This window comes from Melanaphis sacchari, unplaced genomic scaffold (assembly GCF_002803265.2).
Source record: "Melanaphis sacchari strain LSU unplaced genomic scaffold, SCAv2.0 Contig31_pilon_pilon, whole genome shotgun sequence".
Lineage (NCBI taxonomy): Eukaryota > Metazoa > Arthropoda > Insecta > Hemiptera > Aphididae > Melanaphis > Melanaphis sacchari.
The window spans coordinates 1571383-1676807 of record NW_020271193.1 but is presented as its reverse complement, the minus strand read 5'-3'; the positions used below and the strand labels follow the sequence as shown (position 1 = coordinate 1676807).

The window sequence follows — 105425 nt, the reverse complement described above, 5'->3', positions numbered from 1 at the left end:
CGGCAGGTTGAAGACCTATGATTATACGATATATTTTTACTAGCTCAAAAAATTAAAAATTAAGTTGCAAGGTAGGTGCAAAAAATATAATGGACTAACATAAAATAGTAAAGTGTTGATAGGTACACTACAGTATCAGTGATAAGAAAAAAGTGATAAAAGTATTATAATAAAAAAAAATCGGACAGTTATTTAAAACTGTTTTACTATCATGATTCGTGACGATTTATACAAGCCTATCGATTTACTTAACTTCATGACTTCAAAAATTAAAGTAATTTCAATAAATATAATTTTCTAGTTTAACAAATATTTTTAGGAAAACTAATAAAAAATTTTTTTAATTTATAAAATGTAGTTTGCTAACAGTAAGTACAAAACTGGATGTGTTGATAAATCTTAATATTTACAAAGATTTATTGTTCTGCGTACCTATACATTTGAATTATACTTTCAAATAGGTACATATAATATAATATAGCAAGTAGGTATAGAGTTTAGATTTATAATAATAAGTATTTTGTAATGCCGCCAAATTGCATAGAATACAATAATATCATCGAATCAGATCTATATAATATCTACTCAGAGATAATAATATTAAATATGGAAGGTTCAGTATATTATCTTAATATATTGTAGACATGTGTTGTGATGGGACATGCGTGTATAGACTTTCAATGAAACTAGAAGCTTTAAATTGCGTAAAAAGAGTCAAAGTGTAGAAGTAATTTCGTCTGTGAATTACACAAGTATATAATGTATGCCTCATCAAAATTCATTTTAATCTAATAACAAAACAAAAATATCTAATTAAACGATAGAAGTCACACAAATAAATTAATTTGATTTCGATGTAAGTTGGTAGTTATATTTAAAAGAAATAAAAAAAAATCGTTATTCAAATAAATCACTATAGAAACGCGAATATAGATTCTTTAGGAAACACGCATATGTAAGTATAAAAATAATTTACTTATTATACAAGTATTATGTTATTTAATAATAATATAGTATCTCAATTGTGGAAATACGTAAAATATAATTATTATGATTCAAGTCAAAATAATTATCACTATGGAAATATTTCTGTAAAAACTTTTATATTTGATTTACGCGGTATTTAATATTATCAATATAAGTAATATTTACTTGAAATGTTAATTTACATGAAACCACTTTTAAGTTTTTATCTTTTTTGAAAATAATGGGCTATACTAGGATGACTATACGTCCTGCTTAAAACAGGATTGTCCCTTTTTGATCATCATGTCCCGCTGTCTCGACAAACTCCGAACGGGACGCTTTTTATCTCGTTTTTAAAAGATGGTATCGTTTTAATCCCGTTATTTCAATATTATTAAATAATGTTTGTAAAAAAAATATCAATGTATTAAAAAAATAAAAAACGATTTTATAAAAAACAACATATTATAATTATTATTTATTGATTATTATTTTATTATTTTAACAAATTGTAAGTTGAAATGTAATTGGAAAAAATAAAAGTTATCATATTAATAAAAAATTGTTTGTTCCGTTTTTTATTTTTATTAAAATGGTCACCCTAGGCTATACGTATCACGTGATATTATTATTAATATATTTCAAATTTGTTCTTTTCTAGAAACTTTGATACAGTTAGTATTTATTTATTTATTTATTTACTCGATTTTCTAATAAAAAAAATGTTTCTTATTTTACTTTTAAGATTACTTCTTTAACGATGAAATTTGTAAAAAATAAAAAAAAATTAGATTAATCTCAAGCATAGATGTAATAAGTAATAAAAATAAATAATTTCTAACAAATTGTTTAGTTATATTCATATTTAAATAATTAATAAGTTATAAATATGCATTTCGAATACTTTGTATCCAAATAATCAAGTTTCTTTACACAAATCAATTGATTTGTGTTCATTTTCTAAGATTATTTCCAAAATATTCTGTGTTACTTTTATCTATTTTATTTTTATTTTTTTATTTATTTATTGATACGGCTTCAACATTAAAGTCATTAGCCGGGAGACAAATTTTATTTTTATATTTTATGAAGTTTTAGACACTTAAATATTATGTGTATTTTAACAATTGTATTATTATTTCTGACAATTTGTAATAAAGTTGACAATTTTTATACTTCTCAAATCACCACTCGATTGTTTGCTTTAAAACAATATGCAAATGCATTATTTCAACAACATTATGACAACCATTACTAAAAGTAAAACGCGTGTTGCTTTGATACTAATCTTAGACGAATCTCAAGTTTCAACTTTTATAACAAATTCTCCTGTCATACAACGCATATTTTATAAATCCGATGAAATTGACATGTTAGCTAGATTTATAAAATACAATATTTAACCCTTTTTCTGTTTTGCTAAAATCTTCCCCGAAATTTTATAATACCGCGTCAGAAAAAGTTTAAACTAGTTATCAAATACTTCATCAGTTGGATAAATTATAATCAAAACTTAAAACTTTTGCTATAATACATAGTAAGAATATAATCTTGACATTTCCATACATTTTTATATCCAACGATCCAAGGAATATTTTGCTTTAAATAAAACATTATGATTGATAACATAAAATCATTTAAATCAGGTACCCATCACTATTATAATTTATAGTAATAGTTCTTAACCTTTTTTGAACAATGTGAGCAAAGTAGTTGACCAACATTATGTGTAGTATCCTCATCATATCATTTCACTACGGTAATTTTAAACTATAAATACATATCTCAAAAACTGCTCGTCAGAATTTCAACTTCTATATGCATTTAAATACACCGAAAAAATTTCTGCTTCAGAAAATGAAATTAAAAAAATATATTTTGTCATAAAAAATAGTGAAAAACCTAAAAAAAAAAATGTGGTTTTTGTTTAATAAGAAAATTAGAACAATTAGAAAGGGGTTAAGGATAGATTTAAATTCGTCGATAAATTTGGTGATGATGTGAAGTGGTTGATCAAGGTGCTAGCTGTGATTTCGGTGTATGCGTGCATAATAATTTTTCTTTTGAATTTGAACTTAGCAGACTTCGTTTCTGCTACTTCGAGGTGCGGGTGGCACAACAGATATAGTATAAGATGATTTCTTTTAAATTGTTTTTCAATCTATTGACTTGATGCGGCTTAATATGCCTTTATAGGTTTTACATCCTCTATAGTTAGCTGTGTGATTTTCATTGCAGTTTGCACATTTTGTGGGTTTCTCTCGTTGTTTTTTTAGAGTACCTAGTTGTCAGTGGTGTCTTCTGATCCGCATTTCACGAAACGCGATTAGTAATGAGTAATGACAATAATTTTGTGTATGTTCGAACTTCTGACAGTAGCGGTATTGAGAAACTCTGAGTTTCCTCTTAGGGTTTTCAAATTTTGCAATTGAGTTAAATATTTAGGTGATTTTGAATATTTCTCGATTATTGGTGTTTCGAGTTAAGCTAATTTTGACAAGAGGAAATGGCAATTTGTTCGTACAATGTGGTATATTTAAAATATTGATAACTTTATGACCAAGGTTGCTTAGACAATATACGATGTCCATGGTAGGAATGAAGTAGTGAAGGTGGCGTAATATTACACGGAAAGGTTGGGAGAAATGAATATTATTCGTAATAATTTACGTCTACTAGATAAGATTTAAAAGCCATGAAATTGGCTCGTGTATATGCCAGTACGATAAAATTAAACCTATTAGCTTAGCATACTAAACCCTCAGGGTCCACCTTGCCAATTAGATCTTTGTTGAGTGTAACAAAATCGGTTACGTTTTTTAAGATAATTTTATTATGTCTGGAAGTTTGACATTAGTTGATTTTGAAAGAGGTCTCGTTAGACCTCGATGGTGAAACGAGTTGAGCTTTAATTTGGAGACACAAAAAACTTGTTTTCTTATTCTCGTGATCCAGAGAGTTTGTGAAGGTAGACGAGAGAGCTCTTTTTGTTAGATTTTTCATCGTTTTCTTTTTAATAATAGAATTCTTGTAACTAGTATTAGCCATTAGGCGTGTTCAGTTGTTTTATTAAAGGTAGGTAATTTATAAGATACGAAACGCGACACATATGTAACAGGCATGCACTACCTATCATTTTGACTGTCTGAGCTCAACTTTAATGACTAATGAGTATTCTACGGTAAAGGAATCACCTTGTAATTATATTTCTTTGAAAACGTATGGTATAAATATTTTTGTTTTTTGCAACACACATCACGGTAATACATGAATCTCCAGTTAAAAGCCATGGATTTATTAAATGGTGTTTTAAAATTATACTTTCAACAATGCATTATAATTTTAACATAATTTTAACTTAAATAACAACATTTTACAAACTATATGTGATTTAATTATCTTTTCCAAATAATAAATTCTAATCTTAGAACAATGTATTTTTTAATCAAAAAAACCTGCAATTATGTTAAATTAAAAATATACCTATTAATACAAATATTATTACGTATATAATTTCAGAAAAAAAATAAAACTTGATTTATAAGATTTATTTACTGAAAAACGTTTATATATTTTTCGATATTTTCTTAGATCGTTGCACAAAGTTTTTTTTAAAATCTTTAACACTTTATTTCATTATCAATTAAATTTTTTTTTTTTAGTGAAATTGTGGTGATTTTTATTTTTTACTTCAATGTTTTTAATAATAATATACTTATAGTATCTAAAGCATACCAATTTTCAATATTTCAAATAATTTTTTATACCATTTCAACTAATTTAACTAAAGGTACCTATATTAAATTTAGTTTTTTTAATTTTTTTATCGTTTAAACAAGTAATAAAAATATAGGATTTAAGAAATATTATATAATTTAACACCGAACCTTAAAAAATAAATTAACACATTTAACTATTCTAATAGTTGAATTATTTTTAGGATTTTCCAACACTTTTTAAACCATTTAAATAATTTAATATAAAAACACAGCCTCCAACCATGTTCTCTATCTTGTCAGTATAAAACTAGAGGATAATGATACATTAAGTAAAATATTTTTTTTATATATTGCAATATGCGATGGAGCTTTTAAAAACCCTTTTTTTTAATTGATTGATTTATTGCAGGGTGGATTTTTCTATGAAATACATTAAAATAGGTATGAAACATCTGTCAGGTATAATTTTAAGTATCTAAAAACTCATCTATGTAAAAAATCTAAAACCTTAAATTCTGAAAACCTCACAAAATCACATATTATCATAAATTTACGCCATTATAAGGCTATTTTTTAAAAATCAAAAATAAAATGTATTTTATTGTTTAAATAACACATAGGTATCAGGTACAACAAAAGTTAGGTAGACTAAAAGAAATTAATTAAAATTTTGATCTTTGTTATGTGATTTTATGTCTAACAGATTAATAATTAGTTTTAAGTGTTATATTCTTCAAGCTTGAACTAACGAATATTTAATGCATTTTAAATTATTAATGCGTACATAAATTGTAAAGAGTATCGTAAATTTATCGTATCTACGTCAATTCATTCCTGTCAATTCTTTTAGCTGTCAATTAATCACTGTATCAATTAAGTGCACGTCAATAATTTACCGCATGGTTATAATATATCATAAAAAAATTAAGTAGAAGTAAAAATATGAATTCGAAAAATGTTATTCTGAGAATAAGTATTAAGTACCCCTTTAGTGTATTAGTATCATATTTATAAATAGATCAAATTATTCAAATTGCTTTATTTTATTCAGCATTAAGTTAAGCTAACTGAATTTATAATCTTATTTGGTTTATTAAACAAACATTACTAACATATAATTTCAAATTTATTGAACACTTTTTATGGATTTTTAAAATTATTTACCCACAATAAGAGATAATTTTTTTTAAATTTAAATTAGCTCAATCATTTTGTTAATTAATTGTATAGTCTTTGATTTAATATATATTTTTTTTTAATTAAAAAAAAATGCAATTTATTTTAAATTTTAAATTTGATGTTTTTGTAAGACAACGTTTTTGAAAAAAATTATTTTTTTTACTTTTCAAAATGACAATTTACAATTTTAATTTTACATTCCCGAGCGGAAAGCATGATATTTGAAAGTATTTGGTTTTTGATAGGCTTATATAAATATAATTTTGAACGGGTATTTAGTTATTTATAAATTATAACCTATAAGTAAGGCATGGATTTGTATGTAATAAAAAAGTCAAAATATGTAAATATTCATGATCTTATTTTTGCTTAAATATTTAACAAAAAAAAATTAGACTTTTAATTTTTTTTTAATTGTATTACTTAATTAAATTCATAATTATTACTGTCTTCTTTGAAACAATTAGATAAAATATTAATTTGAAAATTTCCAAACTTAAATGTACCGATGTTAGGTCTTACAACGGATTTTTAGTGGCTGAAAAAACATTCAACGTCGACACCAAGGATAATGGTTCATATTTCATACTTCTAAGAATTTTAAAAGGTACTGAACAATTTTAGCTTTGTATGTTGATTATAAAATATAATTGAAAAAAAAATGTACTAAAGAATTTAACTGTACAGATACTTATACTAGAAACTAGACTGTCTAGTTTAACCGATATGGCGACATGGCATCATCAAAAATCGCAATCTATTCTATCTTATTTATTACGTCATCTATTAATATGAGATAGAACAAAATTTTCAACATAAAAGTGGTTATTGTCAATATTTTTTTTAAATTTAAAGGTACCTACCTATAAAAATACAAAATATGTACTTATTGGTAAAATATGTAAAATAAAAAAAGTGCTATTTTAACCAAAGTGTTATGAAATGTATTTCTTTTTAATCAGAATTAAGAAAACTGCATTTAATAAAATTAAATATTTACATAAAAATCTGCTTTTAACTCATAGATATTGAAGTTTTAATAAAGTGAAGTACTTATATAGGATCTAGATTTTGCGATTATTACTTTCACTATTTTAGCATAGATCCTTATATTGTTATATAAATATGTAATTTAAGTTATTTTAAAATTGACGTATTTAAAGAAGAGTTTCTTTGGAACCCATATTTTTTATTACAAACCAAAGAAATATGTTTTCATAATATAATAAATAGATATTAAATTTAAAAAAAATATCAAATCATTTTAAAATCACTTTTTAAAGTCTATTCGTTTCAGTGATGTATAGAAATAATTTTTTTCTTAACGTATATTTTCTGCTTATTTTACAATTTTAAATAAGTTAGGGTGGTCAGATTATATTTTATGAAATCCAATATTAAATATACCGAAATTATAAATTATTATAGGTATCTAATTTTTTCTTTCGCTTTTTCAATATGATAATTTGTGTTCAATAAAGTATAAAGTAAACATTACCCGATAATGGTTAATTAGGACATTAGGTAAAAAAAAAATATTAAAATTTATCAATTAAATAAGATAACTTAATTTATCTAATACTTTCAAAATCAAAATATACTAATCTAGGTAAATTTTGCATAAGTGAACTTTTTTTTCATTTAAAAATTGATGAATTGTGGCTTGGCGTGGCGCGTTGGCTGCTACCAGTCGCGGAATGCGACTGAGAGTAAGTAACGGCCACAGCTACTAGCTCCCGGATGGGTGACCACTCCGGATCATAGTGGTTAAAAACCTTGCCACACATTCACGTGTTTGCTATCAACCGTAACAATCATAAAAAATACAACCTACCGTACCAACCTACATCGTAACCCTTACAAACAGCTAATGGCCCTAGTTGCCGGGCTTAAGTTCAATAAAAAAAAAAAAAAAAAAAATTGATGAAACAATTCCGTTGTACAAAGCATAAAACGAGAATTTAGATTGTGAATAATAACTATAAGATACACAAAATTAGCGTTGCGAGTAGTTAATAAAAAATCATTTTCAGTAGGAACCGAATCAAAAAAAACATTTGAAAATCTTACCTGATGGAATTAATAATGTTGTAGTCAACTTATGTTTTTCGCGTTTTGAGACGATCATTTAAATCCAATCGTCCATCATGGCTCACTGAAAATGTTCTATGAGAAGTTATACACTGTACTTTGAAATCGTCAATAGGTTTACGTTTTTTAATAATTAATATTATTTTGCCATTTCAAGTATTTTTAATGACATAATCACTATGTAAAAATATGAACTAAATAAAATCACGACACTATAATAAAAATATAAATACGAGCAAAACCGTTAGTAGATAGATTTCACAGCCGTAAACAACCAATATGGTCGGCATGTAAATACATACTGAGACTACTGAAGTATAATTTAATAAACTGTACAGTATACGTAATTATACTAAATACATATTATTGTTTTTCGTAATCGCAATTCTCGAAATTCAAAAATCATAACATGGGTTTTTCCGACTGTAAAAATAATCAGAAATTAAAAGCAGCAGCTTGACTAAATTTAGAAATTGTTTATTACTGTCATTGTCTTAGGCCCGTTTCACCTGGACACGTATCGTACGCGCGCGTTTTTTGTTGACATTAGATAAGTTCATACGCACCATATTGGTGAGGGAAACGCGCCATCGTCGGAGTGGCGCGTATGAACTTATTCAATGCAAACTAATAACGCACGTGTATGATACGCATCCATGTAAAACGGGCTTTACGTTCAGACGTTCGTTTTATAAAATATTATAATAATTAATAATCGATAATCGAGTAAGTAAAAGAATTATGATAACAGTTTTAAATTCCGAATCATTACTATGCAAAATTCATAACCAGTAGGTACAAATCGATGTCCCGAAAAACTTTGTCCGGGACGATGGGACATGGATTCTTAAGCGGACAATGTTCCGGGAAATCTGAGACGAATGGCCATTCTAAAATAAGTGTATTTTAAAGAAAATATAATAAAAAAAACTACTATTCCAATAGATGAAGTAACTTTTTTTTATTAACTTTTTGTTTTTATTATATTGCTATTTAATTTTAAATGAACAAAAAAATCATGAACGAAGTTAAAAATTCTAAAAGTTTAAATTTTAAATAAATACGTATTGTATAAAAGATTAATATAAAATTTAAAAGTTGGAGTGTATCTAACGATTCTAACATAAAATATTAAATTTACATGTTTTATTTATCAACATGGATAAATATAATATTACGTAGCACCGTAGGTACGTATTCATAAACAAATTTGCATTTTTTTCCTTTAATATAAATAATAGTTTTCTATTATTATTTATTATTAAAAACTTATGAAAAAAAGTGAAAGTATAACTCATAAAAATGTATACTTAATATATATCTATATTTTTATAAACGTTTTTTTAATAATATTTAGCAGTTATAATTATTTTGTTTTATATTCTTCCGTATGTCAGATTTGTTTTTCAAGTTCTTATAATTTCTTTGGTAAAAAAATATATTTAAAAAGTTTTATGAAAATATTATTGCTGTAAAATAAAATAAAACTAAGCATAACTGTAAAAGAGCAATAAGAATAATAAATTATAGATATATTAAAAAACTACTAACTATCTGTACATTAATAAGAATCTCGATTTATTCGGGTATACTGGGCCTCACCACCTACAACTTTTCTTCTACTAAATATTAATTATTGAAATATATTATTTCTATAACCATAATAAATATTATTTTATAACATTAAATCTATTTTTTGACTTGGCACTCAAAACCAAAATAATTAAAGTTGTTGCTCGTCTCTTAAAAATTGTAAACACCTTTAAGGTAATTATTATATTGTTTAAAACTAATATCTAATAATCAATGTAAACCTTTGAAAATTTGAAACTTATTATATTTTCAAGTATTTTAGGGTTTAGGCTGGAGGTAGGTACATTAAATACATACTATCATAATTAGTGGAAAGGCGTGCAGACAATAAGTAGAAAAGTATGTGATACCTACATAACATTCTGTACAGAATAAGGTGCCTATACCTATACCGGCATAATACGCATTATTTCCACGATAAATATATGTGTATAATATATTATAATATATGTAGCACATGTCGCCCGATAAAATAATAAACTGACAAGTTAAACAATGCGATCAAGTCGAGTATCCTATACGCATAACGGCTAAGCAAAATAATTAAGGAGTGTTCATAAACGCTGGTGTGTGTCTATATTTATGTGTATATGAGTGTGGGTGTGTGTACATGTATAAATTCGCAGATTCGCAGCGATGTGGTTTTAATTAAATTGTTAAAGTAGGTAACGCAAACCCGTGTTTTCACAGCGTTATTGTGGAATTGCGCCAAAGAGACGACACTACGAAAAAGGGCTAAGTACAGCATAGGTATCTAGTACCGATATTAGCTATAACTTGCTCCGCTACACTGGAGTTTTTATAGGGCTTTTCACACGGCCTTTGATCACGCCACAGCCTAATCGAATTTTATAAGAAGCACATGTGGAGTTTTTCAAAAATAATAAACTTATATAACAGTCTATTAGTAGGTTGGGATTTGGACAAAAATTAAAAGTTTAAACATAGTTTTTCAAATGTAATTTTAAACTGCTTTTCATAAAATATTTATTTATTTTCATAGTTATATTTTAAAAGGACTTCGTATTAATTTAGATCTTTACTGTCTATTTTCAGTATCCTAATTTTATGAGTTATGCATGATCATTTTAAAATTTGCAAAGTTTTACAATTTTATGTTATTAAATAGAAAATCATTTAGATGTTTAAATTTTAACAAAATTTGATATATTATGTAAATAAAAATATTAATTTTTTAATCCTATGTTTTAGTATTATTATGTTGTAGTTCAAAAAATATTATTTATAGAAATTCTATAAACCTCACAATGCATATTCAAATATTTAGACTAATTTCAAACTATTTATAACACGAACTTTTCCATACCTTCTACACTTACATATTATGTCATATTTTTGATAAAAACAGTTTAAACACGCCATACAACTAATTTAAAATTAATTACTGATAATACGAGTAGGTAATAAATACAAATAATTTGTATTATTTATTTTTTAATTATTATAAAATATCCTTAGAAATGGAGCATAATACACTGCCTTAGTTCAAATTATTTTTTATATGTAATAGGGAATTATTTATTGTTGAATTTAAATCAAATTAAATACACTCAAAACTTACTAGGTAAATATTTTAGCAAAATAACTCCCTTGGTTTTCATTTTTTTAATGTCATCTAATAGAGCGGAAATCTAGATGTTTTCACCAAATATTGTTATTTTTTTAGACATAATAACGTATTTTTATAATATTTTGTTTGTTTTTTTTTTTAACCAAGACATTTAAAGTAGTCGAATATTGTATTTTTTTCAATTAATTTTGATGAAATGGTTATTTATCAATCATGTATAACTTGAAAATGCAATAAATTCAATGTTTCTAATATTTTTTCATACAATGATTTATAACTATCGAAAATTCCTGTTAGTCACATTTTTTAAATTCCAATTACGTATAGCAAAATAAAATATTTTTAAACAAAGTTAAACAATTTTTATAGTATATGTTATATTTAAAAAAATAATATTTTATCATGGACAATTTATATCATCTATTATTTCAATTACGCAGGTTTAACTCATAGTTTACTTAATTTATTATTTTGTATATAACGAATACAACTTTCAGAATATTTAACTTATTTTAAACTATATACAATATAAACCACGAACCTATAGTTGTAGTTGCATGTTGGTATTAACTTATTAATTATATGTGAATACCATTATATAAATAATCATATATATGATTACCTGCTTAATGTTTTATTTGTATATATAAATCATAGAAGACAATAATTTTTTTTATAAAACAATTTATGTAAACATAGGTATAAGTATAGGTATATACTGATAATAAATAAAGAATTATGTAGCTATGTAATTCATGTATTAATCAACAACCAGTGAATATTATAAGCATTTAAAAATATTATTATTATTTATATTTTTTTATAAAAACCATTAAAAAAATCGGTATACATAAAATAATGTAACTAAAACATAAGTTAACAATTAGTGTAATAGACTTGAAAACATGAGGATAGAGAGTATTGATCGACACTAATTCCAAATATTATTTTAGTGAATCAAAATATCAAATAAATAAAAATGATCTTGAAGATTGCTTAAATGATAAAATACAATTTGGAATTTTCTGAACTTACAGTAATATTAATTCTAAAATGCTCTTAAAATAATGAATATTATTGAGCTTGAAAAAATGCTTTAAAATTTATTTATTTTTATATCGTGAATATATTATGTATACCTAGTATAAATAAAATACATTATATTACGATGAAATCAACAATTAATTTTTTTCGTGTTTTATTTTAATACAATTTCTATTCCCTACATTGAAAAAAATAATTATGATTCAAATGGAATGAAATAATATTTTATGATTATAAATTATAATAAACAAACTGTGTGAACGAATGCATAGGCATAAAAACATTTCTATGTAAAACGATAATGTATCCTATATTACGGATTTGTTGAAGAATCTATATATTATACAACATATTATATTATACACTTCACTTCAAATGATGTATAAATATAAATAATCGTAAGCTGAAAAACTATACACAGTTATTCACATAGGGCAAACTATATTATATTATTATGGATTATTATAAATTATAAGCTTTATTGTTATACGTAATACGTACTTATATAATATACATCTCGAGCTATATTATTTACTGTTCTATTATCCCATCGTAATCCTCTATTAACTGGAATAAAAACATACGACTCGTGGTGTCCATATTATTATAATATTAACACAATAATACATACCAATGCACCAGTGGGATTTTACAAATAACACGAAATAAATGTGAAATTAATTTATTCATGAACTACTGTAAAATGTATCGAAAAACCATCTTCAAAATTCCTCCAACCCTCACGTAATCACTTTGCTCGAATACCACATACACCGACAATTTTTTGGTCACTAGACTTTCTCGACCAAACACATACATACAATCTAATCTGAGCAAACTAGATAATGTAAATCAATGTAAATCTAGTATTTATTATAGTTAAAACAATTTTCAAGGCATGTAGTAAAATGTAACAGCCAATGGTCAAAGCTATTGTGGTTTCTTTCTTAATAAATAAAAAGATATTAATAATTAATACATATATATGACGGAGTAGCGAGTCAACAAATAATCAATGATTACAATAATAATAATAATAATAAATATATATATAAGGTATACTTATGAAGGAATCGATTTCATTTAATGAATAGATGTTATGTGTATGACAAAAAGTGGCAGCGAAAAAAGTTCAAACATTTTATCGAATCGAAGTTGATTTGAATACGATGCACTAATACCAATATAATTATAAATTATAATAAATTATTGCATTATGACTTATGAGTCTAATAATTGTGTATGCACGTATTAAGAAAAAATGTGTATATTTGTTAATTGTTTATTACTTAACCACTTAATGTTAGTACTGTAATTTTGGTAATAATGGTGCTGAGGCTTTAACAGATAAAGTATTCAATGAAGTATAAAATTAATATACTTGTCAATATACGCATTATACGTATTAACAACATTGACTATATGAGCACACAAATCAAATTCATTTTATTTATTGTTATAATTAAATGTGTATCGTGTATTCTACTTTGAATTAAGTAATGCATTATTTTTTTATAAGTAGGTACATTAATTACACATAAAATGTGTTTTGCAAATTAAATGCATAGCTTTCTACACTATGACTTTTTTTATACGATTCCATAGCCAGCAGTATCCTAAAAGGCCTATTTATTTTATATTCACTGTATTCTTTATCGTTATTTATAACGCCGAAAATATCGTCAATTATTATTAAATGATTATTGCCTAAAAATCGTTTACGTTTTCATTTAATCAATACAATATATTGTATAACCTAATCTAATCAAAAATATCGTTATTGCTAATACATTTATGTTAATATTCCTTTATTTTTAAATATATGGTTGTAACTTAATATAATAAACATATAGGTCGTAAGTAATAATCGTTAAAAACAAAAGTTTAGTCTGTATAATATTTTCCAAACATACTCATATCTAGAGAATGTCTTTGCGGCTTATTTCACTAAACATATACAAAATATGTAAATATGTAATTAAAATTATCGCAAGATGCTCTAAAATTATAAGGCGAAAAACGAATTAAAACGATATTTATATGAAAATATATGTTCTAAATATTGTTGAAAATACTTTGATTTGTTTAGTATAACTTTTTTTGTAAAAACATGAAAAATATAACCAAAAATATGCACTGATGTACCATGCAATCAAATGTTGTATATATTTATTTTAACCATTTCACATAAAACAAATTATCTTACCACGAATATTCTACGACTCTCGCAAAAAAACAATTGAATACAAGAACTTCCGAATCTTAACACTGATAATACTTATACAGCATAACTAGACACCAGTAAAGGTACAATACTAGTTATACCAATCGATATTGGTTTATTTTCAAAGTTGAATATTGCTATGATTATTTTTAATAAGAAATCTAATGATGACACGGGTAAATGCCGATGCAATATTGGCCAGTAGAGATTTTTTACAAGCAAATTATGGAACTGACTATTCAGCGTATAAGGAGACTAAAAAAACGCAATTTATCTATCACCTGTAACAGCTTTCAAACAAATTAACACCAAATAATGGGACATTCTGTATTCCTGCATACAATGGTCTATGTGTATACAAATGATGAAGCTACATTAATTATTTGTGTAATATTGAGTATGTGAGACTTAGTAAGCGACACAATACCATATTATTATAAATTTGTCATTTATATACAGTCCAATCGTGATCAACGAATATCATGAATTAATAAATATTTTCTTATAAACATGCAACTAAAAAATTCGAAAAACAGCTGAAATTCTTCGCACGTTGTAGGCGCAAACAACCCGCTGTTTTTTTTTTTTTTTGATACGTGCAACTTGAGTTAGGTTTTTGCTAGCAAAATGCGCTATTATATTATTATTTATTACTACCGTTTTCGTTTTTTTTCCAACACTAGGCATTCCAAACACGATTCCGCATCAGAATGATTCGTCTCATCGTTCAGCAAGATCAATAATAGAAATTTCACAAAATTCAAAATACAACGTCCGCTATTCGTCAAATTCGAAACGCGATATTACTTTTATATAATTATACGTGTATTGTATAATAATACTATATTGTCGTAGAATGCTAGTAATAATTTTCGACAAAACGTATAATAAAATAACAATCACACTACACGTTATGTCATAAATAAACACGTAGAATCTAAGTATACCACAAATCACAATATATCACATTACTACGCGTCATACAAATTTACGAATCTTCTTGATAATATAAGTATATTGTATATTTATTTCCAACCGAATTGCCCTTGTTTTTATTAGAATCCTGCCAAGCTCAAGTCAACGTCACGTGCACTTATTTTTTTTATAACGAGAATATTACATTGTTATTATGAAACGATACAAAATATTAAATAATAACATCGCACCATCAATCTTCTTCCCAGTGGACAATACGAACGTTTAATTTCGTGTAAAAATATTACATGATAATTCATCTGATTAAAAACGCGTATTAGGTGAATCTTTTGAGCCGCAAGATATTATTAAATACACGTATACATATATACTATATAGTACCTACATTATATTCATTATACATATTATAATGCTTTGGTATTCAAAATAACGATCCATTGTTAAGGTCCAACCCTGTGTTGCTGTCGAACAAAAAAAAAAAAAAAAAAATACATTAATATTCAGCGAGGTTAATCATGATCGAAGTGACTAGGTCTATGCACGTGATGAATTGTTGTTGATTATTTTTAGTATTTTCTCTCTCTATCTCTCTTTACATTCATCTAAATAACAACTGAATATGTACGTATTATAACATGAGCTAGTGGTCGTTATCAAGACGATGTATAGATCCGTTGGAACATTTTTTTTTTTTTAATTGAAAAATCCAAAGAGATATTGCTATTTGCTACAGAATAAGTAAAACTCTAAAAATGTCTGAAAAAACGAACAAGCGATTCTTTCTATGAAATATTTCTGTAAATTACTGTATGTAATATTATGTCTGTTGATTCGACACGTGTATCATATTGTGTATATAAATACAATTGAGTTTAAATCGTTCATGTTTGATAAAAAAAATATCGTATCTTCTTTTACACATTTTAAGGCGAAAATCGAGTCGGGTAATGGCTATACTGAGTAGCAACTGCAGCACTTTGTTTTAAACTTTTTACTCTGAGTTTGAAGTAATAATAATAAACGCCCAACTATTCGATTTCACTGCGTAGCTACCAATCGTTAAAATGTTTTAACAGTATATGAGCGCGCTCAGTGGCAAAAGTATTTTTATTTAACAATATTATTATATCTATAATATTAGAATAAGCAAGTACTTTATGTAATTCCGCATCTCTATAACTTTTTTCTGTCTTGACCACCAATTGTTTCTTTAGCCACAGGTATTATTCTCCTTAACAACATTAATTTCTTCAAATTTACCCAGATTTTTAGTTTTAACTTCAGGAATCAGAAGTAAATATAAGTATCTACTGGTGATACAACATCGTACTTATAATTATTATTCTCTGTGAACCAAAATATTGATGAATGTTGAATTAAATGGTATGCCATCAAATTATTACTGCAATAAAAAAAAAATTATATCGTTTTAACGTGGTATACATATTATCAGAAAACAATGCATAAAACTTCGTCAATGATTTATTTATTTACACACCTAATATGCATTAAATAGATTCTCACATAAAATAAATAAATATATACATTCATAAAACATATTTTAAATACTCCCATAATAATAATGTATTAAGATTGTATAATAATATGTTGATATACATAGCTATTGATTATTGTGTGCAAGTATACAAAATACATTTTTCGGAATAAATCAAAATACTGTGTACGTATATATATATTATAATATGGTTTATAAACACAGCGGCCTAACAATATATTACCTATGTGTTTGTACACACACTGCAGCCTTATCTCATGCGTCAGATTATAAATATATTGAATAAATAAACCGTATATGAGTATATCATATATATGCGCACGTACGATGCTCAGTTCTAGTTTCAAATTTTAAGTCAACGGGAGTGAGAGCTTAGCGCACGATTTTCGATATTCAATTTAAATAGGAATTATGGATTATTTTAGATTATTAGAATTATTAGTCCAATTTGATCCATGCCCAATTCACGCTCAATGTCTACATAGTATTTAATATATTATATTTAATAATAAAACACAATATCGATGGGTGCGTTACGATTGCGTAAGGACCTTTTCACTATTATAATTGCCTATCCAAACTTAGTGCAATGTTGCCATTATTCAAAACTGTGGAAATTTATAACATGACTTATTTTAGACAATTGTTGCTTATATTTAATAATTTCATAAATGTAACTTCGACTATTATTCCAAGACCAATACTTTTCGATAATTTATAAAATACTAAAAAATAAGATTAAATTCCATTTATTGTATCGAATTTCCTGGTGTATCGCTCTTTATTATTTTTATATTAGTATATAAAATCAACTGTTATTCGATAAGGTAGATACTGTTATATTGTTTATAATTCATTAAAAATTATAATATCAGAGCGTGGGAAAGAATAAGCTGTGGTTTCTTTACATAAATATTGTTTCGACAACGCGATGACGAATTGTTAAAATGGTTATGTTCTAACAAAAGTTGCTATGCATTTCAACTGGTGTCAACAAATCCCAAGTTAATATTGTAATCAGTGACACAATCATGAAGCAATAACAATTCAAAATATTGAGCGTAAAATTCTCAGAGAAAATTTCAAACGAAAAACTAGCTAGCGATTCAATTTCAATTCGACAAAGCAAAATTATGCAAAAAACATTACTGACAAATGTGAGTTCAAATATTGTACAAAAAGTCCGAAAACCATGTACTTACATAGCAAAGCAAAAAAACTTTTCTACATATCCAATATCTTTTGATGAAGCCATAAATGCAATTTGGAAAATAGAAAACGATGATATTTTTATACTTAATAATGAAAAATGTATTTACATTCTGATAAGTAAATAAATTGTTTATCTGTATCATAACTGAAGATAATTAAAATTGTATGAGTTTTTGCACAAAATATTTTTCTGATGACATATATTTCAGTTCACGCCTAATTTTTTATGCAAATGTTTGCTGTCCATTGTTTTAAAGTGGCTTTTAATTGCTAGTTATTTTTATTTTTATGAAAGATAAATTTAAGCAATCATACATCAAAATTTGAAAATTTACAAAATAATCATACTTAAAACACACATCTCAAACAATTTATGCATATTACACATTGAATTCAAAATAGAAGCACACTAAGTTGTGAAGGAAATTTTTCCTTATTGAATATAAGTTCTATACAACTTATTGAATGTTGTTTCCATTTAAGTCAAACTTTTTAATGTTTTATAAGTACCTAATAAATAGGTAATTAACTCAGAATTCAGATCGATTATATAAAATACTTATATAGTTACATACTATAACAATTTTACATAGATAAACACAAATAAAAAATTGAAGACAGTATTATACTTGGATGATATGAGTATATTAGAAAAATGATTAAAAATGTTTTTTTGTCTACCATTTCTTCCTTATTAAATAATATTCTTTAACAATAACTTTAAAATTTATGTTCTGATACGCAAAAATAAAGTTTTATAAAATAATTATACATTATAATTAATTACGTAGTTTTTACTTATTTTAATTTTAAAACAACAAAATGGTCCAAAGAATTTCCACAAAACTTTTAATGCTCAATTCTATAATACCTAACGCTCATCCTCAAATATGCTTTGTTATTGAGTCATTGAATGAAATGCAGGCTAAAACGAATATAAAAATATCTACTTTACAAAAACATATATCCAAAGCTATTCCAATTAAGGATATCCAAAAAATTAACCGTGTAATTAAACTATACGACTAATTTAAAATAGATGCAATGTATTACATTTTTTATCGGAGACTGGTTATCGATACCAAGGCTTTATTTGATAACCTATAATTTATATTTTGATTGTATTATAATTATTATACATTATTTTTAATTGACTATAATAACATTGTTGTTTTATGAATTATAGATTTGACGTATATAAATTGAGTTATTGATCTTTATTTGCGCGGCGATTGACAGTCAAACGCATATTGACAATATTTTAAATTGAAATAAAATACAATCGCTCTTCGCTAGCAATATTAAGCGACAACAATCTGATTTGTCTTGGTAAAATTCAATAAACGCGTCAACAAATATAGTATAATAATAATATTTTTATTGTAGTACATGTTGACAACGTTGCATTAATTTCGTACGCAATCATGATGTTTTTAAAGGTCAGGTGCCCTGCAAGTAGAGAAATCGTACGCAATCGTGCTACTAAAAGGGATGATCGTATGAAATCGTATATCATCGATCTCGATTTATTAACATATCATTAGGTAAGAGGTAAATGCTATGTTAACACTTAAAGTTTGCTCGAGTAGTTGATAATTGGGCCACATTTTATCTACCTGCTTTGTGTATACAATATTTTTGCTTATATTTTATTATTCGAATATTGGACCAAAAATGAAACATATATTTTTAAAGGATAGGTACTCGGAAATCAAATTTATTATACAAATATTACTAGTAAAATTAAATTGTATTTATTTTTGCTGGATATTTTTTCTTGGAACATTGCTAACAAATTTTGCCACATTGATTATTGACTCTTATAATGCGCAAAAAAATATTGATAATTATTTAAAACTAATAATTTTGAATTAGTGGATACCACTCTAATGAACAGTAGGTGACGAGTGGATCACTGTAAAATGGTTGTGTAAAATTTGAATTCAATGATATAAAATTTAATATTAAGAATGCTTATGAGCGAAGACGATCTGTCTTCCTATATCGCTAAGTTATTTCATGACATTGTCTTGAGAGTAATTTATTTTTCAAATTAGTATTTAAGTAAATTGATTTAATTTTTTCGAAAAATATTGCATTTATTATACTGTTAATATTTATAATTATTATAATACTTATATTTATACCATAGAACATATAATTTATTATTATTAACTTTAAAGTTAATACCGCCTTAACGCCCTTAACATAAAACAGTGTGAGTATGTTTATAGTATAAATAAGTATTAACTTAAAATTAATCTACATATTTTAGAAATATCATTAGGTACTTATAGTAAAATCCATAATACACGTAAAAGCGCCCATGGACTATGAATAATTATGGTTTTGAATTATACCAAAATAACTAAAATCACTTTTCTTTGTTCGTAATATCGAACTTTATCCAAATTTGAACTTTAAATGGCAATAAAAAAAAAAACTAGTTTATATAAATCTTAGATTTTTTTGATTACAGTATCAACTACTTATAAGAAACCATATAGTTTTAAGCTTAACATTTAAAAATTGAATATTTTATACATTTTTCACTACAAAATAATTTTCAATTTTCCATGATTTTGACTAATAAATCGAGTGAATCAAAATTCAAAGTAAAAGATCAAAGTATTTGTCTACTATACATCGTGTATATAAACAAATAAAAAAAAACAAATCATTGTAAAATCAATAAATTCATCGCTCCCTCAAAAACTAAAAAAAATGCTTAAATAATCTTTATAATAATATAAATACACACTGTTATTTTATATGATTGGAATAAAATACAAAGGTAACAAAATAGTATAATAAATAGAGATGATTATATGAATCACAATAGATTATTAATAAACAAATATATTTACTGAATTATATATTAGTTCTAACAATTTTTCTAAAATTTAATCAAAAATGAATCTATTTGACGTATAAGTGCTTGCTTTTTAGTTTTTTATTAGGCACTCTAAACGTTATGTTTTTTTTTTTTTTTTTGACTTATGTCCTTACATAGAATTATATTATCATAGATGATAAAATAAAAAAAAAATGCAAATAAAAGGTACTTCAATTAATAATTAATGAATAGTATTCATGAGATTTTACACATCGATTTTTTGGAAGAATTTAACAAAATAAATGTAAATACTAGGCTTATAGAAGAAAAAATTATGACAGTAGAAAATAACTTTTGTATATTTCAAAATATTATCTCAATTATTCATAAATGAAAAAATCGAAAGAACGAAAATAGTTAAACTTTTTAACATTCGAATAGAGAACATTAATATAACAAACAATTTTGGTCTTATATCCAATAATTGCGCCACTTTGAAAAATGTTTTCTAACGAATTTGGCACAATCTGATGAAACTGAAAAAAAACTAAACTTGTCAAACTTGATGATACGGGTGAATTAACAGAAACCGTCTAGAATTGATATGAAAGAGTTAATAAGATTTTAAACTGATAAACAATCTATGGTTAAAATAAAAGACTACTTAGAAGAACTCGAAACAATAACAATTAAAAATTATTAAAAGCTTTGAGTATGAATACCAAAGAAATTATAAATTAAATTAAATTCTTAGAAAATAATAAATATAAATAAATATGGATACATATTATTGATGCATCTATAAATACGTATGCTGCAGTTGCTATAAGTTAATCTTTTGTTTAGAGAACCTATGAAAACCGAATCAAAAATACAACGCACTAAAAATTTAGATTTAAATCCTTAAAAAAATATAAATTATTATTAATATTATTTATTTATAATGTACAAATATAAATTATTAATTACATATATAATATTTTTATTTTTTATTTTTTGAATACGTTTGAATGTATAAAATAAGTAATGAAAAACTCAACGCAAATCATCGGAATGGATCTTTCCCATATAGAACTTTGATATCAGCCAAGCGGTACTTCAACGTGTAAGGTGCTCTCACAGCATTTATGGGTAATTTTACGACAAAATAACTCATCGAATGATCCATAATAGTTGACAACCCATGGTCGAGCCAGCATTTATTTCTGATCTAATCAAATATACCTATAGCACCTACTGGTGCAAGATCCACCAGCTGTATGACATAAGCACCAGTCTAATATTATATACCTGTTATACCCACCCAGTGTATGACGTATGCGCCAAAAGTATCGTTTGATGTTTCGATTTTATAAAAAAATTGTCAATAATATACATACAAATAAATATAATTTTAATTAATTGGTTGATTTTTTAATCCATTTTTTTTTTACATATCCCATACGATTTATTTCACCATCCCGGTATTTCTTCCATTATACAATTATTTCTCTTGGTACACCTCAATGACACATTACCGCTGACCATTTCCTGTAAAAATTTATATTTTTGATCTTTAAATAAAATGCAAGCAACACCTTTATAAGTAATAGTTTTTGTAAAACTCATTTTAACGAATGACGCTTATACGAATGCTTACGAAATAAATAGTAACAGTTACTTTACTGGTATAACACAAAACTACTCACACACTGTCTATGTGACAATTTATCGTAATTAGATAATAAATTTGTCGATTAAGATTAAACGTTTGGAGTTTTTGAACGATATACTTAGTTCTAAATTGAAATAGCCTACCTAAGCTATCTATGATTTTGGCGCATTTGTACGATACGATTTTAGCGCTTTCTTAAGAAACGATTTTTTTGTTCTTATTTAATTTTAGCGTTTATGTCTTCCATTGAATCCACCAACCAGCACCCACCTTCTTCTTTGGCACTAACAGTACCATAATCGTTCAAAGGATGCTTTAATCGTCACCTTCGCTGCCTATAATGATAGCTAATAAGCAATTAAACTCTCCTCTAGCAGGTACTAGACAGAATGCGACAACACCAAAAACATATTAGGTGCCGCAGATTCCAATTACAACTGAACTCCTCAAGTCGGTAGAGCTGAAAAACACGGATAGCTATACACTTGCTATGTATTAAAAAGTCTGAAAAACATATATTGTAATAATTTGTTGTACTTTTGAATTTATGAATAAATCGGTCTCATTCGTTTAAATTTCGAACAATTTCAAAATTCTTTCTTCGTATTATTAATAGTTAGCTTTAACTCATTGTATACATGGTTACGTCTCATATACCTACACAATACGTTTACAAAAAACACCGAAATTATTTTGAAATTTTGAAGATGAAGCTGAAGCTCCTCAGTCCAACATATACTTCACTAGAAGAAATAACTAAGTAATATTTACTATTTTCTTCAATACATACGTATTAATGTTGTTTTTGAAATAATTTTCATGAGCCACCATAAATATAAATAAAGTATAATTTTTATAAATAAAACTATAAAATTAATTATGTAGTGTTAAGTCTTAGTAATATCGTGATATATTTAAAGTCAAAACTTGCAAAATTTACTGATTATTCTTGTACCAAAATATATTTTGACAGGGGTGGAGTGGCCCATCGGGATATTGGGAAAAATTCCGGTGGCCTGAAGTATAGATAGAAAAAAAAAACATGAAAATAGTGTAGAGTAATGTGAGAAATACATTTTATCTATAAACAAAAACGAAATAATATTAACAACTTAATTAATAATCATTTTTATATTATATTTTATATTTTGAATTCTGATAAGCGATGGGCTGTTCGATGTGAATTTGTCGTAGCCCGTACATTATAGTATACTCACGTTGGTATAGTACCTATACACTATCTATTTTTATAACTTTCGCCGAAGTTCTACAACACAATATAATACCTTATAACCTCGCGATTATCGAGTCAAATATGCATTTTTTCATTATTTTGTCATCAGAGTATTAGAATACAGTATATGATGGACTAGTGGAGTACCTTTATACTACATTTATATTTCATATACGTTTTAAAAATTTTTGTTTTTAAATATTATATTCATTCCAATATTCAATATTTTCCAGTTTTCCTTAAAACGAGTGATATTAAGAAAATAAAAGGCGGTGCTAAAAGACACGGAGAAAAAAATAAAAAGTTATAGATGCTAAGTGGAAAACAATGTATGAAATTAGATTCATATTATTGCAAAAGAAATTTACCTTAACTTTTAATGAATAATGAAAATATCTCTAATCATAATGATTTATCATTTAAAACCAGTCATATTATGCAAAAACATTTAAAAAATTATTAAATTTTGGTTACCTATCTTAGATTTAAAGTTTTTTTTTAATAGTTGTATCAATAAAATACATACTTATGCAATAAAATTTAATATTTAATATTTACTTATAAACATTTAAATAAAAAATACATTACATACATAAATAAAATAAAGTTTCTATTCAAGAGATGAAAAAGTTGAATGGCCTGGAGGAAATTTATTTTCCTGGCCTGAATTTTTTTTTCACTTTACTCCTGTATGTAAAAAAACGATCCCAACCCGGCAACATCACATAAAAAAACAGGTAAAAACAATCACAATCTACTTCAGGAAAAGGTACGTTCGAAATTATTGTGTATCTTCCGGATCTAAATAGACCCTTTCGTATTTTTATTCTTTACTAGTGTAAAACTAACGGCAATTGTAAACTGCGCCCAAAATAAAGATAAACCCAAAATCAGACATATAAACTGCGCCCGGGTAAAATTTTAAAAACCAATATCTATATTTTTGCAAAATTCTTTTTAATATATACTTATAATTTATTAAAACCATATAATATGAATAATTAAAATTAAAATTAAATTAAGAATAAAAAAAAATAAATAAATGATTTTAAAAAGTAAAATAACTACAAATATTACAAATAATAACATATTATTGTTGTTACATATTAACATATTCATCAATTGGAGTTTGACCACTAATTATTTATTAATTAAATTTTGTAACTTTTCGCGGTTTTTTTTTTTTTTGTTTTGTTTTAGTTGCAATAGTTACTTGATGACGAGTTAGTATTTTAAACGAAAATAAATTTCTATGATATAATTGAAAAATTGCACAATTATTGAGAGACTTTAGTAAGTCAAAAGTTTTGTACATTTTACAAACGGGGTACAGCTTAAGTTGTAAAGCACAGTTTACATTATCTAATATCTACACCTTTTAATATACATACAATTTCAGGCGCAGTTTACGTAGCTCAAAACTAAGATAAACTAGGGTTGCCAATTAGAGCGTCTTAGTTGTGTTCCATAAAAACGATAAACGCAATTGTATCCCACTTATTGGTCAGATAGTAGATACAATTTTTTTAATTTTTTAAGAGGGTCATCGGCTTTGCTATTATTACGTCGCGGTAATAAAATAATATTATATTTTATATTATTAACGATATTCATGAATGAATTTTATTTCCCGAATAATGTATAACTAACTTAAATTGGAAAACTATACCAAAATTTTCAACGAAATTAGTTTTAAAAAAATTATAGGTAAGCTGGTATCATTCTAGTATATATTAGATGTCTAGTGGGTCACTACTATGTGTGTGTTAAATGTGAATTCAATGATACATCATTGCATACGAAAAACGATTCTGAGCGGAGACTGTCAACATATATCACCATTTACGAAATATATATCACATTATGTATTTTTATATAGCTATAAACGTCATTTATTTTACTTTTAGTACCTATTATTATAGTATAGGTTGATAATTTTTTTTTTTTTTTTGAAAATACCACATTTATTTTATTATAAGTGTTTAATCTTAATAATGCTATATACCTATTTATACCAAATTATTATTATTACCAAGTTATTATATAGGTAACTCAAAATGTTATATAGTAAGAGAATAAAAATAGAGTTAAAATTTATCAAAAACGGTCATTGTACATAGTAAAATGCATAATAATATAATAAACGTAAAAGTTTTAAATCTCCACAAATAATGTTTTTGATTAATAAAAAAATAATTAACTTAATCATTCATCACTAAAATACGAAATATGTATTTTTCATATTTTAACTACTTCAAATGTCTATAAAAATAAGTTTTTTCACATTTTTTAGATTATTTTAGTTCCGATATGAAATACTTTTAAGAAATATTATATTACATTTTCAAACCTTACAGCTATAAAAAATAATTTTTATAAATTTTTTAATACAAAATATTCGTAGTTTTTAAAATTCAGTGACTTGGACTTCAAATGTATATAAAAAAAACTGAACTAATATATTTTTAATATTTATTTAAAAATATAAAAACTTATTATGTCATATGTAGGATTTTATATTAATTGTTCGAGAATTTCGAATATAATAATAATTTTTTATCAACATTTTTAAAATAATAAAAAATTATCATACTTATAATAGCTCAGGGTTAAAAATTTTTGAAATGTTTATATATAATAATAATTATTATAATACAAGAATTAGGAGCAAATTGCAAGTATCTACTGTTATTTTTATTTTGAAATACAACAAGATAATAAAAAATTATTTGAGAAGAAATAATTATTTTACAGATGAATATTTTACGTCGTAAAAATTTGAATTTCAAATGCTCATAAAAAGTAGTGATTTAGCTTTCCGGTAGGATTTTTCTTTTTCTTTTTCTATATAGATTAAAAAACTTATAAAGAGCTTTATAATAAACTTTCAAATCTTAGGTATAAAAATAAAAGTTTAGATGATTTTTTTAGCTACAAAGCGACTCGTACATTTTTGAGATCTTGACGAATTTTATCTAACTCATAACTTTAAACATTTATAAAACAATATTAAGACAAAATATTTTCGATATTTTTAATCAACAAATTAGATAATAACTTATGAGAAGTTTTATATTAAATTGTCAAGTATTTCTTTTGTAATTACATTGTTATGGGCTACGAGATATGCTAATAATATAAGTATATATAATATAATATGTAATATTGCTAGAAGTGTTAGCAATAGTAATATAGATATATATATGTGGCCTAATAATTATAATATATACGAGATAGTAGATTCATATTTCTATGAATCTTGTTTTTAAAAAACATCATAATAAATATATCAAAATAGCAGTCGTGTAACGAGGTCGTTTAAATATATTATTGCATTTCCACGAATTGCCAATTAAGAACAGAAGACATCCTGGAGATTGTTGTTTCAAGTGTGAAAACAATTCCAAGAATTAATATGAATTAGAAGGTTGTCGACTACAACAACAAGAGACTTCTTTGTATATAAGGGATTCCAGAGACCAACAAGGGCAGATGTACCAGAGCCACGAAGACCTAAGCAACTTCACAACTCTCGGCCACTTTTTGTATCAGTTACATGAACTTTATTTATACGTAATAAAACATTATTGTTCTTAAGAGTTGTAAATTTCATTTAAATAACACCCTGGATCTGAATCTGATATTGGCACGCAACAACATGATAGAAAAAACAAAACAAAATTCTCATGCATATAAATAACTCAAAAATATTCAAAATATTTTGAACATTCTGTCGTGAATTTAAAATGATAATATAAACATTTTGGAAAAATTTCAAGTACCTACTTACGGTTATTCGTTTTTGAGTTCACAAAGAAACAAAATCTATTTTGTCAAAAATTGGATTTGCGTATAAATTACCATTTTTCTAAGTTATTATTTTGGTTTTACCCGATTATAAAAAAGTACCGCGAATTTTTTACTTATTGTTCCTCAAAATACCAACTAGATTTAATTAATTTTTAACAAAAACCATCCTCAAATTTTATAATTGAATAATTTTACTGTCCCAAAAAGGCGATGACAGATAAAAACACACATTTAAATAAAATCTATTTATTCATCGCTCCCTCCACTTTGCTATATAGAGAGTAAACACTTAACAGTATACATCGCCATGAAGTAAGTAACTGAAATGTATGTGTTAAGTTTTAAATTTATAATATATTATTACCATTGTAGAGAAAAAAAATTTCCAAGTGTAGATGGTTTATAAACCTACATTACAAACTAATAAATATTATATTATATGATATGTTTTTATTTCTGCTAAGATTATTTGTTTATCTAAAAAAAAAAAAAAAATAAGCATAGATTAAAAAATATTAATTTCCAAATACTTTAATTTTGTTGTATCTGTTTAAAAATTTTTATACTTATAATATACTATCAGCTGACATGGTTCATATTACCTGCAATGAATTAAATATCAATAAATTTCTTCTTTCTTATATTTCATTAAATAAAAATAATTAGTTTTTTTAATTGTTATATACTTATATGGATTATAACCAAATATAAAATACATGGTCTAAAATTATATTCAACTAAAATAATTATTATATTTTTTGTAACCAATAGCAACAAAATAAGTCCAAAAAAATATAATAATTTTCTACCAGTAAGTCAACTATATACAATATTTATAGATTTAAAAGTAAAATATAAGTAATAAAGGAGATCCATCATACTATGGGTCTTGCTGAATCTATTGACACAAATTTTATGAAAATCTGTCAAAAACTAAGAATTTTCATAAGGGATATTTGTTGTAGTAGATATAATTAGTATATAATATATATATACTAATTATAGCAGATCCTACATAGGTAGCGTTATTTGTGACAAATTAAATTATACCAGTAAATTTACCCTGTTAAATATAAATTATGCAATAATATATATATTTAAATTATTGTTTTCTTTAACCAACAATAACAAAATTAATAATCCTATATGCATAAATTAATTTTTGATTCTATTTTAAAAAACAATATCCTTGAACGAACACATCTTCAAAAGCCAAATTTTTAATAATCCCTTCTAATTGCACATATAATACATTAAATAAATCATTATTCAAAATTTAAAATTAATATATTTTTTTCATTTTTGATTTTATAAGATGCAGTGATCAGGGAGGAAGTGATATTTGACTTACGCATTTATATATATATATATATATATATATATATATATGTATGTATATAATTAGTTAAATACCGAATTTCGTCCGGGTGTAGTTTGTGCTTTCTCAAAATTTTCCTTAATTTTATCAAGTGCTAAATAGTAATAGTAGCTGAATTATAAATAAAATAAAATTATAATGATTACTCATAGGAGTATTTGGTACAACTCTGCAAAAAAAAAAAAAATGAAAAAATGTTAAATAGTGTCGTCACAAAATGGGAACATAAAAACAGGCTGTTCTTTTATACATATATATGGATAATTAATTGTGTACCTATTACTTTATTAAATTAATTAGATAACATTTAAAGTTCAAACATGCTAATTAATGAATCCAAAGTATTGCTTGTCTGTAGAGCTTCATATAAATCCTCTCGTGAGTTAGGCTTCACATTTAACCCTTTCAATTTATGCCAATCGTCAAACAATGCCAACATAATAGCTAAATCAGTGAAAATAAAATATTAGTAGACACAAAAATAAAGTAAAAATTGAAAAATGAATTTCATTTAATTATCACACCTTGTAAACGCTGCATGCGTGATGGTTTTTGAGATGCTTCTTGTTTCAATTTGTCTTCATTGGAAATCATCAGTAAATACTCTTTTGTGAGTGATTCTCCATTTGTATTAGGATTGACTGATAGTTGTTTTATAGCATTAATAAGCTTTAATGTTTTGTCATTTTTTATGTCAGTTTTCAATTTAGAAACAATTGCATCAATCATCAATATTAAACTACCTTCCGATATTTCTATATACAATAAACACGTGTCAATGAACTATAAATTATGTCAAGCAATTCAATATACAAACCATAAGTCATGTCCAATTTGATATTTTTTTTTGTAGCATCCCTACTAAAGTTGTCCTTGAGGATTGCAATCGCAGTAATATTATCAGTTTTTATGGTTATTGATCCCCGACTAAAATAATGAAATAAGAGTAATATTATTAAATCAGATAAATGGCTTTTAAGCATAATTAAATAAACTACCTATATGCACACAATAAAACCGTATCTAATATTATTGATTCAAAAGAATATTCTAAGTTTTCTTGAGAAGCTGGTTTTTCAGGGAATCCTGGCAAGCAGTTTGAAATCCATAAATGAGCTTCTGAAAGACTAAACCCACCAGATAGTGTCAAAAAACTCTGGGGCTGATAGCTGAAAATTATTTATTTTTTTTATTAGTATTGTAATGGTTTCACTATTATACCAAATGCCAATAATATTTTATTTATTTTATATATATCAACCTAAACAAAATTAATAATAAAATTATGATCTTAATAACCATATCTTTTTACATAGAAATGTTCAAAATAACAGTTTTTCTAAATAAAAATGTAGATACCTAGTATTTCTACAACTTACACTATATTTTTTTTAGTTCTTTGATGATATAAAAGTGGTTTAATAGGAAATTTACAGACTTGACAACATTTAGGTTGTAATAGAGGTGTAATATATACAGTTAAAGTTCCATGATCACCTTCATGTGACCACATTTTCAATTCTAATTTTGTTGTATTTAATTGACATCTATATGTTACTAATAATTTATTATTATCCTAAAAAAAAAAAAAATAATAATAATACGAATAAAAAATATATTGATAATAATATTTATTTTTAATAGAATAATAAACTGATAAGTCAAGTTTAATCTTTAACAAATTGTGAAGGACACCTCATAGTAACAATTTGGCCCTGATGGATAGAAGGTAATCACTCACTAGGTCTTTATCACATTATTTTTAAATTAGGCTCTTATTTAATTTGTTTAAAATGTATAATTTAAATTTTCAAAATTAAATATTTTTAAAACAAAACTATTTTTAACAATAAAATAAGAAAGTATAGGTATGTTAATGATGGCTATAAATAATGGTATAGAAATTGATAAAGAAAAATTAACTAAAAATATAAGCCAGCTTATTTAATCTTTTAGAATAATTATTAATAAAAATTGTACATTCCAACAATTTAATTCTGGCTATTAAGAATTACACCTATATATTTTTGATGCATATTGAGTAAATAAATATATTTACTTATTATTTACATACAATAACTAGGTATTTTAATTAGCCATTAGGTATAATAAAATCTGACAAAAAAACAAAAATTATTGAAATGATATTTTTGAGAGATAAAGGAAAAGTTTAAAAAAAAATTGTTTATGTATATATATCAATAATAATACTTAATATTTACAACTACTATTACCTACATACATAGGCGAAACTACAGGTCAGGCCAATCAAGCCATGGCCTGACCCAATACTGGCTGAAAATGTTTATAATGTATATTATATATTTTAATAATTATTTGGGCACATATTATTTTATATATATTTTATTTGGCCTGACCTAATAAAAATGTCTAGTTTCGCCTATGTCTACATAAAACAGTTCTATCTATTTTATAAAATACTTATGAATAATTTTAGTTTACTGTGTTTCAAGTTATTTAGTACAGCAGTTTCCAAAGTGTGCGCCACGGCGTCCTGATGCACTGTGGAATCTTTACATCTTTATAAGGGCGCCACATTGTGCAGTGATATATGTACAAGCTCATCCATATCATAATAAATGTATGTATAAATTAAGTATAATTAAATAAATATTTTCATATTACCTATTACAATTTTTGATGGTTTTTATTAATTTTTTTTTCTGGTAATTAGAGAAAGGCATCCTAATTCCTAAGAAAATCTTAATTCAAAAAGGGCACTATTAGTCAAAAAAGTATGGGAACCGCTGATTTAATACATTTAAATTTACTAATATTTATTTAGCAATTATTAATGTTAGCTATTACACTAACATTTATCATTATATAAATAAATTATATAAATTACTATACCTCCTCATTACATTTACTCTTGCTCACAACAGCATTATTATTATTTTCAATATCAATCAAATTAATTAAACAATCGCATTGCAATAAAACATTATCAATAGTGGCTTCTAGTTCAATTATTAAATGATAAATTAAGTTTTCTGAATCTAAAAACATCTGTTGAAAAAATAAACATTTTCTATTTACCCATATACTTAATCAACTTAAAATTAAAAAAAAAAAATTATACATTATTCTTACAGAATTCTTAATAGCTAAATGAGGTAAAACAGAGGGTCTTGAACTTTTTTGGGTAAATTCCAAATATTTGTTTCTTTCTATAGCAACTTGTCTTTCCAAATCACTTACTTCATTCCTATAACATTTAGATTCAAATTACGTACTAACTAAATATTTATTATGGCTTAAATGGTAAAAATATTAAAGGAGGAACAAACTAAAATACAACATTTTAATAAATTAACATAAATTATATAAATAGTACCTAAAAATAAACTACAAATTATGTGTATTTAATAATTATTGTTAATTTAACAATATGTAGTTAAAACATAATATGCTTACCTTATATCTAATATTTTTTGTTTTTCATCATTTAAAATTATGTTTGATGATTCTAATACAATTTCTTTATCAATATGTTGATCAACAAAAGTTAATCCAAAAAGCCAACCTAAAATAAATTATACAATAATCATTATTTAGGTATTATATGTTGAGTAGTTAATTTAATTTAACCTGTAAAAGTTGTAACAATAATTTCTGGAATATCAAAATTTCTTATAACTCCACCTTGAATTGAAGTTATACTTTCTGAACAACTCTAAAATAATATTAACATTTATAATAAATAAATTAACAATAGCCTAAAATTATAAAATTTATAAAAATTACATATTTATATTTTTCAATAGGAACAGAATGTGATTCTAACGAATAAACTTCAACCAAACCACTTTGACGGCCAATTAAAAGATGATCCTCTCCGTTAAATTCATAACAATCAATACATGTTATAGCTCCTTGTTTTGTTTGAGTTATAAGTTCCCAAAGAATACTAGTAGAAGCATTTCTAATAAGTGAATTATAAATTAATTTATATTTTAGTACTAGAATAATAATATAACACTGTGAGCTTTTAAAATTAAAATATACTTTTCTATTTTAAGGAGTACAATGTGACCGTTTTGCAGTCCCACTAATAATTCATTTCCATGCGAACCTCCATTGTTTTTCATTAAATGCAAACAAGTCGGTTCTGATGACAAATAAAATGTTTCTTTTACAGTTGAACCTTCAAGTATTCTAATACATAAATCTGCACATGCTAAAATAGGCATTATACCTTGCATCTACATAAATATTCATACTTAGATAACAAGAAATTTCAAAAAGTCATAATGATAGTTTATAGTTTACTCTACCTTTATTACATCTAATGTTATAATACTATTAATGACTTCTGGACATAAATATGTGCTAATATCTTTGCAATCATTAAAGTGACTAAATATATGTTTTCCTGATACCAAAAGTTCACTTCCAGTAACATACCTTACAAAAAATATTTTTATAAATTTTAAATTCATTAAAATTTGTAATTTGTTTGCAGACAATAATTAATTTGAAATGTCCTAATTAATATATTTTATGAATTAGAACTTATAATACATTTAACATCCAATTATTTAATTGATTTGATCACAATAAACAAATTACATTTCAGTTATTTTCAGAATTCACTCACATGCATTTAATTGATTCCAATAATCCAGTATCAAAACTAAGAAACATTCGACCCTTTTTAGTATAACCACGAACAGATGTACCCATTGACAAAAATATTTTATCTTGAACAGTACCTTTAAAGATATTAATCATCTGAATTAATAAACATAAAATTCAATTGGAATAATAAATTGATTAGATACCAAAAGTTCCTCCTAAACAAACTGCAGTTATTTTTTCTAAAGGTAGTGTTTTGAATAACATATTAATTTTTCCTTTGCGGACTTGAAACATTTGAACAATTCCTTCTTGATCGCCAACAATGATCTACATTTAACATAGAAATGAATAATAAAAATAAATTAAACATATTTTTATAACATATTACTTTTTGAGTCTTCTTTTCAGCTTCATCATTTTGAGAAATTGGCAAAACTTTCATGCAATTAGAAGAAACCATGCCTAATAATGTGTAATCTAGTCTATAAAGCTCCATGTTTAATTTGATATATTATTAAACAAATCAATACATTTTTAAAACACTAGTCGGCTAATAATAAAAATAATGAATACATTAAGTAGGTTACTATGGAAATAAAATTGTAAACATTTATAATAAAGAGTGAAAATGTATCTCTTAATTTTACTGAAAAAATTAAAACCATTGTATAGGTAATATAATAAACTAGATTTTAATAAAAATTTAAAACAATTTGATAATTCAACATCATTTTTATTTACAACTTTTCAACTTATGTTTAAGTACAAATTTTTTATGTCATTTTCAATTAATAAAAATGAAGATTCTGTAATATCTTTAAGAATTTTGGTCACACTATTTTCTGTAACCTCAGAAAACTCAGTTTTATCTGAAACAAAATGTAACTTATATAATGACTGCTGATTGCATAGATAAATAATTTTAAGATTCTTGTAATTTTAATAACAATAGAAAATGTTTTTAGAGTGATGTTTCAGGTAAAACTATCAATGACTAATAGATAATAGATATGGATTAAAACTGTTATTAGTAGTAACTATAGCAACTAGATTCATAACACTATTAGTATTTACTATAACAGTAGTCTCCATACAAAAATTATCAATAAATATTATTCCTTAAAATATCAGTTTTTAGGTCTATAGTTAAGTTATATTAAATTTTATGGTTATACAGTAAGAGTTAAATATTATATTGTAATAATTCATATTACGTCAAATAAGTAACTAAACAAGTACTCAACTAATAAATATTTTTTATATTACCTTTAAATACTAAGTGTCCGAACAATTCACAAGTTGCTGGATTAAATTTATCCATACGTTTATCTCCTAGAAAATATATATTTATTTTTTACAATTTTATATAAATAAAAAATTCAAAAACTTATCATATAAAAACAATATAGGTTTTAAAATCCTAAAATCTTAAATGTATTTCAAATTAATGTTTAATCTTAAACAATTAAATAAGTAAGTGATTTTAATATTAAATATAATATTTTTCTAGTATGCTACATATATATTATTATTATTATTATAAATTTAAAATTTTTAATAAGTAATAAGACGTAATAACATATAAATTATAGGCTTATGTAAATTAAATTTACCTGATGAAATTCTTGCCCAAATAAAAACTCTCACACAGTTTCTTAAGTCATTAAAATCGCCAGTATTTAAATCTTTAGTTAGTGCTCGAGTTAAAAAAATATTATGGGGGATATTTTTTTGCTGGAGATAATTAATCATGATAAAAACTGTTCTAAAAACCATAAATAATATTATTCAATATTTATTACAAATAATAAATTAATGTTATATAAGTGCTACAATATTAAATTTACTTGACAAAACTAGACAGCGAGTCACCACTTTTTAGTACAAATACAAATCCTTTGGAAGGATAATCTATTATTTTGTAACAAGGACCACTAAAATATTCTATGTCCTGTAAAATATTAAATTACATGTATTTAGTGGCTAAAATTATTCAATAAATTATAAATAGCTTAAATTTTTTTAAACTAAATTTTAGTTTGAAAAGTGCTATAGTAAAAATATTTAAATTAATTTAATGATATACATTTTAAAAGAAATAATCAATTGCTTAAAATAAGATTTATTTTAATAAAATAATGAATTTTGTTTTATAAACATTATAATGAATGTTCATTTAATATTTATAAAATATTTATTTTTTTACACTTACACAATACTCAAGGTACATTTTATATTGTAAATAATACAAGTGTAAATGAAGATGGTTTACTGAAGCAAAAGCGCATAAACTATTAAATCCAACACGTATTGCCCTGTAAATGTTTAGTGTAATGAACAAAGTTTAATACAATTGTTATACAATTATAAAAATGGTAACTTACGGAGATGCACTAAGAAGTAACAATTGAATTGCAATATTTAAACTATATTCATCAATAATTTGTGGTAGTTTACTATTAATTTTTGGTAAAATTAACGAATGAAAGTATCCCAAAGGACTTGTATTTATTGCCAAGATATCATCTGTATCTAAATAAATAACATAATAATTAAAATGAATCATTTTGATGGTACTCTTACAGCAATAGTATTAATTTTATTATTTATTCAGTAAAAAACAAAATGACCCATCATATAAAATATAATGGTTCGCAACCTTTTTAGTTGTGCGGACCACCAATTTTGTAAAAAGATATTGAAGGCCGACTAGTTATACCTATATATGTAAATATATAATAATTATATATATAAATATAAAAATGACAAGTAACAGATATTATTATTAATAATAAACGTGTATGAACTACATCAGATAAAATTGGTGATAGTGTTAACTGTTTAGTTATTTTTGATTAAATATTATTATAACCAGAAATATAAATGTTACTTGTTAGCAATGTTTTGATGTTTTAAGACCTATAGGTTACGACCCGATTCTACAATCCACAAGTGGACCGCAATCATTAGGTTAGGAACCAGTGGTTCTATATGAAATGTATATAAGTAGGTAATAACAACTATAATAGTATCAAATTTTTAAATTTCATAAAAATTATAACTTTTAATTTAATCATTTAATCAAGAACATTTAATTAAAATTAATTAAATGTTCTTTACAGCTAGTCTTTCATTAATCTAGATATATATTTTTTTAATTAATTATCTATTGTCTATTTTAATTATTCTTTAAGCCAATAGCTAATAACAAATATTCAAGCTCTTATAAAATGTTTGTATAGCTTAAGAAAATAAAGTCACAACTATCTACTTAAACTTTATGGATAAAATACGTTACATAGATAAATGCATAATATTCATATATCAGAAAATGTCATAATGATGATTCAATAATTATATCAAGCCTAACAAACAGAAAAATGGAAAATTTTAGTTTAGTAAGTAAAGTATAAGTATATTTAATAATGGCATATATAAAATAAGCAGCTAAACTTACTAGAAGAATTACTTGATGTATTATTAAATTTGAATAAATATTCTCCTTCATTAACTTTGGTAAAATTGAACAAATTGTCATTAAAAGGTTCTAATACACTAGTAAATATGTTTGGTTTACGGCGTTTGGTACCTCTATCAATATTCAGCTAAAATAACAAAATATAATGAGATAATAATTTATTAGAAATTAATAAAAATATACAATAAGAATTTATTTATGTGGTATAGAGCAGCGTTCCCCAAATTATTTTCCTGCCAGACCACTTAAAGATAGTAAAAATGATTGCAGACCCCCTTAATAAAAATAAACAACAATAATAATTAATGTAATAAAGTATTTTCAATTTACGTTAACAAACCACAGTTTGGGAAATGCTGGTATAGAATAAGGGCTGGCAAATGGCAGACTATAGTCTCATATTATATTTGAGAATATTCTTTAGTTAAATTTTCTTATACACTCAGAATTCTTTTATTTGTAAAAGAAATTATAATTTATTGAGTTGTATTAAATTAAGTTTAGAATTCAAGATTTAGCACATTTATACAAGCTTTTTTTTTTAACTTGTTTTTAGAAAATTTTGGAATTAAAAATAAATCATTGCAATGTACAATGATAATATTTTTATTTCTAGACCTCATTTATTCATTATTTTAATTATCCAGATTTAAAAAAAAATACTTGCCGATCCTTAGTAGGTACAAAGAATTTTAATTAACTTACAACTGCAAGAAATCCATACTTTCCAGGCAACACAATTACATTTTCTTCTTTATATTTATACCTAAATAGCCCTTCATCTTCCTTTTCATTCCACAGTTTTTTCAACGATTCATCAAATTTCGAATTAACTGACAATGATTGCCATGATGTTGTAAACACTAAATCTTTGTCATCGTAATAAAACATTTCTTGGCTAATAGATTTTTACTAGATGTTCAGATAGATTTGAGTTCATGAAATTTTAAATTTGACGTCAGTATTTTAAATTCTAATTAATATTTTATACTTCATAATTTATTATATTTTTTTAATTTTATACTTATATTAAGATTATTATACAGAAATAAACAAATAATTTAATGAACAGTTGGTTATGATATATGAAATAATTGAAAAATTAACTCCGGTCAGCATGCATTCAACGGTTGTTATCATTAAACAGAGTAAGTGATATGAAAAAAACAGCTGTTCCTGTGTATTTATTTACTTACTGTTGTCTATTTCTGAACACAGAACAATAAACAAATTAATTAATTATAGAATTTATAGTTACTTTTTACTCCTACTTTACTTCCTGCTTGCCCATTTTTAGCAATTAAATCAAATAAAGAACAAAATTTGTACGATTTACCTACTGTTAAATCGTAATTATAACTCCTATTCAACTATTCCTTTGTACAATTACTACAATTAAACAACATAAGATTCGGTGAAAAAATTTAAAGGATTTACGACAACTCTTGTGTTTACGTCTTACCTACCCCCTTATACAATACTAATAATATTATATAATTTAAAAATCTGATAAGACAAGAAGGTAATCGCTCTATTGTATAGTAGATGTATGAGCACCTCTTCATGAGTTATTCACATTTCATAGAACGGAACTTTCGGTTCCTTGAAGGTGAAGGCCTAAAGTACAGACTAGATACCAACAATTTTTCACCTAAAAACCTCTCTCGTAGTCTATGAACGTAAAAAAAGAATCAACAAAAAAAGTTACAAAAAATGTTTATATACCTATCTTTTTAAGGCCAATTCATTCATCGCTCAATTAATTGTCAACTTGAAGCGTCTAAAATACAAAAATTAGATATGGATGCCTACTTTTTGCTTACTGTAGATTGGTAGTCTCCAGAATACAGATACAGTTCTTCTGCATGTAGTATAGAGTTGTGGCCCTGTTTGATTATATTCATAAATACTGATTAGCAGTCAATAGGTACTTATTTAACTTGTTCTAATTGTTGTTATCTACACATATATTAACCATGGACCATGTATTGTAACTACTAACTACAAATTCAAGTTATTTGGAAACGATGAAAACACTCACTATTATAGTATATTGCTCTATATATCTATTAAAGTATAATATTTTATATTTATTAGGTACTACTATTTATGTCTGAATTTACTGTTAAAATTAAGAAGTAAAAGCCACGATAAAATAATATTATTAAACGTAGGTAACATTCAAAGTAGGTATTGAATATTGTGTTTGTCGTCTGATCTATCTAATCTCTGATCAAAATAAACGACCTTCGTGAAGTTTATTTTTTTCTAATTTCCTATTAACTATTGGATGAGAGATGCTTTGATAAGTAGCTTACCGTGTATATTTATACAATATAATACCTATACCAAATAATTTGAAAAATACATTTACATTTTACATAAAACTTTGTCAAAATTTTAACGGTTTCAAGTAATAAAGTTTGAAAAAGAGTGAATAGACACTGTTTTATAATAAAAAATGTTTAAAAGGACACAAATTAATAAATAATTTTTTTTTTTAATAAAATATATAAAAAAAAAATAGTATTATCTTATTTCTGGACCTAGTGGCTTCCAACAATTAGGGCCAATGGGGAACATATCTATGTCCGTAAGGCACATTCACCTCAATAGTTTGAAGACAATTATTCATTTTTAAAATTAATCTTAAATTAAAAGTAATACAGTGGAATAAAACAGTATTATAGTAGGTAATATGATTATAGGCTGTAGACCTAAACTCTGTTATTATTTTACTATTAATTGCTAAAATTAAATAGGAAATTGAGCCATATATTACTATACCTACAATGTATATGATGTAGGCACAGTCTCTTAGATTATAATATATTATCTGATCGTATTGATTTTAGACTTTAGGTGTATTTAATCTATAATAGAGCAAATTGTATTTATAATAATAATTAATACCTACATATTATTATCTATACGTGTTATACATTTTTAAATAATATTACAATTTATTAAATATGTATATTACACATACTAGTAATACTCTATTGGTATTTCGTGTTATGCATAAAACCATCTTTGAATATATTTAAAGAAAAATATTTAAAATATGTATATTATAATTTCTAATAACCATGATTCTTTGAAATAAGAATAAAAATTTCTAAGTAAGGTAGGCATCTAACTATACACAATAACTTGTAAAATGTTTTTAAGTAAGGTCATTCTTATAATAATTCAAATTTAAATTCATGGTCAATTAATAATTTTATTTGCATACAATTTTCGTTGTATTATACTCATATGAGAATTGGATAAGTACAGATACTACTATTTTTACAATACCTCAAATTTTATCCATTATTTAACAGAAAATGAATTATCTATTATAAATTTTAGGTAAGTATAGTAGTCAATTAAAGACGTATATGATATCAGTAGATTGTTGGTACCATAAACTAGGTACAATACAGTATATCTAACTTTATATTTAAATAAGGCGATTATTTAATCAAAGAACGCACATTACATTTTTTATATAAATTCTAAATATGATAAAACGACATTTTTTAAAGGTATTTTTCTGTTTTGAACGACAACATATATTTTTCATTTCATATTCTCAAACGGCATATATTTTTCGGAATATTTAAAATTTCAAAACATAAAAATTGAAATTTGGACGAATAATTTAAGAGTTATAAATATTTAAAGCACAGATGAACGAGTGGAAAAATCCTCACACCCTGTAAACCCTGTAAAATGTTAATCTTCTACTCCGCTTATCTAAACTTTAAATACTTATTTCGACTAGAAATTATGTGAAAATATTTTTTACAAAAACATTAATAGATTCTGAAGTAATAAGTATTTTTAATAAAAATATTACTTAGTTAGTAGTATAGACTATACACATTATATTATATATCTTATATTATGTATTGATAAATACATAGTAGTACAAGTAGATATAATATGCATTTTATTAAAAATAAAATAATTATAGAAAATATAAAGATATTGATTTACTTTTAACTTATACAAACGTAATAATTATGTTTACGCTTGTATAAGTTTACGACTAGTTACGAAAATATTTTTGTTAAGATTAATTATAAAAAATGCAACCAGCTCAATCGATATATAATTAACAATTATTATTTTGTTATTGTGAGTCATTTTTCAATAAAAAATAATTCAACAACAGCTTTTTTTTTATTACTTGCATTTTTAAGGTTTTATAAAAATAATAATAATGTACAATGTACATAAGATCCTATTATATTGACATGAATTTTTAATGAAAAATATTAAAGTGTTATTGTAAAGACTGATGACATAATATGATAATATATTGATTTGCTACCATATGCATAAATTACACAATATTTAACAGTGATCAGAATAATTAGTCATCAAAATATTTTAATTAACCTCCTAATAAGTATTTACATAATAAATTATGGGAATATAATAAAAATTATAAATCCATTATTTTTAATTAAGTATATTATTTTAAATTATATAAAGTAAATTCGTTACATTATTTACATTAAATATAAGTACAATTTATATTCAATGGTCTCAGTGATATGATTGTAACGTTTGTTTAAGGAGAGATATAGGGGAATTAGATCCCCATGATTTTAATTTTAGTTTCTGAGAGAAACTGAAATGCATGGATTTTAAAATTATATTTTTTCTGATATTTTTAAATATACATGTTGGTAATTAAAATAATGTAAAAATTTTCAACTTTAAAGGTAGTTTCTGAATGCAAATCGTATTTCATAAATTTGTTCTTTGAAGAGGTTTAAATTTAATGTAATAATTTACGATAATAATATTATAAAGCTGAAAAACTGGTATGTTTGAATGCGTTAATCTCAGGAATTAATAGACCTATTTTAATGAAAATTATATCAATAAATTATTTGAGACTAGGTTGTTCCAATCTTCTTTTTTAACCCCTAAGGTCTGCTATGGGTTGCTGCTATTGAGTGACCAACGATAAATTTTATTTTGGCTTACAAACATTGAATAATATTTTGTTATTGGCTAAGAAAAGAAATGTATAGTGTAGAATAATTAAACCACCGTAAGTATGGGATTTTTTTAAAACGAAATATTTAATTTATTGTCTGTTATTCAAATATACAGCAAAAGTGTGAATGTTTTTAAGCTCATAGCTTATATAGAATAAAAATTACTCTACTGATTTTGATGAAAGTTTTAGAGATTGTTCTTAGAGATATTAGGAAATTTTAGGGATTATAATTATTTGAAACACGATCGAAAATATGAAAAGTTCTATATTTAAACCACCACAGGTGAATTTCTCGTCTCGATCAAATTGGTTTACAAAGCAAAGAAGGTACATCGATGTTGATTTGTTCGTGTACATTAAAACTGAAATATATAGATATAGCGCCGCACTTAATTTTTGTTAATTTTTTTTTTAGTCAAGTTAAATTATACAGTTAGTATTGTATTAATAAAAACCTTTTTTTTTTCTTTTTTATCTGATATTCTTGTAGAATAGACTATAGCCATGTGCAGCGATCTGGCTATGGTCGACGTAGTAGATAATCCAGTAAACATCCAAACCCAATAAAGTAATAAATATGAAACTATGTAGAAGAGGTCTCGTTCTGCTAGGCCCCCTGCACTTAGGGAATTGTATAACAGGTGGCAAGTTATCATTGCGCTATAAGACATGTCTCACCATTCAAATTTTTATTTTATTTTTTAAGTAGTTATTAATAATTCAGTCGTCAGCATAGTCATTGTCCACCGCAAACTCATTATCGTAGTTATTTTTTAATTATTGATGATTTTTTTTTTATTTCTAGTATGATATTGTCTAAATATAATATGAATATTAATAATAATGTCATTATACCTGATTTTTTCAACGTTTCACGGACCCAATGACTCACACCTTGAGAAGTTTTTTCAACTTTTTTCATAAATTTCCATAATATGATCAATGATCATGTCATTGGTATTTTGAAAATTTATGATTTAATTATAAAAAATATGATCAAAGTATATTAATTATATTTATATGTTAAGTGTAAAACTCGGGTTTAAGAAAACTTGATGTTTACCTATCTGCTAATTAGTTAAAAAAAGCTCAAGGTAAAATTAGACTGATTCGATACTATATTTTGTTGTAAACTAACTTTCCAACATGAATATTTTATATACTTTAAAAACAAATATTTAATGTCCAATTGTCCAATAGATGATTTGTAAATATAATATTGCATCAGAATTTATTATATTTTTATTAAGTTTTAATAAAAATATTATAATTATTATAAATCCAATTTCGTATTGTGTGATTTTTACATCTTTATACCTAAAATAAAAAATACATATTTTTAAAAATAGGTAGGTATATATAATATCAAAACCGTTTTATCGTTTCGGAATCAAATCGAAACCTTATTTAATAATTTTAAAAACCGAAAATGTATTTAAAGTCAGAAAATGTTTAGTCCCTGCAGATTAAAAGTCATTTTCAAAGGTTGATAAAAAATAAAATCAATGTAAGTTACTTCTTGTAAGTATAAAATAAAGAAATATTTATTCCATATATACATTTGCAGATATATAAATATAATATTAAGTAAATATATTATAAAATATGTTTCTACCATAAAATAATAGTAATAATGATTAATGAAAGTATTCAGTAAGTATCTATTATTTTTATATTATTTTTTAAAGCATATAATTGTGGGCCGCAATTTGTGGTGGAGGTATTTTTTAATTAGGAATAAAATATTATAAAAAAACAAATAAAACTCCAAAAATTCTTTTTTTTCAATTTAAAAACACTAAAAATCATTAATAGTTACTTTTCTTAAAACTCATTAATGTTCATTTTTCAGCCTTGAAGAATTAGGCGCACGCTCTTATCGGTGAAGGCGCGAGCTCGCATTGTGTCCCCGAGATCTCGACCGCACATCGATCTCTCCGATAAATTTCACATCTCAAAAACAAATAACTGTAATAAAATATTGTTAATAGATTTGAATTTATAAATGTATTATAACTTAAAGTTTTTAACAGTGTGTTAACATTCGATATAATTATGAAATTATGTTCAAAAATATATTATTTATAGTTTTGTATTTAATAAAAAAATATTTAAAATTCGTGTTTCAACATAATGAACAAATAGCAAATAATAGATAATTTTTTTATATAACCTAACTGAAAAATGTGTACCCTATAATTTTAACATTAAAATGTTAAGTGAAAGTTCAGTTTCACTGCGCCTTGGTAATAAAACGTTAAACTGACCTCTGAAAATTTCCGAAGGTAATTGTGTTCTATCAATCAAGCGTGACTGGATTGATGCTTTTGGTTTACAAATAAATACTAAGCTCATTATAAAGATAGGATTTTCACTATTAATTAACTATCTTTTATTCATAGAATCATCAGAGACATTAGCATGATACACAAACAATATGCTGTTTCGTTTTCCAATCACACTGATACAACCATCAAGGAATAGTATTCATTCATTTAAAAAACAACGCTAAACCCAAGTTCTTCGGGGTCAGGCCAGTATCTTATGCTATAGATAGCTATTGTAAAGGCTACAGAAATACAATGCTTATGGACGAAAAAATTATCGTATATATTAACCAGAGCCAGATTAATGAAATTAGTGGCCCTGGGCTAATTTATTTTTAGGGGCCCTTTTTTTTGGGGGGGGGGGGGGGTCCTGGGCTATAGCCCGCTTAACCCCCTTTAATCCGGCTCTGATATTAACCTTGCTATTCTTGAATACTTCTAACATCCAATGGGCTTCTCTAATTGTCTACATTCCTTAGAAGAATAATCAAGTAAAATTTAGTACTGATTTTAAGGTTAGGTAAGTACTATTAACCCATATAAATATGATACATAGAAATCATGCCTAATTTTGAAGAAATCGCAGTCAAGTTGTCAGGTTACAACATTTTCATTATCATCAAACTAAAATATACCTTTCTGGAATTTAAAGTGTACCAACAACTTACATAGCTATACACACAATAGGTATGAGCGAGTATTGATTCTAATTTTTTTTTAAATAAAGTGGACATCATATTACAACATGTATTAAACATAGAGCTTGGCTCCATGAAAACATTGTTGTCGAATGCAATTTCTAATCTGACCATATCACGCTTTGTGTTCTGAAATGATGTTAATATTCTCCACAGACTTCAATAAGGGTATTAAAATACCTATAGTCTACTAAACTTGACACTTTTGAGCGTAAAGTTACTTTTATGGGTCACTGTTAGGATAACAAGGCCACAAAGATATACATTACACACCCTCGTATCAGCTTTACAATTTCAACCTGATCCCAGTGATTCTACAAATTTTAAAGAGAAGAGATAATTTTATATAAGTGCGAGCATAATATAATGTAATTGATACTTGAGTATTAGTCTATATTACATTAATTTATAAACGAGTTAAATGTTTTATTATATTAACTATTCAAATTCCTGCGATTCGAGTACTAAAATTGGTAAGTATTATTTTGGATCAGAGAAAATAAATTAAACTGAAAAAACGAGTCTGTAGAAATCTATTAACTGTAATAAACTGTATAAACCATGAAAGGCCACGCTTGACGCGTTTTTTTTTTTTTGAGGTCAGTGAGGTCAGTGAGGATTATGGTCAAATTTTTCTGCCTGGCGTTTGTTCAATTTTGTCGTTGTTATTAATTGCCAATTATTTGTCATCTATATTATTATTAAATATTATTGATAATATTTTAAATTTATATAATAGTATCTGAAATCATTTTAAAAACGTGATGTGTTGCTTCTTATTACAATTTAAATTTTTTACTAAATAATAGGTACAGTAATATAAACGTGTTAAATTTATTTTATTTATAAAGTATATTCTATTTGCAATATTTTTTTTTCCGACGTTTTATTAAATAGTAACCAAAATAAGTCACAGTGAATATTTGAAAAAGTCAATGTAAAAACTTACTTATATTTGTAATTATATAGGCACATGTCTCTTATTATTATAAGTTTATCTGAATGTATAAAAAAAAATTATTATTACCTACCTTATATTCTTTCCCAAATAAATTATTTATATATTATAACACATAAAAATAAATTCGTCGTGTCATCGAAGTAATAATATTTAAAATTTTAATTAAATTCATTTATACACCAACATAGTTATTTAATTAAATCTGATAAAATAATAGTTTGTATTTATAAAAAACGAAAACAATTTTTTTTACCTCCCTTTATACACATCCATCTGTCATTATCTGATTTGTTGTCAATTGTTCGAACCTTAACTCATGCAGCTGTGCAATACATATATATTTTAGCAAATTGATATGCCACTGCAAGGTTGAATGTTTACACTTAAGCTGTACTTATTGCAGACGCCTAACACTGTGATGAATACAACCGTCGGTGTCGAATTCACTAGGAAGAAATTACCAGGGTGTTCTACTTGAATGATTCGCCAATGCCAAAACTCCAAACGATACGCACTGTCAGTGTTGGGGTCACAGTAATATATTATCAGTCTATCCCATTGTATACATTGTTATACATATATAATATATATATATTTCTACTTACAGATCACCGTCTCGCACCATCGGTATATAGGTAGGTATACATCACACTATGCATACACATAACATTATAACTAGATATAATATTATCTACGGCGTCGTTAACAGATAGACCGTGTAAGGTTTTCACTTTATAAAATCGAATTATTGTCATTGTTTCAAGTTCAAGGAAACGAAAATTTTCTTAGTGTTATTGTACGTAAGCAATATAGTGCATTATAGTGTATACATGTCATGTTTTATAATATACCAGTTCAAGTTCATACAATAATGACGTATACTACGACAAATAATAATAAAATATTATATATTATATTTATGTAGGTATATGGTATTTTTTCATTCTCTCCCTCCACAACTCGAGGTAATTGGATATAGAGAACTCAAAATATGTATATGCTTTAGACGTATTATACTCTTCAATCAATCATATTATAAACGTTATAAACGCATTATTTCGTAGTCAGCTGTTGTAGACTGTAGACAGTTAATTTTGAATTTATGTAATTATCAATTATAGCTATATCGATAAAAAAAAAAAAAAAAATACTACACTTTTCCTGAATAACCAGCGGTATTTTTGTCTCCATGCTACATTATATTTTATAATAATAGTTTAACGCGTACATTTTTCTGTTATATGTTTATAAAAGAAGTTTAAGTTGAATTTCAGTGATTGTAAACGAGGCCATTGTACAATATTTTAGTCTTAACGTCATATAATATAAATAAATTATAACTTATAACTTATAAGGTATCATAGTCTAAGTTTATAGTGGAATTAGACGATATAATATATTCCATGGAGGCGTTATGGCGTTGTCTCGCGATTCTCTACCAATTGATTGGTGTTATTTCTAGAATCATAAAGACTATCAGCGGTTGAGGTTCACTAAAAATAAAGATTAGATTAGAAAGGATTATGATTCATAATTATGAAAATGGTGTTGGTATTTACTAATAGAGAATATAATAACTGATACATTTTTTGTAATGTTTGAATTATACAATACCTACAGTACAGTAAAGTTATAGTTGTACAGTCTATTTTTTAAATCATGTACTTAACTAATAAGTATTTAACTTCATTAGGTACCACTAATTAAATACCTATTTGAGTTTCTAGTATAAATAAAACATAGTATATACACTTGAAAGTTCTAAACTTTCAAAATAGAGTAGTTATATTAGTAGTACATTTTTATTAGGTAAAAAATTTATAAATTACAAATTAACTATGATTCATCATGACTAAGATAGTAAGATGTACATTTTTTGTGAAATAATGATTTTTGGCGCATGGGGATGAAATCACAACAATAACTTCAATTATGTTTACACGATGGAATTTAGAATAATAGTAGTTAATATAAAATATTAAATTATAATTTTGCGTGTTAAACATTATTACATTTGTGGCATGGATCGTGGTATTATAAACATTTTCAGGCCGCTTTTGAAAGTACAAAACATAATCAAACATGCCTATTCATAACATAGTTGTACAGTAGATTCTCATTATTATACTATATTGATTAAAGTTCCATAGCATAATAATAAACGCAATAATTACGTTTATTCACTGACATTGTAGTTGACATTCTTTCTGTTTCATAACTCGGTTGTTAAACACGAAACACCTATTAAAAATATAAAACCTAATAACATTTTTGCCTATACTCTATTCACAATAAAAATAGTAACGAGCGACCAGTTGTACCTATACATTAACATTCACATATTTTACTACACAGCAGGCATACGTTGAGTATATACGCAATAGATTGATGTTGCTAGAAGTTAAATTATTACTGCGCAGTATAAATACGATTCTTATATACCGAATAAAATAAAGATTCTAATATTATATTTATATGATATTCATATTGTATGTGTTGGCGTATTGGCATAGAATCACGCAGTGTGAGTTGAGGGATTTTATTCCTCTCAACAAGTATCTAATGGTTAATTTTTAAACTCTAAAAATATCAATAAAATCCCATGACAGTATTATTTTAATAGTACTAATACTATTACTAGTAATATAAGCTTTCATACACATAAATTGGCAAATTCTAATATAATATTAATTAATTTTACATAGCTATATGTTGTCAGTTTATCATATTATATTACATCAATTATCACAGAATAAATCGTTAAACAGAGCTGAGGGTAGATGTCACTAAATAAAAGTAAACAATCAATTAATATTGAGTATAAATATTCCTTTTTTTTTAACTACCTATATATGAGTAACAAACAAATAAAATATCAAATTAAAATACCTCCCAAGTAAAATTCGTAAGTATTCCACTTGTATAGTTGTCAATGTTGTCATATTTATTTTATTTGTACAATCTGTATAAAATATATTTACAATAAGCACAACGGATGGAAAAATATATAATAGTTCATGGTTGGCTTGAGTGAAGATGAAGAAGTTATTCAGTAATAGTACTTTATGGCATTTATATAGTTAAAATAATAAACCTTTAATTGATAATGATATTATATACAGCGAAATACTATGAACAAAAGACAGCCACACGATCATCAAAAGTATTCGTTGTGGACATGCCTTAGTACTTATACCTATTTTAATCAACTCACATACCTACGTATCTTCTATTTAATGAAAATATTTTATTTTTATGTGAATATTATATGTATATATTACAAATAGGTACACACATACTTAAACATACATAATGCATAATTATAAATACACACAATTAATGTTATCGTAATTTATAAAAGAACCTACTTATGGATATATGGATAATGTACTTGATCATAATTCGTGCTTTGAAATAATATAATTGCGTACCACATTGTCGTGTCCGCCGTCCAGTGACGCTGTGGAGAAGTATGTAGGTACATAGTTACGTAAAAATTTTAGTTTGAACTTAGATTAATAGATAACAGTCCGTTATATAGAGGTAACGGGAATAAATATTAGTGCCCGTGTCCACAATAAAAAAATTAAATACGTTAAAAACAATTTTAAATACACAAGAATATCTTTATTTTTCCAAGGATTTTATTGTCTTGCATATTTAGAGGTGTAAACATTGAGTCAGATTTAACTGTTATATTATTCCAGTATGGATTTTAATTTTTTTTCTTTTTTGTGCGCAAAAAGAACGTGACATTTCTTAAACAATATATTTCATATGACTGGCAACCATAACATCATCAAAAATATTTATTTTAATTTATAGTAACCTGCACTAGGAAAACAATAATTTTATTGTCGATTAACAGACATACATTATCTATAATAATATATGTGTACGATTGAATTAAACCTACATATTAATCATTATGATATGAATAAACCTTTATTCCCCACGAAATTACAGCTATAAAAGCAGGCAACGAGACTTTATAGACAAAGAGGCCATAATAAAATTGTACAATTAACATAATCCCTATTAATATATTAAATATACAAATATTTTTAGTACAGATATGTTTAAAAATAAAATATAAAGTTAATAGATAATATGCTTTGTATATTTAATTTTAAAAGACGGTAGACGCCATATTTACGAATCAAATGCAATAATAATTCACACTTCATTATACTTTTTTAAATAATTTAATTGTAAGTGATCCTATTAAGCATTATTATAATAATAATATATTATAAACATAAAACGATAACGTTAACGCGACAAAAATGAATTATAATTTATAAACGGATCAGTAATTAATCTTATCACAAAAATATTATTATTTAATAACGCATATCATATATATACAGAATGATTCACCTAGCATGCTCTCCTTTATTTCTTTAATAATGTAATTATTCAAAATCTGATTTTTGGCATTTTTAAATATACTTAAAGACTATATTTTCAAATTCTTTAAATTGTTGTTACTATTAATACAGTGTCTCGGGGAGCTACCAACTTCTATTTTCCAAATGAAAACTCCCTTTTTCTATTGTAAATTATTTAAGGAATCATTTTTATGAACATTTCGACGAATTAGAGTAAAAAATCAAACAAATATTTTTTTGATTACTTAAATTTGTGTACTGAAGATAATAAGTCCATTAAAATGGATTTGAAAAATACAGGGGAATTTTAGTAATTAATATTAATCTATCTACAAATTATAATTTGTAAAATGATTCTATGGTCCTGATTGCTAATATAATGATTATTTTGTTCAATATTAAATGTATTTTATATTTTTGTAAATCAATTTTTAAGGACTATTATCCTTAGTAGATATAAACATTTGAATAACAGAGAAATTACTCGTTAAAATTTTTAATCAAGTACATCAAAGTATTTTAAAATACTACTCCCAAAATAATTTAATAATTTACAATAGTAAATGGAGGTTTTCATTTGAAAAACCGAAGTTTTTATTGTTACATGCAGGATACTCCTTAATAATTATTACCAACAATTTCAAGCATTTTGAAATATGATTTTTGAATTCGGTACCTATAAAAAGTTCCAAAAATTATAATTTCAATAAGTTCATTAATAATAAAAAAAAAAAAATAAATTAAAAGTGCGAGTGCTTGGGAAATCATCCTGTATATTTATCATATACCATGTTGTGATGTATATAATTGCTACACATTTTGTAACAAGACGCTCCACCCGTTTAAAACAATCGGACCGTCAACGGTTTAGCGTCACTTTGTAATCCGGAACGGATCGTGATCATCATCGTAGTAACAATGATCCGCAACTCTGGCTTCTCATATTCTTAGACTTAGAAACCTATGCACGCCAGTGTCGGAATCGTACTCACATCGTACGTATATATTATATATAAAAATATTATATACATATACACGCAAGATGATTTTATGCAGTTCAATATAAAATATATAAGACATTCATTTTTATCTTTATCAATATTTTTGATTTTTAAATGTATACGTAGTGTGATAACCATGACCTACGATTTATTTGTAACTTAAACATAACATCATCTTTTCAAAGAAAAAATCTAATATTATTACTATAATGAATAGATTTTGATTTTTACGATTCATAGCTTTTTTTTTTTACTATGCATGCATTATATCATTAAAATATTTTTGCAAAAACATTTGGATTACAAGAATGGACTAGAAGGGATAAGACGTAAACTTTATTATAGTATACCATGAAGTAATTTTAAATTTAAATTATCACTGTATAATTAACTGTTGGTTCAACATTCTATATAAAAGCTTATAAGATGTCTTTGTAAAAGCCCGATAAATCGCTATGTGAATCATTAAGATTAATTTATGTTGAAATGTACTTAGAAGTTAGGACTACAAATTAACTGAAATATAGTATGTTAAATTAAAAAAAAAAAAAAAATATCTTGTATAGGTATATTATAAAAAATTTACGTAAAAATACATTTAATGATAAATAGAGTAATATTTTGATGTCTGTAAGTGTAATGTAGCTACTTAACAGCAACTCCACAATATTATTGTATATTTGCCTTAATATTGTACTAGATTATTCATAGTTATATCAACATTATGATTATTTTTGTAGTATTTTTGGCGTATTGTATCCAAATTCAGGAATAATATATGTATGAGAAATTATTGAGATCAGCTATTATTATAATTATAATAATGTAGATATTAAATATATTAATAGCATTACAATATGTTAAAGTGTACGACTAGAATAAATATGTAATTAGTAGAATGGGAAAAAAATCTTTTAAAAATCAATTGAAAAAAACCAAATATTTTTTTATTTTGGATTTTTGAATTTCAAGTCCAAAGACTTAAAATCATCTATTCATCTATGCAATATATTATATACTACATTCTTTACATCTATTATGTATATTTATTATTTATAGCAGTATGGTATACTTACATCTGAACACCCGCAGATACAAGAAAAACAATAAATGTACTTGAAACTCAATACTCTGCTGGTGGTTGTAAATAATAAAAAAAAAATCTGACTTAAGGTCAATACTATATTTAATATTTATGTTTTATATCTATACGTGTATTTAATATACAGAGTGATTAATATTTTTATTAAAAAATAAACATAATTCGTAAAATGTTTAGGTTAATTTTATATTTAGAGCAACATTTATATTTAACTGTTTTCCGCGTACAGTTTAATTTTAACGATTTATTCGTCGATTATTAGTCAAATGAAATCGAATTATACGTCACGCATGAAACTGAGATACTGACTATATCATTTTAATTATAGACATCCACAGGAGCGCCAAAAAAGAGTCCAATGTAGGCAATGTAGTAATATAAATTGTGTACTTACATTTATAATAATAGATATTAAATACATTATACTTATAAACTATTATATTGTTATTTGTTGTCAAAAAAATTAATGTCAACGATTTCTTTTAAAACTTTTAATCAAGAGAATACCAACTCACACCCACATAAATATGTGATGTCAGACGTCAGTGTCTCAAACGTACAACACAGCTAATTTTACATTCAAAAAAATCCATTTTACCATGTTATTATAAAATTAAAGTGGATTGATTTATCATAAAAAAATTTAAGGTGAGGTTATTATATAAAACATATCAAAGATTTTTATTGAGATTTTAATTGTCAACAAAATTATGATCATTTTAAAATGTGTAAAAAAATTGGAAAGTCTTGGAAATAATCTAAAAAATAATCTCAATTTTAAATTTTTATATAATAGACTAATTCATTCCAATTTTAAATATATCAGAAGAAAATGTATTGTTGTTAATGTAAAATTGCATTTGTTATAAATGTACAACATAGCAAATTATCGTTCAGTAAAAAAATTTTTATTAGTATTATTTATTTTTTCGTATTTATTAATAATAATTAACATAAATATATAATCAAAGAATGTTGAAGTTCATATATGAATAATATTATTTTAGTTAAAACAAATAATATGTATAGAATTGTTAAAAGAAAAATCGTCATATTCCATTTAAATACACAATTTCATTAAAATTTAAACTTCAAAGTTTATAAGTAGCTGAAAACAAGTCCAAATATTTTTTAAATTAAATCATATCGTGTTTATAAAAAACCATTATAAATATTTTGTGGATATTTAAAAAATCTGCTACTATGATAAAAGTTATAAGTATAAAATATTTCAAATTTAAAAATATCACCATTTTTAAATTATTTTAATAAAATATTGAAATACTTATATATGTTCGAAATATTTATTTATATATTTTTATTGATTGATTTGTAACAAAAAAATAACATACAGTACTGAGTAACAACAACTTATGAATTGCAACTGTTTAAATTATAACTGTAAATTATATTGTACTTATTCAAGTCTTAAATAAAATAAATATTATTTTATTTCTAATATTACTTAATATCATGAGCACCCATTAATTCAATATAAATCAAATAAGTCAAAAAAAGTTTCAAAATATAAACTAAATAGTAAATACAAGTTTAATCTTGTGTATACCTACAAAGTCATCAATACGGCTATACACACACACACACACACATATATATATATATACCTATATAGTAAATTTATATATATGTGTACTATTTCAAATCTCTATGGCCTATAGTGATAAAGAATAAAATAATTTGAATGCTTTTTAAATAATTAGATAATGTCTGTAATGGTAATACTTATTATAAGAATAAAATTATATTATTTTTCCGGGGGAGAGGGGTCCAAGTACTTCGTCTTGCCTCCCCAATGGGCGCCCATGCTCGATTTATCTTTCTCGAATAACTTTAGTGTATTAATTATTTTCAAAAGTATATACCAATAAATAAATGATACATACATGTAATATTCTATGATGCATTTAATTTTTGTGTTTTTTCTAATTAAAAAACAATTCTATAAAGATCATAGACTATAGTTTTAAAGATAATTTTAACAATGTTTTCGGTCATAAATATATATTTTTAATCTTTATATATATAATAAAATTCTTCTGTACGCATGTTGTAATTATGTAAGATGTAACTTCTAAATAACTTGACCATTTTAAATAAAAGTAATATAAATAAACTTTTTGTGACTCAGTGGAATTTAGTTTTGGCTCACGAAAATCAAATATTTTTTGTTTATTTAAATGTTTATCATTGGTTACAGATTATATTAATATTAAATTAAATAAAAATATGGCACATATAATTTTTTTAAACAAATATTAAAATAAAAATGTATACATCTAAGTAATGATTACTTTTATATAATAATAATTATTTATTTCAGCCAAGATAATATTGTAAAATTTTTTGATTAATTTTATATACCTAATTTTTTATTGGAAATTCAAAAGAAACTAATCAAAATGTTTAGTAAGTATAATTTTCTTTTAAACTAATAATATAATACGCAAAGTAAATTGAAAAAAAATCAATAAATGTGTATACCTACATTTAAGATAAATAATTGTAAATATATTAAATTCATATAGACGTATAGACGTATATGTAGACATAAAGATAATCACTAAAATATTATATCGTTTGTTTACATTTTTAAAGTAATCTTTTTTCTAATAATTTCTTAAATACATATCTTAACTTGTTGTTTAGAACATCGACTGGTGCATTGTTAAGTAGTTTTAATCTACTTGGTATCAAATATCTGCATACTTTAATAGCATGAATAAGTTATAAGGAGTATTATTAAATTGTAATTATTACGTAGGTATATGTTATAATTATTGTGTTTATATTTAATCGTTTTGTTTTTAAATGAATATTGATTAGATTTACTATATGATACAGAAGTTTAATATTTAATACTTTAAATTCTTTAAATAATTGTTATGAAAGATAGGTATTGGTTTTTTTAATAACATTTTTATGAGCTATTAAAAAATTATTATTTAATGAAATGTGCAACCACCCCATGCTATGATATCATATTTTATTATAAATTTTATTAGTATGAAATAAGTTATTTTAAGTACATTTATATTTTAAAAATGTTTTTCTACTAAAAAGAGGTGAATTAGTTTTTATTATCTAATTAAAATGTTATTGACTTAAAGATCCCATTTCAAATATTGGTCTATAATTATACCAAAATATTTAATTTTATCTTTCTTAGTTATAAATTCGCATGAACAATTGATTTAAACAGTTATTTGTTATGACTTGCAATAATAACTTACAGTTTCTAGATTAATTCTGGATTCATTTTTTATGTAGATAAATTTTATGCATTGACGAATATCAATCTTAACGATAATGAATTTACGTACTTAAGCTTTTCATTAATTTTGTGTTTATATCAGAGATATGTATGTCCAAAATTATAAAGTGCAAAATGTTAAAATTATTCATCGTAATTGCAATGTTTATACCTATTATATATTTAAATTGAAGCAAAACAGAAAACGATAGATAGAAAGATTAATTTTAACAAGGATGAAGTCTAGTAATAAAGCTATTGTTTCTTATACGCAAGTATATAATAATTATAAAAATATTATAAAATTTGTGAAGTTTTGTCTACTGATAATTGCATATTTTTTTAATTAAATAGAACTATCTTTCAGTTTTAACTTAACCCTAATAACGTAAAGATTATTTTTTCTTTAATTACAATATAAAAACAAAATAAATTTGATTATAAACTGATGTTGCATTATTAATATTTCCATATTCTCATATTTATTTTCAATATTTTGCTGATTATTGTAAAAGTAACTGGGAATTTTTTACATCCTACTAAATACCAAAATAATTCAATTTTCAAACAGAAACCACCCTTAATGCTATAGATTAAAGTGTTTTTGTTGCTCCTAAAGGTGATGTTAAACAAACATAACTGTGAAAACAATATAATATTGTTCGCTCCGCTCAGAATCTAAAATATAAAATTTATCTCGACTATAATTATTATTAAATATATAATTATTTTTTTTATGTAGATACTGATATAAATTTAAACTATGTACTTATTAAGTTGTTCTTCATAAACTTATTAGCACATATTGTGTTATAGCCACACACGAAAAAAAATAGATGTATAATAACTGATAAATAATTGTGTTCTGATTTTTGATAAGCCTTTACTATTTAAAATCGATTTATAAGCACATTATAAAACAAAATTTGTAGACTGTTGGTTATCTTGATTTAACCTATGCCATAATAAATACATGTTTTGTTGTGAACTATAATGCTTTTTTAAAAGCATTTAAAAAATATTAATCTTATTGTAATATTTATTGTGCTTGTTTACTGATTAATTACATTAATAAATTAAAAACTGAAAATCCTTCCTCGCCCTAAAGAAAAAAAAAGGATTTAAACAAAATAAGATGTTATTGGTTTAAACTTATTTATATCAGATTTCTTAAATAATATATATATAAATAATGCTTATATAGCTATATTTTATTTATTAAAATAATAAATATAAAATTATGAATTTTAGAAGATATAAAAAATAATTATTAAAGAAGATATTATCAAATACAGTAGCTTACCTATTTTATTAAATCACACCATGTGTCCAACTGTTCTATAGAAATCATTTCTAAGCCTTCAAAATCACATATCACTCACGTAGTAGCCAGTAATGCTAATCATGAAAAAGCTATACTAACCCCCCATAGTACGCTGCAATGATGTATAGGTAGGCTAGACCTAGTAGTTTGAAATTTCACATTACCAATAAGCACCTACATAAATTTCTAATATTTTATCTATTTGAATTAAATTTCGTCATACTTATAGTCCATAGCTATCGCCTTAAGTTTATTTTTTAAAACATAGGTATATAAGAAAATAAAAGTCAATATATAACATAAAAGACAAATATTTAAATACTACCGAATTGTAATCGCGGAGGTGTTGAATGAGCCATTGGATACAAAAATCGCAGGCATCAGCCCATTGGACAAGTCATAAATTTATTGATATGTAATGTTTCAATGAAATATATCAATAAATAAAATAAAACAAATTTTTATAAAAATTATGAATTTTATAAATTACGTTTTACTCGTTTTTTATTTATTAAATTTACTATGAAAGTTTTTTAAATTAATTTTTATTGATTTTTAATATACTAATATTTTAATCAATATAAACTACCTAGGTACATAATATACAACATTTATAGATAGAAAATGTATTAACACATATATATGATTTTTACCGATGTACACTATTATACGTGACAAACTTACCCGTGATATTTTAAATAAATATCTAATTTTGCATTATTTTAAGTTTAAATACAACTCATTGAAAATAAGTAGACTATACATTATAAGTGACATATTTTTTATCTTAATTAAATTTACATAATATTATAATAGTGTAATATACTATCAGTGTTTTTAAATAATTGTCTAATATATGTTGCATATCAGTTACAAGTTTTAGCTCTTAATAATAATAGTAATTGAATATTTATTATTTATTATCAATATTCAATGTTATAGCTATTAGTCCTATAACGTTTAAAATTATCTTCTTTCTCTCATTATAAATATATGTTCAAAAAATATTGAAGTAATGTGTCTAAATAATACAATGTTAACAATGTTCTAAATAAATTCATAAAATTACAAATAATTATGAAAACTATTTTGACTATTGAACCATATAAACATATTATCTGTAAGAATTAAGATTTTCGACGAAAAAAAGTATTAAATGTGTCTTGATGTGTAGATAATTAGATATACCCAAAATAATTGGCAAGTATGCAACTTGCACTTCATCGCGTCTTCCCGTGTTAGCTATAACGTGAGAAAACAAAATTGAAAATACCTAATCTGACAGGTTTAGAGAGACTTCTCTTAACGGACACCTTTAAATAACAGCATAATTTCGGCTATCAAGGGTGTCCCGAATTTAGAGGTTTTACATTACTTATAGGTTATATTAAAATATAAATTAATTAAATGTATGTATGAATATACATATATATATAATATATAATATGTATACATGTATGTGTCGTGTGTGTACATAAAACATTAGTCAATATATACTATAATATTACATTTTAATCGGTCAATAATTTATACAATACCATCGATCGGTAGGTATCACCATATAATATTTATTGCATTATACTGATGTAATTGCGTATTGAACATTAGTTAAATCAGTCATAATTTCGTAAGCTATATGAGTACCTACCTAACACAATGTGCACTTATAATATTATGTTATAAGCTTCAGTGAGATTTGGTGATTTTCAACGTTAATTTTTATAATAAATAACACATTGATGAAAATATCACCACCCAAATCATGAAAATAATAATATTATTTGTTGGTACCTACCACCTATACGACTTTGACCGGTAAATTTTTTAGACATAAAATGTGTCGAATAAAGACGAATAAAATTGCATTAGTGCGCGACACAAGGGCAACGAGTGAAATACTGTCCACGGAATAAACGATGGTTATTACTTATTGCTAATTAAAACATATTATTAAAATTAGATTTTTAAACACGCCGAAACTAAGAAAATAAAGTAAATAATATTGGTTTATACATAAAAGTAAAAAAAATCAAAAAACAATTGCTTTTCCGCTCGACACATCTACCTTCAAACAAATACGCACATATCATATATATATATATATATTACCTATATAATATTATTATGTATACAGTTTTAAATTGATTTTCGATTTCAATGATCATAACGACACAAGGTTGCGTTATCCCAAATAGCTAATGAACCAGTAATGATAGACATTACCGTCCAATACAACTGCAATAAACGTATATACACATTATACAGCTATATTGCAGGCAGGTAAAGCCATCGCAGACGTAATGCGACATCACGTCCTACAATGCGTCTCCGTTCGCGACGACTGTATAGCAAATACAGCGCCCGTAGATAATAATAAATAATAATAATATTGTACGGGACCGCCCGGCGATAAGTTTTTTCGGATTCGTTTTCCATCGTCGTCGACGCCGCCGTGTAGTGCTTTAACAAAACATCGTAATTGGCCGGGTATCAACCCAAGTCTATAAGCGTATCCTATACCTCGACTGCACGTCGCCGCTATAACCGGCGGCGTACATGATGATGATAATAATAATAATAATAATAATAATAATATTGTAGTGCCTCGCGACTACTATTCAGCTACTGCTGTGCGCGCGTATAGAACAAAAACAAAACAAAAAAAAAAAAAACAAAAAATTACGAGTTATTTTCGAACGTAGCCGTCGCGAGTAGCACAACGCCTATTGGCTATTATTGTGACGCCGATGCTGCGGCGTCTGTCGCCTCTCTGGCTCTCTCGGACCAAGGAGCTGTTGCAGTAGCGTTTCGGTTTCAGTGGCGCGCGCGTACTACTACGACCACGGTTCGACATTCGTGTGGACCGTGCGTACAACGTAGTAATAATAATTATAAGTAGTCGCAGCCCGCTATTCGACGACGACCGAAATCTACCTACAGATTATTATTATTTAGACTAACGATAGCTACGATCTATATAAATACATCACAGATCGAAGAATTTCGTGGTTCGCCCATAAAACACCTGCGCGCTACATAAATTTTATAATATTTAGGTACATAAATCGTATATTCGTGTTCGTGTATACAACCTCTGTATATAATATTATTTCATTATAATTTACGCATCGTATTAACCGCGTTTTTCCGCAGGTCCATACCTCCGCCGTCGCCGCTCCGAGTCCGACCACGATAAACCATCGGCAGTGTAAAGTACTTACCTGATAATCTGCCCACCCGCACTCACTTACAGACAGATCGGCAGCGATAGTGCAATGCTAGCGTCCAAAGCCGTGGCGTGTCTGCGCACATTTTTCGCGGTCGTCGCGTTGATCGTCGGCCGTTGCGCCGGCAAGCCAACGTCTGTCGGAGCAGGAGTTTCGAACCACGACGGCAACGGCGAGAACCAGAAGGATTCGCTGCCGTTCCAACTCACCATCATCGAAGTGTCGCCAGGCGAGACGGCCGTGCTCCAGTGTCCCAGCAACGACGAAAACCACAGGTTCCAGTTCTGGTGGATGAAACCCGACCAGATCATCGGGCCTGGCACCGTGCCTAACAGCGACAAGTTCAAATACGAAGTCCTCACCGGCACGCTTTACATTAAGGTCCGTAGCGCTATTATTCTTTATTATATTACAACCTTTTTTACACTGCGTTGATATATCAGTGTGAACAGTGTACCTACTAGCGGCTAAAATAAAAAGAGTCGATTTAGGCATTATTCGATTATTTTAAACGAAACGTTACTATCAAAGCTTTTAATAGGTATTATTTTTAAATTTTATTTTTTTCTTACATTTATTTAGTTTACATGTTTTTAATTGACAATGAAAGATTAAAAATCATTACAATCAATAAAGAAATAAGACGTTTTTTCGTTTCATGTTAGCCTCATTAGCTTTTACGCACCATTCATCTTATATAATACACATATATACACAATATTGGGTAGGTATGTACATGCATATACGGAAATAGAATATATATATAGTTTTCGTATTCAAAAATTTTCGATCATACCCACTTCAGGAAAAAACAGAAGTATGAGGGATTGTATACCTACCTGTTCATTTCCCCTCCCCTCATCAAAATATTAATAATTAAAACTCGATTCCGTTTTTAATTAAATTTTATTCAAAAGTTCGCAATGAAATGGGTTTTATGAATCTATCTTTTTTTATCTGCAAAAGTTCCATATGTATTATATAAATAATGTAATCGCACATTGTGCTCTTAAACTTATTGTATATTATGTATTTATGTAATTTGTATGATACCTATAATTGGACTTGAAAAAGTTTTTTGTATACGACTTTTGAACGTATCAAAATGGAACGTTGTTGTATGTATTCGACGTGACTGGAGGAATTTAATTTAGTAGTTCTTCACATTTTCATAGCCTCGCAGATTGTAATATACTAATATACTATTTGATATTCATGAATCAAGAGACTGGAATCTTTATTATATTTTCGGTTCCTGTTCCGGTTCTTAAAACTATAAAATAAAGGTTCGGGTTAATACCGATAGTTTTTTGATAATGCATACGTATTTTTAATTATCTATTTTAATTTTTTTCATTTTAGATAACTAATTTAAAACCACACAAAATAAGATGAGTTTAATTACTCGATACAAAATTTAGTATAAGTCTATAACATACAAATCTAACTCATACCAGTTTATTGATACCTCCTTTAAATATATAAAACATCCATGTCTTTATTTTTCATTAGATTAAAAAATATTGTATTATTATTTTATACAATAAACATTCCTAAAATCTTAAAAGACGCTTCTTGTCACTATCTTACATATGTATTCTTTAACATTTAAAAAATACATTTTTGAAACAAATCTAGCATCTAGCCTATACCAAAATGTTTCATTAAATTAATCTAAATGTACCTTGACTAACACATATCGACGAGCTAGATACGATTAGAGTTCTCTGTGTAATATGTATATAGTTATAGTTAAAAAATCAAATACCTTCTTAATAATCGTCATAGAAAGAGAAGTTTTCTTTATTTAATTACGATTAACGAAATTATTTTAATAGTGTTGCAGCGTGTAGCTATAATATAGCCTATTTTAGAGAAAGGAAATAGATGAATCGCGCCTAGAACGGGCCTTGGATTTTTTTATGTATTTATACAATCATTGTAACTATAACAATAAAAAATAAATTTTACAGTAAAGTACAAAAAAAAAAAAAAAAAATCAAGAAATCAATTAACATAAATTATGCAGAGAGGGGAATACCTTTTATGTTCAAAATTGAATTAAAAATGTAATCCCTTCCCCCATTGTATTGTAAAAACAGTAGATATGCCATTGATTTTTAGATAATAATATAATTTATAAGAGCACACTCTAAACTGATATACGATCTACCCATTGAGATATATCTTTCCCGATAAGTCAAAAATACTGTCTTATATGTTTATTTTTATCGATTAATTATATCAATACGCTAATTTATTTATAACGAACTAACGATAGTGTTTCGCACTTTAGCAAGTAACAGCTCAAGAAAGCGGGATCTACACGTGCGTTTGTAAACATCTAGGAAACATATCGCTGTCGGCGAGGTCGGTACAGTTGGAAATAAAAAAGGAATGGAAAGACCTCTGGGAAAACGACTATACGGTAATTACTCTAACATCACTATACCCATATTATAATATAATGATATATATGCATTAGAATCATTATCTTAATAACGCTGTAATACAGCATCGTGTACTATATTATATTCTTAACACTGCAATATTTTACTTATCTACCTGAGAGTATGTTATCTTATCACTAACGACTGATGTCTATTAAAGATTAAACTATTATAAAGATATTACATTAAAAATCATGTATATATATATATGTGTTATATTATTACTTTATGAATTATTATGATAATTGATCAATAGTAACGTATTTTTGCTACTTAATTACGTAAATATTGTACAAACGTTGATAAAATTTAAATTTTGTTTAAGTTAACAAACGTTTAAGATAAAAAAAAAATACACAACTTTAATGCTTTCATAGTATATTATATTTTTGACAGTTAATACGTAAGTACCATACACCTGAACTCTATAGGCTACAACAAGGGATACCTAATAAATATCGACGCACATAAGGAAAGGATGGTTTGGCGGGAGAGCAATAGAGTATAGGTATACTTGAAATGTACTCACAGCTAAGCATTACATAATTTTTAAAAGATATTATGAAGAATAGTACTTAGATCTCTGAAAAATTCTCACTGTATTTATTGCATCAATGATAATAATACATTTTAAATTTCACCGTGCATTGATTTCTGGTGTGCATAATAAATACGTGTAGTGTACTGTTTTGCAATATAGGTACTTATATGATAATTAAGTAACGATGAAAGAATTTAGATACCAGTGAAGATGATAGTAGCACAAACAAACAAATTAATTAGTTACTTATCGTTTGATCTTGTAGTGCTGTAGATCGCAGTTTCACTGTTTTCAAAATAGCTTGGTTATTAAAATTAATGATCTTATAAATGCATATGATTGTGCGTCTTCATTCTGTTCGATTCTGCTCTTTAATTTTGATTTTGACCTATACTATAAGAATATTATATGACCTGTAAACCGTAGGTACTCTATAACTTATTATTAACTAATAATAATGATATTATAGATACTTTAATATTATGTTAAAACAATAAAGATGGTATAAACTATAATACAGGTCACCTTAGATATTAAGATATTTGACTATAGCTAGGTAGTTAATAATTATTACGTTTACCAAGCACGAGCAAAAAAAAAAAAAGAGTAAATTTCTAACGAATTGCCGTTTTGAAAAAACGTGCACACTTTAAAATTGATATGTAGGTACTTATTTAAAATATTTAATATTCTGGTACGAATTTAAAATTTTTAATTTAAATATTTATTCAATTAACCATACTAATAATTCGTTTTTAAACCTTTCTTATTTTTAATATTTCGCGCAGTTTTTGTAAAATTCAAACACATAATCAAACCTATGAGATTTGAGAACAAAATCACATACCGTTGTACTGATTATTTTAACGATATGTACTCGTATATCCGCAGGTCAACAGCATAAGAGTGGCGGCTGTCTTGAGCGTGTTGGTGCTGCTGTTGCTGTTGCTGTACCTGTTTTACCTAACGGCATACAAAAATAGTAACAGAACGCTACACTTCAGAGGTAATAAACCAACTGACTCGTTATAAATAAAAAATGTTCACCGGCTGTTTTGGCAATGATTGGCTTAATATAACCTGCGTATGACGTGTGCGAATGATTTCAGAAGATTACTCGGACGAAGACGTGTCGATGGACAGACAGATGTACAGGAAAACCAACATAATGAAAGAAAACATGTTTCAACACGGCATTGACAATCCGACGTTGGAAAAAGAAGCGACCCAAGTGAAAAATAGCGGAGAAACGAAGGCGTAGTACGTATAGCGGATGCAATAACACAGTTCGTCGGTATGAAAAATGTAGTTCCTCGTCGGAGAACGACTGTTCCGATTTATTTTCCTTCATTTTTCTCCGTTTTTATATAGTGAATGTAAAAAAAAATACGAATAATTTAACTGTATAAAAAAAATATATAAACAAAAAATATTACAAAAATATTATATATATATGCTTAGAGACTATTAGTTTGAATGTATCACAACTCTGTGAGGACGAACGTAAGACCATGACAAATTATTAATTAAATTTATTAATTTGTCATGCGTAAGACTATAATATTATGAAATAGGTATAAAAATATTATTTATACAATATTATATTATATAATACGCGCGTTATTCCGACGTGCACATTTCGTCAACATAATAATTTACAAGTAGGAGCTAGGTGATAATAGTTATAGACAATTTAAGAGCACACGACGTACTCTGGTCGCGATCTGGCGTTATCGTCTCGAGCACCGCGACGGGTGACGGCTGTGGCTTGTCGGTTGACCGAGGGTTAAGCGGATGTCACCCAGTCTCGTCCGTCATGTTTGAGTCCCGCGTGATGTCCATCGCGCTATCCTCGTCCTCGTCCTCTTCGTCGTCCACCTCCATCTCGAACAACCGGACCTTGTGCCGGCTGTGCGACAACAACACGGCCACTTTCCGGGTACCGCTGACCGCGAAACTCGAGGCCGCCATGTTCTCCACCACGCGGCACGTGTAGTCGCTGAGCGTGTGACAGCTTCCGCCGCTGCCACTGTCGGCACTCGGCTGGCCTATCCGGCACGTGGTCAGCCCGTCCGTGGAACAGTGATTGCGCACGCTGCTGGTGGACAGCTGTATGAACAGCGAGAACCTGTTGGTCGCCCGGTCGAGCGTTTCCGTCAGCACGGACACGTAGTCGGGCGAGTAGAACTGCACGTCGTGCACGTTCTGCTTGACGCCGTCGCACGAGTAGAACACGGTGGTGCTGCGGTGCGTCACCTCTTGCGTGTCGCCGTACGCCATCAGTTCGTAGAACCCAAAGTCGTGGGCGCCGAGTTCTCGGACGCAGCACACCAACAGCTTGTGATTGGGCAGGTCCACCATGCTGACGCGGGTGCGGCCGTGCGACAGCCCCGACGGCCCTTCCAACGGCACGTTGTCGTACATCACGAACGTCTTGTCGAAGAACGTCTTGCGCTGCGCGAATATGTCCATCAGGTCTGCCTTGAGCACGGCGAACTGTCGGGTCAGCGAGTGGCCCCGGGGGGCCGACAAAATAAGCTCGTTCTCCTCCATGCACGGGTTGTCCTGGAGCAGTGACCACCACTGGCTACGCGCGTCGTACGGACACTCCAGGTCCCCGTCCAGGAAATACTGGCCCACCCGGTCCAGTTTGTAGTCCTTGGCTTTCGCCCCGGTCTCGCCCAGCCCGTTTATGTACTCGGCCAGCATGTTGAGCTCCTGTTGCGACGTGTCCGACAGCGACGGATCGTTGGCCGAGTTCTCGTCGTTCAGCTTAATCATCATGCCGTACAGCCACTTGAAGAACAGCTTGTACCGGGTCAGCGACTCTTCGATGACGATCTGCACCTCGTTGCACTTCATCAAGAACCCGTTCGCCGACCGCAGAGCTTTCTTCACGCTGTTCTCCGTCAGCCCGAGGCATTCGTATTTTTTCAGCGACATTCCGGATATCTCCACTAGTTGAAACAAAATTTGGTTGGTCACCTCGGACAGTTGGTTCACTACCAATTTCTGAACGTTGGTGTGGCTCGACTCGATCGACAGGCCGATTTTTTTAATGCCCTTGTCGGTCAAATCTCTTTTCAGGAACTGGTCCATGCGTTCCGATATTATGCCGTAGATCAGCAGTTCCAACAGATCGGTCGACACCATTTCCGGGTCTTCTGGGTAATAAGAACTCAGTTTCAGTTCCATTTCCATTAACGACACGTGTTCCCACGTTTCCAGTATGTTTTTCATCGTTTGATCTAAATAATCTAATGACGACAGCAACTGATCGTGTTTAAATGCCAAATCATAAACATCGTCCCAGCACGTGTCGCAGTCTTGTAATTTAATCGTCACTATTTCTATACTACCGTAGTAATATTGAATAGCCACATATAGGTAACTGAAATCTACTGGCATGTGTATGTTTAACACGGTGCCTTCTTTTTTAAATACTTCAGCCAATTTAATGGAACCGCACAAAAATATACCCAGTGCTAATATTTGTACTTCACAGTTGTCCATGCCGACTAACAATAAATTCAACGTGTCTTGTATTTTAGGTATCTTGTTCTCCTCTTCAGGTGTATCGCGAAGGACCAAGCTTTGTAGTTTTGGAAGATAATCGAGACCATTCATCTAAATCAAATGTATAAGAATTAATATAACATGAAAATAAACACAATTAGACAATGGGTCAGACATTGAACATTTATTCACTTGCTGTTGAAACAAATATTTGAAAATTAAAAAAAAAGCATATTAATTTTATAATCTGGATTTAAAATATAAACTTATGCTTTGCATATCGAGAGATGTTTACTTAAAATTTAAATATTAATTTTTTTGTTTTTCATTGCACATTTAAAAAGTAAATTATTGAAATGACCATTAAATATATTACTTTTTACTTTCAAAAGAACTTGGGTAATATGAATTATTAGTTTAGTGAAATTGTGTACATTCTTAACATTTAATACCTATACTGTAATTTGAACAAATAGAGAACTGAAGAAAAATTTTATTTTATCATATGTTTACATTTTAAATAATAAACGTTAATCTATAAATGCATAATTTGTCAAGCTTTAATACTGAATAACAACCAAATTCTAATAACCTTAATCAGTACAGAATCAATGGTGTCTTTTTTCTGAGGTCTTTCTTGCTGCACCCATACCAAAGAAGTGACTTTACTCTCCGTTGTTTTGCTAAAAGCGATGTCTTTATTTTCTACATCCACTAATAATAAATCACCTAAAACAAACATATATAAACAGATCTGTTATATGCCATTGGTAGTATAAAATATTTAATATATAAATACAACTCACGTGAATCATATGCTATAGCCAACTGTTTTCCATCGGGTCTCCAAGCCAAAGCAGTCACCAATGTCTTATCTTTTGGGGCAGCCAAGGACCAGACTCGCTGCCAAGTGAGACGATGTAAAGACACCTCGCCTAAAATATATATACACAACTAATCAATAAAATAAAAACAAAATATACATTCATCAAATTATTATTGTGCATAGTTGTTTACCATGTTCCTTAGCTATTGCCAACAGATCCATTTTGTTTGACCATTCCATTTTCAGGACTTTAGTAGGCACGTGCCGCTCATCCAATTGTTTCATACCGTTTCCGTACATAGTAGTCATATTGAAAAAGCAAAAAAGAACTTCAAACTACAGTACAATTGTTCTATTTACTGAGGTTTTAAATGTTATTTACGAAATATTTTACCATGATATAGAAAACATTATATAATAATAATTTTTAATTAAATTTTAAGTATAAATGTATGCACTATTACCGACAGCATTAAATTATGAAACTGTTAACTGGCGTAAAAACTTAAGCATTAACCGAAACATTTCCAGTATCGAATGCCGATTGTCGGTGGCTATGAGCCGGACAAACCGTTTCAATGAAATCTATTGCCGTTATCAGTTTTTTAACTTAAAACCATACTTATCATTTATTCTGTGATTATACTATCAGTGTGTTTAGCATCTATCAGTCTATCTCAAATCGTGGTGCTTATATCATAACACGCTAACAGCCTTAAACTTTGAATAACGTAGCTGCAGCCTGTTGCTATATGTGTATATTATGTATATTTGCTCATTAGAACATAATATTATTGATATTCTAGTGAAGTAGTGTAATACTATAGAGTCAATGAAGTTAGCGTATGTCACGGAATAAGAACTAAGATATTATAATATATTATTTGTAATACCATTAATTATGTATCGATTACATGAGGCATAATATGTAACCTATTATTTTAGTCTCTGGTGCAGTAGTGCATATTGTCATGTTGTATTACTTGGATCATAGTTTATAAGTCATAACATATAATAATATACATTTATCTAAGTTTTCCACCTTTTCACACAGGCATCGTGGTTAAGGTTCCACGGTAGTGGTATAATGTGTAGGTATACTGTATACTTGAAATATGCCCAGTCGTTATCAACTGACAACAAACTATCATGTATCAAATGATCAAGTCGTGTGGTTGTGATAAGCTCACAGATATTACATAGATATATATATACATGTGTGTGTGTGAAGTAAACTTTTAAAGAATTATTATCAATTAATAATTGAAGAAATGGTAAAATACTAAATAGGTAGGTACTTAAAACACTTATCAAACAGTACTTGAAAGTTAAATAGACTTCAGATAGTGAGATAGACAGAAAGTATCCTGTCCTGTCGTATTGTTATATAAGTTATATTTTGTGGTCGTATTCAAAGTTCATGTAATGTAATCATCTGTTCGTTTGTCGTTATTTGTAATAATATTATGATTGAATTGTTAATAATATTGTAAATTATACAAATATTATAAACTGTAATAATTAATACTGCTAACATCCAATTGGTTGAAGTGGTGGATAAGGAAGTCTCGGCCTTGGAGTTATAATAATGTATTTTACTTGTTGACATGTTTCTTATATTTTGTTTTACTTTGTCTAACAATAAATAAACATTTATCAATCTTTTGTTTCTTCATTATTTCAGTAAACGATTAAGAGGTGCTGTTTTTAGTTCCTTTTTAGTTTTAGTGTGGAAAAATGGCTCTTGGAAATTCAGAACCTCAGTATGAACTGCTAAATGGAAAAAAGTAATGTTTTTAATTAATTAAGTTCTTAAGCATTTACACATACCTATATCATCTTAAATTAATTTTTTAGGAAATATGTTCAGCCAATCATACATTCTATGGTTTTAATTGGGTTAGCTGTTCTTGTGGTGTTTGTAGTAGTTCTGATGTTTTATGTATCCTGGATGAAATTTGAAGACTCCAATGATCTTAATACACCTATGGACTATGTTCTTTATGGTCCCCAAAAATATACAAGTAAATTTTATTATCAATTATAATAATGTTTTATGATCTGCAATTTCATGGTGAATTTGTTGAACATATTTCAGATTCATTTATTGCTGCTTATCGTGCTCACACATTTGCTATTGCTGCAAAATCAAACTATAAACCATACTGGACTGCTAAGGAAAAAATTAATCTCAACAAACGCATTGAAAAGACATATCATCTGGCCTGTTATTATTCTATACCAATTGAAAATACAAGTAAAACCCTTCATCCTGCCCAAATTAATGCTACTTTGTGTACTCATTTAATAGTAGCATTTGCTCAAGTTCAAAATAACAGTGTTTACTTCAAGAGCTCATTTGATATGGAGGTAAGATGTTTTATATCATTAGGTACTATTACAAGTATTATGACTGTCAACTCTCAATAGATTTTAATTGATTTAGTTAACAATCTTATAAATAAACACTTTTTTCAATACACACAAATTTATATTTTAATATAATATTGTCTACATTACTGACTTGTGACATAATTTATAGCTTAAACAATATAAATTTTTCAATAATAAAAAAAACAGTTTTGTATATATAGTATGTACAACTAATGAATTGTTGAGATGTGATTTTTGAATGAATAGAGATAAACTTATATTATAGAAAATAAATCATAATAAATATTCATTTATGATGTTTCATAATATTATATTATGTAGACTACTAAACCGTTATTGGAAGATGGTTTAAAACCCATAATAGTTAATATTTTTATTGTGTTTAATAAACATAACACAAATCTTCTAGTGATTAAGTTATAATCCAATTTTGTAATTTCAGATTTTAAGACAAGTAGTGAAATTACGTGAAAAAAACCCAAAACTAAAAGTATTACTATCTATAATACATTTCTCAAATGGTTCACACTCAAATGAAGGATTACCTGGTGTTGTTGCAAATAAAGATAACTTGGACAAGTATGTATTGTAAAAAAAATGTATCCTTATTTCATTTAACATAGGTATTTATGAATTAATTGTTGTAATTGATTGTATACTTATTACCTAACACAGATAAATTAATTATCAAATAATTAATAATATTCTTTAATATAAAAATATTTTAATGAATCATACTCATTAGAATAAATTAATAATTATGCATTAGGTTTTTGTGAAATAAATTAATTTAAAATTAAAGTTTAACTGATGTTGAATTATTAGAACTAATATAAACTTTTATTCAATTAGGTTATCATGATTTAATATGGAAAAAAAATAAAATAAATTGTTTTTAAAATAGTTCAATAGTTTAATAAGCAGCTTAATAATTATTACATTTAAATATTTTTATTTTTTCAGATTTGTCAATAATGTAGTATCAGTTGTCAATGATTTTTACTTGGATGGTATTGATATAGACTGGGAATTTCCTTCATGGCCTTTGTTAAATTTACAAGAAAAATATGGATTTGCTAAGTTATTGGAAACTTTACGTTATCGTCTACCAGACTCTCTGTTAACTGCTGCTGTTGCTGCTCCATTAAATATAATTGATAATTCTTATGAAATTTATTCATTAGCAAGGTAAATAATGCTTATTATACTACTATTATTAAATATTCAAACTAATGATGTATTTTTTTATTTTTTTAAGATTTGTTGACTTTATTAATGTTATGGCTTATGATTATCATTCATACCAGTGGTATTTCCCATTAACTGGGCCAAATTCACCTTTGTTTTCTTCACATAATGAAACTGGTTACTTAAAGAATTTAAATATTAATTCTTCTATACAATATTGGATTTCAAAAGGTATGCCCAAAGAAAAAATTTTGCTTGGCATGCCTACTTATGGACATTCTTTTAAGTAAGTTTATATCCCTTAAATCATCTATAACTATTAAAATATTATTATTCTCTTTTAGATTAATAAATAAAGCCAATAATGGTTTTGATTCACCAACTTCTGGACCTGGTATTGGTAAAGATGGTTTTATAACTTTTCCAAAAATGTGTGAATTTATATCTCATAAAAACGCCACAACTATTTTTGACCATGATACCCGTACCCCATATGCATATCATAATAATGATTGGATATCTTATGATAATGAAAATAGTTTAGCATACAAAGCAGAATTTTCCACTTCTTTAGGTTTAGGAGGAGCCATGGTATTTTCATTAAATACTGATGATTATAGTGGTTCAAGTCTATGTTCGTCATCAGTATTTCCATTAACTTCGAGAATAAAAATAGTACTAAATGATGACGACTTATAATCAAATATTTAAATAAAAACTAAATAGTGAAAACAAAGTTATAATATTCAGTCTCTAATAGTATATGCATTTAAAATAGTATAATTCTATTTTGAAAATTAAGGATGATAAGCTTAACAAATTCAGTTTTATTATACGCTTATGTATCTACTCAATATTTATTATTAATAATAAAAAGAGTATATTATTAGGAAACCAAATAAGTAATTCAATAATCAAAGGAAAATCATTTAAATAATAGCATAAGACATGTTTGTCTTTAATTATTAGTATGTTAAAATAATCAAAGGTAAAATATTAAATGAAATAAATAAACTGCCATAATCCATCTTGTCAATATATGTCAATGATATTAATTATAAAACATGTTGATATCAACAAAATGATGAATTTTTGGAGGAGAAATTAAGTTTTTTTTAAACTATAAATTAAAGATATAAAATAATTGTATGGTAAAATATAGATTTTCAGTAAAATGTACAAATAAAAAAAAGTAACAGTATATTGCCCTAAATAAAGACTAAGTCTTTAGTTTTTAATAATATTTTTTCCATAAAAAAAAAATATATTAATACATTGAATGTAAAAATATTATTTTAAATTTCAATAATGAAGAAACCTTTAAACCTAATAGATATTGTAGTATCACAATTATATTGTTGAAATATTGACATTTAGATAATTTTAAGAATTGTCAAAAAGAATAATACTAATTGGTTTTATAAAAATTTAATTTTAATTTTAAATATTCACATAATTTATTATAATTGTTTCTAATTTCATTAATTTTTGCAAGTTATTTAAACTGTTAAGTAACATTTATCATTCCACCCATTTTTCAAACTTAAACATTAAGATAAGAATATGGAATGTCTAATTGTCTAATATATTATTAAAATTTTTAAATATTTAAGAAATTACTATACTCTCATGTGTTATTTGACTTAAAAAATGTACTAAGTACATAAAAATATTACATTCTTAATCTTCATTTATTATAAAAATATGAAGTGATAGAAGGTCTAATAAATTAATTTTTTTTTAATACAAGTGTTCAGTGTGTTGATAAGTCATTTCATGAAAAAAAAAATTCTAAAATTGTTATTAATTAAATCAAAAAATTGTTAGAAATATTCATTTTTTATGTAGCAATTAGCTATATTGTGACGTGTGTTATCTACTCCAAATATATGTATACATAATCATAACTCTCACTATTTCACTAAGTCTACTGCTGTCAGCATGGGTTTTCTATTAATAACCAAATTAATTGAAATTGTATTTATTTATATTTTTGTGTTAAATATTTGCAATGTTCCCAATATTTATTAATATAAGTAAAACTATAAAACTCAAATCACTCTCCATTTTATATTATTTCTAAACACTTAATAGTTATATTACATTATTTTAACTATTAATTTTTAATGTATTTTATAATTATTCAATTATTTATTTTTTCTCTTTAACCCAGCAGTGACTGATAATTCAGCTAGTATTCCATTTTACACTGTTGTTATTAAAATTTGAGCGAATTGTTCTATAATTATTATGAAATTTATATCTAAGGCATTTTGGAAGCTTTTTGATATATTAATTTTGGAGCAAGTTGATATATTTTTTAAATTTTAAATTTTAAAATGTTCAACTTGCTTCATAATTAAATATTAATAAAAGCTTCTAAAATTACTTAGATCTTACCTTTAAATTTTATGATAGGTTAATCCACTCTAATTTTAAAACTACTTAGTAAAATTGATTTGGTGATTGGGAAATTTGGTATATTATTGTATGTCTGTAAAATTTAAATGTGTATTAATAATATGAAGTATTTTGTGATTTTTTATTTCATATTTTTTTTTTTCATTTATTTGTGTAATATTAGTTAAGTTAGGTAATTAATGTATTATTTATAAAGTATAATAGACAATTAAATATAAAGACTTAAATTATTTATTTTTCAGATTAAATGAATTATTATTAGTTTTAAACTAAATTAATATGTCTACTATTGTTGAATAATTAATTGAATATATATATATATATATATATAAGTATTATTTTTGTTGTTAGTTAATTGAGGTTATTAGTTTAAGTGAAATTTAATAATATTATAATATCTTAAATTTTTAAACCGAAAGACTACCTATACAATTATATGATTGAAATTTTAAAAATACTACTTAAAACAATATTATTAAAATTCCATTAAATTGTTATTGCCATTAAAAATACTTATATTTTTTTAATTTTGTATATTATATTATATTTTATTAAGTTGTGATGTAAATAATATACTACATTTATAATTTGTATTAATTATTAATTATAATTAAATAATGATGATGATTAAAAGCTGGATTTATTGATATTATTTCAGGATCTTTATTTTTAATAATAGTATATAGTAATAAATAATACAATATTAGATTAATCATTGTGATTTAGATTTAATTACTGATTATTATTGTTTGTTTCATTCAATCAAATTGTATTTTTGTCAAGAAATAATTTTTAAAAAGTGGTCAAGTAAGTTTCTGTGATGATGTGTTAAATTGGAACTCTATAATAATTCAACAACAAAAAAAAAAAAACCATTTTGAAGTAAGTCAGTCTATCTATGTTAAATATATTTTATAATGCCATATATATATAATATATATACATATACATATATTGCTAATGATAATTTATATTTATATTAGCATCATGGTTTATCTTTATAAGTGAATAATAACTTAAAATTAATCTAAATAGTAAAAATAATTTAAAAATGTTATTGGGTAAAGTAAGAATATGTGAATCTGATTTTGATGAATTTCGTCAAAACTCTAATAACAAACGCCCATGGAAAACTTTATTAAATTTTCATAATTTTCGACCGAGTGTAATTTTTTTTATCGCCAACAGGCAATAACCAAAAAAAATCCTTTAGAAATCTCGTAATCCAATACTACCGATAGAGTCGAAATATTTTGAAATAGTATCATATCCTATATAAAATACTAATATTAACACTGGAAAAATTCAATTATCTACGAATACTAATTTTTGAATTACAGTAAAATAAGAAGACCGATTTTTCACTCTATTTTATAGGTATGACAAATAGTACAGGTTATTTAGAACCTTATATCTAAAGCACCAAATTTCGATCGATCACAAATTTTTCAAGTTCTAAGTGAGTGTAAGTCGTGAAACAAAAAATAATAATTGTAATTACGAGTATTTTGTTATGATTTAAAAATATTTACAGAAAAATTCATAACAATAATATAATATAATATATAAAAATTCCTACGAATGTTTTTAAAATATAACAAAATAATTAATACTGTTATTTATCGTTTACATGGTAGTTGATTTTGTTCAAATTAGAACTTAAACTTTCTAAAAAAATTAACTGTCTATATTAATTAATTATATTTTATTGTTTCAGTGTGAACTATTTATGAAAAATCTTGTATACAATTTTCAAAACTTAGGTATAAAAAGAAGTGTTTAAGAATTTTTTACCAAAATTTTAACTTCAAATGTATATGAAAAAATTGTCAAAAAAATTTTGCCTAATTATGTTTTATATTTTTATTCAGATATAAGAATAAGTTTTGTGGTATCTTGTGTTACATTTTTAAGAATTTCGACCCTCGCAAATATTTTTAATCACCATTTATAGGAGAAAAAAACTAAAAAAAATTGAAAACCTATAAATAGCTTAAAAATAATGAAAATATTTTGAAAATGCTATCGTGAATAAAAAACAATAATATAAGCATTTGGTAAAAATTTCAAGTATCTTCGGTTATTCTTTTTTTAGTTAGGTACTCAAAAAAAAAACAAAATCCATCTTTGATAAAAATTAAAATAAAACTAAGTAGGTACCTTTTTAAGAAATAAAAGAACTTTAACCACAAATCTATGTTCAGAAGTTCGCGTTTAGCTTCATTAAAACTCGATAAAAATTGAATTATTATAAAAAAAAAAAAAAACCTACTTACGAATACAAATTAAGTTCTATCATTAAGTTTCATAATGGATCGATTCATTTTAATATTGAAGCAACGAAACTAAACGAGAACTAATGAGTGTCAATTTTCTATGTTAAGCACTTATAAGACGAAAACAACAAAAAAATCGGGTATAACATTCTTATAAGTGCTATTGAAAATAAGTGAATTCAATCGTGCAATAAATTATCGCGCATCTTCATATTATTGTTATTTTTGGTTCACTTAAATGACAGCAAAATGTCGGCGTTGCTTACTTATGCTTTTCACAGTTGCTGACCTATAACAACAAAGTAATAAATTACTCATTAGGTACTCAAAAGTCTAAAATAAAATAATATAATAGGTAAGATTAATAAGAATCTTATATCCTACGTAAATCTATATTAATAAACAATATAAATAGGTAATCTCTGGCTTATTAGTTCAATAATAAATTATTATAATTAGTATACGATATACCTCATAAACTATTTATATCAATAATCAATAAGTAGCTTATTCACAAATAAAGCCAGAGAGTTATTTCAAATGTTTAACTGCAGGTGAAAAAATGTTTATAGGATATTTTAAAATCAGTACCAGCTATGAAAGTTTTATTACTAACTAGGTAGTAACTATGAATTTATTTCTTAAACTTAAACAATTTTTATTGTACATATATATCATGCAATAACGAATACCCATCTTCACAATATTAGATTTACTTTGTATTTTAACTATTCGTTGAATCTGTCCCCAGTTTTTTTATTTAAAAATATGTCCAGAATTAAAAAGAGAAAAATCATAAAATTATATTCATTGTAATTAAAAGCTACAATGTTTGTATTATACTATACCTATTTTAACTAAAGCAAAACGGAAAACGATAAAGAAATAAATTAATTTTAGGTACCTGCTAAAGTCGGGTAATACACAGCTAGTAGTTGATTTTATATTATAGTAATTTAAAACTAATCTACTAAGTTATATCCGCAAATACAATAAAATTAACAAAAATATTTTTACGACTCAGATAAAATCTAAACACGGGCGTTACCACCTTGTAATATCGTCATAGTAGTTACGCTGTATCATGATTTAGGCATATTATAATTTAGAAAATATTATCAATAATTAGATAGCTAAATTTTTCATGATTGTATTTAGTAATTCCAATAACGCATTAACGCCTACAAATTACAATCAATGTCGACGTGTAATTATCATCATATTTAATTGTAATAACCTGCAATCGCTAAAATGCACAAAATCAGTTATCTGTCGGTAAATAATAATAATTAAAAAATAGCGTATTTATATTTTAAAATAAACGTTTCAATTCCTTCAGTATTAGAGTTTAAAATGTATTATTTGAAGTTTCAACTATGATATTTTAATCCTGAATTGAGTAGGTACACGCTGCAATCGTTTTCATTTTGTCTTACTCGCTTTATTATAGACGTGTAAACTTTTGTTTTTTGGGGAATATCACATTGAGACTTCATAAAACGGAACGTGTACTGCATAAGTCAGACGCAGATTTAAGGGGCTGGGGTACTCCCTTCTGTCGTTGGCGTATCAAAATGTATTATTTAATTTGGTATATATATTAAGCTACAATAGTTTGAGTTATCCTATGTTAATGTATTGTTATATTATTATTCAAAGTCAAAAATCTTCGTATTTTAATTTTTTATAACATTTATGAATTCATTTTTGTTAATAATATCATTATTATGACTGGCTGAACGATGACGACCGTCGACTGTCAGCAGTGCCAGCCGATGCGCGGCGGTTCATGGGATTTTTCCCAAAATATATCTTCCATATTCATCTAAAATATATCTATATTTATTATTTATTAGTTCATTGCTATCTGCATAATAGTAAAATTGTTGAATTAACTGTCGACCATAGAATACACATAACACTGTACAATTCAATACCCGACAACCGTCGATACACACGTAATAAGTATAGGTATCCATTTATAATCCGCTTTTCCCATCAACGTATAGACTGAATCCGCGCCTTGTGTAAGTTCGTTCCAATCAGCCAAACATTTTTAATAGTGCTATTAACGTGGTATAACTGTATAACTGCGTACAACAATATTTCAAAAAATAAACCGAAACGAGCGTAGGTAGGTACAAAGTAGCAATAAGCATTAGTAATCGCATATCTTTATTGCTCGAATTCATGAAAAATAAATGTAGTTTTATTCATTTATAAGTATTGTAAAGCGAATAAACGGGGTACAAAAAGAAAGTTACTGAAAAAAAAACACTATAGTCGTAAATTGATTTCAAAATCCGATTAGGTATTGTCGTATTGATCGAAATTAATTATCTCATATGGTATATAAAAATATATCATATACTTATTACAGCGATGCGCGTTAGAATAAAATTTCACTATCAGACAAACATCTAACCTAATCGTATGGTTTGTCTCGCATTTTACATACCTCATACCTCTATGCGCACATCCGCAACTCGATGTGGAAATTGTATGTTTTTTTCTCAATTCAACTATTTTATTCGTCTCTCTCTCTCTCTCTCAATTCTCATTTTATATAAAGTATTTCATCTAGCACGCTGCAGTACGTAGTATAATTACGTTGTAGATATTTACACAATATAATTAATGTGTATACTGTACAGAGATCTTGCGTGTTTGATTTACGTCTAATAAAAATAATATAAATTATGAACGAACACTCTTTGTAGCCCTGTTATAGGCATACATCAAATTTGCAAACGCAAAAATAATCAACACCAGTGTTTTTCGAAAACAGAAAGACATTGACGTAAAATAATTTGTTCTGATTATTAGTTCTGAATTGAATACAATTTATATAGATATTAATATATTATATACATTTACGATATACCTACCTATATAAATATTCTACTGTAGTGCTGGAAAAAGAGACCAATCTAATTTTATAGCTAATAATTTTTTTTTTTAATACATTATAGTCTATGAGCGCTCGTATTCCCTTCAATAATTTTTATTAATTTATTACTTATTAGCTTTATATGGTTAAACGTCAAAAGAGATTGAAAATTCCTGTTTCTATTACAACATAATTTTATTAATTGAATTTTTTTAATATTTGGAATATTTAAAATGTATTTATCCGACGATGCCTATACCTAATCAGACTGGCAGTTAGACATAGTATTAATACAATTATAACGGATCATTTAATTTAATTATAAACGCAATATCTAATAGTGAAATATTTATGATGTACCTATATATAATAATTAATAATAATAAGCATACATGTCACACACGTGCTGGAATATTGATGGTACAGGAGAGTTTTAGTGACACAATTATTCATAGTAAATTATTAATGTATTTCGAAAGATAATTTATTAATATCAGTTATGATTCAAAATTTAAGATTTCCTAATATTTTCAGAAAAAAGGTAGGTAAGTGGATACCGTTCTGCTATACATTATATGTCGAGTGGGTCACTATTAAAGTATTAAGGGTGTGTTAAAATGTATTATTTGAATTCAATGATGTATTGTTGCATATGTAAAACGATTTTGAGCGTAAATGATCGTTAGCCAGCTATATCATTAAACATATTTCATGATATTGCCATCAAAGTAATTCATCAACAATTTTAATTCAGCAAATAATTTTAATCGAAATTTTTTAGAAAAAATTACTAAGAAAAATTAAAGTATTCTTATATTTAAAAATAGCTCAAAAACGGTTAAAATATTTTGAAAATTTCATTGTAAAAAAAAAAAGATAATTTAAATATTTGCTGAAAATTTCATGTTTCAGTTACGTTAGTGAGGTATTCATTTTTGAGTTACTCTAAAAAAACAAAATCGATTGTCAAAAATAAAATTTGTGTAAAAATCATCGTTTTTTATTAATTTTATTTTTATTTTTCTCAATTAAAAAAATTAATTTGAAATGTAATACTTTTAACTCTCGTCTAAACTAGTACCACTTTATTACCAGAAACCACCCCCATTTTAAAAATTGTAAGACGTATAACATTCAATGACCAAAATTCTGAACACATTTGTAATGTCAATATAGTGTGGTTTCCTATATGAAGCAAAAGTTCTAATAAGTAATTTTGACCAGCCTTAATTCATAACATTTTGCATTAATTTATTTCGTAAAGTTAATAAAGCATTACGTTACGATAATTATGGCTAAGCTTCAAGCCTCGGTGTACATTAGCTGCAGGGAGTGTCAATTGATATCAACAAATGACATGTCACTTAACCGGCCCATCGCCGACTGCGGGGTGTGGCTTACAGAGTTTTTACAGTACTGAACTTTTCAAACGATGTAATATATTATGTTGAAATGAGCGACAGTTATTGCAATGAAACGCCTATTGCTTAATATAATACACGTGATACAGTACCGGATATCGATTTCAAACACTATACACTGTGCTACGCTAAAACTGACCTTTACAGTCCAAGGTACCTACTAGCTTGTTCGATGTTATACAAAAAAGTCTGTAAAAAAGAACAAAAGAAAAATTTGGATAAAAACAAAAAAAAAAAATATGAGCGAATAGATACCGCTTTACTGTATAGTTGTAAGTTTAAAGTGAATCACTCTATGTATAATATTATTTATTAAGTATCAAACAATTTGGCAAGTATAAAAAAGATAGATACATTATAATGCGTTATAAATCAATATTTTAAATTTTAATAACACTATGGATGTGGATGTTTTATCAGGAAAAAAATCGGAAGTTATTAATTTAATAATAATATCACAATATACCTATATTATAATTTATATTAATCAGCTTTAATTTAATTTATTTTTTTTTTTGACTCCTTAAGTCTTTTTAATCGTTTACTTATAGATTACGAGTATTCACACTTCATGAGCAACGCGTCTATAGTTGGTTACTTGTTGATTTAAACCCACGCTTAATCAACATTTTTTTAATGATAAATTGAGCGTACACTTAAAGACACGCCACCATGAAACGTAAAGGACTATTGTAAACCACGCATTGCTCGATCACGAACAATGACGTTGATTGTTTTTCTGTACACTTGTAGTTTTCGAATTTCATGCCAAAAATATCGTATGAAGCATCACTTAAAATCGATATTGCAATTTCAAGTATCCACGATATACCACACCTTGCTGACGATGCACAATGGTCTGATGTATAATTGAAAACTATAAAATTATAAAAATATTAAAATTCATTGTTAAAAGCCAACTGTGTAATATAAAATATGTATGAAACATCAACAATGTGTTGAATAATAGTGAAAATGTGGCTTGGCATGGCGCGTTGGCTGCTAACCAGTCGCGGAATGCAACTGAGAGTAAGTAACGGCCACAACTACTAGCTTCCAGATAGGTGACCACCCGGGATCATAGTGGTTAAAAACCTCGCCACACATACACGTATTTGCTATCAACCGTAACAACAATCATAAAAAACAACCTACCGTACCAACCTTACCCTTACCCATTCCATAACCCCTACAACAGCTAATGGTCCTAGTCGCCGGGCTTAAGTTCAATAAAAAAAAAAAAAAATAGTGGAAATAAAAGTCAATAAAGTGTTAAATGATTATCGATGCGCAAATGTGATATATGATAATAATATATAATAATCGCGTAATAGTATTTCCTATAAATGTGTCAAAACTACGTTTTCCTTTAATGTTTAATATACTGGCCTATGAATGATAAATGTTGTCTTAAATTGGTAATACATCTTTTTATAATTTATAAATATAAATGTATTATTTTTTTTATAGTTTATGCATTTATGATACATATAAAACTTATTATAATAAATAGAAATAATAATATATAATATAATTACTTAAATATATCAATAATATAATTTTATTTGTATTATAAATATATATATATAATTATAGTATAGTATTTAATATATTTGTACCTAAATATTTATGTAAGTTTATTAAATAATATTTATAAAGCTTTTTATAAATATAATTTTACTTTTAATTACTATAAAAGGGTGAGCAAAGATAACCAATATAGCATGAACAAAAGCTTGTATTATATCAATCATTTTATGTCCAACTCCGTTACAGGCTTATTGGTTTTGGACATATTCGAAGAGTCCCGATTTTTTGAGATTCTCTCACTTAACATATTTCCTTATTTAGGATTGCTTAAGAAAAGCTAAGGACTAAAGACCAAATTAATATATTACATAGTTTGATATTGTTATGTCTCCTTTTTTGCTTAATATTTTCTACATATTAGATTATTGGAGTGTCTGTTCCGGAAGGTTTACTATAATGTATACTCGCAATCTGTAACAATAGTAACATCTAACAATAAGATAAAATTTAACCTTAATAAATATTGTTAAGTACATATAGATATATTTTTAATAGGTACTTGTAATATGAAAATCTATTTACGGTTCCAAAGCACGCACACCGTACTGAAATGTAACTGCAAGTCGATGTATTAATAATTGTGTAAAATAATATTATGTATTAGAAGTACAACGACATTGGACACGACGCGATTTAATAAACGACACCGAATGAATTAAAATAAATTACATTTGAAGAAACGCCGACACTTCAATCATATAGATAAGTACCGCGGTTACCTATATTACCCGTATTGTTATGTTTACGTAAAATGTTTATATAATATAATATTATGTACAGTTTGGTAACTCCGTTAAAATAACGAAAACGATGACGACTAACGTCGATATTTATTCACTAGCAAAACATCTGAAAAGTTTACAGTATAATGTACCTATGCATTTTACGCATTTTCAGAAGTATAATTTGTATACAGTTGCACATGATTTAGAAATTTGCGAATCTAACATTTTCAAATTAGGTACCTAATACTTGTGAATGAATATATTGCAGAAGTATGATCTCACATCACCAAGAACAAGATAGATACTCTTAAACCTAGATTCTAGGGTTATAATTTTTATAGAAAAATAAACATGTATAATAAAAACAATAACTCTGTTGTCAATTTACAAAACATGAAAGTAACATGAAAGTACCCATATAAATAATAAATATTTTGTACTTTTTATGACAAACTACGCAACGTTTGATAAAAACGCTGCAGATTGTAAAAAATTAAACCTACTCTACGCACGAGTTTATCCGAAGGCATACTTTGAGATATTGATCGCTTACACAAAACATAATATCTATTATTTGTTCTGTATTGTAAAACATGAACATGATAAAGATAGTAGCAAAATAAACCCGTGTGTGTCATCGCATATTTACATATTACATACAACATACGTATTGTTGATGAAATATTATCGAGACGGTTATCACCTGTAAGCGCCAACCCATCGGTTAAATCTCAATTCTAAACAATATAATAATATTTTAATATAAATCAACCATAAAATAAGATACCTACCACTATACAAGTAATACAAGTTAATAGTATGTAAGCGACGAACAATGTACAAACGGTTTTTTAGCGAACATGTGACGAAAAAAAGAAAAAGAATATAATAATAAAACGACAGAACACTTGCTTATACACTTTTATATACATAATTATAATATATATAATTACAGTGTTTGAGCTATAACAATAACAGCGATATGATATGATTTGAATGTACACTCATAGCGTAGTTAAACACATCTATCATAATATATGAATATAGGAATATAATATGTATACTGTTTAGTTATTAGATACTACCTACTACAACTACAGCTATTGAATTTCGTATTCCAGCCGGTGTATGTTGGTCGTTGTCTGTATGCGCCACCGTGGCTTGTTCGTTTAATTTAGGGAGCGTTAAGTCCAAAACGTTTGTTCGATATATATACTGCAGAGGGTACTTCACAGACAATGGACACATCACGTTTACGCGCTATGTAAAGAGGAAAATTACATACACGTTCAGACCCAGACACCGACACACATCCCGATTGGATTTTTACCGAATAACCATTGCTCAAAAAATTTGTATTCAGTATGTCACCAATATTAATAATGTACTATGTACATATTGTACATAATATTAATATATTATACATTTGTACAATGTAATATAACTATTATATAATAAGTACGAATTGAATTTATAATTTGGGTAACTATTAACCACATACTATTTTTATACTCCGGGTGGTGTGTGTGTGTGTGTGTGTGTATGTGTGGTATCACGTACACGATTCTTTTTATACTATAGCCGGAAACTATAAACATTTATATTTTTTTTATAACATCGTAAATCTAACCATTTTTCAAATCCCCAAAACCATTCCGTATTCAGTTTCCCATGCATAGATAAGTACAACGTATTTTCAAACCCTTATAGACTATAGTAGGTACAATCGCATAACATACATTTCCACTAAAGATATTTATTTTGTAACAATGACCTAAAAAACTAGTTTGATATTAATGTACGTAATCAAACAGAAATATCAAGTATGCAAATATGCATAAAAAAACCTATATTTTATTGACTAATTTAATTATAGTTTACATGTGTTGTTAAAAACTCATAAATTCAAAACATTTTAACGACTTCGTGTTGATAGAAATCGGTGTGCACTCGTCTATCATAATATTCGAATGATCATTATCGTAAAATATCAGCACGGAGACTTCATAATATATATTGCACGACCTAGGGAATACATTGCGATTTCACAATGTTACGTACCGTCGTAACTCCTAAGTGTATGTTATTATATTATAGGATTTCAATACATCTAGTCGAACCACATATTAAACTATATGTTACGACTTTACGAGTCGGTCGATATATTTTACAAGTGGATGGGCCCACCTATATAGAATTTACTTAACAGCAGCTTGTCTGTTTGTATAGTGTGAACGTAGAGTCGTGTTTTCCAAACGTTTGTGTACGCTGTCGTTTACACGTAGAGAAACAATAGCACTCCAGTATTATTATAATATACGTACATTATATATGACGCCTTATATTACAATTTATAATTATTATCGTTGTAAAAAAAAAAAAAAAACTGTGTGTGTGTAAAATATATTTTTTCTAAATCCCTAGAACGTATTTTAATGCGAATCTAATCGGAAATCATAATCAATTATAATGTATACATCGCGACTTCGCCCTTTTGGGCGGCCTGCAAGATTGCCTGATTTAAATATTCACGCATGCAACCAACGCTCACGCATCATATTTATTAAATATTATTGTCGTTGCTATGTGTAAACTTCGATCGCAATTTTATTGTGCTATAGGATTCGCTGATACACTTCTCGATATGGCATCGTATTAAGATAATATATTGTTGCAACAAGACCTCACGATGTTAATAATTACAATAATTATACATTATGTACTTTGTGTTTAGACTATATATGAATGTATTTTTTTTTATCGAAACTGAAATCGATCATGCGTGCAACATTTTTTTTTATTTTAAAATTGAAATACATAATCAATGCTCTTCCCAAAGTTAATGATAATCTGATACATACATATATAACATTAAATAGATTAATATATGTATGAAATTTACTCCCGTTAGAGAAGTTTCTTGTGAGAATGTTACTAAGACAAATTAAAGTCTGCATGTTTATATTTATAGAAGTCATCGTAAGGGTTGGTAAGGCAAGACATGTCCTGTCTATTATTCATTTTTGGTTTTATGTCTACTCAGTTTTATTTTTTTTTAATTTTCAGTAAATGATACTACGTGATGGAAGTAGGTAATATAGTTTTCTCCGCATATTAGTGGTTCATAGAGAAACTTTAAAGTCAACTAACATGATTTTATTAAACATCTTTATTATTTCGTAATGATTCTTACCAAATTTGCTAAAAGTATTTATGTACTCCGTTTTTTAAATTGATATTTGCATTCATTCAAGCGTACTAATTTATGATATTTTAACTTTATCTATAAAACAAACAATCCACGATTAAATATTACAATACGCATGTAACGAGTATACATTATAATTTATAACTAATATAACTTGGACACGAGTGAAAAATGTTATTAGAAGATTTAACTAAAATTAATTGTTCCTAATTGAGATTTAAAAATTAAACGTGGATCCTTATAAGATATTATCTATAACAATTAAACTTTTTTTTTTTAAAACTAAATTGTTTTAATTATATTTAGTTAGCTTATTTTATCTACTATAGATAATATACTTATTAATCTATGTCTAACATAAACACATTTTTTTTTTTTTTTTTGGTAAATAGAATTCTAGGAAATTATGTTAATAACTTAAAGGCTTCAAGGATTGAAAATATTTTATATTATTCATTTTTAATTCCCATAATTTTGGTAAAATGACAAATTTAAATAAGACGTACTTGTCTTTATTAAAATTTTAGTTATTTTTGCTAATATATTTTGGGTTTAGATGCCTTTCAAATTGAAAAAAATAATAAGAATATGGAGGATCAATCTTAATGTAATATCTCAATCATAATTATCACGCAACCGGACCTAATACTATATTTAACGTATATTACGTAGATTCTTCAATAACTATATTTTTTTAAATTATTTCAAAAACTATAAAGGTGCATATAATATAAATAATATTATACATAGAATTAGTTTCTAGGTAATACATGCTTAGTGGTTGTAATAATAAAATAAAATTTTATTGAAACTTAAAAATGATTCATACTTTCCTTCTGGTCATTAATCGATTATCAATATAATAATAGTAATAATATTGTGAGAATTATTAAACAAGGTCTAATTTATGAATAATTTAAAAAAAATCACGATATACTACAGCACTACAACTATATTATAACACTGTATTTTTATAATTATATACTTACATCATCATATTACAGTATCACATAGTATGTCTAAAAACTAAAGTCATGAAATCTTAAATTTTACGTGGTGTTCATACAAATATGGGACTTTTGAAGGCCTAGTATAAACTTATTCTTAGAATTACTGTATATTTTGTATAATCATTGCATGTGCATGTTATTCTAATATAATAAAAATATATCCCAAGCCAATTTATGGTTTTCAAACTTTCTAGACATACTATATGGATTGTATAGACGTATATAATATAATATGATTGATTATTTTTCAAAGAACTTATTTGGAATCATTATAGTTAAAAATGTCTGTACTGTTGTAGTCTGTAATTTGATTAGTCATATTATATCAAGTTTTGTTAAACATAAAACAATTATTGAAGTACAAATCAATTAGGCCATTTAAACTAATTATAAAAATACATTTACTGTTATTCCGTTTAAAAAAATATTATTACTAATAATTTTACTCAGTAACCAATATAACTATAATAAGTATGTAATATGTAGGAATTCAAAGTCAGGGGCATAATACAGTAATCACTTGTAAAATTTGTAAGAAAACTCATAAATGACAATAATATATTTATTTTTATGTCCTCAACCAAAATTATACTTTGATACTAAATTAAAAAACTAACCTGCTTCCTGAATGAAGTATTCATTTTGCTTATTTCATCAGAAGACAATAGTGTTTTATTTTTACCGCATTTGGAAGACAAATCTAAGTAGCTTAATCCGCCCAAAAGAATGATCAAGGTTTTTGAAACCCTAAATATTCCTTCAGGCGCCATTCACTTCATTAAATGATTGCCAATATGACACTGGTTTTCAAAATTGTATTATATGTACGCTAATACGTCATGTGTAATTATAATATTATATATGTACATAGTATAGTTGCACAGCAGCGGCTAGGTTCTGCAACGTGGGACAGTCGTCGCGAGTGTGCGCCTGCACTCATATTTAATAAAGTTGAATTGTTTTCTAACCATAAACATAAAAAAATTACCGAAACTTGTTTTCCGCTGCCGGCGAGCGGATCTACAAAGGATTTCATAGTATACAATTATAGGATCGGATCACGATTATTGAACAAGTACACCGAGTGGGTAGCCAGGTAGCCGGTAGGTAACTATGTAGTATATCGTACATATATATTAAATACTTATACATATTATAATAGTTTTGTATTACTGTATTAGAATACCTACGCGATTCAATCGTTACATTTCAATGTAATATTATTGTCTTCATATTAAATGCTAACTGTCTTCGCAGGAACACGTTTTGTTTTTAAGAAAATCCTTTGACGTTTAAGTATTGTAACATATATAAATTACCTACGCATTATTCTTGCACCTATAGTCTGCTATAAAATATTGGTCTTATAATGCAAAGGATTAAAATCGAAAGTAATACAAATAAAGGTAATAAAAAAATAATAAAATTTTACGCGTTTTATAATCCTTAATATTATAATGTAACGTTGGTAAAAAATCTGAAACACCATGATTGTTAGTATTTACGTTTATTTGTTCTGTCCGTGCATTTCGTTTTAATAATTCTCCATTGTCGTAGGTACATTGTACGTATTTTAGTATTTAGCCACAGTTGTACCTATATACAAATATATACTAAAAACTTATTCATACATATATAACTAAACATAAACACTCTCTTTGTGAACTCTCAGTAGGTAACACAGCGAGAAAATATACTTCGCACGCGTCGACGACGTAGGCGTGCGCCGAAAAGAAGCGGTAAAAATATATAGTTAGATACAATTTGTTTTATAAAACGTTCAAACGTATAGTACGTAGAATACAATAAAATAATATGCTTCATCATTCGTACACACTTATAAATATTATATTCTGGCGAGTTCAACATAATGCGTGCGCACGTGAGATTTCATTTATTTATTTAACTCGTGTTTGCTGCGCGAACATTTTTCATCATGATTATAAACATGTGATAAAATATTTATATCAAAACAAATATGACATACGACATACTGGAACAGTGCACCTATTATGATCAATGGTTCAACTAGCGGCTGGAATATCGTTTAAGTTCTTATATCTATACATAGATGATTTGTGTTTTGTGACTAAAATTTCAAGTTAAGACAGAACTGTTTGATTGTTTCGTGTTAAAACCTAGAATCATAATTGATATATTATTATTATTATATAATTTCCACACTTCGTTACCTTATATAAAAGTACGCGTGTTGTGTCACATAAATATAGATAGGTATTATAAATTCCAATATAACACAATAATTCAAAACTATATTTATGTATAGGTATCATAGAATATAGAGTAACCGATTTATAGCTTAATTTTATGCTTAATACATATACTTCCTATATGGAATATTGCTTAAATTTTATTTTAATATTGATGCGTCGGATTTAAATGTACGAGTATATAAAAAATCGATTATACCCGCGTGAAGCTGCGAGAATATTTATGACATATATCTATAGCACACATTTCATATTTTCCATTTAAGGATTGTCCAAAAGAGGACGAGAAAAAATAAGAACAATAAAACATATAGGATTCTGCACACTATTATAGTACCTACCCATTACAATAATATTATCATGATAAAGTAGTGTATATATAGTATACCGCAGATAACCGATAGGTTTGTGCCAGGACTCGTCTCGACAGACGTACCTATTTACGACGCGTATAATAAATATTTCAAATAATCGATCGAGAGATTGTGCGACGGTGGTTCGTCGTTTATGCCGAATCCTATCGATTACTTCGGTCTGCGGATTTTCGGCCACAAACGGATTCCCACCGCAATGATAATAATAATAACAACAACAGTCGTTTCGTAGAGCGGCGCACCTGATAAATGTGGGCGGGTACCACGCGGCGGCACTCGGCCCGCGCGTATCCGACGAAAATCATTCCTTCGTCGTTCAATCGCCGGCGAAGAACGATACCGTGTAAACATTGTCTGACAGTAACAATAATATATATCTTATATTACATAGTTATGTGCCAATAACGTATTGTTATCCAGTCATGGATGTTTCTATTGGGACCGACGATGGTCTTTAACACCACAGCTTATATACGTTCATTATAAATACGATAAAATACAAAATATATCTTACTGAACTATGAGAGATCGGTTTTTTATTTTTTTTTGTTTTTCAAAGAATCTTTTTTTTTTCCTTAACTTTGTTTGATGTTGCAAAAGTCCATCATACACGGTTTGATACTGAATAGGCGCAAGTGTTGAGACTGCGGCGCAAACGGCGGAAACCCGTGGAGTGTAGTATGATAAATGGAGAACGGATCTCATTCTACTTTCAAACTAAATATAATCTCCCGTAAGTATGGCAATACAATTTATAATAGTACCTACATATCTATAGACTATAATACTATAACAAATTTACAATATGCTCAAAGCTTATTTCTATTGCTCAAAATTTTAAAAATAAATAAATATAACGTGTGTTGGCCTTCAAAAATAAAAATAATCTTCTAAAAATCCTCCACAGAACAAACGATTTGATTCATTTCCATATTAAAACACGCATGATTGCTCGAACACAATAAACAATATTATTAAAAACGTATCACTATGTTATAGATATTCGTACATTATACATCTAGTAGGTACTACACTTTTATATATATTATATACATCATACTATATATGCTTTGATGCTCATCATTCGTCAATACATAAAACAAGATACTACATGTTATAAAATAGTATACAAATTACATGGATACACCTACCTGATGTTTATTAAAATGTATAAATGATAGTTTAATGCTTAAACAATATAAAAACTCTAAATATTGTTAACATTATCATTGTATAAGATTACACCTACCTATTAGTGTGAATAATTTAATAAACCGATTATTCGTATACTACAGATATTATACTTCGTCAATTCTTTCAATAATTTTCAATTTTTTGCGGTATAAAAATCGATTAAATTAAAAATTGATAGACCACAGTACCTTACGATAATTGTTTTATAAATATAAAGTTAATAAATATTTCAATAAAAAACATAATTTAACATTTAAACTTATTAGTTATTATATATACTACATAAGATTATATTGTATGGTACTCAGTATTCACATTAAAATTAAAATTAGTTTAAAATTTTACATATTATATTCTAGGTAAAAATTTTTATTTATTTTTAAAATATAATTATTCGAATTTCTATGTATTATGAACATTATTGTTGTCCGTCTATTATCTCATAGCAAAATGCATTGCCTTTGAATATACATAAATTATAAAGCGAATTAAAAAATTGTTCATTAATCAATGTATCCGATTTTTCATTTCGAACTATATTTACTGTCTACTGTAAGTTATGATGAGTTTTTTAAGAATATTAACCGATATTTCATTTTAACTAGATTCAAGGTAATAATGATTTCAACTGTATTTATTATTTAGTAATACTATCGTTTTAAGATGGTATCTATAACTATTATTTTAAGCAGTCAAATATTAAAATTATTATTTGTTATATCCTTATATCTGTTGGTAATGAGTAATGAGTAATGACATAATATATTATGATGTTAATCGTATATAGCTGCATTATATCGTTAATAATAATAATAATGTGTAATTAAATAATGTCACATTTTAATATATTCAATTTAATAAGTTCAAATTTAAAATCATTTATCCCTCGTGAATGTTAACGCATTTGAATTTTGATAGATTTTAATAGCGACATCATAGGTCGTAACCACAATGGTCGTATAGTGTTATACAATAATATGACCTATGTCACCTATGTCCTATAACACTATACAACTTAATAACTAATGGCCTAGTAGCTGATGTCATTATGTTCAATAAAAAAAAAAAACTCTACACAAACTTACCGATACTTACCTATATAAGTTTATATTACAAACACACAGTATATACGTATAGGTAATCAAATTTAAAACCACGGCGTAGGTGTATCATTATTCATTTTTATATCACAGTGATTTATATACTATGTTAATATTCTAACGTAAACTCGCGGATAATAATTTAATATGATATAATATTCATTGTAACATTTACAATGCCATATTTTATTTAATACACTGATGATCTATATGGCGTGCAGTCGCGTGAATAGCTTTTCAATGTACTGCAATAAACGGTAAAGAGGTAATCGGAAACATAATTTCGCGACGTTTTCGTTTACATATTATGCATATATATTGGATGTATGCAATATATAATGTCGTACAGAACACAGAAGGTAATCATCAAAAGACACGCGGTAGCTGACTAGGTATACTTTGACGGCGGCGTCGGGAAAACACTATGGCTATTACATTTTAGGCGCGTATAATAATTACACCAACAAAACGTGTTAAATATTCACGTCTGAGGTCAAGTCGAAGGCCATGTGTTTTGAGGCAATACACATATAGTTTCAAGTCAATGTGTAATGTGTACACAATAAATAATACACTGTAGACACTGCGGAGTTCCGTTGGCAATAAAGACCCCATCGTAGACACGTATTAACGACATACCTATTTTAATATCTGACTGGGCCGTGCCTTTACGGGTTGTTCGTGATCTGCTAGTCGACACGCAACTTTATATGGCCGGGTGGGCACCTACCCTAATTACCGTTGGTGTGTTATATTCATTTATTTTTAGTGAAACGCAGTAGAAAACAATCGACGGTATTTATTTTGCCGGAGAATGCGCGTATAAAGTTGGAATTCAAATAATCCGGCTTCGCGGCTTATTGCATGTAGAGGCATTATACTTTCTATTATTTACGCGCGATGTTTGCTATTCTAAAATATAATGTATATATATATATATATATATATATATATAAATGTTTTGATTAAAATATACCTATTTGTAATACAATTATACTATGTGCTCATCGCTGTGATGAAACCGAAAGAAAGAATTCAATATATTTATGAAAACTTTAAGTGTACATATCACATCTAAAGAGTATGCAAATTTGAACAAAAGGACGTATAATTATCGAGACATCAACGACAGTTTTATAATTTATTATAAGTTAAATCTGCTAGTATAGTAGTAATAGACTAATGTATGCATGTATAATTTATAAGAGCGATTACAGTTAAACTATTATGTGTGTGTTACAAAACCTAAGTAACGAGTAATTGTTTTTAGCCGATTTTGTTTTTTTTTTTTTTTTAATTATAAACTTTAAATTATGTTTAAATCAATTAAAAGGCGAGAATTGAAGAATGTACATTATAAAATCTTAAAATAGGTACTTATCATCAATATAAAATTTCAAAACTATAATAATTATCTACCAGTAATTTTTAAAATATTTTTTTAACTTTTTATGTTGTAAAATAATGAAACTTATTTTTTTTCATATTTATCATAATCATAATACAGTATAAAAGTTATAAATATATGTAATATCAAAAACCAAAATAAAAATGCAAGTGTTTCTATTATTCTAACAATCTATAATTTATAATACGATTAAAATTATTGAGATTTATTTTTACTGTGATAAGTCAAACGACTCTCTCTCTCTCTCTTTTCTTCTTTTTTTTTGTTTGCAAATAAATTGTATTGTCCTTAGTTTATTTTCGTATTGAGTACATCATGCAAGAATTGCAAAATTTAATTTATAGCAACTAACAAGTTATTATTAAGGTAATAAATTAATACAAGACAATAATATATAACCTTATCATTAGATAATCCTAACAATAATTTTATATTGATAGTTTAAATGCTATCAACACAATCCTATGTATAACCACTTTTTCACCAGAAGTATAATTAAATAATTAGAATAAGTAAATATACTTAAAATGTGTTACGTAACGTTTATTGATTCAATAAATATATAATAAATACTAATTGGGTTACTGAATATATTTATCAATAAAAATTAAAAGGAGTTTCACAAAATTCATTAATTTTATTTGTACAGTAAATTATTTGTTACTACGCACTATTAAGACAATTACTAAAACAGGACCAATTTCAAATTAATAAGTGCCCAATTATTATTAGTTCAATTAGTATATCCTACACAGTCAAGAATATATGTAAAAAAATGATAAAAGTAGGTATATTAGTTTATTGCCAATATTAGCTATATTGATATGTTTTTCAATATATAACTGTTATACAATAACAGCATAATCATAAATCAAAATCGGGATTAATTTCATAAATAGAAGTATAAAAAGTAAAGACTACCATAGTATACTTACATTTGCAATGTATACTGGCAAGTATTTTAATCTTTTAAATTTATATTATTCAATTAAGAAACAATTTGATTAAAAAAATCTGGATGCTTTCCCTAATGAGGAGCTTAAAATTTTAGACAACTCATAGAAATATAAAAAGAGAAATTAATATTACAAAATCGATTCTTTATCTATAAAAATTAATAAAGTGTATTAACTATTTGTTCTATCATAAAAGTACCGCTTTCGTTTCCAACTCATGAGCTAAACTTTTATCAAAGATAAATAACTTATCAACCAAACTAATTAAATGTTTAGGCTAATGAGAACAATTATTTTTAGGATTACTATTCACTGTTAAAAGAAAACAGTACAAAATTTTAAATATCTCCTGATAACGCTTTTTCTATTTAACACTCAATATTTAAAAAAAAATTAAGATTTTTTTGTTTAATTATTACTGATGGCTTTTATTTTAAACAGAAAAATAATCTACATCTAATAATAAATGTATCCATTTTTAATTAATAATAATTGATTTAATTTAATATTGAAAAATCTGTACTTACTGTTTAGTAATATTTTGTTTGGTTGTATATTATATTGTAGAATCAAAAAATCGAAACTGCCAAAGACCATTAACTCTTTTTTCATTCATTACGGCTACGGCCAGAGATGGTTCCCAAGTTACGGAAAAACGTCTACAGGACGTTTCTAAAGCATTAAAAGACAATTTGACAAAAGGAACTACAATGAAATGCAAGGAAAAAAATGGTTAGTAAATTATACTATTGTAGTATATAACATATATATATTTATATATTAATACATAAAAAGTAGATAATATTTTTACATACATTGTTTTTTCACTTTCAGTTGTCTATCCCATCATTCACTTTACTGAGGATCGGAATTCGTTGATGTCGGTGCTTCAAGATCAGAACGAAGTAAATGAGCATTTCAAATTACATCAAGGTAAACATAAAACAGTTGATATGAAAAATTAACGTCAGTAATATATGAAATAAAATAAAATATATAAATTAAGTTACCTGGGTCTATATATTATAATATGATATAATTAATATAATTAACGGAAATAAGTATATACGTTAGAAACTAAATTAAGTACATCAAATTGATTTATTAATTAAATATACATTTTTGAGAGAGGTACCTGGCCACTAATTGATTAACTTAAACGGTGTTACTTTTAAATTTCTATATTTTTAAGTTTAATCGCTACTTAATTAAATTGGTTTATTAGTACACTATAAATGTATGATATAATTATTTTTACGGAAATATAAGCTATATTAAAAAGCTACAGTGGTATAGATGTTTATAATTTTCATATTAAAAACAAACACATTTTAAAGAAATTAAATTCAACGACTACATTTTTTCTTATCAAGTTTATATTAGGAAAAAAATTATCAAAAAAGACATCAAAGTCTTAAACTCTACCGATGACTAAATTAAACATATTTAACAGTAAAATTAATGTATATTAATGCACGGGTAAAAGAGAATAACTAAAAATTTTTATTTCTCAGAAAATCAAAAATTCGTATCATTTCTAAATTGATTTTTCATAATTCAAAAAAAATTTAAGAAAGAAAATATTTAAAAAAAAATCAAATATTCTGGTAAATTAAACTACGAAAAATCGTTTTTTCTACTAGAAATTTAATAGAAAAATAATCACATTTAAATTTAATTTTCTTTTACTCCATCGTATGTAATAATATATTATTATAATATTTTATATTTATATATTACCGTTCAAAGACGAAGATTACGTTTTGAGCTTTATATCATCAATTATATTTAATGTATCTATGTATAATGTTTCTATACAACCAAACGATTTTGACTAATGTATTATTGAATATGTACGATATGTTTAATTTAACTTAACAAGCATGTTCATATATCTTTTAATCTCCGCTGTAAATGAATGTATCAGTATCTATTTACACATTCTCACGGTTTTGTCATTTTTATTTCATGTACCGTTGTACGATAAAAAAAATGTATCTATATTGAAGCAAGTTAATTATACAGCTTGCATATATTTATTTTTATTGCACAAAGTGAGTATCAGTGACTATAACCTTATCTTAAAAGAGTTGTTTTTACATCAATTATTTTCACACAAAGTATATAGGTACTAAAATATAAACTTCACTGCGGCATTCTTTCGGTGGACGCGCGTTTTGATGATTTGAATTTACTAATAATTAATATAATATTTATAATTAAATGTTTTTTGAAGGTGTTTATCGAGAAATTAAAAGTATTGAATGTGAGGATGGAAACGGACCATTCGTAACGACTTCAACTAGCATCTCTTACATAGTATCCGGATTCAAACTTCTCGACACTAGTCTAGTGGAGGTAAACATTGCAATGCATATATTGTATTTAATAGTAGGTAGGTTGTTGGTAGATAGTTATTGTAAAAATGAAATATGTATAAAAACTGAACAATGACTATAGGAACACTTTTTCGTTGTGTACATCCATGATACGTCTTTACACGCATTAACGACTAAATTACTCAAATAATTTGTTTGAAAACCAATGCCAAATTGTACACAAAAGATGTCTGGATTATTGCAGTCATCCAATATACATTACAGTAGTCATTAAACTAGTATCATAATTCTTTTAAATAGATGAATGATCTTTAAATATCATGAACATTTTACAATAACATTATAGTGATACAGTATATGGTTTTGTTGTTGCGTAAATTTAATTCAATATATTTTTATTTTACGACATGGATGCTATTTGAGGGGGACTTTTTTCTCCAACACATTTTTATTGTATACGTACCTAATTATGTCATTATTATAGCATTAAACATTTTTATAAAACATTTTATATTATTATTCTTGATTAAATAACAACTATTTTTTAAGTATTTTATTCACAGTACAATATTAGAAAACGTTAGGACTTATTAAACTTAATTGTAGTGAAAAATTATTTAAGGGGCCGGGCGAAGGAGAAAACTCGGCAAACCTCAAAGTTAACATACGGGTATGTGCTAAAACTGCAGTTTTAACAAACATTGGATCATTGGAATAATGTACCCTATCTCATTGTGATGTATACAAAAATTGTATCGATTGAAAGTGGAAATATTTTTATAATGTGTTATACAGTATTATTCAGTAATTAATAATTTTATAATTTATTTCGTTATATAGTTGGATTAGGTTGACTGAAGATACTTTTATTAGTTAAAGTACGTTTCACAATTTAGATTTGATAATAATATACTTTGTATATAGATATAATATAGGAATTTCTATTAAATCAAATTTTACATTATTTACAGTGCATTATGATTGTTCTGCATGTTTAGGTGATGATTGAATCCTGGAAAGACTGGACAGGTGCTAGGCATATATATCTCCACATTCCGTACGACCTGGGTCTCCAGAGAATCTCGCTTTTGAAAAAAGTAGCTCCCAGTTCTTTGAACTCGTTTACATATGTTGTACTCGCCGAGTGTCTGAATGTGAACACAGAAGAAAAAAAAGTAAATTATAATTTAGTTATTAAAGGACAAAAATCTAGAAAATGAATTAATTTTTTTTTAATTTTTAGATGTTACTGTTGGATTTTGTTCAAAGGATGAGAATAGAAAAATTTTTATCTGGTTACCTATCTGTTTATGAGCTTCATAATATTATTTAAGGTCAATGTTATAATATTACAACAAAAATATTCAAAACGCTAAAATATAAAACTCGCATGACGTATAACTTATTAGTATTAATTATTGTTTTAACTTAAGTTAATGTTATTTTTGATGTTTTTTAAAATTTTTGTTGATTTTTAATACTTTTTTTCAAACTATTAGTATAAGTATTAATTTTATTTACTTGTAACAATAATTACAATAATACTAAACAAATAAACTGCTATAATTTAGAAACTATAGTTAATTTATGTACTTATGGCCTATATATATATATATTATATTATCGAGATTGATAACTACCTAACTGTAAAGAACTCATATATATAACGTTTAACGTATTTACTGCTGTTTATTGTTGTCGTAGTAACATATTACTGAGATCTACCGATCAAACATGCCTATTATAATCTTATTATAGCAGTTAAGGGGTCTATTCTTGAATGGATCCATGTATGAACAACATTTAAATATTTACAGGATTTGTAAACGGATCTCGTTAGTTTATTTTCTAAATTAATACGTGTTAATTTAACTAATTTTTTTAATTTTTTTTTAATTTTTAAAAATGGTAAGTACATTTCTATTTTCTTACAAATACGTATTTATTCTTAGTTATAACTGTATTTATTTTTAATATATTAATTTTAAGGCACCAAAAAAGAAATCAAAAGGAAGCAAAGGCGCACGTACGAGTTCTGGGATCGTAGATGGCGTTTCTATGGCTGAGATGTCTAGAGAACAGCTTGAAGGGTTTGCAGCTAGAATGAAGAAAGAGCTGGAACGCGAAAGAGAAGAACGAAACTTCTTTCAACTTGAAAGAGATAAAGTATTAACGTTTTGGGAAATTACGAGACACGAGTTAGAAGAAAACCGAGCGTCATTGAGGCAAGTCAAACATTTTAAAGTTATAAATAGTTATAATAATAATGAAAACCCTAGTATTCATAGTTATTTAACAAAATTAATCAATCATATTTTACTTAAAATAGGAACAAAGACAGAGAAATAGAAGATATAGAGGAAAAGCATCAGGAAGAAATCAAAATTTATAAACAAAAGTTGAAACTTTTGATGTACGAACAGCATGTGCATCTATCAGAAATACAAGTGAGTTGTTTTTGGTTTATCTTATTTAATTTTAATGATATAAACTAAGATTGTAGTTATATAGGCTGAAAATATGGTTTCGTTGAAAATTGCCAATGACGAACATTTAAACGAAGAAGAAGAATTAATTAAAGAAAACGACGCGCTCAAACAAGAAATTGTCGAGATAAATTTACGGCATATAGAGGAAATAAATAATATTCGATTGGTATAATAATAATAATAATATGATAACCAACTACTTAAACTAATGCCCATTGACATAAAAATAAAAATGAGTTTTGTTTTCGTTGAATAATATGTATAGGAACATGCTAGAGTTATGCGTGAGCTGAAAGACAGATTTATATCTGACTGTCAAGTGATCGAAGGCAAGTATCAGAAACGTATGGAAGATTTGAGGAATCGTATGAATTTGAAGAACAAAGTGGAAGTGGCTGAGACTGAGGCTAGAAAAAACAAGCGCATAGCGGAAATCATAGAAGATCATAATAACGCATTCAACAACTTGAAAGAACATTACAATGATATAACTGTTAACAATTTGACATTAATCGGCAGTTTGAAGGTTCAATAGATTCTTACACTTATATAATATATTTTTATTATAAGTCATATTATATTAAAAATTCAACTAATATTTATAACTTTGGATCTTCAGGAAAAGTTATTAGAATTAAAAGAAGACCAGCAGAGAGCGGAAATGGACCTAAAAGAAGTAACGAAAGAAAACGAATCGTTAAAAGGACCGTTGAAAGAATCACAAATTACTGTTGAAGAATTGACGCAAAAAATGTCCAATTACTTAAAAGACAAACAACGGTTAATGGTAAGTTAATATAATGGTTTTAATCATGTGTCTTATAGAATAATCAAAGTACTCGATAAAAAGTTTTTACATTTTTCAAATATTATATATTTATACATAATTTATAACTATATATTATACTATATACTCGTATTATTAAATTGCATTGTGCATAAATGCAGTAATCTTACAAAAGTACTTTATTGCAATATTAATTACCTACTTTATATTTATTGTATAGTTATCATAGTAAAATTCAATAAATACTTGAACAATAGTATTATAGGCTTAACTAGAACTTTAATTCTGGAGAAGGGCTAATTACGTATATAAATGAGACAGAGACTCGTAGGGTCTTTGCCCCTCACATCTATAACATACTAACAATATTACAAATCTACCACAGGAATTATATAAAAAGAAATATTAATTAAAATTTATTAAAAACTGGGACCAACCCCCTCCCCCTTAATTACGCTTATAAAGATATCTTTTCTTTTTTTAAATAACTAAAAACTATACAAGCGTATTATGTGCAATAAGTAATTTTGGCGACAAAGAATTTACATTAGCATAATAAAAGATAAGAATGTAGCCAAAAGTATCACTGTGAAATGCGAATAGAGATCTAATAGTATGTTGTCTATACCAAAATACCTACCTACTCTATATTATAATATGATATAGATAACTGAAACCAAATTAAAATCTATGCATCATTGACATTAAATATAAATAATAACAAATTATATTATATTATCCGTTTTATTATTAAATTAATAAAAAACTATTCTCGATGCATCACGAATTGGTTTATTCTTGACTATAATGCAAGTTAAAGAAAACCATGTTCAAAAAAAAAATTAGTAACAATTTTTAATATATAGCTGCATATGAATAATTGCGTCCCAAAATATTTTTTATATATTTTACTTGTATATTTATGTGTATAAAAAAACACACATTATAGGCACAAATAATCCACATTTTTTAGAACCTCTATTAATTAATACTTCTTCATAATTCTATTTTTAAATTATTTTATTATTATAAATTAAAATTAATTGACTATTACATTCACTTACGACATACTTAAGTTAGTTAATATTTTAAATATTTACATTGAAACCCTGGTATAACTGCATTTTTTATGTTAAAAAAAAAATTACTTCAATTGTTAAACAACAATGAATTTTTGTCTATGTCATATTATTGCTGCAGGTACTTACTAAACGACTGAAACATTCAAATGATAAATACAAGGACCTCCAGATGGATTACGACGAGCTGAAAATGATTTCGGAGAAAGTAAGAAGATTAAAAAGTTTAAGATACTAATCACCAGCTATTTAAAACTTAAATAATGAGCTATTTGACAACATTTAGATGCAAACCGATTTAGATAACATGAAGGACGAGTATTCGGACAAATTAATGAATCTGCAGATGGAGCACGGGAAAAAATTGTTGGCGGTCGAACGTAAATTGAAACGATCGAGAGAAACTGTCGAGGAAAAAGAGGTACAGATAGCACGTTTAACTGGAGCCACGTCGGCGGACACTTCGATCGCAATGGCGATGAATGCAAAAACCGAGGTAAACCCATCTGTTTGTATAAAATATTAAATAATGCTGTGTTAGTAAGATATTGACCTAAGTACTCTCACTAGACGAAACCCACAATGAGTGTATACAATTTCATGTCAGATATACAATAAATCAATAACAAATATTATTACCACATATAATGGTTCCTGTACATTTTAAAAACAATGATAAATTGTATCTTAACAATAACAAAAATATAAACAAATTTTAATTTAAAAGAAACATTCAATGCAAATTGATTTAGATAGGAAAATTTTAAAAATAATTTGTTTTAAAAAAAGCAAATGCTAATAGTTGATATTTTAATACAGTCACTTAATCGCAAAACTTGATTACTGACTACTGTAAATTATGATACTCGAAATTCACATTTTTCTTTACAAATAATATAATAATTAAACAATTAATTATCATAACTATAAGCATATAAGGTCATAAGGCCATTTAAAAGAATTAAGAAGTGTAAAAAGATTGACTTAATTAGGTATCAATGGATAATATAATAAAATTATGTGACCTAGACTTGTTTTTTTTACAATTTATAATTAGTTTAAATAATAATATAAAGCCCTATATGATATAGGTACGACTAAATTAACAATAGCAAACATGTTTTAAACTACAAATATGAATTAACTTAACAATTTTTAAATAACCATAATAATATAAACGAAAACGAAAATTTGAATTTAAAATTTGAGTCCACGCTAGCGATAATCGTTTTAGTGGCTCATTTGCTAAATAAATAATACTTATTAGTGACTAGTGACGTACTGGCGTATTGGGTGTATCAAAGAACAGTGGTTAAATATTAGTAATCTTTCAATGAACCTAATCCTTGCAGTAGGTACATCTTCGCGATAATACTAGACATATTGTGATATTAGTGTACATTTAAGGTTCAATTATTTTTATTTAATGGGTCTCAAGCTGTTTCACAAAGACAGATATTTATACACATCAAGCAATAGCAATTTAACATTAAGCATACCATATAGTTTGGGTAGGTATATTATTCTTGCCCTGGATATTGAAATAAAATAGAGTTTCACGCATTCCAACCACTCATCGTTGTCAAAACTTATCGAAATACTTTACAAGATTTTTCAATTTATTGTAATTTACAAACTATCATATTACTATGTTATCTCTTCTAAATGGCTGAACCACATTCTGAAAAATGTTTGTATACGTTTTTAATCACACCATAAAAGTATGTACGAATCGATTCCTTAGAACTTAAAACTATTAAATAGGTAACACGTCATTACTTTTCAGGCTCTACTGGATAAGAAAAATAAATTGATCGAACAGATATGGAACGATCTAATGGCTATAACGCAGAAGTACAACGAACTGTGTAAACATTTCAAAAACACACTTCAGCATCACGGGATACAGGGCTATGATGACGGCGTTTTTGAATTGGTACCTGCCGATGACAAACACGAATATTTTGAAAACCTTTGACGACTACCGGCTACTGAAAAATAATATACATATTTAATTGTAATTTATTGATGTATCAAGACGAATAACGATGCATGCGTGGTCGTTTGATTTTTCCAAATTTTTGCACGTAATATCAAATTATGTATTGAGTAGGTTGGTACTCTACTCTCCAGAAATTTATACATCAACCATTGACCTTACCTTCTCCGTCGGGTGAACCCGTATCCAGAATGAAGAGGAATAAATGATAGGTACCGATCATTCTAAATCGTAATGACATTCGGTAATTTCTCGACAAAAGTATTTTCCTATTTGTAAGATTGTATGATATCCAAATTGCATTTAACTTAGAATAAAAATAAAATTATAAAATAATATATAACTCATATCTACTTTAAAAAAACAACTATACTCACAATTTGCACGTTTGAAGTGCTGATGCCAATTACTTGAACTAGGTACCTATTACGATTTCAATTATTTTGTTCAATATTCTATGAGTTTTAATAAAAAAGTATTCACAATGAATTGTACAAATTTTGTTAAAAATAATTTGCAAACCATATCTGTCATAAGAGATAATGATAAATACTCAATTTGACTAAGGAATTTCTAGATAATGTAGTCTACTGACATCCAATAATTAAGAACACATATTTTAAAATAAAATATAAATTAGCTTTCATAGTATCTACCTACTTCCTATGATGAACATTAAAGATAAATATTATTTAATTAAAACTATATAATATGTTATAGGTATGCAAGTAAGAAACATTGTAGCCTGTGGGTAGATACATTAAATTATAAATTACTTGTAGTAATTTTTTAGTGGTTATAATAACTATATTATAATACACCTATTACATAAATATAATCTATTCATATCAGTGCACATATTAAAAACATCGAAATAAAAAGTCAATAATAATGAATATACTAATATCATAAGACTATGTACTTCCAAAATGTTTAAGGGGCTTTAGTAGACAATTTGTTAACATTTAATGTAACTATTTTGAAAATTTTAATTAATTTTATATATTGTTTTGTACTTCTTTTTTACAAAAGTAATTAAAAAAGTGATCTCAAATTTTAAAGAAAAAATGTTGTTATTACATATAAAATATAAATATTTGCACTTTGCAGTAGGCACAAGGTTTGTATACATTACATATTTACATGGATTCTAAAATATTAAACATGTTAAAAATAATATTTCAATAGATTTATAATTTTTAATGGAATTATGATATGTTTACAAAAGAACCATAAATCTAATGTTGGCATGTTGATGTTTAATTTATCTATTATATGTTTGTGAGATAACTATCACTTACCAGCAAAAATATTATTAAAAACATATTACCTATTTTATGAAATTTTAAACACTGCCATACTAAATGCCATGTGAGAAATCTGCCAATGTGTGTAAATGTCTTGAAAATGCACAAATGTCTGAACATTATCATATTATTTATATTTCTGTGTTTATTGTATTTTAAATTAGCAATATACAATCATGAGTTTGAAAATTAAAAAGTTCAACAATACAGCTAAAATTTAACAATGAAAAAAATATATATCACAGCTAATTTAATAATAAAATTAAAAATATAAATATATAATATAGTGTAAAATAATCATTAATATAATTACACATGATAATTGCATTATAAATGTATAATGTAGTAAATATATATTATTATTTTATAATATACTAAAATATTTAGTAATATTGTAACAAATATACTCTTCATACGTATAGGTACTTTAGTATTTCAATTATAATATACAATACAATATACATCAAAAATGTATTTGACATGTTAAAAACAATTTCAAAATCAATATTAAAATTTGTTAACAATAATGATAAGTAAAATATATATTAATGTACTTGTACAAAAAATAAATCTTAAACGCAACATACTCATCGAATTTAAAAAATGATTACATAGAGTAATAGTTACGTTTCTCTCATGAATAATTCAATAGTACTATTGCATTTCAAAAATATCATTGTTTAGTTATAAGTACATCAATGTTTAAACATTTATAAATTGTAATAGATAATAGCTGTATCTAAATCTAAAAATAGATATAACAATACAAAAGTAAAAATGTTAAAAAATAAACAACCAATAGATATGGTAATGTGATTGTTTGATTCAATACAACATTACCAATTATAAAATACCAGACCATAAGTCATCGAGTACAGACTTTTTTTTTGGTAGTTCGGGTCCATCACGCTGATTTATTGATGGCTGCAGCTGAGACGATGATGAAACTGTCAATGGCTGTTGCAACCATGTCGGTGAACTGTCAGGTGAATCTATTTGAGTGTCGGCCAAGTACTTGGGATCGACTGGTATGTTCTCAGCTGAAGTAGATACTGGGATAATAGGAGAAACTGGTGCTGTAAGAGACGCTGGTATTGAAGTAGATATCAGAGTCTCCTCGACATCTGAAACTACATTACCAGATATATTGATACCATTCAATCCACCTATTTCCATAGGCTCAGGACACTGGATATTATTATTGGGACGTCGTAAAGAGGCATTCTCATCTCCAGACGAGGAAGAATTCCATTTCATGTCCCTGCCACCAGTCATACACTGTTTAATCTTTTTGATCGACCTGGGTCGGCCACGACACGAACCACGTCCTCGCCGTCTT

At 26.3% G+C, this 105425-nt stretch overlaps 8 protein-coding genes across 12 annotated transcripts in view; 4 read left to right on the top strand and 4 right to left on the bottom strand.

Annotated features, from left to right (window-relative positions):
• Positions 1-28187: 28187 nt before the first annotated feature.
• Positions 28188-34143, bottom strand: LOC112596335 (Bardet-Biedl syndrome 7 protein homolog). Of its 2 annotated transcripts, XR_003114763.1 has the most exons (17): positions 33974-34143; positions 33789-33912; positions 33605-33719; positions 33282-33411; positions 33013-33209; positions 32752-32929; positions 32596-32680; positions 32422-32530; positions 32098-32212; positions 31858-32013; positions 30363-30559; positions 29982-30152; positions 29801-29910; positions 29508-29738; positions 29260-29427; positions 29019-29152; positions 28188-28207 (listed from the first exon to the last, which is right to left on the bottom strand). XR_003114763.1 is itself a non-coding variant. In XM_025341962.1 (16 exons), exons 1-15 carry the CDS (start codon positions 34079-34081, stop codon positions 29291-29293), a joined length of 2163 nt encoding a protein of 720 aa, XP_025197747.1. In that variant the 5' UTR covers positions 34082-34143; the 3' UTR covers positions 28929-29152; positions 29260-29290. The 2 variants fall into 2 exon arrangements, 1 of the variants encoding a protein (XP_025197747.1); XM_025341962.1 differs by lacking the exon at positions 28188-28207 and having other exon boundaries at positions 28929-29152.
• A 188-nt stretch (positions 34144-34331) lies between these two features.
• LOC112596380 (GDP-D-glucose phosphorylase 1) lies at positions 34332-38070 on the bottom strand. Its single transcript, XM_025342035.1, has 8 exons — positions 37769-38070; positions 37043-37190; positions 35970-36117; positions 35798-35900; positions 35433-35536; positions 35199-35350; positions 34852-34917; positions 34332-34454 (listed from the first exon to the last, which is right to left on the bottom strand). The coding sequence occupies exons 1-8, from the start codon at positions 37952-37954 to the stop codon at positions 34333-34335; spliced, it is 1029 nt and encodes a 342-aa protein (XP_025197820.1). The 5' UTR covers positions 37955-38070; the 3' UTR covers position 34332.
• Positions 38071-51296: 13226 nt separating this feature from the next.
• On the top strand, positions 51297-64739 carry LOC112596472. 3 transcript variants are annotated; one of them, XM_025342170.1, is made up of 5 exons: positions 51297-51437; positions 60294-60748; positions 62664-62795; positions 64250-64364; positions 64471-64739. In XM_025342170.1, exons 2-5 carry the CDS (start codon positions 60416-60418, stop codon positions 64617-64619), a joined length of 729 nt encoding a protein of 242 aa, XP_025197955.1. In that variant the 5' UTR covers positions 51297-51437; positions 60294-60415; the 3' UTR covers positions 64620-64739. The 3 variants fall into 3 exon arrangements, with proteins under 3 accessions (XP_025197955.1, XP_025197953.1, XP_025197954.1); XM_025342168.1 differs by having other exon boundaries at positions 51300-51437; positions 64468-64732; XM_025342169.1 differs by lacking the exon at positions 51297-51437 and adding an exon at positions 59936-60196 and having other exon boundaries at positions 64468-64732.
• An 80-nt stretch (positions 64740-64819) lies between these two features.
• On the bottom strand, positions 64820-68837 carry LOC112596470 (anaphase-promoting complex subunit 4). The gene is made up of 4 exons (XM_025342164.1): positions 67892-68837; positions 67681-67809; positions 67467-67603; positions 64820-66985 (listed from the first exon to the last, which is right to left on the bottom strand). The coding sequence occupies exons 1-4, from the start codon at positions 68007-68009 to the stop codon at positions 65156-65158; spliced, it is 2214 nt and encodes a 737-aa protein (XP_025197949.1). The 5' UTR covers positions 68010-68837; the 3' UTR covers positions 64820-65155.
• A 103-nt stretch (positions 68838-68940) lies between these two features.
• LOC112596471 (chitinase-3-like protein 2) lies at positions 68941-72223 on the top strand. Of its 2 annotated transcripts, none has more exons than XM_025342167.1 (8): positions 68941-68990; positions 69385-69487; positions 69558-69724; positions 69799-70070; positions 70537-70673; positions 71058-71282; positions 71353-71568; positions 71627-72223. In XM_025342167.1, the coding sequence occupies exons 2-8, from the start codon at positions 69438-69440 to the stop codon at positions 71979-71981; spliced, it is 1422 nt and encodes a 473-aa protein (XP_025197952.1). In that variant the 5' UTR covers positions 68941-68990; positions 69385-69437; the 3' UTR covers positions 71982-72223. The 2 variants fall into 2 exon arrangements, with proteins under 2 accessions (XP_025197952.1, XP_025197951.1); XM_025342166.1 differs by lacking the exon at positions 68941-68990 and adding an exon at positions 68997-69290.
• A 17501-nt stretch (positions 72224-89724) lies between these two features.
• On the top strand, positions 89725-97815 carry LOC112596382. The gene is made up of 6 exons (XM_025342038.1): positions 89725-90161; positions 94654-94818; positions 94921-95019; positions 96323-96444; positions 97424-97600; positions 97669-97815. Exons 1-6 carry the CDS (start codon positions 90116-90118, stop codon positions 97756-97758), a joined length of 699 nt encoding a protein of 232 aa, XP_025197823.1. The 5' UTR covers positions 89725-90115; the 3' UTR covers positions 97759-97815.
• Positions 97816-98367: 552 nt separating this feature from the next.
• Positions 98368-103160, top strand: LOC112596339 (dynein regulatory complex subunit 4-like). Its single transcript, XM_025341967.1, has 8 exons — positions 98368-98650; positions 98755-98872; positions 98937-99080; positions 99180-99440; positions 99534-99701; positions 100902-100988; positions 101067-101276; positions 102567-103160. The coding sequence occupies exons 1-8, from the start codon at positions 98484-98486 to the stop codon at positions 102756-102758; spliced, it is 1347 nt and encodes a 448-aa protein (XP_025197752.1). The 5' UTR covers positions 98368-98483; the 3' UTR covers positions 102759-103160.
• A 1655-nt stretch (positions 103161-104815) lies between these two features.
• LOC112596340 overlaps positions 104816-105425 on the bottom strand; it is a 1854-nt gene continuing 1244 nt past the window's right edge. Inside the window, exon 1 of the mRNA XM_025341968.1 lies at positions 104816-105425. This exon is cut by the window's right edge and continues 1244 nt beyond it. Within this exon, the coding sequence (XP_025197753.1) occupies positions 104930-105425 (496 nt within the window). The 3' untranslated portion in view covers positions 104816-104929.

What these genes read in the sequence shown, in the direction of transcription:
- LOC112596335 (XM_025341962.1), bottom strand. Translation starts at nt 34,081, where the DNA reads ATGGAGCTTTATAGACTAGATTACACATTATTAGGCATGGTTTCTTCT. An exon ending in TATTGTTACAACTTTTACAG is followed by an intron (nt 32,531 to 32,595) that starts GTTAAATTAAAT and finishes AATTTATTTTAG; the next exon opens with GTTGGCTTTTTGGATTAACT. An exon ending in GTTTTATTGTGTGCATATAG is followed by an intron (nt 29,911 to 29,981) that starts GTAGTTTATTTA and finishes TCATTATTTTAG; the next exon opens with TCGGGGATCAATAACCATAA.
- LOC112596471 (XM_025342167.1), top strand. Translation starts at nt 69,438, where the DNA reads ATGGCTCTTGGAAATTCAGAACCTCAGTATGAACTGCTAAATGGAAAA. An exon ending in GAACTGCTAAATGGAAAAAA is followed by an intron (nt 69,488 to 69,557) that starts GTAATGTTTTTA and finishes TTAATTTTTTAG; the next exon opens with GAAATATGTTCAGCCAATCA. An exon ending in TGGTCCCCAAAAATATACAA is followed by an intron (nt 69,725 to 69,798) that starts GTAAATTTTATT and finishes AACATATTTCAG; the next exon opens with ATTCATTTATTGCTGCTTAT.
- LOC112596339 (XM_025341967.1), top strand. Translation starts at nt 98,484, where the DNA reads ATGGCTGAGATGTCTAGAGAACAGCTTGAAGGGTTTGCAGCTAGAATG. An exon ending in GAAAACCGAGCGTCATTGAG is followed by an intron (nt 98,651 to 98,754) that starts GCAAGTCAAACA and finishes TACTTAAAATAG; the next exon opens with GAACAAAGACAGAGAAATAG. An exon ending in TGCATCTATCAGAAATACAA is followed by an intron (nt 98,873 to 98,936) that starts GTGAGTTGTTTT and finishes GTAGTTATATAG; the next exon opens with GCTGAAAATATGGTTTCGTT.
- LOC112596382 (XM_025342038.1), top strand. Translation starts at nt 90,116, where the DNA reads ATGGAGAACGGATCTCATTCTACTTTCAAACTAAATATAATCTCCC. An exon ending in CAAACTAAATATAATCTCCC is followed by an intron (nt 90,162 to 94,653) that starts GTAAGTATGGCA and finishes ATTATATTGTAG; the next exon opens with AATCAAAAAATCGAAACTGC. An exon ending in TGAACACAGAAGAAAAAAAA is followed by an intron (nt 97,601 to 97,668) that starts GTAAATTATAAT and finishes TTTAATTTTTAG; the next exon opens with ATGTTACTGTTGGATTTTGT.
- LOC112596380 (XM_025342035.1), bottom strand. Translation starts at nt 37,954, where the DNA reads ATGTTTTATTACGATGACAAAGATTTAGTGTTTACAACATCATGGCAA. An exon ending in TCGCTGTCTAGTTTTGTCAA is followed by an intron (nt 35,351 to 35,432) that starts GTAAATTTAATA and finishes TATGGTTTTTAG; the next exon opens with AACAGTTTTTATCATGATTA. An exon ending in TTGGGCAAGAATTTCATCAG is followed by an intron (nt 34,918 to 35,198) that starts GTAAATTTAATT and finishes TATATTTTCTAG; the next exon opens with GAGATAAACGTATGGATAAA.
- LOC112596470 (XM_025342164.1), bottom strand. Translation starts at nt 68,009, where the DNA reads ATGACTACTATGTACGGAAACGGTATGAAACAATTGGATGAGCGGCAC. An exon ending in GGCAATAGCTAAGGAACATG is followed by an intron (nt 67,810 to 67,891) that starts GTAAACAACTAT and finishes TATATATTTTAG; the next exon opens with GCGAGGTGTCTTTACATCGT. An exon ending in GGCTATAGCATATGATTCAC is followed by an intron (nt 67,604 to 67,680) that starts GTGAGTTGTATT and finishes TGTTTGTTTTAG; the next exon opens with GTGATTTATTATTAGTGGAT.
- LOC112596472 (XM_025342168.1), top strand. Translation starts at nt 60,416, where the DNA reads ATGCTAGCGTCCAAAGCCGTGGCGTGTCTGCGCACATTTTTCGCGGTC. An exon ending in CCGGCACGCTTTACATTAAG is followed by an intron (nt 60,749 to 62,663) that starts GTCCGTAGCGCT and finishes TTCGCACTTTAG; the next exon opens with CAAGTAACAGCTCAAGAAAG. An exon ending in TCTGGGAAAACGACTATACG is followed by an intron (nt 62,796 to 64,249) that starts GTAATTACTCTA and finishes GTATATCCGCAG; the next exon opens with GTCAACAGCATAAGAGTGGC.